This window comes from Moschus berezovskii, chromosome 11, assembly GCF_049115385.1.
Source record: "Moschus berezovskii isolate FMDL1 chromosome 11, NW_MosBer_1.0, whole genome shotgun sequence".
NCBI lineage: Eukaryota > Metazoa > Chordata > Mammalia > Artiodactyla > Moschidae > Moschus > Moschus berezovskii.
In genome coordinates this window covers 28,576,306-28,698,565 of record NC_142470.1, presented here as the reverse complement: position 1 = coordinate 28,698,565, position 122,260 = coordinate 28,576,306, and the positions used below count along the sequence as shown (strand labels likewise).

The window sequence follows — 122,260 nt, the reverse complement described above, 5'->3', positions numbered from 1 at the left end:
AGCTGGTGCTGGACTTCTTCAGAAGCCTTCACAGTGAGAAGAGCTGCTTCTTTATATATTTAAAAAAAGAAGAAGGAAGAAAATGCTTTCCAAACTTTTCAGAAGCTCCTATTGTCATCTATTGAAGGCAAGTAAAAAAATCATTACAGCAATCTTGTTAAAAGAAATCATTAACTTTCCATGTGGGGTGAAATACTTGGAGCTAAAAGACCTAAAGTGACTCGAAGATGATTCTTTCTCATAAAAAAACATAAAAGTTCTTCGTGCTACAGCATAAAGTGAAATGCCAAAAAACAAAATGAAACCATTACTCTAAAGATGCTCTCCAGGTGGAGAAAGACAGAGACGTTCCCCCTTTCCAGAGCCTCCGTTCCTGGCTTGGAACTTGAGTACTTCCCAGCCAGAAAACACATTTTATCACGAGCTTGCTTTCTCCCTGAACTGTATCATCACTTTCGAAACAGAGCACTGCATGGCTGACTTTGACTCTCACAGGTCCTGACCCGGAAATATAAGTTGCAAAGAAAATAAGCCCTGCTAATGGGTGTAGCCTTCCTCAAGCCAGCCTGCTCCCCTCAAGCCAAGTTCCTGCTGCCCTGAGCCGCGGGGACACGTGCAACTTTTTCTGCCCTTGGCAGCCTTCAGTCACTCAGAGATAAACATGCAGACAAGGAACGGCCTCTGACACACCTTGTCACTGCTTTTCAGACTCACTCACCCCCGGAAAAATCTAGGTGAGGGCCGCTCCAGGTTGAGAGGCATGAGAGAAAACAGATTCGTCACAAAGAATGTACAACAGGTATGGTTGTGTGTGGCTGCAGCAAACCTCCAGCCAGAGATAGCTCTTCCCCATCCTGCAGCCCAAGGAGCGGCCTCAAGAGACAGGCACGCTTCCCGGGCAGAGATGGGTTTGTATTGACCTCTAACTCAGCAGGACTCCCATTATCAAGCCCCACAGGGTGGGAGTCTTGTCACTGTCCGCCACAAGCACACCTCAACCCAGGAGGGTCCAGCTGAGGTTCTAGATTCTGGCAGCCAAATGTCTGAGCGGAGTCGAGGCTGGGAACAGATAGATACTTTGCCCCTGCCTTTGGATGCAGTAACTGCTGGTCAGGTGGAAAAGCACAGAGAAGAAAAGAACGGGCTGCAAAGAAGGCCGCCACTGGCCCATGCCCACCTGGCCACATCTCCACACCACCACACTCCTGTTGGCCTACATCTTCAAAGCCAGTGAAAAGGAAACGCAAAAGCAAAAACACCTCGCTGCGTCTGGAAGGTCTTGAACCTCCAGGCCTAAAGGCACCTGGAACTTGCTGTGCGAAGCTTCTTCTTGTTCTTCTAGACAATTTACTTCACATCCCATTACTGACTTAAAGATTAAAAGCTTCTGCACTGCCCTAAACTAACAGAGGGAAGTTCACCAGCCCAAAAAAAGAGTGAAAACTGCTTCATACAGTAAGTAGCACACCAAGTTGTCCTGCCCACAGACTCACCTGCCTGCAGAAACACCTCTTGGGAAGGGTCTATGAACACTCCAGCCCTCTTACTCCACAGGGGTGTGTGTGTTAGAGAGAAGCTAGTCATTTCTTCTGCCAACACAGCACACAGACTAGATACTAGAGGGTACTAGCAGGGGCCCACAGACTGCCCCTGGAAGGTCTGCCAAGGCAGAGAAAGCTTACCACCGCCACTGCCTGTGATTCTCTGGGGGTGTATTTGTACTTTTCAACAAGTACAAGCATGACTTGAAATGCAAACTGATTTTGCAATGACCTCACACGCTTTGATTTTACCCTGGGAGGCCCGGGTGGCCCCAACCTCCCAACGCTGCCTGCCGCAAGCCCCAGGCCCTCTGCACACACAGCAAACAAGGTGGAGGCAGTTGCGGGGTGGGTGGGAAGAAGCTGAGCTCTGAAAGTGCAAATGGAACAAGCAGAGAGCAGCCCTGAATGATGGACCAGAGCCCACGTGGCCAAAATCACCCCCACTGATGGACCAGGCTGACTTCTAACCCTCTCCATGCAGCCGCATCCACGCAGCTGGCTGTCTGCAGACTGGGAGTGTGGCTTCCCAGACAGAACAGGCTTCTCCAACCCAGAGCCTCGGTGGGAGTTAACTGTTTGTGCAGTTTTAAGCTCTGGGTGCAGATTAAAGTCCAGGACAGCACAAAAGGAGAAAGAAGCCTGCTCCAATAAAGGGCCGAAGGTTCCAGGAGCCAAAGGCTGAGCTGTCTGAAAAGTTAGAAATAGCATCTTTCTCTCTCTTCCCTTCTCATGTTCCTTAGTGTTCAACTCTGCTACTGGTATCCAGGGTTTCAAAAAGAAGAGGAAGCATAGCTTTTCTGGCATCTGCCCCTGGGTCACACCCCCAGTAGCTGGGCCACACGACAGCCCAGGTCCCTGTCTGGGCTGCAGCAAGCCACCACCTTTTCTGTCCTCTCCTCCCAGAGGGGTACCTGCAGTGTGGGAGCCCCCACCCAAGACTTGGTTACAGAAAAATCTCAGCCAAGTGTGGCTCTACCCACCCTGGAGCACAGGCAAAATTCCAGCGGGGCTGATAGCGCCCCTCAGCTGGGACATGATGTGAGAAAAGTCATGGCTCTGGTGAGCTTAGCCTGACCCCCGGGACTCTTGGCCTACCTTGACCTGGGAGGATACCAGAGCAATATCCAAGAAGCACCAATGGAGGCTAAGAGTGTAATGAACAGACACACACCCACCCACCCACCCACACACCCCCCCCACACACACACCCCACACACACACCACACACACAGAAAAAAGCTACAGCACCTGTGACCAGCTCTGGGGCTGGGTCAGAGGGAACCTTCTCCAGGAAGTCACGTCTGTTCTGCCTTTGAATGACGTGAATGGGCTCTGAGGACGAAGGACAATTCTAAACCACGGGACCCAAGTGCTTCTCATTTTATTGATGCTCTGAGCAGGGAGATGACCACCCATGACTTGCCAGACTTCTCCAGAGATGCCCGATGGAGTGGCCTTCCTGTGGGCACTTCCACGGTGGGCTCAGCCTCCAGCACTGGCCACAGCCCCGTGGAGGGGTCCAGCTACTTCCCACCTCACTGCCCTCTAGCTTCTGGGGTCACTCAGCCATGGCTCTTTCCTCCCCAGGGTCTGGCTCTTTCCTCCCCAGTCCAGACCCTTTCTGACAGCACGATCCAACCTAGGCCCTCTCGGACCCTGCTTTCCAGCACCTAACAGCCCAGCCCACCTGGCGTCCCCCAGAGTTCCTCTGCCCAAGGCCCACTGAGCCAGCCCTGCTTTCTGGACCTGCAGGAAGCTCTGTGTTCCAAGAATCCCCAAGGCCCCCGACAGCATGTGTGGTCCAGAAGAGGCTGCCATGCTTTCTGGTCCTCTCGTTGGATTCTCTAGAGCCCACGTTCAAGCAAGGGGAGAGTCGGACTTTGCACAAGCTGCACTTGGAAAGCATTCAGTCTCTGTCTCTGCTTTAAGGAAAAGATCAGTCTACAGTCCCTAGTTATTTTCTGCTTTGAGTTTGAATGAGATTGCAAACAGGATAACTGACTTGTAGGGTTTGAGTTACACTGTGATGACATCCACAAGGTAGTCAGTCTCTCTTGAGCACAAATGGGAGCGAGGTTTCTGCTCCTGCTGACACCTCCTCCGAGAGCCGTCAAGGAAGAAGTCCCCATAGAGGGTTTGACGGGGTGACTTGCCAATCACACAGTCTACCTGTCTTCTCCCTCCCCTGCCATGGCAGCAACAAAACTAGCCAGGACAGGAGGGCGAAGGGGAGCGTGTACAGGATGAACCGCGCAGCTCAAGCCTGCTTCCCCAAGCTAAGCTGACAAGGCCTGCCACCCTCTCCAGAGGACCCAGTCCTGCTGCTTGGAAACCCAGAATTCAACCAGGCAAGCACAGCAGCATCGGTGGGCACAGCCGCTTGCCAGCACTGGGGTCACCCTTAATACAGAAGTCTGGCTTCAAGCAACAGTGACCAGACTGCCTGGGTGTATGGCAGACCCGGCACCATCCCTGAGGGCCCCAGCTGGCCTGCCCTGTGCTCCCCAGGCAGTAACGCCAAACCCTCCTCTCTAGCAGGAAGAACGGTTTGAAGGATCTCGATTCTCCGCCAGCAATATAGAAAGTTGGGTCTCCTTTGAGAGGAAGAGTTTGGGGACCCCAGGCTAAAGGAGGGCCACCTTCACTCACAGTCCTGACACTCTGTCCATGACTGTCAGCAGCCCATTCTCCCATCCGTGGGGACCGGAGATTCCGGCTAGCTGATTCAGGCCCGCTCCCCACTGCCTGGAAGACAGACGACAGTACAGGGTACTACCGACCGTGCAGACAAACCAGTTGTGTCCACGTCTTGACAAAGCTATTCTAACCACATCTCCACAGCAAAAATCTGTCTGTCTCCACGTGTGATGGCCCACTTGCTGTCTTTTTTACAAAGTAAAACACATCATCCTCTCTGTTCACCTCCTCTTAACTGAGATACAGAGGCCGGAGACCGGACACGGTGGTCCCTGGTGGGTCTGTGCAGCTCCAGATGAAATCTAGGCGGCATTCCTTTTATCCGATAAACAGAGAACACATTGAGGGCATCCGGGGTCATTGAAGGGACTGTCACTGACTAGGAACAACGCCCCCCACCATGGGGTGCAGCCTGGACTCGAGATGAGGGAGACACCCCACTTCCTCCACCACTTCCATTACATCTTGATGGAAGCAGCTCAACAGGAGGAAACAGAAAATGGACTTTTTTTTTCCTGTTACAGAACGCTCAGACTAAACCAAGATATTTCTTCCCCTCCAATTGTTTCTCCTAGTCATTAACACAGCATCAAATGTTTGCTTTTGTCCAAAGAGATTAAATATCCTAGAATTTCTTCAAAATAATATTTAGCTATAGTTTTTCAGCTCCCTGTCTAAACCTTCTAATATCACAACTTTTAATACTTTAGTGCCCTTTAAAAAAAAAAAATTCTTCATTGTGATAGGTCTCAGAGAAATCACTATGCAAATACTATTCAAATCATAGTTTAGAAAATGAGAGTGTCACTTCTCTGGCAAAATTCATAGATGTTTGCCCAGTTACTGAAATTGACTGGAAGTGTACTGCAGAAGCCGCTTTGGGATTTTTGTTCTAATGTGAAGAGACTTGCATTTTCTGGTTATGGATAGCTACTTACATAGCCACAGCACATAAATTCACATTATAAATGTGCTTTCTCCTCCTTTGGGGGGATTTTAAAAGATAAAAAGGACTCAGGTGGGGACCCTTAAATAAATGAGTTGTATCTAAATCTTTCAAATCTCTCTTTAAGAGTGTGATCTCTGAGAATGAAGATTTGTATAAATCGCCCTGGATCTTAGCATCCAAGAAGAATATAGTGAAGAAGGCCTCTCATGGACCCGAAAGGAGAAAGCCCAGCACAGCCCTAAGCAGGAGGACCAGGAGGGCTTCAGCGTTTCTCAAGAAAGCCCTCGGAGCCCCAGGCAGGTGGAATCCAACCTGTTTCTTTTCTTTCTCCCAATCATTTACACAGGCCACAGAGGGCCCCCAGGCAGAAATGAACCAAATGAAAAAATGAAGGCTGGCATATTCTGCCTCCCTTTCACAGGGACAGACAATCCTACTATCAGCAAAACTTCTTGGGGCAAACAGAGAGACCGGGGATAGTCTTCCACATCCGGCCCTCACACCATGGTCCTTCTGAAGGGACCACAGCAGCGAAACTGCAGATGCCCCTCCACGAAGCAAGGAGGGGAGCGACCGACCTTCCTCCTGCTCCGAACCACGGGGCTGCGGGGAGCTGAAATCTCACAAAAGCACTTTTGTGTGGCTTCACTTCCCGTTACTATCGCACTGCCAAAAACTACAGCAACAACACAGTGAAAGCGTGCAAAAGCCGACACAGACTTGATAGCTAAGCACAAGCACATGTGGGCCACTCCGAGGGTGCCATTTGGAGGGGGCTGTGCCTACCTGGCAGACAAGCCCTAGTCCTCCGTCCTTGGCAGGAGCCTGCCCACCCCACCCACCTCTGTGCCTCTTTCCAACCCTAGAAGCCTCCTCCCAGCTCCTTAGAAAAACCTCCTGGCAGGTTTTTAGGGAAAGTCATAGCAACCCCCTTTCCCAGTCCCCAGACATTGCACCAGCTTCCTCCTCCGTCTCCCCAAGGCCCTACGACCACCTTGGTCTAGCCAGCTTAGGAGCTGCAGGACCTGGAAGACACCACTCTACCCCGATGACAAGTCAGATCAGACCATCAGACCAGCATTTAAAAGCCTATCCCCCATCTCACCTATCCCCTCCTAAATCGCTTTTTCCACTTTCTAGATCATTCCCAATTGGAATTGATTTTTTCTTTAAAAAAAAGTGGTGCTGACCTTTGCAGAGATCTGGGAAGCTCCACAATGCAGTCTTTCCTTCAAACTCCCCTTTCAAAACTGGGAAATGTTAGACTTTTGGAAGTTAAAGGAAAAAGATGAGGCCTTTTGCAGCGGTTCCTCTCCAGGGTTAATGACGCCGCCAAGGCGGATGCAACGCAAACTTTCAGAAAAGGCATTACTGTCTGCCCCAGGAGCAACACCGGGAACTCTGCCCCCTCCCTCCCAGCCGGCTGTGCCCCACACCTGGCCAGAAAAAAAAGGGGGTGAAATGAGACATACTAAACTATCCCGTTAGTTCCCCCACTCTGAAACCCCCAATTCCCTAACCTGGTTCTACTCGATTTAGTGCCAGTTACTGTCACGGCAACGCAAACCCTTCCTCTCCCCAAAAGGGGGCAGTGGGAGCAAAAATAGATATCTGTTTGCAAAATACACACGACCTGTGACATTCGGTAGCGTCAGATCCTCTCTTCCGAAGGCCTTCCGATGCGTCCACCGCGCACGTGTGCACGAGTGAGGAGTGTGCGTCTGTGCGTGCTGGTATGTGAACGTGCGCGCTCCCTCCTCCGCGAGGGCGCCGGGCCAGACTCGGACGCGCACCCCGGCTAGGCGACAGGCTCGGCCCCAAGCTGCTTTTCAGCGGGGAGTCCCTGGGTGGCGCGGCTGCCCCCGCCCTGGCCCAGCCGGCCCGCATGCTACCTGCAGCCGCACGCCTCCACCACCATGTCCTCGTACTGCTTGTAGACCACGTTGTTGGCGGCGTCGATGTAGAGGATGCTGATCGGGCTGAGGCGCGCGGGCACGCAGCAGGAGGCTGGCGCAGCATCCGGGGCCATGGAGTTCAGCAGCGTCTGAATGATGGCGTGGTTGGTGGGCTCAAGGTGCGAGCGCAGCGGGAAGTCGCACACGCCCTCGCAGTGGTACGCCTCGTAGTCCAGGGGCGCGATGATCCAGTCGTCCCAGCCCAGCTCCTTGAAGTCCACGTGCAAGGGCTTGCGGCTACAGCGGCTCCGGCCCCTGCGCCCGTGGCCCCGGCCCGCGCCCCCGCCGCTGCCCTGAGCTGCCCGCGCCCCGGCCAACGCCGTCCGCCGCCTCCTGCGGCCGCCGATGACCGCGGTCGACGAGCCCATGCTGGGTCCCGGATCCGGCGGCGGCTCCGCGGCCAGCGCGGCCCCGAGCGCGCGCGCCTGGGAGCGGATCTCTCGGAACAGGCTCTCCTTCCTCTGAGTGCGGGAGGAGACCACCAGCAGCGCGCGCTCCTCCGCCGCCGCGCCGCCGCCCCGCAAACCGAAGCCCAGCAGCCGCAGTGCCAGCGGGACCCGCGCCGAACCCACCACTCCGCGCAGCGAGAGGCAGAACGCGCGGCTGGGGCGCGGTTCCCGGCGGTGGCGCCGTAAGGCGTCTGCCACGTCGAACACCTCCCAGCGCGCGGCGTCCAGGGACTCGGCGGCCCGGGAGTGCAGCAGGCGCGGGGCGCGCGCGGCGCTGGGGCAGGTGGACAGCAGCAGCAACGGGGGACTCGCGCTGCCGGGGCCCCGCGCCCCCGATTCGCGGCGCAGCACGCGCAGCTCCGCGCCCAACACCTCGTCTGCGTCGGGAAGGCTGGACACGTCGAACAGGAAGTTCAGGCCCGTCTCGGCAGCCGATTCGTCTGCAGGGGACGAGCAGAGACAGAGAAAGAACGGGAGTGAGAGCGAAGCGTGCACCCCCTAACTGCAAACAGCCCCGACTGTCCTGGATGTGGGAGCAAGGCTCGCGGGGGCCAGCGCCCACTCGCACGTCTCGGCTCCACTCCGAAAGCCGTCAGCCTGGCCCAAAAGAGAGGGAGCCGTCGCTCAGGTTATCGGGATGTGAGCTTTGATTCGAGCTAAATGATGTCCGACAACCCAACCAACTTCGTGCACCTCGTCGGCACCCGAGACCCAAGCCTTACGGCTCCTACAGTTCGGCTGCCTGCCCCAGAGCCGTGGGTTTTCGAAGACTAGGGCGGAGGCCAGACTTTCGGCCTGTGGCAGAAAAAGAGGCCTGGCGGGAGCATCAGAAGTCGTGCGTGGACTGCTCGTTATGGCCCTCCTTATCCGCCAGGAGAGTCTCAGAGTCTCGGTTGGGCGAAAACCAAAAGTTCTTGTCCCCTGAAAACTGCTTCTGCGGCTTCTCTTCCCTAGCCCTGCCTGGACATTCCAGCCGGACACGATCTCCCATGCAGGCTAGGCCTCCGAGATTCGTCCAGAAGGGGCACGCGTCCGCAGGGCTGCAGACACCCTTTCCAGCATCCAGCCTCCTCGCTCTGCTGGAGAGGGACTGAGGCCCAAATAGGGGCCCGGCTCAGCCCCTGCTCGAAATGGGGAACTCTAGGCTTAAGCTTCTCCCAGTGTTTCCGCCACCTCCGACAGAGGGGAAAGGCGGCAAAGGAGCGCAAACCACTTTCTGGGAAGGGCTTAAAGCTGCCGGGACGCCCTGCTGCAGGGAAGGCAGAGGACCGACTGGTCTCCCCGCCAGGGCCCGCTGGTCCCCTCGCAGACCTAGTCTTTCCCTCCGTTAGGACTCAACTCGGCCTCTGGGATTTTACTTCTGGTCGTAGACATTTCTTTTCTTTGGGGGCTCGGAAAGAAAGCAAAAAGCTGAAATTCCACCAAGCAGCAGATAAGGAGCTCCCTTTGAAGAAGATCATATGGTTTCGTTTTGCCCCAAACGCGAAGAGACTGTGCAGACTCCCCCCACTGTTGGAGTGTTGCTCACCAACCACTGGACGCCAAGCCATCGACTCCTGGGGGCCAAAGTGTGGGTGCTGCCCCGGCCTCTGGAGACCTCAGGCAGCCCTGTTCTGAGTGGAGGCTCAGAGCAGAAGGCAAGGAGAGGTGCTGGGCAAAGTGCTCCTTCAGTCTCCCCATGCTGTCTCCCCGGGGCTCTGGGAGCAGCAGCACTCTCTCTGAGCTTCCCCTGCAAGCCTCTCCCTGGTTTGAGATTCTCATGCTGCATCCTTTCCGAAATTTCCTGGGATTTAGCTCAGGCTGAGGCTACTGCAGGCCCAACTCGATCTAAGGAAGAGCATCAAGTGCCTCCACAAGCTTAGGGCCATACACATCTCACCTCTCCCACAGCTGAGAGACCCCCTCCCCAGGGTCTGCACACCAGGACTCAGGCTCCCTACAAGTGCCCTACCATCCCATCCAGGGGGCACCCCAGGCTCTCAGAGAATGCTTGAAAATTTCCACCAGACTTTAGGGCCATTTGGGCCCAGAAGGTCCCTGAATTCCCAAATAAAGCGGCCCGTGTAAACCCTGTGTGTATGCTGGAGGGAAGGAGAAACCTGATTACTGCACCTCCTCTACCTGCTTTCCCAGGCTAGCGGCGGGCATATAGAACCCCACAGTGGCTCCTGGGCAGGGCCCGGGTGGCAGCAGCACTTATTTCCTACCTCTATTGCCTTTCTTTCCCTCCTGCCTTCCAGGCTGGGTCTCTGGCTGGATAGAATTAAGGCCGAAATTACTTGCATTTCCGCCTGAAATTAGTTAAATTTTCCCTATCTGTCTGCTCTAATGGCTTCAATAGAGATTAATAAAATCCAGATGACACTCCCCAACCACCACTGCCTCACCCAAGTCCTACCTTAGGAGGGCTCAGGGTGGAGCAAGGTGGGGTGCTTGGTCCCAGAGAGGCCTGAATTCCTGCAGGTTCGGGGGCCCTCCTCTCCTCTCTGCATAACCTCCCCAGGGACCCAGCACCAGGCAGGCACCCGCCTCCACCCAGACCAGCCTGCTGAGAAGGGCCCTTCTCTCACCTGGTGATGCCACCAGCCTCTCCGGAGCCCTGTACTTCAGTCTGATGCCCGCTCAGTACCGCGTTCCCCTCCGTTTCCCCCATTTTGTACGGCCCTCCCCGCATGATGGGGAGCTGCAGAGCAATCAAGCAGCCAACGCCGCCCCCACTGCTCAGTCCCTCTGGGCGGAATCCCCTCCTTGCTTCTCCGGATCTCCAACTCAGCCTGCCTCCTCGAAGGGACCCGCGGGGCTGGCAGGGCCAGGGCACCCCGGGCAGAGGACCGGCATAGCCCTTTGGGGCCGCGGGCTCCGGCCAGCTGCTGCGGCTCTAGCCAGAGTTCAGGCGCTGCGAGGTCGGGTGCGTGGGCCTCGGAGAACTTCCTAACACCTGAGCCTGGGATGTGCGGGTACCGAAGGGACCCCCGCCACACCGAGGGGAATGGTGCTGGGGCGCAAGACAGGATGGACGGGCGCGGTAACGGCAGAGTACCTGGGGTCGCCTGGTCCGCGAAGCCGGTGACTGTGTCCGCGCGGCCGTGGCGGCCAGATCCCGAGGTGGAGGCGGCGACTGGCCCGGCCGGAGTCTTCCCGGCCAGGCTCCTGTAAAGCGACATCATGAACTGGTGCGGCACCACGGAGCCGTTCCTGAAGCCGGAGCCCGTGGCGCGGCGCGCACCGCGGGGCCCGGGAGACGCGGCGGCCAGGGCAGCGGAGGCGCCCGCAGCCACGGCGAGGGTTGTCCCGCCGCCGCCGCCGCCCCCCGGACTCTCGGCCGGCCCTGCCCCCGCCGCCCGCAGGACGGCGGCCGCTTCTAGCCCGTCGCGGGGGCGGCAGGCGCTCAGCAGCCAGAGGCACAGCGCGGCGGCCGCGCTCAGGTCCATGGGCTCCGAGGGCCAGGCGGGCGGGCGGCGCGGGCTCCGTGGCTTCGGGAAGTCCCCCGGCGCCTTTTGAACATAATGTTTAATAATGGGGGAAGTGTGCGCTGCAAGCTGCGCCCCCCTCCCACCCCACCCCACCCCCGTCCAACGCCCGGAGCAGCGCCCCCTGCTGAATGCTCGAGCCTCAGCGCCGCGCCCCCTACTCCGGCCTAGAGGCGAGCCCCGGGCCGGAGCCTGCTCATCCCACCCGAGGCTCTTCGTCCCCACTCTCGCCGGGCGAGTGTCACCGACCCGAGGCACCCGCCACCCACCTGGGCCCCGCCTCGCTTCCCTGGGGCCAGGGGACCACCCTCCCTCCGCCCACGCTGCGCCCGGGGCCAGATGCGCCCTCGGGAGTCAGAGGCCTCGCGCGTACCCGCCCAGCTCCTTCCCCACTCCCCTGCGGAGAACCACCCGCCCCCTCCCCGCTCCTATTCCGCCCGAGACGCCGGAGGTGGGGCGGCGGAGGGGCTCGCCCCGCCGGTCAGTGCCATGATTCCGTGGCCAGGGCGCACCAAGAGGCCACGAGGGCTCACAGAGGCCACAGGGCGCGCAGGGTCGCCGCCAAAGCGCACTTTTGCTCACGGGACCCGCGGTTCGCTACCCTGGCACAGCCTTCAAAGATCGGAGAGGGAGGCGGGAGCAGGAAAGAGGCCCGGTAGGGAAGAGAGGCTTAGGGGCCTGAAAGGACGGGCCGGAAAGACAGCTGGACGAGGACGACTGTCGAACCAGCAAAGGTAGGGGTGCGGAACGCGCGCTTAGACGGGCGCCAGGATCTTAAAGGAGTTCAGGAACTACGAAGGCAACTTCGGGGTGACGAGGGGGTTCCCGCGCGGGAGCGGCTCAAGTTCATCTGCGTGCGGACAGTGAAGACCCCTTCCGCCCGCCTGCCTCCCCGGGAGCCTCGGCGAAGGAGACGCCTCTGTAATTCCTTCCCGGGCCGCGGTTCTCGAGCTGGGTTGGAGGGTAGCAAGGAGGATGGAGGGGGCGCCCAAGATCGCCTTCGTAAGGGTGGCGGGGCTCTTGAGTGCGCAGCCGGCAGGGGTAGGTCCCAGAGGCCGCCATCTCAGGGAGATGCGCCAGGGAGAGAGGTATGGGTGTCGGCTCAGCTCCACCAGCAGCCGGGACATCGGTCCGTAGAGGGCCGGAAGGCTCAGCGGATGGACGATCTGCTGGTGGGCGGACAGAAGGCCGGAACCTGACCGATCTCCGTAGCAGGCAGGCGCATCTTTTTCTCTTAACATTGTATTTGCTGCTGCTGCTGCTGCTAAGTCGCTTCAGTCGTATCCGACTCTGTGCGACCCCATAGACGGCAGCCCACCAGGCTCCCCTGTCCCTATTTGCTAGCTCTTTTAAATCTAGACGGGGGCAGCGAGTCACGGTTTCTTTGAGTAGGTGATCAGCGTCAATGCGTCGCCTCGGGACCCAAAGTCGCAGGAGTTTTGCTCTCTCTCAGCCGCCGCGCTCTGACCCACGGAGGATGCCCGGCTCATGGAGCTCCTGGGCCGCCGACGGCCCTAGGCTCCCGAGCTCCCCTGTACCCGCTGCTTCGTCCCAAGTGAACTCACCAGTCATCATCCTGCCGGCCACTGCGAAGATGCAGTGCCCGCTCAGCGTGGGACTTTGGAGCACTCACCACTCGGGATTTAGGGGGGCAGGAGAGACCTGGTAAGGGGTCAGACCGCAAGCGGATCAGGTGGACAGAGGGGGGTAAAAGCCCGAGGTTCCGTGGGACTGTCTGGGCAGGAAGGGCAGTGGGGGGGCTGGGTTTACTGGGGCTGCATTAACCCAACCGGGTTTGGGGGCCAAGGACCCAGAGCTTCGACAAGGCCGTGGTCAGGGATCTTCCTCTCTGGCTGGTGCAGGTACAGAGCGGCCCCGCAGGAATCCAGGCAGGCTGTCTGGCAGAACCGACCCCCTAGAGAGAGACACTGATCAGTCACCGTAGTGGCCCCTCCACCACAGCTGTCTCTGTGAAGGCCATGACTGGGCTCCTGCAGCAACGGCGAACAGTCTTTAGATGTTTTGCATATCATCACGACCCTGCTTTGTGCACTCTGGCATCTCTGAGCTGTAGTCCAGTAGTCTTGGTTCTTGTCCTGGGTTTGCTGTTAACAACCAGACCCCATTGCATCGTCTGGGCTTCAGTTCCTCCAATTGTGTGAAGGCGAGAACCCAAATAAACCTTTGTTGATTGCATGATACCTCTGCCTTGAGGTCACTTGGGGGCTTAGGAATGAGGAGTGGGTTGGAATCCCTGGGCCCTTGCTGTCCCTAGGGGAGCAGGGACAGCACGCTCCTTTGAGACTGAATGTCCTCATCTGTAAAACGGGGAGATTCTCAATTCAGGAAGTTGGTGTGGATCCAGGATAACAGGTGGGCACAGAGGGGGCTCGGAGCCTCGCCACTCCCAGTCTGTTCCAGATCCCTAGGGTGATGATGCGAAGAGTTGACTCACTGGAAAAGACTCTGATGCTGGGAGGGATTGGGGGCAGGAGGAGAAGGGGACGACAGAGAATGAGATGGCTGGATGGCATCACCGACTCGACGGACATGAGTTTGAGTGAACTCTGGGAGTTGGTGATGGACAGGGAGGCCTGACGTGCTGTGATTCATGGGGTCGCAAAGAGTTGGACGCGACTGAGTGACTGAACTGAACTGAACTGAGGGTGATGATGGCTGAGAAAGCAGCAGCTTCTAGGCGCTGGAAGGCTCTGGAGGAGAGTGCTGGGGGTGGGTGCTGCTGCTGGAGCCCCCACCCATCATATGTGTGCCTGAGCCAGGCCTTAGCCACTGTCACCTGTTTCTTGGTCTGTCAAGTCAGACAGTAATGCGTTTCTTCATCATTTGGCCATTCCTCTATTCTTCTTTCCTGTAAATACCTAACCGTGGGGGGCTTTCCGTATATTGTGAATTCAGCAACACACAGGACAAATGCGCGGAGCTCTCGTAAGGGTAGAAGAGATGGTAAAGACTTACATGCATAAATGCACCGGAATATATGCTGCACTGTTAGACGGTTCAGAGTAAAGTGATGGGGGCTTCCCTGGCGGTCCAGTGGTTGAGAATTTGCCTTGCAGTGCAGAGGACATACCAGTTCGATCCCTGGTTGGTTAACTGAGATCTCACATGCAGCAGAGCAACTAACCCAAGTGCCACAACCAAGCCCTGATGCTGGCAAAAAATTAAAAAAGTAAACTGATGGGAAGCAGGGCCCAGGGGTCTTTTTGACCAGCAGTGGCCACATTGAAGCAGAGCCCAGAAAGGAGAGGGGCAGAAGGAAGATGGGTCATGCCTGACTCCCTCTCCTTCCTCTCAAATAATGATGGTAACCAATGGTTACCATTAACCAAATGATAATGATGGTACTCCAAGTACCAGCTGCTACTGCTAAGTCACTTCAGTCCTGTCCGACTCTGCAACCCCATGGACTGTAGCCTACCAGCCTCCTCTGTCCATGGGATTCTCCAGGCAAGAATACTGGAATGGGTTGCTGTTTCCTTCTCCACCAAGTACCAGGCATGTTGCTAACTGCTTAAGTGACTTCATGTCACTTAAGTCTCACCACTGCTCTGTCCGGTGAGGTGCCTGCGTGCATGCTCAATCTCTACGGTGTAGCCAACTCTTTGCAACCCATGGACTGTAGCCTGCCAGGCTCTTCTGTCTATGGGATTTCCCAGGCAAGAATACTGGAGTGGGTTCCCATTTCCTTCTGCAGGGGATCTTCCTGACCCATGGGTCAAACCTGCGTCTCCTGTGTCTCCCGCATTGCATGCAGATTCTTTATCCACTGAGCCACCTGGAAAGCCCATCAGGCATTAGTGTTCCCATTTTATTGACAGAGAAAGTTGAGTCACAGAGAAATGTAACACCTTCCGCAGGTAACCTGGTGAATGGCAAAGCCTGGAGTCACCCTGTCTTTGCCCACCCTTGGCTGCCCACAGCGGAGATGGGATCGTAGGGGTGTGACCTGCAACACTCTCCTCAGCTCCAGTGGAGAGGCAGAGGGTCCCGCCTTGCCCTGAAAGCTCTTGGGAAAATTCTTGGCAGAAAAAGAACTCTCAGGTCCAGGTGAGGCTTATGAAAGCACTGACTTGAGGACTCCTTCCTGCCTCTGGCATCATCTGGGAACTCACCAACTGAACATAGTCTGTCATCGACAGCAGCAGGGCCTGCCCATGGCTGAAGAAGCCATGGAGCTCAGAGCAGGACCGGCCGGTAGGAGCATGTGGTCTGACAGCTAAGTTTACATGAAGTGACCTGATGGCCTAGTGAGTCAGGCCCATGGCGAGGGCTTGACTTGGACCAGGTCTCCCATGCCCTGTTCAGGGCTTCCCTGGGAGCCATGATTGAGCATCCATCTGGAGTGAAGACAGCTCCCTCCCTGAGGACAGGGGAACATGACACCAGGAGTTCCTGGCCCGCCATCCCTAACTTCGTGAAACTGAAGCCTTCTGATGAGCGGGTGGCTGGCTTCCTGGGGCCCACAGGGCCAGGCTAACCCCAGGCTCACTTGGGGCTTCCTCCAGGGTCACGGGGGCCTTTGGTAGGTGGGCCAGACAGGTGGGAGCTATCTCTCCTGGCCTGGAAACGTTGTACCCTACCTGCTGCATGGTGCACTTTGAGGGTGGCTTCCTAGTCCCCTGTTTGTCGAGCAGTCAGAGGGCAGCTGGTGCAGGAAACTTAAAGACAGCTGGGAGAAAACCGGGGGCTGCAAGTTCCAACTTCTGCTCTTTATTAGTCTGAAGGCCACCCCCCAGTGTCCCAAGAACTCCAGATTTCACCTATTACCTCCTCAGAGAGCAGAGGTGAGATTGGCTCCAACAGGGCAGGGGACAGAAAGGCAGCCTGGTTGGGGGATGGGTGTTTCTTAGTTGGGGTGGGGAGAAGCAGTCCCCACATTCTCACCCCCAGATCCTTACCTTGGAGAGCACTTGGCCACCCATCTGTCCTCTGCAGAAGTTGTTTGCTTTCTCTGGCCACCATGTTTCTGACTCATGTCCTAGAATTCAAGGATTTGAAAGAACTTGCTGTTGTTGCTCAGTAGCTAAATTGTATCTGACTCTTTATGACCCCATGTACTGAAGCACTCCAGGCTTCCCTGTCCTTCACTATCTCCCAGAGTTTGCTCAGATTCATGTTCATTGAGTTGGTGATGTCATCCAACCGTCTCATCCTCTATTATCCCTTTCTCCTCCTGCCGTCGATCTTTCCCAGCATCAGGGTCTTTCCCAATGAATCAGTTCTTTTCATCAGGTGGCCAAAGTATTGCAGCTTCAGCTTCAGCACCAGTTCCTTCCAATGAATATTCAGGACTGATTTCCTTTAGGATTGACTGGTTGGATCTCCTTGCAGTCCAAGGGACTCTCAAGAGTCTTCTCTAGCACCACAATTCAAAAGCATCAGTTTTTTGGCGCTCAGGCTTCTTTATGGTTCAACTCTCACATTCATACATGACTACTGGAAAAAAACGGTAGCTTTGACTATATGGACCTTTGTCAGCAAAGTAATGTCTCTACTTTTTAATATGCCATCTAGGTTTGTCACAGCCTTCCTTCCAAGAGCAGGTGTCTTTTAATTTCATGGCTGCAATCACCATCTGCAGTGATTTTGGAGCCCAGGAAAATAAAATCCGCCACTGTTTCCACTTTTTCCCCTTCAATTTACCATGAAATGATGGGACCGGATGCCATGATTTTAGTTTGTTTGAATGTTGAGTTTTAAGCCAAGTTTTAAGCCACTCTCCTCTTTCACCTTCATCAAGAGGCTTTTTAGTTCCTCTTCACTTTCTGCCATAAGGGTGGTGTCATCTGCATATCTGAGCTTATTGATATTTCTCCCAGCAATCTTGATTCCAGCTTGTGCTTCTTCCAGCCCAGCATTCCTCATGATGTACTCTGCATATAAGTTAAATAAGCAGGGTGACAATATACAACCTTGACTCACTCCTTTTCCTATTTGGAACCAGTCTGTTGTTCCATGTCCAGTTCTAACTGTTGCTTCCTGACCTGCATACAGGTTTCTCAAGAGGCAGGTCAGGTGGTCTGGTATTCCCATCTCTTTCAGAAAGGAAGCAGTAGTAGATGTTTTTCTGAAATTTCTGTGCTTTCTCTATGATCCAACGAAAGTTGGCAATTTGATCTCTGGTTACTGTGCCTCTTCTAAACCTAGCTTGTACATTTGGAAGTTCTCAGTTCATGTACTGTTGAAGGCTAACTTGAAAGATCTTGAGCATTACCTTGCTAGTATGTGAAATGAGTACAGTTGTGCGGTAGTGTGAACATTCTTTGGTGCTGCCCTTCTTTGGGATTGAAATAAAAACTGAACTTTTCCAGTCCTGTGGCCTCTGCTGAGTTTTCCAAGTTTGCTGACATGCTGAGTGCAGCACTTTCACAGCATCGTCTTTTAGGATTTGAAGTAGCTCAGCAGGGATTCCATCACCTCCACTAGCTTTGTTCATAGTAATGGTTCCTAAGACCCACTTGACTTTACACTCCAGGATGCTAAAAGAATATTTGGGATTCTTTGGACCAACTTTTCATATAACGCCTGACTCTTCACAAACTGCTACCGAGGCTCTGCTTGCATACCTGCAGAACGGGAGCTCCCTCCTGGTCCCAGGTAGTCTCCTGACGGCTCTGAAGATGAGGCAGTCTGTACCCAGTGCCTGTGAGAGCCACCACACCTCTCAAAAGCACCTCTGCTGACAGAAGTTAACAAGTCACCTGGGAACGTACACTGGCGCACTGGGATGCCACTTAGGAAGTCAGTCTTGGATTCTACCAGCTGGAGCCACTGGAAATTGGACCCACCCTGCTGCAGCCTGGAGCCCCTGATGACAAGACAAGAGAAGGTTCCTTAGAGATGCCTTGCCCTGCGCCTTGCATTGCCCATGCAGGGCAGCCAAGTCCAGTCCCCAAGGAGGGAAAAGGATCAGTACCCTGGCATTTGGCATTCCAGCCGCCAGAGAAGGTGGAGCCCCTCTATGATCCTGTGTCTTTGCTCTCTGTGTGGGTCGGGAGGTTCCAGCCCAGCTTTGCCTTGGGTACCCTGGAGGAGAGGAAGAGGATGTTGAGGACTCAGCCCCTGCCCTGCCCATCGTTAGGGGTTGTGGGCCCTTGCAGCCCAGCACCATTTTGGAAGTAAAACAGATGCCCCCCTGAGCTATAATGCTGATGGTTCCCCAGAGTCAAGAGACCAGAATTCAAATCTGGCCTCTAACCTCGGACCACAAGTCCCTTGGCCCTTCCTGGCTTTTGATCCCCAGACGCTGATAACGATCCCCAGTGAGGCTAATGATCAAATGTCCACCAAGGGTCCACCTGTGAGAGGTGGGGAGCGGGTGAGGATGGGGCCCAGTGCCAAGGCCCCAGGCAGGGGCCAGCCCCCCGGTTTGGACCTGCCAAGCCTCATGTATTCAGAGCTGGAGAGGGTTAGCGGTGAGGAGGCAGCATCAGCTTGGGGCTCTGCCCCCAAAGAAGGTGTCCCTGGGAGGGCTGGGGATGGTGACAACAATTCACAGAGGAGGCCCCCAACCACCGCATCCGCGCTGTTGCTTCCTGTTCAGCCGGAGATGTGCTGTAGCCAGGGGTGGGGCTGTGGATATTGGACGATCCCCGCAGGCCTCTGGCTCAGCCCCGTCTGATGCCCAGGTCTGGGCTTCCTCCAGCTGCGATGCATTTCCCATGCTCCATGCAGGCTTGTCTGCCCCCAGGTTACCCCAGGCAACAGCTCTGGCATCCACACCGGGGTGGGCTGCAGCCCGTCCCCGGCCACTGGCGTGGCCCTACCCTTGAGTGGGGGGAGGAGATAGGGCTGAGAAGAAGGGAGTGGAATAGTTTCCTTTCTAGAAGTTTCACAGGGGTTTCTCAGGGCCCTTCCTTTGGGGTCGGGACAAATGGCAGAGGGCTGGTGGATACTGCCATCTGCTGGTCACTGGTTATAACAGCACCACAGTGTGGCTGAACCCCATTCCTGCTCAGATTTACAAAGACCAGTCTGGGAGAAGACTCAGGAAGCCCTGCACGGGGACCCTGAGGTTGAACCAGCTTACCTGGAGCTCTAAGGTATCCTGGGAGTTGAGGGGACAAGGACCACACATCACCACTGAGGTCAGGAGAGAAACCAGAGGTTGGAGTCATGATAAACACTGGCTTCCAAACCACCTTTATAGTGCACTAGTTTTGTGACCTTAAGTTAATTAACTTGTTATCCTCCAGCTTTAAATGGAGACAGAGATTCCTACCTGTCAGGTGTACCTAAGGATAAAGGGAAAAAAGTAGGAAAAAACTTTACCGTAGTGCCTGGCTCAGTAAATGCTGGCTTTTACGGCTTTCTGATGAAGTCAGTCCTGGTTTAACCCGTCCAAAGACTGATCAAACCTGTCCATCCAGTCTCTTCTGTGTGGTCTTTCAGGCATTTCCCCTCTGTCGACTTGCCCATCGTGAACATTAATAGTCTGAAGCTATGCCTCCATTAGATTTTCTTGGAGACCTTTGTTGACACATGAAATTGAAACAAAACAAACTCCTTTTAGAATAAAAACTGGTGACACTTAGAATGTGCAGTGATTTGGAATGCTGGGTCCTCCAATTTGTCTAGGAGCCCTGGGTTTCTAGTCTAGTCACATAATGAACAGAGAACCACTGTCTTCTTTGCCTGGGAAAATAGGGGTTAACAGAGGTCAAAAACAGGCTTGGAGGACCCAGAAGATGTGTCCCCAAGTCTAGGATGTGAGATCTTGCAGACGCTCCAGAGGATGAGGACCCTGAGACCAGAATGTCTCATGTTCCCATAGCAGAGTGTCGAACATCACACAGCTAACCCGGGGACCCGGTGTCCTCACCCTGATGGCCTGACTCAGGTTCTCTGGTCCACATGGCAAAGGCATCTGTGAGATCTTCAGGAGGCTGGGCTCTAAGGCTGCAAAGGGTGAGGCTGCCTACAAAACTGGGGACTTGGCTTTAGGCCACGGCAGCCCCTTTGTCTGTGTTTCCCACTTTCCTCGGTAGCTGATCCACCTCTGAATAATCTTCGGTAGCTGATCCACCTCTGAATAATACCTTAATTTAGGACAGAGCCCCAGCTGGGTCCTGTCCTCCCAGGCATTTTTTTCTGGCTTGAATAAAGAGTTGGAGAGCTCTAGTCAAAGTGCTTATCCTGATCGCTGGGGACACAAAGAGTTAGAAAAATATAGGGTGATAACATCAAAATCCCCAAAGTGAAAGTGAAGTCGCTCAGTTCTGTCTGACTCTTTGCGACCCCATGGGCTGTAGCCTACCAGGCTCCTAAGTCCATGGGATTTTTCCAGGCAAGAGTACTGGAGTGGGTTGCCATTTCCTTCTCCAGGGGATCTTCCCAACCCAGGATTCAAACCCGGGTCTCCCGCATTGTAGGCAGACGCTTTACCGTTTGAGCTACCAAATCCCCAAAGTCACCAGTAAATCATTGCAAATTAAAACAATACCATTTTTATTTACTTCTCAGGTTAGTAAAACTGAAGAACGTAAAATGCATTCTTGGTGAAAGGAGATACAAGTAGGCATTCTAACATATACCCTTGGTGGGAATGCAAGTTCAGAGAAATTTCCCAAGAGCACTGTGACAGCAGCAACAGTTTTTTTTAAAATATATGTTTATTTAATTTGGCTGCACCAGGTCTTAGTTGAGGTATGCAAGATCTAGACCCCTGATCAGGGATGGAACCCCGGGTCCCTTGCATTGGGAGCGTGGAGTCTTAGCTACTGGACCATCAGGGAAGTTCCAGACAGACGCAACCTTTTAAAGCAGGAAATTCTTTGACTCAGCACCAGAAAGGTACAAAGAGCTTTCTCCGAGCAAGGTAAACCCTCTGCAGGAACTAGAATGTATATGGCCAGAATTATGTCACAAAGCGTCTTCTAACTGCAGTTCCTTAGCAGCATGAATGCTCCACCTGTCTAGCCTTTATGGTTCTTGTTCAGTCGCTCAGTCGTGTCCGACTGTTTGCGACCCCATGGACTGCAGCCTCTACAGTAGTAAAAGCCAAGACTGAATGGCTTTGGGGTAGCTCACCTACAGTGTCTACCATACATTTCCTCTCATTTCAGTCACAGGTGAGCTCATTTAAGTAACAGCAGTGCCATGGATTAAAGATTTCCATCATGCCCATTTCACTGATGAGAAAACCAAGGCTCAAAGAGACAAAACCTACTTTGTCATGTCCTGAGTCTGGCACCGCCTCCTCTTGGAAGAACTCCTGTATGCCCCCAACCTCTGCATGAGTTGGCTACGTGCCCTTCTTTGCGCTCTGTGGGCCTGCACTTGTGTTGGCATCTCCAAGGGTCCCTGAGTAGCCTGTGAGCCCTGCCAGGGAGGCCTGGGTCTTCTGCATCCTCTGGGCCTGGTATAAAGGCCCAGAGAGGTGCCCTGGAGCATTTGCTGAGGGACAGATGAGGTGGTGGCCTTGCTCGACTTGGGGTACCCAGCTCCCCGCTGGAGTGCTAAAGCATCACTACAGAGAACAGAGACAAATCAGCAGGTCCCCAGAAGTCCCACCCCACCAGAAACCAGGGCAAGGTTGACCAGAGCTCAGATAAGACTCCTTGGGGGCTGTGGTGCCTCTAACTTCCCCACTGGCCCTGAGGTCCAGCGACTTCCCTGGGGCAAGGGGTGACTGAGGCCTGGAGCATTCCTCCCAGGGCAGTGGGAAGGGGGACTGTCAGCTTCCCTGCAATGTGGTTTGCGTTATTGCAGCTTCAGCCATGGAAAGGGCTCCTTGAGTCAGGCAGGAAGCAGAAAATATCAGATTTAGATTCCACATTCCATGCATTGTATGCAATTATCTGCTGGAGCCACAGAGGGGCGTGTGGGACCCACAGAGGCAGAAAATGGGATTGCTCTCCAGATGGGCTCACTCTTTTATGGGGAACCAGTGGGCTTCTCGGCAGGCGCCGGGTGTGCCAAGTCCCCCCTCAGTGCACACTCGGGAAGCCTGGGGCCAGGGGTGAGGTTCGTTTGCCTGCAAGGCATGGGTGACCGATATGCCACCAGCTCCGGTGGGGGTGCGGGGTCCCATTCGTTGCAGCTCCCACCTGTGCTTGCCCTGGAATGTGTGTGCTTCTCTGCACCCTCCTGGGCTGCCTTCTCCTCAGGCTCAGGCTAACTCTCAGCTCCAGCAGCTTTGTGACCTCGCCTATCAGGATCTCCAGCTGTGGACCCAAAGGCGGCCATGGGAGGCAGGATGGGGACATCCATCACCCACCAAGCTGTGGTTCCCTGAAGACCCTGTGTGGACAAAGGGGAGTGAGCAGACAGCAGGAAGGAGCCAGAACCTTGAAGAGAGGACAGGAAAGGGGAAGCTGGAGGCAGCAAGTCCACAGACGCACTGTGGGAGCCCTGGGCCATGGTGTCCTTGTCACGAATAGCTCAGGAGCCTCCACAGGGCCCCAAACAGAGGCCCAGTCCAGTAGATAGCTGTTGAATGAACGAATGAATGAAAAGGTCATGAGGGAGAGAGGAGAGTGGCTTTGTGAGGAACTCTGACCAGTAGCAGAAGCAGAGAGACCTGTCATTTTAGTTGCTGAACATTAGAGCAACACAGGCTTCCTACCGATGCAGGAGACATAAGAGACCTGGGTTCCATCCCTGGATTGCGAAGATCCCCTGGAGTAGAAAATGGCAACCCATTCCAGTATTCTTGCCTGGAAAATCCCATGGACAGAGGAGCCTGGTGGGCTACAGCCCATGGGGTCACAAAAAGTCAGCCCCGACTGAAGCAGCTTAGCACGTGGCAACACAAACACTCACACGGATCTGATGTCACTGTGAGCCAGGCCCTGAGCTAAGTGTTTTACAGGTGGTTGCAAAGAGCTGGGACACTGGTGATTAGAGTTCCAGGGTGGTGCAGGAGGGGCGGGAGGCTGGCATTTGGGGAGAATGCAGTACAGCAGAAGCCCCACCTCTTACAGCTGGAGGGCAGGGAGCAGTATGGGGAAGGAGGTGTCATTAGGAAGGGAGGATGCGAGGAGATGGTGCCTGGAGAGCGGGGTGGGGGGTTGGGGGGTAGTTTTAGCAGCTCTCTGAGAGGGAAACTTTGGGAGACAGAGACCCTCTTCTTGACCAAACTTTAGGCTCCTCTGAGCCCTCTTCTCAACTGGGCCTTTGACCTTGGTGCCTGCCTTGTCTCTGGCCTGCCCAGCCCAGTCTCACCAAGAATCCTGCTAAGTCAGTTGAGAAAGGCTCTCTGCCTTTAATACCTGATCACCCTTGGTATCTGATCAAGTTCCTCACCTCCCACCCGTTCGTGTCTTCTAAGCCCTTAGCCTGCCTTCAGGCTAGGATTCAGCAAGGATCCTCACCCTCTGCGACCTGTGCCTCCATCACTGACCTCCCCTGCTCCCTGGCTCCAGTCCCACTGTCCTTGCTGTATTCAGGGCTGAGCCTGAACTCTCTCCCCATTGGGAAAGTCTCGACTCTTGTTGCAACAGCCTTCAATAAAGTCTTCCTTACAGTTTTAACAAGTTTCAGAACATTTCTTTAGCGAGGCAGAAGAAACCCTGTTCTCAGAAGCTTTTGCTGGGAAGGGCCTGTTGGCCTCTTTAAGGAAAGCCCCTGGAAGGCCTCGGAGGTGGGGGGTGGGGTGTCAGACTGCTGTTTCTTTAGATCACCCTGCACAGAGTGCTTTGTCTGGTTTGATGGGTTCTCTGACCTCGTCTGACGTTGGAAACATCTCTCAGAGCATCCTTGGGACCCTGTGCACGGTTGGGTTGTTTCCCAAAAACTCTCCTCAAGGAAGCAGAACCCAGTGATTTATCGTCCGGAAGCGGGACTCTTGGGGCACTCCTAGAGTGAGCGGGGCGCTGTCACTAGCAACGCCGGGACATCAGACTCAAACCAGGACGCGCGCGCCTCGGGATGGCTCGGGACACTCGGGCGCGGGACGCCGGCGCGCTCGGCGCGGCCGGGGCCGCCAGCAGCGCGGAGCCCGCGCTCGTTCCTCAGCCCTGAATCTCCGCCCAGAATTCCAGAAAGGCCTGGAAAAGCACGGCCGCGTCCGGCCGAGCGCCGCGGCCACTAGGCGGCGGGCCAGGCGGGAGCCCGAGCCCGAGCCCGAGCCGGGGCGGGGACTGGCGACGCCAGCGCCCGCGGTCCCGTGACCGCACGCCCCGCCCGGAGCCCCTCGCCGTCATGCAGTCCCCGGCGGTGCTCGTCACCTCCAGGTGAGCCAGGCCCCGCGCCCCGGCCGCATCTCGGGCCGCGCGGAGTCGGGAGGACCCGGGAGCCGCGGCCCTAGGTGTCCCGGGCGGAGGAGGCGGCGCGTCCCGAGGATCCCGCCCGGCGCCCGGCGTCCCCAGCGCCGCTGGCCGTGGCCCTGGGCTCGGCCGCTGCCCGGCCCTGCGGGAGAGGCCGCCCGCCCCCTCCCCGGTTTTACAGATGGGGAAACTGTGGTCCCTGGAGGGTAACGAACTCATCCATGACCTAGCGGAAGGCCTGGATTGGCCGATCCTGCACGGTGGTCAGAGAGGGGGTTCTCCTCACCCCTTTCCCGCTGACCTGCCTTCCTTTCTTTTCCAAGATATGGTTATGCACCCTGGCAGCGCTGACTGTGTCAGGTCCGGGGCACGGCACTGGGGACGGGGTGAATCAGACCAGGCTCGGCCCGTCAGGGACAACCGGCGGAGGACAGATGCTGGGGGAGGGGGTGGGGGGCGGTGGCTTCAGGTTGCCATGGGAACACAGGGCAGGGTGTAACCCGGCTTCTGCGAGGTGGGGGTGCGTGAGGCCAGGTCCTCCAGGGGAAAGGGAGGGGACAGGTGGCAGCTGCTCTAACAGGTAGCCCAGGAAAAGTGCTGTTACCGCAGAGGCCTCCACAGGGTCCCTGGAGGCAGAGGACCCCTGGGTCAGGGTGAAGTCACACTGACCCAGGCCTGGGGGATTCAGTACAAGAGGGATGCTGAAGGCTGGGGTGGGCGTGGTTTTACCGTCTCCCCCTTTCTCACATCTGTCAAGTGACTCACTGCAAGTGTTTTCACACACTCCACCCTTGTTCCCCCCACACAAAATCTTAGGCTAAGACATCAGTCTCTTACATAAATGAATGTAAAATTTTTCCGGCTGTAATTTGACCATCCTTGTGGCTTCAGGTCTAGAAAAGTATGACTCTTTAAGGTTCTGATGTCAGAACCTGCTTGGTCTTCTCTCCGTGGTGGCTGGTCATGTCCTCGCTGGCAGAAGAGGTTTCCCTAGTGCCACATGAATCACCTCCTCTCGCTGAGCCTCAGTTTCCTTTTATGCGGATAGGAGGTTTGAGGTTGGCAGGTGTGAGCAGGGCCAGCGGCAGACCAGTGTGGGTGTGACCTTGGTGCTGGGAGCCTGGGAAGGGGGTGAGGGGGCTTCGCTCTCTGCTCCACCTGAACAGGGTTTCTTAACAAATTCAGGTGCTGGTAGTGAAGGCCAGGTAAGCGGTTCTAGGAGAGTGAACCACACACAGTCCCTCTTGTGAGCTTTCGTGGAGCAGATGTGTAAATGTATAGTGCGCCAGGGATGATAAATGGTGTAAAGGGACTGAACTGAACTGAAATGGGGTGCTAGGAGGAGTGAATACTGTTTTATGTGGTGTGGTCCAGGAATATAGAGAGTGGCAGCTGGGTAGATCCCTGACAAGTGAAAGAGAAATCTCAAGAAAGAGGGTACCAGGCAGAGGGGACAGCAGGAGCCAATGTCCTGGGGCAGAGAGATGTTTACGCATCAGCCAGGAGGCCAGTGTGACTGCAATGCAGTGAGCCAGCAGAGAGTTGGGTGATGTGGTGCAGAGTTTTGCCACATCTGGGGGCTTGGAGGCAGGGGACAGTCAGGACAGGCTCCCCAGGCTGAGGTGAGGCTCTGGGCATGGTGGGACCTGCTTTGGACTCCAGAATGATCCTTTGGTCCCAGTGCTGAGCAGAAGGGAGGCGAGCAGGGTGCAGTGAGGATACCATTCAGGAGACTCTGGCAGTCATCCACGTGAGAGCTGATGCTGGCAGAGGAGCTTAGAAACGTTTGGGTTCTAGCTGTATTTTGAAGATTGAGCTTTTGGGGGTTGTTGATGATTAGATGTGGGCCATGAGAGCAAGAAAGAGGAGTCAAGATTGACTACAAGACTTGTCTTGAGTTCCTGAAAGAGGGGCATTGCAATGGTCCAGCCCAGGAGACTATGGATGGAGCAGGTTTAGGAAGGTGAGAATCACCATTGGTCTGGACGTGTTCGTTAAGAAGCTTTCTGACAGCCAAGTGGAAATGTCGGGCAGGCAGCTGGGAGGAGTGTGGCTTTGAGGGGAGAGTCCGGATCAGAGAGGAATGAGCGAGCACTGGCTCACAGATGGGATTTAAAACCTTGGGCATGTTTGAGATCCCTGGGGAAGGTGAGTGAAAGAAGAGGTCTGAAGCGGGCACTTGGGGCAGGATTGTGGACCATCCAGGGAAGTGGCCAGCGAGAGAGAGAGGGCGCAGGGGTCCCAGAGCCTCAAGGACCAGAGAGAGGCCATCAGATACCTCTGGAGTAAGAGGAGAGGGAGAATTAGTCTTTGGGACATCAAAGAGATCCAACCAGTCCATCCTAAAGCAGATCAGTCCTGAATATTCATTGGAAGGACTGATGCTGAAGCTGAAACTCCAATACTTTGGCCACCTGATGTGAAGAAGTGACTCATTGGAAAAGACCCTGATGCTGGGAAAATTGAAGGTGGGAGGAGAAGGGGACGACAGAGGATGAGGTGGTTGGATGGCATCACTGACTCAAGGGACATGAGTTTGAATAAGCTCCAGGAGTTGGTGATGGACAAGGAAGCCTGGCGTGCTGCAGTCCATGGGGTCGCAAAGAGTCGGACACGACTGAGCGACTGAACTGAACTGAACACGGAGGTCATAGTGACCTGGGCATGGTCTGTTTCGGTTGCATGATGAGAACAAAAAACTGGTTAGAAAAAGTTCAAGATCAAAGAGGAGAGGAACCCAAGACGCCATTCTCTTGAGAAGTTTTGCTGGAAGGGGGAGCAGAAATGGAGCAGTAGCTCGAGGGGGAGATTGGGCGGAAGGACAGCTTTGGTTTGTCAGAGAAGTGGGAGTGATCCAGTAAGGAGGGGAGATTGATGGCACAGAGAAGACAGAAGACTTGACGTCCTTGAGTAGGTGAGGGGTTGTCTCAGGTAAGAGCTAGCCAGTTTGTCCCTAACAGCAGGGGAGGCAGACGCAGGCCAGGTGTGGATGCAAAGGGATGTGCTTGGAAGTTCTCCCACCGCTTCTCTTTTCTCAGTACACAGGAAGCAGGGTTGTAGGGAGAGAGCAGGTCCTGGGAGTTCGCGGATTTAGGCGACTTGGACTCTGTGCGGCGGGGTGGGGGAGGGTCCTGGGAGCAGTACCTGCATCATCTGGTGGCTGGTTAGACATGCAGACTCTCAGGCCTTGCTGGATCAGCCTCTGTGTGTTGACAAGATCACCGGGGGAACTGGGAAGGCACATCACAGTTCGGGAAGTTTGGTTTGGGGTATAGGTGGGCAGAAACCTACCCCCCACTCACTTTTTAAATCAGTTTATGTACTGTCTGTGGCTGTTTTCGCTCTACAACAGCTGAGTTGGGTCTGGTTGTAATGGAAACCCTGTGGCCTGCAAAACCTAAAATATTTGCTATCTGGCCCTTCACAAATAAAGCTTCCCTGGGGGCCTGAGGAGAATGGGAGACAGAGTGGATTAGGCTCAGGGGCGTGAGAGTCCCCGGGGGGCTTGTTATATGAGGATTGATTCAGCAGAGCCTGGAGGTGGGGCTCATGAGGCGAGGACCACACTTGGAGAACCCCCTAGACTGAAACCAAGCTGGGGTTGCCCGGCCCAGCACCGCAGCGTGCCGGTTGTGGCCATGAATTTCAAGCGGGACCAGTCAACACATCTAATCGCAGTGCAGGAGACTTGGGTTTCGTTCCCGGGGTCAGGAAGATCCTCTGGAGAAGGGAGCGGCAACCCCCTCCAGTATTCCTGCCTGAAGAATCCCATGGACAGAGGAGCCTAGCGGGCTACAGTCCATGGGGGTCACAGGGAGTCGGACACGACTGAGCCACTAACGCTTTAGTCGGTGTGTCTGTGCGTTTATCCCAGTGGCCTGCCACTGCCGGACTCTGGTGCCCAGGACCTGGAGAACTGGCGGGTTCAGGGGAACAGGCAGGGGACCTGAGTCTGTGATCCCAGCCGTGGGGCAGGGCCTCTCAACTGGGACGGCGTGACAGGACGAGGGGTACGGTGGAAATGTTGGGGGGACGTCACGGATAGAAGCCCTGGAGAAACTGTCGGCTGTGGTGTTCCGAGACAGAGCAGTAAGCAGGGCTGTTAGGAGCTGCGGGTCAGCGGGGAGGCAGGGGGCAGCCTGCAGGGAACCCTGGCTCCACCTCTCGCCCGCTGAGCCCAAGTACCCTTTTTGCGTCTGCTTCCCTGTAGCTCAAACGGTAAAGAATCTGCCTGCAATGCAGGAGACCAGGGTTCAATCCCTGGGTAAGGAAGATCCTCTGGAGAAGGAAATGGCAACTTAACTCCAGTATTCTTGCCTGTCTAATTCCATAGACAGGAGCCTGGCAGGCTGCAGCCCGTGGGGTTGCAAAAAGTTGGGACACGACTGAGCAACTAACACACTCCCTGGCTTTGGGCTTCCCTGATAGCTCAGCTGGTAAAGAATCTGCCTGCAATGTGCGAGACCCAGGTTCAATCCCTGGGTTGGGAAGATCCCCTGGAGAAGGGAAAGGCTACCCACTCCAGTATTCTGGCCTGGAGAATTCCATGGACTGTATAGTCCATGGGGTCTCAGAGTCGGACATGACTGAGTGATCAGAACACTCCCTGACTTGAAGCGGGTCTCAGCGGTGGTGTCCCTCTGTAGGGCCGCAGGAGCAGCTTAGACAGGCGAGGTCCCCACAGCAGAGCCTGCGGGGGTGCCTCTTGCCTTTAGTGCCCTCTGCCATCCTGTGCCCGTCACACTGTCACACAGTGACACCACGCACAGCGCCAGGAGTGGAGGGTCTTAGCGCCCAGTGGGAAGGCCAGGATGCTCGTCTGGTCATTGGCAAAAGGAAAGGAGGGCTGATCATTTGTTTTTCCAAGTGGCACGTGAATGCTGAACTTACTTAACACCCACCTGAAGGGAGGTTCGCCCGGGCTTTCACTTTCTTTCACTATACCAGCAGTCCCCAGCCTTTTTGGCACCAGGGACCGGTTTTGTGGAAGACAGTTTTTTCAGGGATTCGGGGTGGGGGTGGGTGGGGATGGTTTGGGGATGATTCGGTCTCATTACATTTATTACATTTATTATGCTGCCCCCGATCCAACAGGAGGCAGAGCTCAGGCAGTAATGCGAGCCACGGGGAACGGCTGTAAATGCAGTTGAAGCTTCCCTCGCTTGCAGGCTGCTCACCTCCTGTTGTGCGGGCAGGTTTCTAACCTGGACCAGTAACCATCTGTGGTCCAGGGTTGGGGACCCCTGCCTCCCTCCCTGTGAAGATGTCCGTGGGTGTAGAGGTTGCTACATTTGGCTGTGTGGTGGTGACAAATGGCATCGTGGTATGGTGTCACTTGCCTGGTGTGGAAGGAGTGCAGGGGGCAGGGTGTCACGTGTCGGATTGGGACAGAGTGCGGGGGGTGGGGGAAGGGCCATGTCCCAGCTGTCGCCCTGGCAGCCCAACCCTGTGGGCCCTCCCCTTTCTCATCTTCTGAAAGTCCTGGCCTGCAGAGGGTAGGTCTGGACCCTGATAACGGTGTGTCCCGCGCATCCTGCCGCAGGCGTTTGTGGGGTTTAAGTGCGCAGGTCTCCATGATACCCTCACCCAGAATGAGGAATACATTTAGCCTTTTTTCTCAGCTCAGGGAAAACATTTCATAACTTCTTTGCTCACTGTGCGATTCATTGCATTTGTGTAGCATTTAAAAATTCTCAAAGAGCTGCAACGTTTTGCCAAGTATCCACTCAAAGCTTGCGTTAGTCATTCAGTCGTGTCCGAATCTTTGCAACCCCATGGACGAAGGCCCGCCAGACTCCTCTGTCCATGGGATTTCAAAGGCAAGAATACTGGAGTGGGTTGCCATTTCCTTCTCCAGGGCATCTTCCCGATCCAGGGATCGAACTCAGGTCTCCTGCACTTCAGGCAGATTCTTTACAATCGGAGCAAAGAATTTGCTGTTTCTACAAGCCCCACCTTCTCTGCTGTCACGTGTTTTCCTGCTGAGAACAGGCCTTTGTTCTTGAGGGACCCACAGGCAGGGCCCTGGCCTGGGAAGCCAGGCTTCAGGAGGGGCTGGCATGTGGTGGGGTGGGTAGCCTGGAGTTGGACCCCTGAGGACTTGCCCAGCGGAGGAGCCTTGCACCCAGGCCAGCGGGATCCCCTGAGGACTTACCAGCATTTCGCTCAAGAAGCCTGCTGACTTGAACCTGACCTTCCTCTGCCTTCTCTCCCTCTGGCAGGCGAGTTCAGAATGTCCACACGGGCCTGGACCTGAGCGTGCCTCAGCACCGGGAGGTGCGGGGCAAGATGGTGTCGGGGCACGTGGAGTACCAGATCCTGGTGGTCACCCGGCTGGCCGCGTTCAAGTCGGCCAAGCACAGGCCCGAGGACGTCGTCCAGTTCCTGGTGAGCTAGGGGCTCTGGCAGGGTGCTTCCCAGGGTCCAGAGGTCCAAGGAGACAAACACGCCTCCCACCAGGGTGCAGGTAGCAGCAGGCCGCGAGCAATGCTCTAGCCAGCCCTCAGTCGGAGGATGCCAGAGTGCATTGGCAGTAAGGACACGAGTGAATCAGATGCTGACCGTCTATGGGGGGACAAATCTATGAAGAGACAGGAGCCCAGGGGAGGGGGGCGGGGGCTGTGGGGGTGTCGAGAGGGGGCACCTAAGCTATCCTAGGGGAAGGGTTCGGAGAGAGGTCAGAGCTGAGCTGTGGTGTGACGAGCAGGTGGAGCCGTCAGCATTAGGGCAGATGCAACACTCCTTTGGTCTCTCCCCTTCAGTCTACAGCCAGTAAAACACCCACAGCAGTCCTGCACATTTGTCCTTCTAGAGGCGGGCCGATCGGAACACACAGAGGAGGCGGAGCTGGGGGCATAGTAGAGGTGGTGCGTGCAGTCATGGATCCCCAGCCCTGGGGGCCAAGCTCACAGCCCCTGGAACCCAGTGGCATCAGGGAGGCGGCACACACACCTCCAGCCACCTGGCCTCATCAACCGCCTGCAGCCACAGGAACTGGGCAGCAGGGCCTGCAGCCCCGTCCCTCCAGGTGCAGGGCTGACCCACAGCTCTAGCCTTCCTACCCCCCAACCACAGTGGGGGCATCCCTAAACCTGACAACCCCAGACACGGCGTAAGTGCAGGTGATTTCCGCCCCACCCGCTCCCATGCGAGGCCGAGCCTGTGACACAGCGGAAGGGCCCATCACCCCCGTGTCCTAGGCAGTGATGGCAGCAAGGCAGCAGCAACCATGGGGGCACAAGCGGTGACGACAGGGGCACCAGGCCACACCTCCAACAGGGGCATTGGAGGCTGGAAAGTGCCAGTCTTCTAGTATAACTAGAGGCAGTGCAGTTTAGTTCAGTCACTCAGTCGTGTCTGACTCTTTGTGACCCCATGGCCTCCCTGTCCGTCACCAACTCCCGGAGCTTACTCATACTCTTGTCCATTGAGTCGGTGATGCCATCCAACCATCTCATCCTCTGTTGTCCCCTTCTCCTCCCGCCGTCAATCTTTCCGAGTATCAGGGTCTTTTCCAATGAGTCAGTTCTTCGCATCAGGTGGCCAAAGTATTGGAGCTTCAGCTTCAGCATCAGTCCTTCCAATGAATATTCAGGACTGATTTCCTTTAGAATGGACTGGTTGGATCTCCTTGCTGTCCAAGGGACTCTCAAGAGTCTTCTCCAACACCACAGTTCAAAAGCATCAGTTCTTCACTCTGACTTCTTTATGGTTCAACTCTCACATCCACACATGACCACTGGAGAAACCATAGCTTTGACCAGATGGACCTTTGTCAGGAAAGTAATGTCTCTGCTTTTTTATACGCTGTCTATGTTTCTCATAGCTTTTCTTTCAAGGAGCAAGGCTTTTAATTTCATGGCTGCAGTCACCATCTGCAGTGCTTTGGGAGCCCAGAAAACCAAAAACTTGTGCTGTGGCGCCACCTGCTGGAAAAAGAAGAAAAACCTCTCACCTGTTGACTTGTTAGAAATCAAATTTTAAAAAATGAAAGCTGTTTCATGCTTCAAATGTCCCAGCAGAGGAAGACCTCATCAAGCACCATGAAGAATCACAGTAACACTGTCACAAAAAGAAAATGATGATTCTCTATAAACCAAATTTAAAGTCCCAGAACAGTGCAGCCTGGTAGAGAATTCGAAACGACTGTCTTGAAGAAGCTCAACAAGCAACAAGAAAACTCAGGGATGACGTTAACAAGCAGAAGATATACTTTCCCAAAGAGATTGAAACTCTAAAAAGGAACCAAACAGAAATTCTGGATCTGAAGGACTCAGTAAGTGAAATGAAGCATACATACTTTAGAAAAGGATTAGAAGTAGAGAAGACCATATAGAAGCAAGAATTAGCAAGTTTAAAGATAAAAATCTAGAAATGATACAGTTAGAAGAGGAAAGGGAATTAAGATTCAAAATAACAGAGAGAAAATTCTACAAGAACTATCCAAATGTTTTAGGAAGGGCAACCTTAGGATATTGGGTGTCCCAGAAGCAGGAGAGAGAGAGAGAGAAGTAAGCAGAGAGTTTATTTAAAGAAATGATAGTGGAGAACATCTCTCAAACCAGGGAAAGGAATTGGGTGTACAAGTCCATGAAGCCAAGAGAACACCCGATTGCCTCAGTGCAAAAAGGTGTTGCTAGTGATAAAGAATCTGCCTGCCATTGCAGGAGATGCAAGAGATGTGGATTCGATCCCTGGGTCGGGAAGATCCCCTGGAGGAGGAAATGACACTCTACTCCAGTATTCTTGCCTGGAAAATGCCATGGGCAGAGGAGCCTGGAAGACTGTATAGTCCATGGTGCTGCAAAGAGTCAGACATGACTGAGCGACTAACACTTCACATACTAGATTCTAAGAGAAAAGAAGTTATGGCACAGTTTTTTTGAGTAAAAGACATTCAGCACATCCTGGAAAGTGTCTGAAGAGTGTGATTTTTTCATTTGCTTCTTAAACAGACTTTTGGTGAGAACCAAGGTGCAATGTGATAGCAGGTAGGAACTGCTTTGTTCTACTGGGTGGTTTGCAGCTTTGTTCCACTGGGTGGGTTCAAATCTGATTTGACCCCAGTGGAGCTTAGTGCACCCATGTTTTTCAGAGATGGGAGCAAAGAAGAGATATCTGAGATCCAAGTCCCTGGGCAAGATGGAGAGGCAGCACTCGGGGGCCTGTGAGAGGCCCCGGCCAACACGCTGGGTCCTGGCTGGCCTCCCCAGCCAGGGTGTGAGGGCACACCTCTGACACCTCCACCGTCACACCTGTGCCACTTCCTCCTGACCAGTGATGCCTTTGCCCTGTGGGTAGCTGTGTGCAAGGGTGCCCGTGCAGAGAGTTGCCTCTCAAACATTTTGAACCCCCTGTGGGAGCCAAGCACACATTTACACCCTATGAGATCTGGGGGTGTAACCCAAAACCTGAACTTTCTTTGAAGTTCCATCATTTAGCTTTAAAAAAGAATGAGCATTTTGCTTTCTGCTCCTGCTTTGGAGCACTGATGTGTGTGGGCCTGGGATGGGGTGGTACCCTACCTAGGCTGTCCATACTACCAGCGTCCTGGAGCCCCACAGCTGACTCCCAGAACCTGGGTCCTGGTGGGCCTGGCGGCCTGGCCTGCATGGAGCAGTCAGGCCTGCAGAGGGCGCGCTGCCCCCTCACCTGGTGGAGTCAGGTTTTGGGAACCACCAGGAGTTGGAGCCTGCGTCACTTTTGTGAAAGGATGCTTTCCTTTCCTTGAAAGCCTTCCTTGAAAGCTGTTCTCAGCAAAGCTCCCAAGTCAAGCTCTTTGATGACAACTGCAGGCCACAGTCCTCTGTCTCAGATGACTCCCCACTGGGTTTCCTGAGGTCTCCCAGTGCCCCAGCCACCTGCCAACATCTGGAACTCTCCCAGCCTGGGCACTCTGATGCCCGTGCTCGACAGCCAGGGCTGTGTGCTCCAACAGAGTTGAGCGACCGGACTGCTGGGTGTCCCTTGTCTGAATGCATCCAGACAGCCCATCAGCCACGGCAGCGTTTCAGGGTATACTGGGCACACAGCCCTGGTCTGGGAGCAGAAGTGGGAATATCTGTGTTCATCCCTAATGCTCCCAAGGAGTTGAGGGGACAGGCCCAGCATGTGGGGAGAGCACAGGGGAGTCCAGAACAAGGGAGGACAGTGGGCTGTTTTGGGGTGTGGCGTGGAGTGGGTGACTTCTCTGAGTGCCTGCATTGGTTTACACAGACCACAGTGATGGCGCCGATCCCCAGTCCTACAGTTGCTCCCTTAACTGGAAACCTGGAGCCTCAGGGACAGAGACCACGCTGGATGTCCCCATACGGAGTGAACACACAGCAAGAGCTTGATGAATGGATGCGCCCTTAGCTGCAGCGGGAGTTCTAGTGAGAGACTGAGAGGTGGTAGCAGTCCCCTTGAACTCCGCAGGAAGCCGAGTGACCCGGGGTGACTCTGACGGCCGAGGACCACCTTCTAACAGCCAGGAGGAGCCCCAGCCTGCTTCTCTGCGGTTCCGGTGTCAGAGGGGTCCTGGCTGGCCCCAGGACCATAAACCAGCCTTGCAATATCTGTTCTCCACCATCTGAGCACTGTAAGGACTGGCCTTGTCAAAGGCTGTTGCTAGTTCACAGGAGAATGACCCAGAGAAAAGGTGACTTGTTGCCAGAAGAGGACCTAACAGCCGGCCAGACCGTGAGGTCACCCTGCTAATGCACAGAAGCCCAGAATGGAGATGTAGGTCACAGTCACCTGCAGGCCAAGTCCCTGTATCAAGTGTCTCTACCCAGACCGGTGACAGGGCCCTGAATCCACCACGATTGCATCCTTCCTTTGGGCCATTGGGACTTCGGAGGTTGTGCCCAGTGTTGATCAGGAGGCTTAGAGCATGGAGCAGAGGGTCGGATGGGAGGCACCTGCCTCTGGTCCTGGAGGAGGGCCCACCTAGGAGCCCGGCCCTCGTGGGGACCTCTGTTGGGCTTGAGGGGCGGGGCACAGCCCTCTGTTTTCCCTCTTCACTCAGGAAACCACCTGCTCCTCTCATTCCAGGTCTCCAAAAAGTACAGCGACATTGAGGAGTTTTACCAGAAACTTTGCAGTCGTTACCCGACGGCCAGCCTGCCCCCGCTCCCCAGGAAGGTCCTGTTTGTTGGGGAGGGCGACATCCGGGAGCGGAGGGCCCTGTTCGACGAGATTCTGCGCTGCATCTCCAAGGATGCCGAGCTGGCAGGCAGTCCCGAGCTGCTGGAATTCTTAGGTACCTGAGGCCCTGACCCAAATCCCTACGGGCCCCTGGCCCAGAACTAGGCCTCACTGCCCTGGCTTGGGGGAGGGGGGCAGGGTGTGGTCCACAGCACCCTCTGCAGCCCAGAGACCTCGGCCAGGCTGTTGAGGCACGTGGGCTTCATTCACTGCCGTGCTTGGGCCGGGGTCATGGGTGGTGGGTGGAAGGGGCCTGGGACCCAGCCCTGGAGGATGGACTGCTTGGGTGCTGGACGGGGCTCACCCAGTGGCCTTCCCCATAGTCTGACCACACACACACACACACACACACACACACACACACGCAGGATCGGGTGGTCTGACTTTCCTAGCCTCTCTGTGCCTTGGTTTCCTTATCCCTAAAATGAAGGTACAATCAGGATCTCTCACATGAGATTTTTGCAATATTTAAATGAATTTATATCTATCAAATGGCAACGCACTCCAGTATTCCTGCCGTAAAATTACATGAACAGAGGAGTTTGGTGGGCTACAGTCCACGGGGTCAGAAAGAGTTGGATGCAACTGAGCATACCTGTAAAAATGCCCTTTGTGTGATGCTTACCCCATGAAATTGAAGGTTCATGAGATTTTGAAAGGGATTTCGCATTAGTCTTAATAAAATAGCAAAGCATAATGTAATACAACGTAATCAATACCACTTAGTTCCACATGTCATATCAGTGTACAGATCACGTCCTGTGTGCCAGGCACTCTGTGGCATGTTGACGGGTTCTTTACCCACAGGGTGATATATCTTAGAAGTTCACTTTCAAAAATACGCTGTTCAGTAACTGGATAGAGTTAAACAAGCATTCTAAACCCATGCTTCTCAAACCGTCGGTGGGGGAAGGGCTAACCATTTTTATTCCCGATCTGTTGCAGACAAGCATTCCAAGGTGCTATGGAAGCTTCTGGATCTTGCTCCCCCTTTCTGTAGTTGCCTCATTGTGGACACCCGCCGGTGGACCACACTTTGAGAAGTGCTTACGAAAGCCAGTTTGTGGTGAAGCTGTCCCAGTTTGTTCTGGAATCTTCCACCTGCTCACTGTGTCTCATGGAGTTCATAGTCTAGACCCTCACACTTTGCTGACCTCCCCCCCTACACTCACCCACACAGACCTGTCATCCTAGTCCCAGGACGCGGCGGGAGGCCTCCAGCCCCGGGTGCTGGTGCAGGAGCTTGCATGCCGGGAGGTGCCAGGCACCGTCTCTGTCTCCTTCCACAGGCACCAGGTCCCCCGGGGCCGCGGATCTCAGCAGCAGAGATGTCTCAGTCCTGGACACAGACAGCCAAGCAGGGGACGAGGATGCTTTGGACTTTTTCCAGCAGCAGGACCAAGTGGAAGATGAGGGTCTCCCCACGCTGGGCCACCGGGATGGGGGTGCAGGGAAATCCTCGGAGGAGGAGGAAGAGGAGGAGGCCCTAGACCCTCTGGGCATCATGCGGTACGTCTCCCCTTCTGGGTGGGGCTCCCCCCATCTGGCTTGCTCCAGGCTCCTCCCTCTCTCCTGGGGGTTGGAGAAAACCCATCTCCCTATATCATCACCCTGAGGGGGCCTGGTACTCAGAGGGACTGGCACTGTTCATCCTTGATATCTCCTGGGTCTTCGAGTCTAGGCCTAGATATCACCTGCCCCTCCCTGGTCACAGGGTGGCCCTCCAGCATTCTGCACTGAGGCCTGGCAGGCTGCCACCCCAACCCTGACACTTCAGCAGCCCAGGCATCCTGAACCTGGCCCAGGAGGCCTGGCTTCTCTGTCCAGCTTATCATGGAGCCTGTGACTTGCTTCGTGTGGCCAGGGTCCCACTGCCCTGAAGGTGGAGCTGTTTACCTTGGCCCTGCCTCCCCAAGATAAGGCTGGAGGGGACTGGTGACCGCTAAGGTGCTGAGAGTGATGGAAGGAAGTAGAGTGAGCCCTGTGTAGACTGGTTCCCTCTACATGCACATGCGTGAACACACGTGCACACATGTGTGACCGCTCGTGCATACACACGTGCATTGGGGAAGAAGAGACAGCTAGCTGTGATCTTTTTTGTTTGTTTGTTTTTTATTAGAGGCTAATTATTTTACAATATTATATTGGTTGGTTTTGCCATACATTAACATGAATCCGCCCCGGGTGTACAAGTTCCCCCGCCTGAACCCCCCTCCCACATCCCTCTGGGTCATCCCCGCACACCAGCCCCGAGCATCCTGTAACATGCATCGACCCTGAATTGGTGATTCGTTACACATATGACAACATACATGTTTCAATGCCATTCTCCCAAATCGTCCCACCCTCACCTTCTCCCACAGAGTCCCAAAGACTGTACTATACATCTGTGTCTCTATTGCTGTCTCATATACAGGGTTATCATTTGCCTCTTTCTAAATTCCATATATATGTGTTAGTATACTGTATTGGTGTTTCTCTTTCTGGCTTACTTCACTCTGTATAATAGGCTCCAGTTTCATCCACCTCATTAGAACTGATTCAAATGCATTCTTTTTAATGGCTGAGTAATACTCCATTGTGTATATGTACCAAAGTTTTCTTATCCATTCGTCTGCAGATGGACATCTAGGTTGTTTCCATGTCCTGGCTATTATAAACAGTACAGCAATGAACATTGGAGTAATTCTGGTTTCCTCGGTGTGTACGCCCAGGAGTGCGATTGCTGGATCACATGGCAGTTCTGTTTCCAGTTTTTTGAGGAATCTCCACGCTGTTCTCCATAGTGGCTGTACTAGTTTGCATTCCCACCAACAGTGTAAGAGGGTTCCCTTCGCTCCACACCCTCTCCAGCATTTATTGCGTGTAGACTTTGGGATAGCAGCCATTCTGACTGGTGTGAAATGTATCTCATTGTGGTTTTGATTTTCGTTTCTCTGATTATGAGGGATGTTGAGCATTTTTTCATGTGTTTGTTAGCCATCTTTCGGAGAAGGCAATGGCAAGCCACTCCAGTACTATTGCCTAGAAAATCCCATGGATGGAGGAGCCTGGTGGGCTGCAGTCCGTGGGGTCGCTAGGGGTCGGACACGACTGAGCGACTTCACTTTCACTTTCACACATTGGAGAAGGAAATGGCGACCCACTCCAGTGTTCTTGCCTGGAGAGTCCCAGGGACGGGGGGAGCCTGGTGGGCTTCCGTCTATGGGGTCACACAGAGTCGGACACGACTGAAGTGACTTAGCAGCAGCCATCTTTATGTCTTCTTTGGAGAAATGTCTGTTTAGTTCTTTGGCCCATTTTTTGATTGGGTCATTTATTTTTTTGGAATTGAGCTGCAGGAGCTGCTTGTATATTTTGGAGATTAATCCTTTATCAGTTGCTTCATTTGCTATTATTTTCTCCCATTCTGAAGGCTGTCTTTTCACCTTACTTATAGTTTTCTTTGCTGTGCAGAAGCTTTTGATTTTAATTAGGTCCCATGTGTTTATTTTTGCTTTTATTTCCAATATTCTGGGAGGTGGGTCTTGGAGGATCCTACTGTGATTTATGTCGGAGAGTGTTTTGCCTACGTTCTCCTCTAGGAGTTTTATAGTTTCTGGTCTTACATTTAGCTCTCTAATCCATTTTGAGTTTATTTTGGTGTATGGTGTTAGGAAGTGTTGTAGTTTCATTCTTTTACAAGTGGCTGACCAGTTTTCCCAGCACCACTTGTTAAAGAGACTGTCTTTTCTCCATTTTATATTCTTGCCTCTTTTGTCAAAGATAAGGTGTCCCTAGGTGCGTGGATTTGTCTCTGGGCTTTCTATTTTGTTCCATTGATCTATATTTCTGTCTTTATGCCAGTACCATACTGTCTTGATGACTGTGGCTTTGTAGTAGAGCCTGAAGTCCGGCAGGTTAATTCCCCCAGTTCCATTCTTCTTCCTCAAGATTGCTATGGCTATTCGAGGTTTTTTGTATTTCCATACAAATTGTGAGATTATTTGTTCTAGTTCTGTGAAAAAGATCATTGGTAGCTTGATAGGGATTGCATTGAATGTATAAATTACTTTGGGTAGTATACTCATTTTTACAATATTTATTCTTCCAATCCACGAACATGGTATATTTCTCCATCTATTACTGTCCTCTTTGATTACTTTCACTAGTGTTTTATAGTTTTCTATGTACAAGTCTTTTGTTTCCTTAGGTAGATATATTCCTAAGTATTTACTTCTTTTCGTTGCAACAGTGAATGGAATAGTTTCCTTAATTTCTCTTTTCTATTTTCTCATTATTAGTGTATAGGAATGCAAGGGATTTCTGTGTGTTGATTTTATATCCTGCAACGTTACTGTAATCATTATTTGGCTCTAGTAGTTTTCTGGTGGAGTCTTTAGGGTTTTCTGTGTAGAGGATCATGTCATCAGCGAACAGTGAAAGTTTTACTTCTTCTATTCCAATTTGTATTCCTTTTATGTCCTTTTCTGCTCTGATTGCTGTGGCCAAAACTTCCAGAACTATGTTGAATAGTAATGGTGAGAGTGGGCACCCTTGTCTTGTTCCTAACTTTAGGGGAAATCCTTTCAGTTTTTCACCATTGAGGATAATGTTTGCTATGGGTTTGTCATATATAGCTTTTATTATGTTGAGGTATGTCCCTTCTATTCCCACTTTCTGGAGGGTTTTTATCATAAATGGATGTTGAATTTTGTCAAAGGCTTTCTCTGCATCTATTGAGATAATCATATGATTTTTATTTTTCAGTTTGTTAATGTGGTGTATTACATTGATTGATTTGCGGATATTGAAGAATCCTTGCATTCCTGGGATAAAGCCCACTTGGTCATGATGTATGATCTTCTTAATGTGTTGTTGGATTCTGATTGCTAGAATTTTGTTAAGGATTTTTGCATCTATATTCATCAGTGACATTGGCCTGTAGTTTTCTTTTTTCGTGGGGTCTTTACCAGGTTTTGGGATTAGGGTGATGGTGGCCTCATAGAATGAGTTTGGAAGTTTCCCTTCCTCAGCAATTTTCTGGAAGAGTTTGAGTAGAATAGGTGTTAGCTCTTCTCTAAATTTTTGGTAGAATTCAGCTGTGAAGCCGTCTGGACCTGGGCTTTTGTTTGCTGGGAGATTTCTGATTACAGCCTCAATTTCCGTGCTTGTGATGGGTTTGTTCAGATTTTCTGTTTCTTCCTGGTTCAGTTTTGGAAAGTTGTACTTTTCTAGGAATTTGTCCATTTCTTCCAGGTTATTCATTTTATTGCCATATAATTGCTGATAGTATTCTCTAATAATCCTTTGTATTTCTGTGTTGTCGATTGTGATCTCTCCATTTTCATTTCTAATTTTATTGATTTGGTTCTTCTCCCTTTGTTTCTTGATGAGTCTGGCTAGTGGTTTGTCAATTTTATTTACCGTCTCAAAGAACCAACTTTTGGCTTTGTTGATTTTTGCTATGGTCTCTTTTGTTTCTTTTGCATTTATCTCTGCCCTAATTTTTACTATTTCTTTCATTCTACTGACCCTGGTGAACTCCCAGATGTTCAAGCAGGTTTTAGAAAAGGCAGAGGCACCAGAGATCAAATTGCCAACATCCGCTGGATCATGGAGAAAGCAAGAGAGTTTCAGAAAAACATCTATTTCTGCTTCATTGACTATGCCAAAGCCTTTGACTGTGTCGATCACAATAAACTGTGGAACATTCTGAAAGAGATGGGAATCCCAGACCACCTGACCTGCCTCTTGAGAAACCTGTATGCAGGTCAGGAAGCAACAGTTAGAACTGGACATAGAACAACAGACTGGTTCCAAATAGGAAAAGGTGTACGTCAAGGTTGTATATTGTCACCTTGCTTATTTAACTTCTATGCAGAGTACATCATGAGGAACGCTGGGCTGGAAGAAGCACAAGCTGGAATCAAGATTGCTGGGAGAAATATCAATAATCTCAGATATGCAGATGACACTACCCTTATGGCAGAAAGTGAAGAGGAACTCAAAAGCCTCTTGATGAAAGTGAAAGAGGAGAGTGAAAAGGTTGGCTTGAAGCTCAACATTCAGAAAACAAAGATCATGGCATCTGGTCCCATCCCTTCATGGGAAATAGATGGAAAAACAGTGGAAACAGTGTCAGACTTTATTTTTTGGGGCTCCCAAATCACTGCAGATGCTGATTGCAGCCATGAAATTAAAAGACGCTTGCTCCTTGGAAGGAAAGTTATGACCAACCTTGATAGTATATTAAAAAGCAGAGACATTACTTTGCCAACCAAGGTCCGTCTAGTCAAGGCAATGGTTTTTCCCGTGGTCATGTATGGATGTGAGAGAGTTGGACTGTGAAGAAAGCTGATCGCCGAAGAATCGATGCTTTTGAACTGTGGTGTTGGAGAAGACTCTTGAGAGTCCCTTATACTGCAAGGAGATCCAACCAGTCCATTCTAAAGGAGATCAATCCTGGATGTTCATTGGAGGGACTGATGCTAAAGCTGAAACTGCAATACTTTGGCCACCTCATGCGGCGAGTTGACTCACTGGAAAAGACTCTGATGCTGGGAAAGGTTGGGGGCAGGAGGAGAAGGGGACGACAGAGAATGAGATGGCTGGATGGCATCACCGACTCTGTGGACATGAGTTTGAGTGTACTCTGGGAGTTGGTGATGGACAGGGAGGTCTGGCGTGCTGTGATTCATGGGGTCGCGGAGAGTCGGACACGACTGAGCGACTGAACTGAACTGACTGACCCTGGGGTTCTTCATTTCTTCCTTTTCTAGTTGCTTTAGATGTAGAGTTAGGTTATTTAGTTGACTTTTTTCTTGTTTCTTGAGGTGTGCCTGTATTGCTATCAACTTCCCCCTTAGCACTGCTTTTACAGTGTCCCAGAGGTTTTGGGTTGTTGTGTTTTCATTTTCATTCATTTTTATGCATATTTTGATTTCTCTTTTGATTTCTTCTATGATTTGTTCATTATTCAGCAGCGTGTTGTTCAGCCTCCATATGTTGGCATTTTTAATAGTTTTTCTCCCATAATTGAGATCTAATCTTACTGCATTGTGGTCAGAAAAGATGCTTGGAATGATTTCAATTTTTTTGAATTTACCAAGACTAGATTTATGGCCCAGGATGTGATCTGTCCTGGAAAAGGTTCCATGTGCGCTTGAGAAAAAGGTGAAATTCATTGTTTTGGGGTGAAATATCCTATAGATATCTATTAGGTCTAACTGGTCTATTGTATCATTTAAAGTTTGTGTTTCCTTGTTAATTTTCTGTTTAGTTGATCTATCCATAGATGTAAGTTGAGTATTAAAATCTCCCACTATTATTGCATTGTTGTTAATTTCCCCTTTCATAGTTGTTAGTAATTGTCTTACATATTGCGGTGTTCCTATGTTGGGTGCATAAATATTTATAATTGCTATATCTTCATCTTGGATTGATCCTTTGATCATTATGTAGTTTCCTTTGTCTCTTTTCACAGCCTCTGTTTTAAAGTCTATTTTATCTGATATGAGTATTGCTACTCCTGCTTTCTTTTGGTCTCTATTTGCATGGAATATCTTTTTCCAGCCCTTCACTTTCAGTCTGTATGTGTCCCTCGTCTTGAGGTGGGTCTCTTGTAGACAACATATATGGGGGTCTTGTTTTTGTATCCATTCAGCCAGCCTTTGTCTTTTGGTTGGGGCATTCAACCCATTTACATTTAAGGTAATTATTGATAAGTATGATCCTGTAGCCATTTTCATTATTGCTTTGGGTTCGAGTTTATACACCCTTTCTGTGTTTCCTGTCTAGAAAAGATCCTTTAGCATTTGTTGGAGAGCTGGTTTGGTGATGCTGAATTCTCTCAGCTTTTGCTTATCTGTAAAGCTTTTGATTTCTCCTTCATATTTGAATGAGATCCTTGCTGGGTACAGTAATCTGGCCTATAGGTTATTTTCTTTCATCACTTTAAGTATGTCTTGCCATTCCCTCCTGGCCTGAAGAGTTTTTGTTGAAAGATCAGCTGTTATCCTTATGGGAATCCCCTTGTGTGTTATTTGCTGCTTTTAATATTTGTTCTTTGTGTTTGATCTTTGTTAATTTGATTAATATGTGTCTTGGAGTATTTCGCCTTGGGTTTATCCTGTTGGGGACTCTCTGGATTTCTTGGACTTGGGTGATTATTTCTTTCCCCATTTTAGGGAAGTTTTCAACTATTATCTTCTCAAGTATTCTCTCATGGTCTTTCTTTTTGTCTTCTTCTGGGACTTCTATGATTCGAATGTTGGAGCGTTTAACATTGTCCCAGAGGTCTCTAATATTGTCCTCATTTCTTTTAATTCGTTTTTCTTTTTTCCTCTCTGTTTCATTTATTTCTACAATTCTATCTTCTAGCTCGCTTATCCTGTCTTCTGCCTCTGTTATTCTACTGTTTGTTCCCTCCAGAGTGTTTCTGATCTCATCTGTTGCATTATTCACTGGATATTGACTCTTTTATTTCCTCTAAGTCCTTATTAAACCTTTCTTCCATCTTCTCAGTCCTTTTCTCCAGGTTATTTATCTGTAACTCCATTTTGCTTTCAAGATTTTGAATCATTTTCACCACCAAAATTCGAAATTCTTTATCAGGTAGATTCCCTATATCTTCCTCTTTTGTTTGTGTTGGTGGGCATTTATCTTGTTCCTTTACTTGCTGGGTATTTCTCTGCCTCTTCGTCTTGCTTATATTGCTTTGCTTGGGGTGGCCTTTCCCTCTTCTGGCAGTTTGTGGAGTTCTCTTTATTACGTAGTTTCCTCACTGTGTGTGGGGTGGACGGGTGACTTGTCAAGGTTCCCTGGTTAGGGAAGCTTGTTTTCTGGTGGGTGGAGCTGGATTTCTTCTCTTTGGAGTGCAATGAAGTGTCCAGTAATGAGTTATGAGATGTCAGTGGGTTTGGAGTGACTTTAGGCAGCCTGTATATTGAAGCTCAGGGCTATTTTCCTGTGTTGCTGGAGAATTTGCATGGTATGTCTTGCTCTGGAACTTGTTGACCCTTGGGTGGTGCTTGGTTTTAGTGTGGATATAGAGGCGTTTGATGAGCTCCTATCGTTTAATGTTCCCTGGAGTCAGGAGTTCTCTGGTGTTCTCAGGATTCGGGCTTAAGCCTCTTGCCTCTGGTTTTCGGTCTTATTCTTGGAGTAGTCTCTAGACTTCTCTATCTGTCATTTCCAAGGTGGTTCCCTCTGTTTTAGCTTCTGTTTGTTGGTTTCTTCAGTGTCTAATTTCCGCCCTGATACTAGGGGGTGGGTGGACACTTTTTAAGGGTCAGTTGTTCAGTCCTGTTCTGGGAAGGGAGGAACGCTGCAGACAAATATCTCTGGCATCTGTGGGGAGTGCTCGCAGCGTCTCGGCCACACTGGGTTTGCCCCCGTTCACAGCGCATGTGCTGTCCCAGTCTACACAGCACAGGCTCTAGGTTGTTCTGCCAGGAACTGTCTGAGGCCAGCGCTGGGTTGTATGCACTTCCCAGGTCTGAGCGGCTCAAGTTCAGGTTCTCGGGTATTCCACAAAGGCGCAGATTTGGTTGGGTCTGCGTTTTGTGCCTTCCCCGGTCTGAGCAGCTCAGGTGACCAGGTGTTTGGCGAGCGCGGTCGCTGCGACTTATCGCCTCCCCTGTCCCTGCCACTCGGTTTTCTGGGTATACAACCGGCGCACCTTCTCAGGTGGATATTGACCGGCTCAAGCCCAAGAAGTCTTGATTAGCAAGGAAGCCTGCCTGCAGATTGGTATCGGATGCTTTTCTGGGGCCACGGTTGCCCGCTCAGGCTCTGGCTGCCCTCCCTGCCTGTCTCGGCAGGGGATGGGGGATGGGCCGACCGCAGCCGGCTCGCTCTGCTCAGTCCTTTGTTCTGTGAGTGGGGCTGGCGGAGTCTTAAGTTAGGGCTTTCCACCTTTTCGCGGGGAAGCTATCCCAGTCTGCTTTGCTATCCCCAGTTCTCTCAGATTGCCCTCGCGGCATTCAAGCCCAGTCCTCTGTCTAAGCAGTTCAGCCGACTCCTCCCTGCCCAGCCCCTGCTTGCTAATGGCGTATGCAGGCGTCTGCGCTGCTTCTTCGCTGGGAGTTACCGTTTGGTGGGTAATCTGTGGGTTTTAAAAAAATCTTAAAAAGAAAAAAAAGAGGCCCTCTGAGGTTCCAAGGCTCGCCACAGATTCGCCAGTGAGAGTGTTTCCTGGTGTTTGGAAACCTCTCTTTTTAAAGCCTCCCTTCCCAGGAGAGAGCTCCGTCCTTACTGCTTTTGTCTCTCTTTTTATCTTTTATGTTTTTTCCTACCTCCTTTCGAAGACAATGGGCTGCTTTTCTGGGTGCCTGATGTCCTCTGCCAGCATTCAGAAGTTGTTTTGTGGACTTTCCTCCGCGTTCAAATGTTCTTTTGATGGATTTGTGGGGGAGAGAGTGGTCTCGCCGTCCTACTCCTCCGCCATCTTGTTCCTTCCTCCTAGCTGTGGTCTTAAAGGCCCCTTGGTGTCCTGGTTCTGGCACCCTCCTGTTCCATCTCCTTTCCTGGCCCTCTGACTGCCTTCTGCCAATCAGTGAGCTGCCCAGAGTCCCCATGGTGAGCCCCCTGAGCTGGGGGAGGGGCTTCAGGCTAGAGGAGACTAGAGAGCAAGACATAAGCTCCCCAGACCCCTCCAGTGGGCACTGGCTGAGGTGGTGGGCAGGACCTCCCAACCAGAAGGAGATAGGGGAGCCAGACAGACTCAGCACCATCACCCCCCATCCCCACCCCCCAGGACCCTCACTTCTTGGCCCAAATGAGCAAGAAACAGGGTGGGAACTGTTGGTTTTGAGCACCTGCTACACATCAGGTGATGTACCGTGCCCTTTGTCTCCGGTGTCTCATTGACAGACCGCCCGCAAACAGCCATTGTCACATCAATTGACATATTAAAGAGACTGATGTCTGCAGGGGCCAGATGCCTTGCCCGCCGTCAGAGGGCTGGGGAACAATGGTGCTGGGATACAAATGGAGCTCAGAATCCTGTCTGAACCCTCAGAGCCAACTGCCTGGGTGGAGTCCTGGCAGTTTATCCCTCTCCTTCAGTTTTCTGCAGCGGAAGCACAGGGTAGTGAGGGCAACCGGTCTCTTGGGGCTCTCGTGTAGAGTAAGTGGCTTAGATGTCACAGCCCCGTCTTTCTGCCTCTCCACCTCTGCAGAATTGGACCGCAGACCCAGGGTGACGTTGTCTCTGCCCATCTGGCAAGTCCTGTTTCAGAAAGAAATTAGAGCTGAAGAGAGATGAGGCAGAGGCAAGTTCAACTTGAACAGCATGAAAAGTGCAATCCAGAGAGCTCTGCCCACTGCCCGCAGGACTTCCTCTCCTGTGTGACGGTGAGGGTGGGCACATGGGGGCATGTGGTCACAGGGTCACCGTGAGGCCAGCCTAGAGGGGCCAAGGAGCCAGACTTGAGAAAGATCCCAGGTGCTCAGGGAGATGGGAGACAAGAACCGGAGGCCCTGCAGCTCCTTAGTGCCCAGGAGTCAGACTCCTCCCAGCCCCCTGTGCTGGCCTTGACCTGGGAGGAGGTCAGTGTCCCTGTGGGAACGACAGTGAGATCATGTTGGGAGAAGTTTGTTATCAGCCTTGGGAAGCCCAAGGGCCGTGTTGGGCTGTATTTGTTTGAACTCATCCTATCTGTTGTTCTGAGTAACTGCATATTACTCGCCGTCAGACTGAGATCAGCTTGCGTGGTTTGTGCCAGCCTTTGGCTGAAGGATGTGCTTAGCAGAACTGCTCCTTTTTTGGGTAGGAAAATGCTCTTTGGGGTTGGCAAGGGCTGCCTTCAATTTCCTGCTTTTACTTCAGTAGTAGATTGTTGGAAGAGGTGCTGACTGTCCAAGGACCCCCCCCCACTTCAGGCCCCCAGTGCCGTCCCCAGCTCTGCACTCAGGGGCCTCCTTCCTGAATGTGAGGAGAGCTGAGAACCTGAAAGGGATCCCAGAGGGTTTCGACCTTCCGTCAGTCTTTTCTTAACCAATGTGACAATAGTCAGTGCTATTGCCTCCATTGGGAATAATAACATTTTTTGGAGAATGTATTAAATGCCAGGAATTGATTAGCCTTTACATGGATAGATATTTTCTATTCTATTTTTTTTTAAAGGTCGTGACTTACCACATTGCTTTCTGGATCCGTTGTGGATCTGGCTTGGGAAATGGTGCCCTAGGAAGCTGGCCCTGGCATCAGGCCCATTCTGTGTATGAAGAGGCTGATGTTTGGGGTCTGGTGATTCATTCACATTCATCCAGCCCCAAATGGCAGAGTTGGACTTGATGCCACCTCCCTGCCCAGGCCCTCGATCCAGTCTTCCAGCAGAGCCCTAGGATTATGCCCTCCTTTCACAGAGGGAACATAGAGGACAGAGCTGAGCGGGCTCTTGGCCAGAGCCTTAGGTGTGGCAGAGCCCTGCCTTGAAGTCAGGTTTCCCCTCGGCCTCTCCTGGGACCCCCAGGTGGGCCTGTTAACCCTCTTGGTGCAGTGCGGCCCACCCCACCCTGCAGTGAGGGCACTCTGATCTTTGCAGGGGTCACATGCTCTGCGTGGTCATTTCTCCATCCTGTGCCCTCAGCAGTTCTTCTGTGGATGCAGCATCTCTGCTTTCCCAGCCGCCCCACCCTGAGTACCCATCTGGGCCAGGCTCTGGCGCTCTGTGTCCAGGCGACAGGTGTCGGCCCTTCGTGCTGTGGCCACTATGGGGCGCTGTTGCTCCACTGCAGGGCTGCTGGGAGGATGCGAGCTGTGGCACAAAGCCTGGTTTTCCTTTGTCTGTTAAACCTGATTTTGATTAGGGAAAGAGGCGTTACTACACCATTAGAAAGTGCCTTAAGATAGAAAAAAACCCTCACCACCCAGCCATTCTCCAGTTTGCAGAGGTTTTTTTTTTTTTTGCATCCCTGTCCCAGGCTGATCCACATAACTCCAAACAGCACACGTGCCTTTTATACTCTGCTTTTTCACTTAATGTCCTCACCATCACTTTCCACGTGGAACATAGGTTTCATATTTAACTTTCTGTTTTAGAGATTTCACAGTTCTGAGAAAGGGGAGGTTCTCCCATAATAGTTCTGCCTTCGGCTGGAAATACTCTGCTAGGAACATTTTTAACTGTAGCTCAAATAATATACAATTAGCATAGAAAAATTAAAAGCCCTTTTGTCATGACGGTATATGCTTCTGGTTCAGTTCAGTTCAGTTGCTTAGTCGTGTCCGACTCTGCAACCCCATGAACCGCAGTACACCAGGCCTCCCTGTCCATCACCAACTCCCGGAGTCCACCCAAACCCATGTCCATCGAGTCGGTGATGCCATCTGACCATCCCATCCTCTGTCGTCCCCTTCTCCTCTGGCCCTCAATCTTTCCCAGCATCAGGGTCTTTTCAAATGAGTCAGCACTCCGCATCAGGTAGCCAAAGTATTGGAGTTTCAGCTTCAACATCAGTCCTTCCAGTGAACACCCAGGACTGATCTCCTTTAGGATGGACTGGTTGGATATCCTTGCAGTCCAAGGGACTCTCAAGAGTCTTCTTCAACACCACAGTTCAAAAGCATCAATTCTTCGTTGCGCAGCTTTCTTTATAGTCCAATTCTCACATCCATACATGACTACTGGAAAAACCATAGCCTTGACTAGGTGAGCATTTGCTGGCAAAGTAATGTCTCTGCTTTTTAATATGCTGTCTAGATTGGTCATAACTTTCCTTCCAAGGAGCAAGTGTCTTTTAATTTCATGGCTGCAATCACCATCTGCAGTGATTTTGGAGCCTAGAAAAATAAAGTCAGCCACTGTTTCCACTGTTTCCCCATCTATTTGCCATGAAGTGATGGGACCAGATGCCATGATCTTACTTTTCTGAATGTTGAGCTTTAAGCCAACTTTTTCACTCTCCTCTTTCACTTTCATCAAGAGGCTTTTTAGTTCTTCACTTTCTGCCATAAGGGTGGTGTCATCTGCATATCTGAGGTTATTGATGTTTCTCCCAGCAATCTTGATTCCAGCTTGTGCTTCTATCAACCCAGCGTTTCCCATGATGTACTCTGCATATAAGTTAAATAAGCAGGGTGACAGTATACAGCCTTGACGTACTCCTTTTCCTATTTGGAACCAGTCTGTTCCATGTCCAGTTCTAACTGTTGCTTCTGATCTGCATATAAGTTTCTCAAGAGGCAGGTCAGGTGGTCTGGTATTCCTATCCCTTTCAGAATTTTCCACAGTTTATTGTGATCCACACAGTCAAAGGCTTTGGCATAGTCAATAAAGCAGAAATAGATGTTTTTCTGGAACTCTTGCTTTTTTCATGATCCAGCGGATGTTGGCAATTTGGTCTCTGGTTTCTCTGCCTTTTCTAAAACCGGCTTGAACATCTGGAAGTTCACGGTTCACATATTGCTGAAGCCTGGCTTGGAGAATTTTGAGCATGACTTTACTAGCGTGTGAGATGAGTGCAATTGTGCGGTAGTTTGAACATTCTTTAGCATTGCCTTTCTTTGGAATTGGAATGAAAACTGACCTTTTCCAGTCCTGTAACCACTGCTGAGTTTTCCAAATGTGCTGGTATATTGAGTGCAACACTTTCACACCATCATCTTTTAGGATTTGAAATAGCTCAACTGGAATTCCATCACCTCCACTAGCTTTGTTCGTAGTGATGATTCCTAAGACCCACTTGACTTTATATTCCAGGATGTCCGGCTCTAGGTGAGTGTGAGTGATCACACCTTCATGATTATCTGGGTCGTGAAGCTCTTTTTTGTACAGTTCTTCTGTGTATTCTTGCCACCTCTTCTTAATATCTTCTGCTTCTGTTAGGTCCATACCATTTCTGTCCTTTATCGAGCCCATCTTTGCATGAAATGTTCCCTTGGTATCTCTAATTTTCTTGAAGAGATCTCTAGTCTTTCCCATTCTATTGTTTTCCTCTATTTCTTTGCATTGATCACTGAGGAAGGCTTTCTTATCTCTCCTTGCTATTCTTTGGAACTCTGCATTCAAATGGGTATATCTTTCCTTTTCTCCTTTGCTTTTTGCTTCTCTTCTTTTCACAGCTACTTGTAAGGCCTCCTCAGACAAACATTTTGCTTTTTTGCATTTCTTTTTCTTGGGGATGGTCTTGCTCCCTGTCTCCTGTACAATGTCACGAACCTCGTGTTGTATTAACAAAATGGGATTGTGTTAATATGTGCCATTCTGTAATTTGCTTTTTTTCCAGCTAGGTCTTTCCATATCAATAAGTAGGCTTCTACCTTTCTAACTTGGTTCTAGTGCATCAGACTGATGTGCTGTAAATGGCACTGGGAACATTGTGGTGTTTTCTGTAGGTTTTTGCAGTTACAGGCAATGATGAACTTGTTTGTATGTGGAGTGTTTCTTCTGTTGAGCTTTTCCCCCAGCTGCCTGCCCCAGAGCAAGGTCCCAAAAGCTTCTGTGGGGGGGTCTTGTTTGTGCCTCTCCAGTGAAGGGGTCTTTAGGGACTTAATTTCCCCTATGTTGGGATGTCCTCTCTGCTTTTCCAAAGCCTACCCATCTGCAAGGCCCGCTGGCCCCTTCTCTTCCTCCAATGCCCAGGGAGCCCCGTTTCAGGCCCCAGGTCCCTGAGGACCCTCAGCTTCCTGAGGGACAGGCTGGTTCCTGCATGAACATGCTATTCTGTGAGACTGGGCTTCCCACTGTCCACTCAGAGGATGGGGAGCAAGCACCCAGGCCCCGGGCCATGGCCTCGAGTGGTGAGGCTGGACATTTCTTTGGGATGTGAATCATGTGTTTTGTCCTAATTATTTATCCAAGTGTTGTTTTAACATTTGTAAAATGACCATATGTGTTTTAGCATAAAAATGTCTTGCTTCCTATATTTGGATGAAGTTTCTGCTCTGGGATGATTGTGTGGTTTTAAAAGCTTCTGGCACGTTGCCAGGTACCTCCAGATCTAAACAAGGTTTATTCATCCGACCACCCTCCCCTCCCACCCAACTTTATTAGGGGCTTCCCTGGTGGCTCAGATGGTAAAGAATCTGCCTGCAGTGCAGGAGACCTGGGTTTAATCCCTGGGTCAGGAAGATCCCCTCAAAAAGAGAAATGGCAACCCATTCTAGTATTCTTGCCTGGAGATTTCCATGGACAGAGGAGCCTGATGGGCCATAGTCCATGGGGTTGCAAGAGTCAGACACGACTGAATGACCAACAACACCAGCTTTATTGAGATGAAGTTGCCCTGTGGCATTGTGTAAGGTTAAGGGGTACAATGTTGATACACCTACAATGCAAATGATCACCATGCTAAGGTCAGCTGACACCTACTGCCTCACCTAACTATTAATACTATTTCCAAGATTTAGAAGTGAGGCGGCCCCTAAGGACAGGAGCTTGGCCACTTCTCCTCGGAGGCCTCTTTCTAAATAACACATCTGTCACCCTTGGGCTTAGGGCCCTGCCTAGGATAGCAGAGCCCAGCTGGGAATTCTCCACCACCCTGGAGCTGGTTAGAAATGCAGATTCACAGGCCCCCCGGAACCTGGGTGGAGCCCCAGAACCTATGTTTTCACAAGCTCCTGACGTGCTTTGCAGGCAAATTCATGTCTGAGGGGCCCCCCAAACCAAACCTAACAAAAGTCTTGGAGAAGCAGGAGGGCACGCAGCAGAGAGCAACCTGCCAGCCACCAGGCTCTGCCACCAACAGAGGCTTCCAGGAGGCAGGCTCAGGGAGGCCTTCCTGTTAACTCTCAGCCCCCGTGTTTCCCTCTCTCTGGTCACCTGCTAGAGGTCTGTTCTTCCTGATCACTGCTGGGGCTTTGGCCCTGGGCTGGTGGCGTCACACTGTACCTCCACAGACAGCACTTACCCTTGATCTGTCCTGGGACCAAACAGTGAGGGTGCAGGGGGCACAGTGGGCACCCTCGGCTCACCCTAGAGCCGTCACGGTGATTGCAGCAACAGCTGCTGTTGGGGTGACCACAGCACCCCCCTACCCCAGCCCAGGCATGCTGCACCAGCTGTGTTTCTCCATCCGCAGCAGGGCAGAGTCTGGCCTGAATGAATACTGTCAGGGACAACACAGGAAACAGCGCCTTCCACTTCTTTCACTGAGTAGCAGATGCTTTGGTGCAAGAGAAATTGCGTACAGAACCCTGATGGATAAAACACATGGAAGTAGAATTGGCCCAGGTTGGGACAGGAGTAGTGGGCTCTGTATCTCTGTCAACTCAGCCTTGGCCCACCTCTCTGGTGGCTGTGTGCAGTTTTGCAGGAGGTCAGGGCCTCTGAGTGTGGTTTGAAAGCCACTTCAGAAGCTGGAAAAGCTACAGTGTGTGGTCACTCTAGAGCAGGGTTGGAGGCTGACAGTCCTAGGTTCAAGTTCCCGCTCTGCCAGTTAGCAGCCGGTGGACACTGTGCGGGTTGCTGGACTTTTCAGAGCCTCCAGTTTCTCTCTTCGTAAATTAGAGGTAAAGTCCAGGCCTAGTGGCTGTAAGGATAAAATGGGATGAAATACAGGAAATTTCCTTTGTATGATATTATCACTACTTCAGGTTTCCTTTGCTCTGAAGAAGCCAGAAGCCTTTGGGTGTTTAAACAATTAAAATGAAAAAGGCAGCTTTTACACTTCCTGTTGTTATGTAAATATCAGCCCTGGGAGTTGTGCTCACAAAGGTCTTCACCTCCGGTATCTTTGTTGTTGTTGAGTCGCCAAGCCCTGTCCCACTCTTTGTGACCGCGTGGACTGCAGCACGCCGGGCCTCCCTGTCCCTCATCATCTCCCAGAGTTTTCCCAAGTTCATATCCATTGAATCAGTGATGCTGTCCAACCATCTCATCCTCTGTCTCCCTCTTCTCCTTCTGCCTTCAATCTTTCCCAGCACAGGGTCTTCTTTTCCAATGAGTTGGCTCTTCACATCAGGTGGCCACAGTATTAGAGCTTCAGCTTCAGCATCAGTCCTTCCAGTATATATACAGGATTGATTCCCAGCATCTTTGTGGTTGCAATAGAGGAACCTTCCCAAAATTACGCAGTCAGGGGCACCATCCAGTCAGGAGCCTCGGCCTCCTGCCTACTGGCCAGGACTTAACCTGTCACCGCCAACTGAGCCCCCACCTGTGCCGGGTGCCGACTTCACCCGGTCCGTTTCCTCTCCATGGTGGGTGATGTGGGGGTGGGTATTCTCCACTGCAGGGACTGCCAGCAGCCACTGGTCATCCCAGCATCTGCAGTGTTGTGGGGGGTGTTTGAATAAACAAAGACCACCCATATGAGAATCAGCAAAGGCCTTTTATTCATGGTGGGCCGTAGCAAGGGAGGAGTTCAGCCACCCTTTTACAGAGACTCATAGGCAGGCGGGGAGTGGGAAAGATGACTGGTGGCAAATGGGAAGACTCGAGTCTGCCCTATTGGAGGCTGTTGACATGGGGAAACCAGAGGCCTAACCAGAAGTGGGGTGTCCTGTGCGATTGGTCAGGTGAGCATATTTGGCTTTGTCATGGGCCTGGAAAGCGAGAAGCAGGGTAAAGACTAGGGAAAGAAAGAAAGAAAGTGAAGTCTCTCAGTCATGTCCCACTCTTTGTGACCCCCATGGACTGTAGCCTACCAGGCTCCTCAGTCCATGGAACTTTTCAGGCAAGAGTACTGGAGAGGGTTGCCATTTCCTTCTCCAGGGGATCTTCCTGACCCAGGGATCGAACCCGTGTCTCCCGCATTGCAGGGAGATGCTTTATCGTCTAAGCCACCAGGGAAGCCCTAGAAAAGGCTAGAGAAGACGGCAGCTATTAATCACCCGGCCACTGGGGTCACTCGCTGCAGAAGTTGGAGTGAGGCTTCCTGGGCAGGTAGCTGCAGGTTGTGGGGCTGAGTTCTGTTTTGTATCTGGATTCAGTCTCTTAGGGCCATTGTGGGGGTGACCAGCGAAGGGCGCTTTGCTTTCGAGCAACAGGGTGGCAGAGCCAGGCCGCCCTGGTTTCTCGGTGGTGCTGCTGCTGGGCCGGGTGAGGGGCAGTGTTTGACCCCTGTCCAGAGAGAAAGGAATGGCATCCCCCACGAGTGAGAAGAGAGAGAGGTCTTTGAGGTCCTGGAGAAGCAGGCTGGGGCTCTTGAGAGGGTGACTCTGGGAAAACAGCCAATGATGGGCGTCCAGGGTAGCCACGTGGACTGGCCAGCTTACTTCTTCAGGCCCAGGGTGAAGTCTGCTGGGTTGGAACACAGTGTGAGCTAGATGTCCTCCTGTGATCATAGGCCTCTGCTTTGCCCAGCAAGATGGCATCTGGGCTCCACTTTTCAGTTTCTGGAGCATTCCTTATTCCCACCAGACAGATAAGGAAACATTCAGAGACTGAAGTGACCAACCTGGGGTCGCACACAGGTTCTGAATCCCTTCCCAGGGGCCCTCTCTCAGGAATGATCAGCGTCTCCCCCCACCTCTCCCGCCCTGACTTCCCCTCAGACCCTCCCCCTCTGCACCTGCCACCCAGCTGTTGGGCACTGGGACGTGCCAAGCCCTTCCCACCCCAGCGTTTACACAGGGCTCTTGCCCATCCCTCTGTCCACTGTGTCCCTGGACCCCCTGTCCCAGCCAGGCCCACATGTGTCCACAGCATCAATGCCTCTCCTCCAGGATTGTCAAAACTCTTCTGATCCAGTCACCATGGAAACCCATTGCCCAGTGCTGCTGAGGATAACATTGTCCTGGAATGAACTTCACAGTTTCATTTATTGGCATGCTAAGAATTTTCTCTAATTGAAAAAAAAAACCAAAAAACTAAATTTAAGATGACAAGTGCCTTATTTTGAAGCAGGAAAGTTACATGCTTGGAAAAGAGGTCGATTTCTGTGTCTGGTTTAGCATCACCCTGACTTTGAAAGTTAACAGTCATGTTGTGTGTGAGCCTTTGCTTAGAAGTACCCACCATTTTCTGTTTAGTCTAAGAGATGCCTCTGTCACTAGGAACCCATGGGTCCTGGGGCTCTTGGTTCCCCCCAGAGGTCTACCACAGGGGCAGGTGCGCCCGGGAACAGTGATAGAAGCCCCCTGCGTGGCTGGAGGGGAGGACACGCTGGTGTCAATCACTGTCACAGGGTTGCCTGAGCCCTGTGGAGCAGGGCTGCTCCTTGGCCCGTCAGAGCTGTCAACCGCAGCACCTGCTGCCTCTCATTCAAGCTCAGGATGCGGCCTGGCCGGGACATCTGTCTTCGATCAGGCACACATGGCAGGAAAGCTGACATCTGTCCGTGCACACACACATGTACTGCAGGAGCACGCTTCCACGTGCCTGTACCCATCCAGGGACCGCCCCCAACCACCACCACCACCTCCCACAACCCTCCCAGGGTCAGGAGCTGCGGTTCTGTTCGCTGCAGACCCCTCTGTTTGATGCTCAGCTGCCCCATCCCCGGTGACGGGTCTGATCTACCTGCCTTCCTTTAGAGGAGAGAGAGAGCGGTGGGGGAAGCCCTTTATGGCCAGCGACGGGCTCAACAGAGCTGGGTAGTGTGTCCTGTGGACAGATGGGTGGACGCAGGTGGAGCTGAGAGGGGAATGGAGGGCGTGCCAGGGCCATGGCCCATGTGTGCGGCCTCAGTCTATGCTCACATGACCTGTGAGCAAGGGGCAGGAGCAGGCTTGGAGTCGGAGTGACACCTAATGTGAAATGCCCATCCTATCGTTGAATCGGAATTGAGCACCATCCTCATTTGTCCCTTCTACCCCGGGTCACTTCAGCTGTCCGCATTTACCGGCAGTTTGCCTGCTGACATCCTCCCTGCCTGATCATTTCTCCCTAAACCAGGAGCAGAGCCTCCACGGGGAACGTGATCGTGCCTGAGTCATACCTGCCGCAGCCTCTCCCAGATTGAGGGCCTCTCTGCCAGTGTCAATCTTCTGCCCTTAGCCCGATAGATCACTGCTCACCCCTCCGCCACCACCTCTCAGAAGCCTTCGGGCTGGGTTGACTCCTTCCTCTGGGCTCCGGCTGCCCAGTTGCCCCATGTGGTGGTGACAGTTATGTGTCTGTGACTCTGCTCGGCTCTGGCTTCCAAGGACAGTGCCAGGTCTCCCTTGTGTCTGTGCTCTCACCGCCCGGCACAGGTTCTTGCCCTTGGGAGGCACTCACTGAGCACTGGGCCTTAGAAGGCCCTCGGAGTGAAAGGATGAGCTCCCTAGGAAAGGGCAAGGGGCTGCTGGAGAGACCAGCTGGGGTGCCTGCAAGGAGGCGCCATGGAACAGAGGGTCTCTGTCTGCTGGCATCCCCTCTCACTTCCCTCCCATTCCCCACCTCCCTGGGGGAGGAGGTAGAAATAAGTCTGAATTAGAGGTGTACTGTCACCTTGTCCATCCACCTATCTGTTTGTCTGTCCATCATTCCGCCACGCCTCCATTCATCCATCCCGTCATCTAATATTTATTGAGCATCTCCTCTGTACCAGGCACACTACTGAGCACCTAGATACTGAATCTGGGGCCAGCCAGGACAGGACCCAGGGGCTTTCCCCCGTCAGAGCTCCTATCTCTTCTTGTTCTTTGTCTCCTCCAGGGATGGCCCGGGTGGAATGGGGTGGGGCTCAGATGGTGCCTGACAAAGCAGTCCCCTGCATGGTTAGAGTTGCCTTATTTCAATTCAAGACAACAGAAGCTTTAAAAATGTCCCCAGGGAGAAAAACAGGAACAATTGGAGAGGAAAACTTACATAGCGGGAAAGCCAGGCCTCATTTGTGCTCTCCCAACCAGAAGTAGGTGCAGGAAGGGAGTCATCGCCGTCCCTGCGCGCCGCGATAATCAATCACGTCTGTTTACTGTCTTCCTTTGTTCTTCAGACCCTCCTGCCTCTCTGTGCTGCCTCTGGTTTCTGGTCAGTGGGAAGCTCCCAGCCCTTGCCCCGGGGGCCCGTCTGCTGGGGAGGCTGCGAACGTGAGGTCTCAGAGCTGGTGGTTCAGAGTGAGATGGATCGGCGGATGGTGGCTGTGGAGTGGCCAGGCCCGACCCTGCCTCCTTGGGGGCTGCACCCCGGCTGGGGGGATGCTAGGGGATCTCCGCGTTTCACTGCCGCAGCCCCTGCTGAATCCAGGAGCAGGGCCAAGAAAAGTGCGGCTGCGATGGGTAATTGAGGGTCAGCCATGGGGCAAAGCCTGGTCCAGTGGCTCCCGAATACAGCTGGTCACTAGAGCCCACAGGGACACAAGCAGTGCCCAGGGTCTCCCGCTGGGGTTCTGACTCAGTGGGTCTTGGCTGGCTGTGACCGTCTCCGGCTGGCCTGCCCTGAAGGCCAGGGCCTCCCTGGTGCCTACTTTTCGGAGGTCATTCATGCTGCCCTAGCTCCGCCTGGTCTGTGAAACAGAAGGGGAAAGCATCCCAGGAAGAGTAGGATACCCCGACTCTTTAAGGTGTATGAGGAAGTGGAGGTGAGGTTTCTGGAGGAGCCCAGGCCCCTTTCACCTCGCCTAGCATCATGGACAGGGCTGGGGGCTGGCCTCATGGCAGAGGCACGGCCCTGGTGGCCTGGGGCTGGAGCCTGTCTGCCTTGTGCCCGGGATGAAGAAAGAGCAGGGACTGGGTGTGGCTGGTGAGTCTCTGGCCCTCCCTGCTGTGTGGCCTTGAGCAGACACCCAGCTTCTCTGAACCGCTGTTTCTTCATCTACCCACAGAGACCTTCCCACTGGGGTCTCGGCCCTGAGCATGGAGGTGTGTGGGTCCTGCGGCCTCAAGCAGGTACACTCCACCTTTCCCAGCTTTTCCCCGTCTCCACCAGGACCCCCAAATTCTCCCAGACATCTAAATCCAGACCGTGGGAATGGCCGCCTCTGAACACCCTGCCTTCCAGCACCAGGGCCACCCGCTGTTTATCTGCTGCTGGTTAATCTGTGCCCTTGTTTGCGGTGCTATCAGTGCAGTTCAACCACATAGTTGTCACCAGCAAGAGCTCAGATGGTGACCTCGGTCCAGTGGAACTGCCCTGCAGGCAGATTGGCCCACGGAAATCCCACTTCCAGTTAAAAGCTTGTTTCTGTTCTTTGCAGGAACCTTAAAATGGCTAATTTAGGCATCCAACAGGGACTGGATCACTTTGTTAAAATAAAACCAAGTCTGTTTATTTACTGGCGGAATAACTTCCAGTGACATGTGTAGGTCTGCAGCTTTTGGGTCCCTAAAGGTTGACGTGTCCACCCGATCAGGAAGTAAAGCCCTCCCAGGGCTCAGAAACTTCCCTTGAGCCCCCTCCTGGTTTCCCGCAGCAGTGTCCAGTCCAGAGCAGCACCTTGGCCAGCCGATGAATGAGACATAAAGGGACCTGCGGGGTGCAGAGCTGACTGGGGCTCTGAGGAGCCAGAGGGGTTTCTTGAAGGAGGGGGAGTGTTGCTCAGAGGGACTGAAATGTTTTCTCGAATGATGGAGGTTCCAAAGAGGTGGATTTGTGCGGGAAAAATGGAGCAGTGACCAAGGCTGCCTTCTGTTCTCCCCTGGGCCCAGGCCCTAAGCTTGGTAGCCTCATGTGTACTCAGTCCCATGTCCGAGCGTCTGTGCAGTGACTCTGAGTTTGGCCCCGGGGAGTGCCGAGGTTGGGCACCCCGCAAGGAGGCCATGTCCTTTGACCTGTGACCCGTCCTGCTGGCCCTTCCGGACTGGGGGTTGTCTGCAGCCGGTTGTGCAGTCCAGACACCCACCTGATATCTGCATGCATCTCCACAGCGGCCGATCCTTGGGCGCAGGGCTGTGCTGCTTCCACAGCAGCGTCTCACCCTCTCATTGCCAGGTTCTTGGCGAGGTCCTTCTTGACACAAGCGCCAGCCTGCCCCGCGCCTGTGTGGGTCTGACCAGGGTGCCCGTGGGCCAGCAGGGCTCTCGTGAGGGGTCCCAACCTCGAGTTCTGTCTGTGATTCTCCAGCTCCAAGAAGCCCAAGAAGCGTCCCGGAGTGGCCATGAAGCCCAAAGCCGCGCCCCGGCTCACCATCTTTGATGAGGAGGTTGACCCTGATGAGGGGCTCTTCGGCCCGGGCAGGAAGCCCTCTCCCCAGGGCCACATAAAGGACTCACCCCCCAGGGACCGTAAGTAGATCCCCAGGGTGTCCCCTCACTCCCAGTGTCTCCCGGGTGACCCACCAACCTCTGCGAAGGGCATCAGGCCCACCACACATGAGCAGGATGCCAGTCTTGACACGATACAGACTCAGCTGGTGGGATCTTCTGCTGGAGAAATCTAATCTTGCACCTTGTGTCCCCACAGCCCGGAACATTCTGGCGCTGTGTGTTTATGCTAGTCATCCCTCGGAAGCAAAGGGTAGTTTTCTTTGTTGCTTTGAACAGTGTGGGTTGTGACTGGTGTAAAAGTATCTTTGTTACCTCCACAGCCAGATGTGGGCACCAGATAGAGAGGTGGTGCTGGGGCTCTGCATGGCTTGGATTGTAACAGGAGACTCCATGTCCCCTGTGAGACCCCATGAGAGGGTCCAGTGTGGAGCTGAAGCTGGGAAGCCCCGGCACTTCTGCACTCACCCCTGGGTCTGACCTCTCCCCCCAGCTTCCAGGTCTGCATCCAGGGAAGGGAATTGATGTCACCCATTAATTCTGTTGGCACTGGGCACCTGCTGAGGGCCAGGCTCTGTGTGGGGGCCCAAGAATGCCTGGAAGAGGCAGACGCAGTCCCGGCCTTGGGGTCTCTCGTGGGATAGACAGGACATCTCCTGATCATTATGGGGTGGCCTGGACCTGTTTGCCATGGCTGCTGACAAAGCCTATTCCAGGCAAAGAGGCTGCAGTCGCCTGTCACAAAGGGCAGCGTTGAACATTGAGACTGGGAGGGGATGGGGAGCAGACCTCGACTTCCAGAGATGGTGGTTGGCACTCAGTGAGTGCTTGTAGGAGATGGGGCCAAGCCCTGGGGGCTGAGTTAAGAAATGGAGGGGTACGTGGGGAGCCAGGGGCAGTGAGCTGAGGAGTCAGGTTCTTCCTCCAAGCAGTGGGGAGGCCGTGAGGACTTGAAACCAGGGAGGTGCCTCCACGTGGCTTTTTGCCCAGCGTGCAGGGAAGTGGGGTTGGGGCTAGGCACACAGATGCTCCAGGCCCCCACAAGTGCCTGGTTCTTCTACACGCTGCCTTGCAGAGCGAAGGGACAACCTTACTCCCTTTCTTTCGGCTGGGCCAGGAGGTTGGGCCAGACAGTCTCGACCCTGCACCCGCAGCCAAGGACAGGCTAGCACGTCCTCTGACCACTCTGCTGCTCCCTTCTCTGCAGCCCTGAAGCTGTTTGACGATCCTGACCTCGGTGGAGCTGTCCCCCTGGGTGACCCCTTACTGCTGCCAGCTGCCCCCCAGAGTGGAGGAGCCACACCCCGTGAAGGCCACAGGGAGGCCTCCGAGGAGCTGTTCAGGTACCGTTTGTCTCCAGTGATGCTTCCCCAGATCGGGGTGTGTACCACGGAACCACAGACTCTTCCCGAGGTGGTAGCACTTTAGCATCCTCGGGCTCCGAGGGAGGGATTCTTGACCCATCAAAGGTAGGAGCCCAGGACTTCCCTGGTGGCCCAGTGGCTAAGACTGCAAGCTCCCAATGCAAGGAACCCAGGTTTGTTCCCTGGTTAGGAGCTAGATCTCACATGCTGCAACTGAGACCTGATGCAGATAAATAAATAAATATATTTTTTAAAAAAGGTGGGAGCCTATGAGAGCTGATTGATCGGGAGGCAGTGAAGGGGATTCAGTGGAAAGGCTGGAGGGAGGGTTCAGGGGAGTGTCAGCCACTCAGCAAGTTCTAGAAAGAATTTCATTTATGCAAGCAGTTTATATAAAAAAAAATTATGTAATTCCAAGAGCAAGTATAACTGGCATGCTGCTGCTACTGCTGCTGCTAAGTCACTTCAGTCGTGTCCAACTCTCTGTGACCCCATAGACGGCAGCCCACCAGGCTCCCCCGTCCCTGGGATTCTCCAGGCAAGAAAACTGGAGTGGGTTGCCATTTCCTTCTCCAATGTGTGAAAGTGAAAGTGAAGTCGCTCAGTTGTGTGCGACCCTTAGCGACCCCACGGACTGCAGCCTACCAGGCTCCTCCATCCATGGGATTTTCTAGGCAAGAGTACTGGAGTGGCTTGCCATTGCCTTCTCTGATAACTGGCATAAATAGGTTTAAAAACAAAAGTGACTCGTGGTAGGATACAGCTCACCTGCAGGGAGCAAAGTCCAGATATTCTGGACACCAGCAGGGGCCCATTGGCAGATTTTACAGCGGGGAAAGTGTAAGTCACTCAGTTGTGTCCAACTCTTTGCGACCTCATGGACTGCAGCCTGCCAGGCTCCTCTCTCCACGGGATTCTCCAAGCAGGAATACTGGAGTGGCTTGCCATTGCCTTGAAGGGAGAATGAGACTTAATCTGTTACATGGAGGCTGAGTGGCAAAATGTGCAAGACTAATAGCCACAGAGCACACGCTGTGCCTCAGACAAGTTTGCCAGGCTCTTTACGTGTTATTAAATCCTCATAAGAGCATCCTCTTCCCACCCCCATCCCCCACCCCCCACCTAGGTGCTATTATCTCCTTTCTACAGAAAATGGAGGGTGGGAGAGGTAACTGGCCCAAGGCCATAGGTCCCAAGTAACAGGATGGGGACCCGGGTCAGCCTGCCTGTGTCCTGTCCTCCCACCTTGCCGGGACCCTGAGCGCTCGGAGGAGGAGAGGCTGGCAGACCGCCTCCCACCTCAGGCCCGGCAGGCTCTCCCTGGGCTCGTGGGGCTGCCTTCTCAGCACCCTCGGCACCGTGCGTCTCTGCCTCCCATTGTCATGTCATCCACGTCCCTGGGATGCAGACTGAGCCTGGCGATTACAGGACGCTGAGCTATCTCTTTCCAGGAACAGTTACATGGCGCCGGCCTGAGGTCCTGGGAGACTGTCATCCACACCCTCGTTAGCAGCCATGGGCTGTTAGCCCCCCTGAGTGCCCGCCGGGCCTGAGTCACCGCGACGGCTCCTTGTCATTACACGTCCCTGAGGCCCCAGGCAGCTGTTCATTCTCATCCTTGTGTCCTCGCCGCTGACGTCCTGGCAGCAGTCCTCCCTGGAAGAAGCTGGGACTGTTGTTCTGCATTTCCGGTGACTCTGAGGCCCAGGGAAGGTCAGCCCCGGGAGCCTCTGCTGTCCTGAGGACACAGAGTGTCTTAAAGGGGCGGAGCCAGTGGGACCCAATTTGGGCCTCGTTTGTATCAATATTAAATCCACTACACATACATCCCAGTGTGACAGCACACAGACACACACATATACACATACCGCAGTGCAACCTCAGCACACAGACACAGACACACATACATCCCAGTGTGACCTCAGCACAAACACACACAGACATGTACCCCGGTGTGACCTCAGCACACAGACACAGACACACATATATCCCAGTGTGACCTCAGCACAAACACACAGACACACATACCGCATTGCAACCTCAGCACACAGACATAGACACACAGACACACACACATCCCAGTGTGACCTCAGCATAAACACACAGACACACATACCCCAGTGTGACCTCAGCACACAGACACACACACACAGACACACACATACATCCCAGTGTGACAGCACACAGACACACACACACACATACCGCAGTGCGACCTCAGCACACAGACACAGACACACAGACACACATACATCCCAGTGTGACTTCAGCACAAACACACACACAGACACGTACCCCAGTGCGACCTCAGCACACAGACACACACACACAGACACACATATATCCCAGTGTGACCTCAGCACAAACACACAGACACACATACTGCAGTGCAGCCTCAGCACACAGACACAGACACACAGACACACACACATCCCAGTGTGACCTCAGCGTGCACACACACATACACACACACACACACACCCCACAGTGTGACCTCAGCACACAGACACACACAGACACACACACATCCCCGTGTGACCTCAGCGTGCACACACACACACACACACACACACACACCCCTGCAGTGCGACCTCAGCACACAGACACATGCGCACACACACATCCCAGGGTGACCTCAGCTTGCACAAACACACACAGACACACACACATCCCAGTGTGACCTCAATGTGCACTGCATGCACACACACTCACACACACACCCCAGTGCGACCTCAGCCTGCACAAACACACACAGACACACCACAGTGAGACCTCAGCACACAGACACACACACACTTTCAGACCCGCATTCTGCAGAATGCTGGGTTGGAGGTGTTGAAAGGTATCACCTTCAAAGGCTTTCTGTGGCCAGAGGGCTGGAGCAACACCAGGGTTAAGCAGGACTTTCTGCACCTATACTGTGTGGGCACATGTGCCTCAAGGGGAAGACCACATGGCATTTCACGTTCCAGTTGGTCCCTGGGACCCTCTCGTGGGTAACGCCTCCTACATCCCCCAGGCCAGTCTGGGAATCACTGCTTTAGAGAATGTGAGTCCCGAGGCCCTGCGTTCACTCCGTCAGACATCTGGTGAAGAAGGAGTTACCCTCTTGAGAGCAGGAACCGTATTTTGTTTTTCTTTGTGTGCATCCTGGGACTCTCCAGGTGGTGATCAGGTGTCTTTATGATGAACTTTCTCATATTCTTTCATCCTCCAATGCTTTCCTCACCTGTTCATTCCACAGCTGGCATCAGCCCTCCCGAGCAGCATTGGTGGGGCGAGTATTTGAACAGGGTTTGGAGTCTGAGACGCCCCCATTCCTTCTTGCCATAGGGCCCCAGCTTTGGTCTTCAGTCAAGTTCTGTCCTCTGCAGGGACCTGGGGAGGAGGAGTGGGCCAGGGGTCTTCAGACCTCTCTCCAGCCCCTCAGTGGCTGGCCTCACACCTTCAGGGCCTGGAAGAGAGGGGAGCTGAACCTTGCATCAGTGGGAGCTGTTTCTAGCCATGACTCAGGGAACCCAGGCTTCCCTGGTGGCTCAGTGGTAAAGAAACTGCCCGTGGTGAGGGAGACCTGGGTTCAATCCTTGGGCTGGGAAGATCCCCTGGAGAAGGAAATGGCAACCCACTCCAGTATTCTTGCCTGGAACATCCCACGGACAGAGGAGCCTGGTGGGTTACAATCCATGGGGTCACAAAGAGTCAGACACGACTGAGTGATTAACACTTTCACTTTCAGGGAGCCCAGTTGGAAATGGGGTGTTTGGTGAGGGGTGCTGGGTGGCCACCTGGATCCCCAGTGCAGCTGCTGCACCTCCCAACTCAGCAAATCCAGCTTCTGGTTAGCTCTAGAGTATCACTGCTATGCCAAGCAATGTAAATCCTGAATTCTGATGCAAGCTTTTAGCTGCCACTCTATTTCCCTGTTTGAAGGTAGGTCAGCCCCTCAGAGCTTTTCCTGGGCACCCAGCCTTCAGTGGAGGATATGGGATGAGCCAACACCTGTCCAGGGGAGTTTGAGGAAGGGCAGCCGCTTGGAGGGAGCCGGGACAGCTGAGCTGAGCTCGCCAGGAGCAGCCTGTCCCCCAGTAATGCCTTCAGGGGTTGCCTGGAAGTCACTCCTTCAAGGCCGGGTGTGGGCCGGTCACTCTGGGTCTGAGGGACCCGTTTTTGCTCATTTCTCTGCCCTCCATAGGAAGCTTTGCACACTCCTGGTGGGTCTGTGACCCATCACAGGAGGTTGACCTGGGAAGTGGGCAGGTGACAGCTCCTTCAGTAGCCGGTACTTGGCAGGCAGCCCCTCCCAGGAAGGGCACCTCCACCCTCGTGCAGGTCTCTGCCAGGCCCTGTGTAGCCAGGAGTTGTTCTGAGCAGAGGCCCCGCCCCTCTGCTCCTGCCTTTACTCAGCCCAGCCGGTGTCTGAGCTGGATCCGGTTCACAGATGGGGAGATGAAGGGCCAGGCAGGGGGAGTGGCAGGATGAGGAAGGGAACTGCACTCTGCCTGCTGGACTGTGTGTCTTGCATATGGAATTACAGCCCCGTGGGGGTGATGCCGCTTGTTCCCATTTGGCAGATGGGGAACCAAAGCTTGGAGAGGCCATGTGGCCTGTATGAGGCCCCTGGTCATCTGCCTCCAGCGCCTGTGCCCCCCCTCCCTTGTCCCCAGCTGGCTGTGGGCCCCCGGCCGGGCCCTTCATCTTTCTGTGCCTCTAGTTTCCACGTCTGCAAAATGGAGCTCATATCTGCTACCAGACAGTGTCTTGTGATTGCTGTTGTTCAATTGCTAAGTCGTATTTGATTCTTTGCTGCCCTTGTGGACTGCAGCATGGCCGGCTCCCCGTCCTTCACCATCTCCCAGAGTTTGCTCAGATTCCTGTCCATTGAGTCATCTAACCATTGATGCTATTGATGCTGTCTAACCATCTCATCCTCTGCTGCCCTCTTCTCCTTTTGCCTTCAATCTTTCCCAACATCAGCGTCTTTGATTACTAGATGAATTAATGGATGGGAGATGGCTGTGATGTGTGGTAGCGCTGAGAGCGGGCACTCCCTTGGACAGAGTGCAGGGTAGGGTGCCTTTCTTTCCTGCCATTCAGGACTTGGGCTGGTCCCGTGTGACTGTCACCCTGCCTTGGCCTTCAGTCCCACTCACCAATGGACTGTCTAGTCCAGGGCGTGGCCAGCTCCAGCCCTCCGGGGCAGGGCTCCCTGTCCAGCGCACAGGTGGCCCACCAGGCGACACCGTGGGCAGGCAGACCCCACCCCTCCACTGCTCAGAGCCGCTCATTCATTCTTTCCCTGGCCGAACTTGGGTCTGGATGAGAGCTCAGCTCCTGACATCAGCCCGCTTGGTTCCAACTTGGGGCCCATCACATGCTGTCACCTCAGGCAGGTGGCTCAGCTTCCTGGGACTTGAGCATCTGCCTCTGCTGGGCGAAGATGAGGCTGAACGTCCCCAGGGGTCATCAGGGAATGAAACAAGCTCCTTGGCCCAGAGCAGGAGCTCCCTATGTGGCAGCTGTTAACTTCTTGAGGGGCTGAAGGAAAAGTCACCTGAGGAAGCTGGCTTGTCTAGGGTGGGGTCCCCCAAGAAGCCATTCTGCAGAGGATGCTGAGGGGCCAGCTTTCCTCATCCTAGGCTGTGGGGCTGCACGGAAGGAGAGGCCTGCCCTTCCATTCCTCCCCAGGGGCAGGGCGGGCAGGAAGGCCAGGCTTGGGGGGTGGTATGTGACAGGAGGGAGGGGGGACAGTGCCCTCCGGGGGGCTGCCTGCCTTGGCCGGGGAACCTTGTTCCTATTGCAGCAGGCTCTACCCAGGGACTTCTCCCTCTGCCTCTCTAGAGTCGAAGAGGACCTGGACAAGATTCTGAATCTGGGGGCTGAGCCCAAACCCCAGCCCGAGCCCCGGACCAAGCCCAAGCCTCCAGTGGCCGCTAAGCCAGCGCTGCCCAGAAAGCCAGCTATGCCCCCCAGAGCGGGTCCACCTGAGGCTGCGGCCATGCAGCAGCGGAAGCAGCAGCAGCAGCAGATTCAAGCCATGGATGAGATGGACATCTTGCAGTACATCCGGGACCATGACGCACCTGGCCAGGCTGCCCCCAGCCTCTTCTGACCACCCCCCAGCTCCCAGGCTGTTCCTGGGCCAGCAGATCCTCTCCCGTGGAAGGGCGCCTGGTGAGGGTCAAGCTTTGCCCTGCAGGGCCGGAACCAATCTATTCCCAAGGGAGGGAGGGTGGAAGCCCGGGTCAGAGGACCCCTGTACTGCCTTCTTCCTTGTTCTCAGACCCTGCAGGGTCATGGAACCCTGCACAATGCAGAGAGCAAGGTCACCAGAAGAACTGGAGCCTCGGTTGTCTCAGCCATGTGGATGGGAGGGGGCGGCACGTGGGAAGGCTTGTTCACCAGGAGCCCAAGACCCCAGGATGTCATGGGACTGTGGTGGAGGCGCGGGGCAACTTTTCTGCCCACTCGTGCCCACCGAGTCTGGCAGCCCTAGCACAGGAGGGAGAATGGTGCCCTGGCCAACTTTGGGTTGGGGTGGGAGTCTGTACGCCAAGGCACCTGCAGTTTCCGGTCAGCACAGCCCCCGGAGGCCTGCAGGCCCTGGGAAGCCCCCAGGAGAATGATACTGAGTGGGGCCCTGGAAGAGCCTGGCTGGGATGGCTGGCCCTGAGCTATCTCTGCATACCAATGCACTGAGCAGGGTGCCTTCCTTCCCATGTGCCAAAGCTCGAGGGGGATGTCAGGCCCAGCCCTGCCCCTGGGGTGTGGGCGACCTGACAAAGCTCTCCGTCTCCTCCCCCTTCCTTTCCTAGGGAAGGCCTGGCCAGACCACAGCCTTCTTGGGCCTCCGGCCATAGGACCATTGTCCGCCACTGTGGCTTCGTGCAGAGTGGGCCCCACCTCCTCCAGGTCCACCTGTGGCCCAGTTGCCCCTCCCTTTCACAGCAGGCCTGGGCTGGCTGCTCTCGGGCTGCTCTTGAAGGCTCCCTCTGTCCAGCGGTGGATTTGTCTGTCAGGCCTCCCCCCGTCCTGGGGTCTGGACTTAACTCACCGGCCTTCCACCCGTGGGAGCCCCCTTGCCAGAAGCAGGAGCCCTGGGCCCAGCAGAACCAGTCAGTGCCTTAGACTTCTCCCCGAGGCCCATGCCCCAGCATAGGGGTCAGGACGTGCTGCAGTACTCAGGAAATTCTCCCCGAATGAGTGATGTTTAATGGAGGAAAGAATGCCTTTTTTGATACATTCTTCACATTCAGAGTTAGTTTTTAATGAAACACAGGTTTTTAAGGAAATGCAACCACTGTCGTCCCTGAGGTTGTGCTGCTTGACAAGAGGATTGGAAGGTGGGGTTTGGGGCTAGGACCCCAAGCCCTTCCTGCTCAGGACCAACAGCCAACCCTGAGGGAGTCCCCCCACCGCCCAGGGCTGGTGTTAGAGTCTCTGTCAGTAGCACCCACTGCCCCGTGCCAGGACCCACAGGCAGGTGGGAGCACTCAGTCTGTCCTGCGTCTCATGCACCCTCGTGAAAAGGCCATCGGCTCCCCCCAGGTGTGCCAGAGTAAGAAGAAACAGGTGGCTCTGGGGGCCCCCTCTCCCCGCCTTACCTTGCCCCGAGGATGCTTTCCCCAGGGACCCCCAGCATGTGCCACCCCTCTTCCCTTTGACCGCCAGGCCTTCACACCCCCATCCCTCAAGCACAGGTGGACGCCCCCACCCTGCCCTGGGGTCTGCACCTGTCTGACTGTAGGAGGGCCCCCGAAGGAAGGCGCAGTGCTGGGTGAGGGGCCGCCTCGGGCTCTTCCCCTCCCCGCCTCTGGGCCCATCCCTCCCTGGCCCCCTCCCCTCCACCGCGCCCCCACCCCCCAAAGGTGACATAGGAACAGAGGGTGTTGCTAGCAGGAGCCCGGTGTGGGGAGCGCTGGTCCTCCAGTGGGGGTCACAGACAGAATCCACCACTCTGGGGTGCCTTCGTCCACTGTGAGCCTGGCCTCCTCCCAGGTGGCCGGCCACTGGGACCCCTCAGCAGAGTTGCGTGCCTCTGGATACAGATGCTCTGTGACCTAACAGCCAACCCAGTACCCGGTCATCCAATAAAAAGTCCGTGTCAGGGTTCATCCCATGTTTGTTAGTGGTGATTTTTTCTCTGCCCGAGCTGATGGAAGACCACATGGGGGCTGTCATTACAACGGTGGGCTCAACAACGGGAGCTGCCCCAGAAGGCTTCCAGGCTGCTGCTGGACAGGGAGAGGGCAGGCAGAGCGAAGATTCCCATGTATAAATGTAGGCAGAGGGGCCAGAGCCCCAAGCCAAATGGGGTCATCAGTCAGTAACTGCTCAGCCAACACTGGCTTGGAAAGAGGACTTATCCCTTCTCCAGACCTCACACCCCTCTCCTCAGTGTGGGGACTGGTCTGGGCTTGACCAGGCCATTCTGAGGCACTTTCGGCTCTGACACCAGAGAGCCCTGCCGAATACATGTATCCCTTCATATCCAGACCTGCCCTGGACTCTGCTCTCCTCCCAGAGTCAGATTCTGACATGCCATTTCCTGCCCGGGATCCAGAGGTTCTGAGCAGACAGCCCTCTGGAGACCTAGAAATGGGTCCCCGGGAGCCAGGGAGCTCCACGCAGGGCAGTCCACGAGCCCACCTGGCCTTCCCCCACTACTTGGCTTTGGATCTTGCAGCTAAGCTCCGAGTGGGGATGTCATGTTTCCGAGGGACCAGCAGAGGGGCTGTTCTGAGAAGGACTGCAGAGCCCATGAGCCTGCACCAGAGAGCTCACCGTAGAAGGAAAGGGAGCACCATGGAGGGCAGCGTTTGTTTGTTTAGAAGCCGCGTGAGCCCTATGGACAGGATGTACCGGCTGCTGCGGGGGCCCCCCGCTCCTGTCCCCCATTGTTCCTCTCAGGAAGCCAGGAACTCTGGTCTGTTCTGGAAAGTCCCCATCGTGATGCCTGACCCTGCCGAGCTGGGAGTCAAGCTCCACGGGGGCACGACAGACTCCCGTAACACTCGGGAGCCCACCTCCATGTGCCCTGGGGCAGCCCCGAGGCTGGAGCTCTCCTACCAGACTCAGGGGAGCCAGCAGAAGTCTGGGTGCCTCTCAGGGCTCCATGGCCTCGTGCCCAATGACCAGATTGGTGGTGTTGATACACTCCCTGCGGTGGCTTCACCCTTCGGTATTAGGCTCTGTCTCCAGGGAAACCTCGTGGGAAAGTCACGCTCGGCTCTCCAGTTCACCAGCTGCCCAGCGGAGCATCACCTGCGGACAAGAGAAGGGAAGCAACACTGCCTTCTCCTGGCTAGTGGCCCTGGCTGGACAACAGGCGCCTTCCAGCGCTGCTGCGTCTCTGTGTGGGCTGACGGCCACCCAGAGCAGGCGTGGTCAACACTCAGAGCCCCTGTGAGTGATCAACCTCTTGGTGTTAAGTTATGGACTTTGCCGTTCAGTGCAAACTCTGATCACTCCAAGCCCTTCCCTGAGGCCTCACAGTTGGGGACAGCTGACCAAAGGCCCAGGCTTCATGGGCCTGGAGGGATTTACATTCAGTTATGGAGAAGGAAATGGCAACCCACTCCAGTGTTCTTGCCTGGAGAATCCCAGGGATGGGGGAGCCTGGTAGGCTTCTGTCTATGGGGTCACACAGAGTCGGACACGACTGAAGTGACTTAGCAGCAGCAGCAGCAGCTATATGATGTCCCCTCGCCACGCAGTGCTGAGTGAAGAGACTTCCTTGGGCCAGGTAGACTGTAACATCCTATTTGTGTCTGGTCACTCCAGTTCATCCTGGAGGGCCCCTGCCCAGGACGAGATGGGTGTAGTGGATATGACAGGCTGAGGTTGGGTGTCAGAGGCACTGACAAGCCTCAACTCAGACTTGCCTCCAGCCGCGGGCACTGACGTGGACGTCCGGGCATCTTGCTGTGCATGCTGTGGTGAAGGGGACCCGGGTGTACACCTGGTGCGTACACCATGGAACACAGTGCTCAAGCCTCTCCCGGCTGGCCTCTGGTTCTGGTTTAACACAGCTCTGGCCACCAGTGAGAGCCAAGGAGGTTCATTTCTCAGGTCACACTCAGGGTAGAGCCGCATTTCTGGAGTGGGGATTATGGGCTCAGCACATAGCCTCAATAAGCAAGAATTCCTGGTGACAACTTTAAGTGCCGATGCTTATTTGCTAATTCAGCAAATAGTAGCAGCAGCCTCCAAATTCCTTTTTAAGGAAAACTGGGTTAGCTTTCTCCAGTGCAGTTAGCCAATCACAGCTGTTTCTTCACATGCCAAGTTTCATCCGAAAACACTAAGCATTTAATGGCACTTACTGTGTGCAGGTACTGTGACCCGTGGCACCTGGGGAATCAGGTGGGTTGATGGACAGGGGAGATGCAGGTCAGCCCTTCCAGTCTAGAAGCTTCCTGTTGTGTTGGGCACCAGTCAGTTTGGTGAATAAGCAAATGCAGGGAGCGAGAAAAGTGCACAAAACGGTGCAGCACGAAGCAGAAGGAGGCAAAGACTGTGCAGACCTTGGTGCCCCAGGGAGGCAGGGCAGGAGACATCAGGGTGGGCCAGCCAGTGAACGTTTCCTGCGGTACCTGTTCCAGGCACGATGGAGGATGCAAAAATGAGAAAACATGAGCCATCAAAGCCAAATCCACCATGAGCCACGCTGAGCCGTAGGTTCTGTTCTGTTCTCTGGGCCACCTGCCCAAACAGGAGACACAACTGCAACTCGCTTCCTCCCACGCAGCCCTCTTTGCCCACCCCCCACCCCCTGCTGCTCCAGCACAGACAGTTTTACGTGCCACATGACCCCAGTCCTTGGTCACTGTGTTCGTTTCCTAGGGTGGCCGTGGCAAGTACCACAAACTGGGTGGCTTTAAACAGCGGGAATTTATTCCCTCTCAGCTCTGGAGGCCAGAAGTCTAAAATCAAGCTGTTGGCAGGGTCGTGCTATCTGGGGAGAATCCTTCCCTGCTTCTTCCAGCTTCTGGAGGAGCTGGCAGTCCTTAGAGCTCCTTGGCCCGTAGCTGCATCATTGCAGTCGCCGTCTCCACGTGGCCGACTCCTCTGTCTTCACATCGTGCTCTCCTCTGCATCCTTTCCGTGTCTGTGTCCAAATTTTCCCTGTTCTTCCAAGTCAGTCAGTCCCTGGATCAGGAACACCGAATTCAGCTTTACCTCATTTCCCCTTAGTTACCTCTGCAAAGACCCCATTTCCAAATCAGTCCGCATTCACAAGGTTCCATGTGGGCAGGAGTTTTAAGGCGAACAATCTTCCACCCATTTCAGTCCTGAAGGGTCTGGTACCTTTCAGGAGGCTGAGTTACCTGAGTGCAGAAGTGAGGACATTCTTATCTCCTGTATCAGCTTCCAGGCTTATGGGGTACTATCTGGTACCATGTGGGCTTGGGGCCTTTTTATGACACAAAATTTGGGGAAATCTCCCCAGCACTAGCAACAGTCCCGGGTCTGTGTCCATCGTTTGTGTCCAGTGGTGGGAGTAGGACTCACTGAGGATGTGACTTGTGGAGCCCAGCCCCCGGGCCATCATGCTCCTTCTCCAGGGCAATGGCAGGCCCCCAGTGGGTCTGATGACCTCTTCTCTGAGCGGATGCCTTTCAGGAGTGAGCTGAGACAGGCAGCGTCCCACCTTGTCTGGTCCAGGCCGTGGCCTCTGTGATGGCCCTTTTGGCGCTGCATTTCAGCAGTGCCCAGCATCACTCCCACCCCTCTCCCACCTTCCACTCTGTCTGAGGAGGGGATGGGTGGGTCGGGGAGGGAGCCGGAAGGGAGGAACCTCTGTTGCACACGTTCCTGGTGCCAGGGTTAGGTTTCTCTCATTTGTGGCTGCCACCGGAAATGTCGAAATTTCTTCAAATCTTAGTAAGAATGACTCTCTAGAGCATCATGTGAGACAAGATGGAGACTGAGCAGTGCTCGGAGCCATCGACCTGGTTCACCGCGGGCTGGGACTCCCGCCCCAGAGGGTCGCCCGACTCTGAGGGCCTTTCCTGGGGACCTGCTGTGCCTCCTGCTTGGAGCCCTAGCTCCAGAGCCTCCTGATGGTTTTCCTGGGTGTCTGCCCTCTCCTCAGCACCCACCACCCTGCCTCTGGGCCCCTGAGGAAGATAGAAGAGTCTCGACAAAGCAGGTAGCGGGACCGGCTTCCAGAGCCTGAAAGCTGCTGCTGGCCAACTCGCAGGTGCCTAAGGGGTCTGCCTCGGCCTCGGTTTCTCAAGCTGGTTTTCTTCCCTTGATGAGTTTGCTCTTGGCTTCTCCACATGTATGTTTCTATTTTTCCTTTCGGTCTAATAGCCACTTGGATCATTTCTCCCTAAGAAGGGCTCTTAGTCCCAGAGGACAGTTTTTTTTTGAGTGTTTAACAGCTAGTTTATTTTTTAAAACTTTTTATTTTGTATTGGGGTTAACAAACAATGTTCTGATAGTTTCAGGTGAACAGCGAAGGGACTCAGCTATCCATATACATGCATCCATTCTCCCCCAAACTCCCTTCCCATCCAGGCTGCCACATAACATTGAGCAGAGTTCCCTGTGCTATACAGTAGGTCCTTCTTTATCCATTTTAAATACAGCAGTTTGTACGTGTCCGTCCCAGACTCCCTAACTATCCCTCCCCGCAACATTCCCCCCTGTAGCCATAAGCTCAGTACAGCTAACTTCTTGTCCACTTGTCTCTTGGACCACAAGGAGCAGCAGAGGCCCAGCTCGACCTCTGGCCTGAGGGCCTTCTTCTCCTGCCTGAGGCTCTAATGAGGCTTGGTCAGGTTGCATGGGTGACCCTAGGGTGGGCATAAGATTGGAATCCTGGCCTCACAGACTATATAAAATCTATAGACATGGGGATGGAAAATGTTGCACCACTTGGCGGGGATGGGGGAGGAGTTTGGCAGGTTTTTAAAAAGCTGAGCATAGATTTACAACACAGCCCAGCATTCCCCCTTCTAGGAATATACCCAAAGAGAAAGGGAAATATACATCCATACAAAAACTTGTGCACAAATACAGCAGCTTTGTTCATCATGGCCAGAGCGGAACCACTCACAAAGTCCATCAGCTAGTAAATGGAGAAATGAAATGTGGAACAGGCACACAATGGAATATTACTCAGCAACAAAAAGGAATGGCATGCTACAACACAGATCAACCTCAGTAACATTACACTGAGTTAGAGAAGTCACACTCCAAAGACCATATATTGCATGAGAAATTTCCAGATGACAAATCTATAGAGACAGAAAGAAGATTAGTAGTAGCCTTTGACTGGGGTGTTGAAACAGTGGCCAATGGACACAAAGGATCTTTTGAGGGGCTGGGGAGGGGATTGGGAAATGTTTAAAATTGGTTTGTTGTAATAGTTACACAATTCTCTAAATTTATTGAAATCCTTTAATTGTACACTCTAAGGGAGTGAAATTATACTAGTAATTTCTACCTCAGTAAAACCATTAAGAAAATTAATGACTGGAAAATGAAACAAACAAGAAAAAAAAAAAATCCACGGGCAGCAGCGGGCAGTGGCTGAAAGTGTGGGCTGGCTCCTGGTTCTCCAGCCGCCTCGCTGTGTGGTCCTGGGTCAGTTAGTCACTCTCCCTGTGCCTCAGTTTCTTTGCCAGTAAAATGAGGATAATGATTGTACCTGCTTCGTTAGGGTAGTTTTAGGGAGAAAGTTAATGAATATTTGTGAACTTCTTTGATCAGTACGCATTTTATGTGAATAGTCAAAATTATGTTGTCATTGGTAGTTTTTTGTGCTGGAAGGAATTCTAGGATTCCTCTCTTGACCTCGGAATGAGAGCCAGACCTTTGGGTAGAAACGGACGCCGTCAGGGGCTTGTGTATTAGGATGGGTATAGGAGAGAGGAGAGGCTGGGTCAATCTATGCCAACCTCTCAGTTTCTCTGAACCGCTACCTGCCCATCTGCCTAGAGGGCTGAGACTGCTGTCTCACGGGGTAGGGATCATGAAAGAACCACATGCAAAACTATTTGTTGTTGTTGTTGTCCAGTTGCTAAGTCGTGTCCGACTCTTTGTGACACCATGAACTACAGCACGCCAGGCTTCCCTGTCCTTTACTATCTCCTGGAGTTTGCTCAAACTCATGTCCATCGAGTCGGTGATGCCATCGGAGACCCACTAAGGGGCCCTGGTGCTGAGATGCCTGGTGTCTGCGGGCTCTGGGAGGTAAGCAGGAGCCTAGATCTGGATGGGCCTTGGAAGACCAAGGAAGCACAGTAGATGGAACGTGCTGGAAGCGAGCTGCTAAAAGATGTCATTCTGATGCAGATTCCTAATAACCCCAGGAACTCAGCCCTACAACCCCCACACTCCAGACCTGGTGCAGCCCTTCCGTCACCATGGAGACAAGCAAATAAACACCACACTTCCTTCTCCTGGCCCCGACCTATTGTTCAGAGCAACTGGCGGGGCAGGACTAGAAAGGGAAGGTCAAGGAGAGTTTTCTGGCAGCCTTGTGGCCTGACTGGACTTTGAGGAGGGCGTGAGGGGCCTCAGCGCTGATGACCCTTCCTCTCTTTGCCTAGAGCCTGCACCACCAGCTTCCTCATCATCCTGGTTCACTCAGGGCAACCGCTGGGCAGAGGGTGTCCAGCAACCCCTTTGAAAAGCCACAGCCACAAAAGTTTACACACAGATGTCCATGGCAGCAGTTATTCAAAACAACCCCACCCGCAACCAACGGAAACAACCCAAATATCCATCAACAAAGCAACGGATAGACTTAGCAGGTACATCCATACAGTATACTGTGTGTGCATGCCTGCTAAGTTGCTTTAGTTGTGTCCAACTCTTTGTGACCCTATGGACTGTAGTCTGCCAGGCTTCTCTGTCCGTGGGATTCTCCAGGCAAGAATACTGGAGTGGGTTGCCACGCCCTCCTCCAAGGGATCTTCCTGACCCAGGGATCAAACCCAACTCTCTTTTATCTCATGCACTGGCACAGGGGTTCTTTACCACTAGCACCACCTGGGAAGCACCCTATGGCACAACACTACTCAGCAATGGGGAAGAGACTACTAGTAGATATAATATAAAAATCTATTTTTGTTTTTTTTTAAAAATGAGCCACAGTGAGAAAGTTCTTTAGTCCGGAAGACACTCAGCAGTCTCAGAGACCAGCTCTGTCTCCCCAGACCATGCCCTACCTTCAGTGACCATGTCCAGCTCTTTAGTCCAGAAGACACTCAGCAGTCTAGGAGACCAGCTCTGTCTCCCCAGACCATGCCATACCTTCAGTGAGCTTCGCCGCAGCCTCCAGGTGCCCTGGGCTCCTGGTGCCCTGGTGCTCCTGAGGCTTAGTGAACATTTGGTGGTGGAAGGGGCTTGTGGTTCAGCAGGCATGCGAAATGGAGGGAAGAAGCCGGGGACATGTGATGAGGGGGAGGACCTGCCCCCAGAGTCCTCTGGGGAAATGAGGGGCCGAAATCCTCGATGCCTGGAAGCCCTGGGCACTGACTGGCATAGTTCTTCAAAAGCTTATTTCTCCTCCTCCAACTTTCCTTTTTCTTTCCTATAACCTTGTTGTCTGGGGCAGGCAGATGTGAACTTATTACAAGGCAGTTCACCACCTTTCGGAGGTAGGTGAGATGGCCTGAGCAAATCAGTGGATTCCCTCCCCTCGTGGAATAAGGCTGAGGGCCTTGGGATCAGAAAAACACGCCCAGGCTTCTCCCAAGGGCCTCATCAAGCCCCAGGCACTTGGACTACAAGGGCCTGGATGAGAATGAACCTTCCTGGGAGAAGACCCAGTGGTCCATCTGGACCCCTGGAGCAGTTTTCAGGCCTCAGTGCTGCCAGAGGTGTCCACCAGCTCTTCCTTTGGGTTGGAAAGTGCACGGAACCTTGCTTGCTGAGGTCAAGGAAGTGCTTTGGCAGAGTTCTCAAGGGCCAGAGAGGAGAAGACTGCTTACCGAGTCTCTCATAGAGCAGTTGGTAGGGTCCTGGGGGTGGGGGTGGCTCTTCCTGCCGCAGGCTTTGATCAGAGACGGGGAAGGTGTTGTGTGCTGTCCCATGGTCACATAAGCATGGACACACTGCATGGTTGCAAGTCAGCAGCTTTACACACAGCACCTCATTTTCCCTTAATCTAAGCCGAAAGTGTTATTATTACTAATTAGTGAGAAGCAGTCCGGCTGATGCACCTGCCTGTTCTTGAAGTCATTTTTCTCTTGACCTTGGTGCCTTTGGGCTCAGCTTGAGGAGGACCCCTTCAGACCTGAGGCTCAAAGGTTCAAAGTTTAGTTGAAGGAGAAGAGTGAAGTGTGTGTGTGTGTGTGTGTGTGTGTGTTAGTCACTTGCAACTCCGTGGACTGCAGCCCGCCAGACTCCTCTGTCCATGGACTTCTTCAGGCAAGAATACTGGAGTGGGTTGCCATGCCCTCCACCAGCGATCTTCCTGACCCAGGGGTCAAACCCTGGTCTCTCGCACTGCAGGCAGATTCTGAGCCACCAGCGAAAGCCAACAGAAACTGAATCCAAGAACGGAGTCTCCAGGCTCATGTGGAGAACAGGACAGCAGACCAAGCATTAAAAAAGACAGAGCTGGGGGTTAAACTTTCCATCCAGCTCCCCAAGCCGACCCCTTCTCCTCCTCCCCCTTGGGGGCTTCATCTTCACCTGCCACTCAAAGGTAATCCTTCCTGGGCCTGGTCTTAGGGGGCACTTAGCTCACTGATAATTATTTCTGTTTCTTCCATGAACATTAATCTGCTCAAGTTTTTCTAATTTTTTTCAAGTTAATTTTGATCCTTTATATTCTCCTAGAAAATTGTATACTTCAACCAGATTTCAAATACATAACATACTCTCTTTTAACTCTAAAAAATATCATCATGTTTGCAGTTAGGGTCCAATTTTCTTTCCAGTGATGTTCTCTCTCTTTTTTTAATTGGCTATATTCATCTGAAATTTATCCTTTTCATTTTTTCAAAGAACCAGTCTTGGGTTGTAAAGATCTGCTTTACTACTTTTTTTTCCCATCTAATTTGTTCATTTCTATTTTAGCTTTATCTTTTTCTCCTTTTAGTTTTTTATTTTAGTCACGTTTTTATTTTCCTTTTCTGTTGTTAATTTTTAAAACAAAGCTACAAAATTTCCTCTATCAGAGTTTTGGCTCCATCCCGTAGATTTTATCACATCATGTTCTTGTTTTCATTAATTTCCAGGAAGTTTTTATGTGTCATTTTTATTTCCTATTTAAAACCAAAAAGCTATTTTAAATACTAGCAGTGTTGGTACGTTTGTACTTTTGTTTCCAAGGTTTTAGCACAATTTTTATTATCTCTTTGTAATTCATTTCTAGCCTTATTGCATTATGGTCTCAGAATGCAAATCTGTATGACTGCAATTTTCTACAATTCAAAAATCTTTCTTGGGACTTCCAGTCCGGTGATTAAATCTCTGTGCTTCCAATGCAGGGGATGAGATTTCCATCCCTGGCCAGGGAAATAAGATCCCACATGCCATGCAGCACAGACAAACACACACACACACACACACAAATCTTTCTTGGGATCTAGGATGTAGCCAAATTTCAAATGTTCCATAGATATTTTTAAATATATATTCTATTTATAGAACATATATACATATATATGATCTTGAAAGTATTGATTTTATTTTTTGGAACTCCGTATCCTTATTTCCTCTGGTGTACTTGGCCCTGAGGCGGGGATTGTAACCATCCCGCTGTCAGGATGGCTTTCTCCAGTCCTCCTAGGAACTGGTCAGTGTCAGCAGTGGTTGAGGCACAGTGTTGGTTGTGGTCTCAGAGAGATGCTGAGGGCTCCCATGGGAGACGACTTCATGTTAGCCGAAGGAGCTCGTGGTCCTAGGCTCACCTGGCTCCTGTCTCAGGACTTATGCTCCAAGCCTGCCTCTGTGTGTGTGTGTGGTTCGAGCCATTGTCTTCACAGAGGTGCCTGGCCTCAGGGCCATGGGTATCAGGGTGGGCACTGATAGTATTCCCCTTCAACCAGGAGGGAAAATAGCAAAGGGTCCAGCCTGCAAGCTTTCCATGCCAAGTTGGCAGGCTCCACCTGCCATGGAACAGGTGCCTTGGAACACCTGTGTCTCTTGGACGGCAATCAGTTCTCTCTGGGCTCCTGCCAATCAGGCCAGTGAGAACTGGTGATTTGTTTTTCCTGTGGTCAGACAAGTCCCAACATAGTTCTTTTCAGCAAACCTGACCTCTCAGACTTCCGAAAGTCTTGCTTTTCAAGACTTTAGCATTTATGCGATTCATTCTTGTCCCATTTATGGTCAGGACCGAATGAGAGTACTAGGGAGGAGCTGCTGCTGCTGCTAAGTCGCGTCAGTCGTGTCCGACTCTGTGTGACCCCACAGACAGCAGCCCACCAGGCTCCTCCGTCCCTGGGATTCTCCAAGCAAGAAGACTGGAGTGGGTTGCCATGTCCTTCTCCAGTTCATGAAAGTGAAACGTGAAAGGGAAGTCGCTCAGTAGTGTACGACTCTTCACGACCCCATGGACTAACCCACCAGGCCCCTCCGTCCATGGGATTCCCCAGGCAAGAGTACTGGAGTGGGGTCGCCAGTGCCTTCTCCACTAGGGAGGAGAGACACTGCATATTTGGGGCCACGGGGGTAAGGTTCAGAGAACGCCTCAAAAAAACTCTGGATTTGAAGGATAGGGAACCTCATGGGATTGCAGAAGGCAAGAGGTGGGTAGTGGAGGATGTAACCAAGACTGAAGAGTGGATTTCCTTGGGGGAGCAGTGGGTGAGGGCAAGGAGACAGGCAGCCTGAACAGAGTAGGGAGATGAGCCAGTGGAGAGTACTTTGTGGAAGACTGAAAACTTTCTCTTAATGAGTGTAGACTTTCCTTTTGGGGTGATGAAATGTTCTGGAAGTAGTTGGTGTAATAATTATACAGCACTGTGAAAGTATTAAATACCACAGAATGGTACACTTTAAAATGGTTGAAGTGGTAAACTTTATGTCGTGTATATTTTAGCACAGATACACACAAGTGTTTCTAGGACCTGATGGAGGAACAAGCCCAGTGAGGAGGGTAGCCTTGCCCTGCCTGGCCATGAGGCCCAGGAGTCCTTCGATGATGGGGACCAGGGGGTGATGTGAAGTCTGGGGAGCTATGGAGGATGGAAGCTGTGAAGCCAATAAAGGCAAAGGGAGGGAGCATGTTTTTACAGCCGATGCTGAATCCTGGTAAGAAAGGCCATTGGGAGTATAGGCCTCCCAGGTTTTGTGTGTTTGCATGTTTCCTGGGAATGCTAAGGGCTGGGACTTGTCTTTCTTGGCTGCATCTGAACTGAAGACAGACTCTCCCCAGGTTTGGCAGGAAACATTTGAAACTATTGCCAAGACATCTGTTTCATTTTCCTTGGCAACAAAAGGCATCCTGAGAGATAGACCCAGGCTTACAACTGCGAGCATCCATAGTTCTTTCTCCTTTTCTCCCATAGGAGTTTCAGCGGACGTTCCCAAGCTTGTGTTTAGAGAGGGTCAGACCAGAGGAGGCTGAGCTACAGAGAATCCAGTGTTAGGGGAGAGAAATGAGCAAATGAGGGCGGGCAGCACAAGCAGGTGAGATCCAAGAAGGTCCTGAGAATCTGGAGTCTGAGAGCAGAGTCCCTATTAGGGAGGGGGAAGTGGATGAGACCCCTCTTCTCTGTGACCTTCTTAACTTCTGAAATGGAGAAATAGGGGAAGCAGTCTAGGAGAACGAGTAGGGGTTTTGGCATCAGACTAGCTGGGCTTGAATCCAGCTTGTTTACTCTCTGTGTGACCTTGACTTTACTCTGTGTTCCTGTCTGTATAAGGGAGAAGTAATATCTACATCCGGAGAAGGCAATGGCAAGCCACTCCAGTACTCTTGCCTGGAAAATCCCATGGACAGAGGAGCCTGGTAGGCTGCAGTCCATGGGGTCACTACGAGTCAGACATGACTGAGTGACTTCACTTTCACTTTTCACTTTCACACATTGGAGAAGGAAATGGCAACCCACTCCAGTGTTCTTGCCTGGAGAATCCCAGGGACAGGGGAGCCTGGAGGGCTGCCGTCTATGGGGTCACACAGAGTCGGACACGACTGAAGTGACTTAGCAGCAGCAGCAGCAATATCTACATCACAGGTTGGTTGTTGGGATTAAGTGAGGTGACGCAGAGTGGAGCACACTGGAGGGTCTGGGAAAATGCTTCCAAATCCTCCAGAGAACTGGGCTGGAGAGTCATCTCTGTGCCCAGGCTCCCAAATGAACATGAGGGGGCCTGGAACTGACTGTTACTTTTATGATTGAGAACTCCAGATCCAGGGCTGTCGCTGGGGATTGTTTTAAAGGAGGGTGGCTTGTACATGAGCTGAGAGAAGCAGGGTGCAGGATATTGACTGAAAAGCTGAGAGTCAAACAGCTGAATGACCATTGAGGGCAGTAGGCTGCCTCTCAGACCACTCCCAAGACAACAAAACCCAGTCCCACTCTGGGCCAGGTTCCCAGGGAACAGAGATAGAAAAGATGGTCCCAGCTACATTCCTGCCTTCTAGCACCCTCCTTGAGTTTCTCGGAACTGTAAAGCCTGATGAATCATTTAAATATTGAAACCTCAACAAGGCCAATGGTAGTCAATTCTCATGAAGACAGTCTGCAAGTCCCACCCATTTAGGAAGTTTTGCATTTTCCAAGGGCGATTGCCTTGGAGGGCCTTCTGGGGAGCAGTGTACTCAGTTCCTACTGAGTCTCCAGGACCCTTCAACCCAGCACAAGCCCACCTTGTACCACATACCACTGTTTCCATTTTAGGGAGATGAAACTATTTCTCTGAGGAGGTTGCATGGCTGGGAAGTGGCTAAGCTGGAGTTGGAACCCACCTCTGTGCTGCCATGTAGACTCCGGTTCCCATTAACACCCAGCCTACAGATGGTGACTTCACAGTTTTTTAAAGAAAAAACAGCTTTATTGAAATATAATTCACACACTGTACAATTCACCCATTTAAAGAGTACAATTCAGTGGTTTTCATTACATTCACAAAGTGGCTCAATCACCACCACAATCTATTTTAGAACATTTTCATCATCTAAGAAACCCACAACCCTTAGCTGTCATAGTCCAATTCCCCCAGCTTCTTCAGCCCTAAGAAATCATTAATCCATTTTCTTTCTCTATATTTGCCTATTCTGGGTTTTTAATACAAGTGGGATAAATGTATATCGCTTTTTATTGCTTGCTTCTTTCAACTAGCATGCTGTTTTCAATCCTCAGCTGGTTATAGATATATCAGTACTTCACTTATTTTTATGGCCAAATAATAGTCCATTGTGTGATTAGACCACATTTCATCTCCCATTTGGGGTTGTTTCTACCTTTTGGCTCTTCTGAATAACGAAAGTGAAAGTTGCTCAGTCGTGTCTGACTCTTTGTGACCTCATGGACTATGCAGTCCATTGACTTCTCCAGGCCAGAATACTGGAGTGGGTAGCCTTTCCCTTCTCCAGGGGATCTTCCCAACCCAGGGACAGAATGCAGGTCTCCTGCATTGTAGGCAGATTCTTTATCAACTGTGCCATCAAGGAAGCCCTTTCTGAATAATGTTGTTATGAATAGTCATGTACAAGTTTTTGTGCAGACATATGCTTTTGTTTCTCATGGGAGTATACGTCTTTGGTAGGTTCTTCTCTTGGGAGTAGAATTGCTGGATCACTGGGTAGTTCCATATTTAATTTTTTGAGGAACTACCAAGTCTGTTTTCCAAAGTAGACACCCTGTTTCACAATCTCACCAGTGTATATGAAGGGTCTGATTTCTCCATAGCCTCCCCAATACTTATTAATATGTCTTTTTGCTTCTAGCAAATGCTGGAATATGAAGTGATGCCTCATTATAGTTTTGAGTTACATTTTGCTGATGACTAATGACACCAAGCATCTTTTCATGTGATTATTAATCATTTCATATCTTCTTTCAGTGCATATCACCTGCCCATTTTTTATGGGGTTACATTTTTTATTTTCAAATTCTAAGATTTCTTTATGTATTCTAGATACAAGCTCATTACTAGATATATGATTTGCAAATATATTCTTTCATTTTGTAGGCTATCTTTTCCTTGATGATGTCCTTTGAAGCATAAAAATGTTAAATTTTAAGAAATCCAACTTATCTAGCTTCTCTTTGGCAGTTTATGCTTTTGGTGTCACAGACTTTCAAGTTTTTTAAAGCAATATTTAACACAGAGAAATATACCCATAACAAAATAGCAAGCGGTAATGATTCTTTTTCTGTTTTTCCAAGCTCAGACTTTTAAAGAATTCTTATTTATTATACTCCATTCCAAAAATAATGTGATGCCAGGACTTCTCTGGTGGCACAGAGAATAGATAAGAATCCAATGCAGGGGACATGGGTTTGATCCCTGATCCGGGAAGATCCCACATGCTGTGGAGCAACCGAGCCTGTGTGCTACAACCACTGAGCCTGTGCTCTAGAAGCCTTGAGCCGCAACTCCTGAGCCCACATGCTGTAACTATTGAAGTCTTCATGCTCTAGGGCCTGCGAGCTGCAACTCCTGAGACCCTGTGCTACAACCACTGAGCCTGTGCGCCTAGAGCCTGTGCTCCACGAGAGAAACCGCCACAATGAGACTCCCGTGCCCCACAACCGGAGAGTAGCCCCTGCTCCCCGCGACAAAAACCCAGGGCAGCCAAAAGTAACTATTAATAAATAAAATAAAGCAGTGTGTAGACATGTAAAAAAATGTATGCCACTTATGAAAATTCAAATGATACGAAAAGTGTACCATAAATTAAAAATTCTGGGCAAAAAGAAAACATATATCTGCAATGAAGCCAAGGAGAAAGTCAGTGTTGAATTATATACGGTAGAGCTTCCTAGTGACCAAAGCAAAGAGAAAATGTAATTATTTATAAAAGTCACAGGCCCAAGAGAATAAAAAATATGTCTATATCTTAGAGGAGGAATTGCTTTTCCTGGCACAGAGGCCTATGGCTCTCTTAAAGGGAGGATATGTTTGGGTTTATTGGCTAGAAGAGAGCACATATATAACATCCCTGATAAGCTATCTCTTCCCAGCCTGAGACCCTTCCCTTTCTGTTTCCAGACCCACATCTCTTCCTGCTGACAGCTTTCCCATGCATGAAACTGTCCCTGTGGTAGTCATCTTTTAAAAACCCAAGTATGAGAATCTCACTTCCCTTCTTGAAATCCTTCAGTAGCTCCCGATTGCCTTCACGATAAAGTTCAAATTCTTTAACATGACTTATGTGATAGGATATGACTTAACCCCAGCATATAAGAGTCAAGAATTCTGAACCCTTCCCCATTTTGGATCTCAGCTTATCAATGCCTCCACCCTGAAGCCCCCACTCAGACCGACATTCTCTTAGTTTACTCACACTTCTGACAAGTGGATCCTTTATTTCCCAAGATGACAGTAGATTAAAAACACCAAATTTAAAACAGTGTACAAGAGTTGTTACAGGTAGGACACAGATTGCCAGTTTACCAACAATGGAACTGACTGATAAATTATAGAAGGCAATTTAAATACATAATAAACTGAGTAATCTGAAGTCATTTAATGCAGGCACAAATATTTCTGCTCATCCAACAGCCCTGAGGATCAGCCTATTATATAAAAAGTTGGAATTTGGACCCTTTGCAGTGTTAAAGTTAATGATAAATTCTTTTCATGGTACTCTGTTGTAAGAAGGCATGAGGATATGGTGTTGTTTAGAATGATTTTCTTATATACGTTTTGACATAACATTTAAAAAATATTTATTCTTCAATTAATAAATTATTAGTTATAAAGAAAACTTGGTTCTCCAAAACAAAGCCCTCTCCTGAGTTTTATTAATTGAAGTTTGATTACAGAGGGAAAGGACGATCACCCTCTAATTCTCTGAACCAATTTTTTTTTATTTTTTAAAAAATAAAGTTTTTAGAAATACAAAAGAACTGTATGTTCATTAGAGAAAATGCAGATAGACTAAAGGAAAGAAAATTACCCATGATCCCACTTTCCAAAGATAATCACTGCTAACATTTTGAAATATTTTCTTCTATATTTTTACTGGATACATACGTATCCTTTTTTTTTTTTTTTTAACAAAAATAACATCTTATTGACAGTCTTGTGACTGTGTTTCTGTGATCACAGGGACTTTAATGTAATAAATATAACTGACACCGTTATCTGAATGAGTGCAATCTGTGCTATCATTCGCCTGTCTGTGCTTTATGTCACTGTTAGATGTTTGGGTTTCTTTCTGGTTTTTCTCTTCTTCCTCTGATTCTGGGCATGGGGTGACTTTGAGGCTGAGGCTGGAACCATTCTCTTCAGGGTACTGGGCTCTCTGTGACTTGAAAGCTTGATGCATCTCCTGGTAGGACCATTGCGACTGGTAATAATGGTGCTTTGTGGCTTAATGAGAACAGGGCTCTATTAATCCCTCTTTGTCTGACCTCAGCCAACCTCGCTCTCAGTAGAAGCCAGATTCTTGGGCCCTTGGGACCCTATTGAGCTGTTGTCATAGTGATCGGTGCTGGGGGGCAGGGTCACTGGGCCAATGTCCCTAACCAGACCATCTCTGTCTTAATGACACACATAGGTCACGGCTGTTCAATCTCAAACCCAGAGAGAGACACAATCAACCCTGATGCAATGCCAGCATTTGGCCTGACTGTCCCGAGGCCTGGGAACTCTGAAGGCTTTCAGGGGCCTGGCAGAGCTCCCCCCAACTTAGGAGGGCAGCTCAGCTGGTCTGCCCACAGAGCCCAGGGCTGCTCTGCCCAGGCCTGTGTGGGTGGCACCCACTCCCAAACCAAGGCCCAAGCCTCTGCTTCTGAAGGGAACCCTCACAGTACAGAGAAGGCCCCGCATAACCCAACCAGACAGGGAAGCTTCTTGTTATCTGATGTCAGGGCCGAAGACTCTCAGAGACTATTGGGTACACCTCCCCTTGGAACAGATGGGAAAACTGAAGCCCAAGGACCAGATCTGATGCCAAACCATTCAGCAAGTCAGGAGCACTGTCTCAACCAGGAAGTGCCCACCTCCAGCTCCGAAAAGGAACACTGGAGTCCCTTCTTAGACAATTAATATTTTTATAGTAAGTTTTTAAGGTCTGATCTTTTTTTTTAAGTTTCTTTTTATTATTACCCAAGTAGTTTGGTATAAATACATACCCAATGTATTCATCCTTACCCATGAAAACATTTTTCTTGAGAAAATAAAAAAATAAAATGGGACATTGCAGAGGAGGCATAAAGCCTCATTTGGTCTCTGCCTCCAGCCCCAGTTCTATCCCCTGAGACAGTCCTGGTGTAATAGGCATCCAAATCTGATTTTAAATTGCCCAAATCTCATTTACTTGACTTGGGTGGCCAGGACAGCTGGGGTGATCCAGACCCATGTCCCCAACTGGGCATGAGTCCAGGTGGCTCGCAGTGGCTGGCAGGACTGCCCACACCGGATGCATTTCCTTGGCCCCAGGGCGGCAGCAAGTGTGCGACTCGCTGGCACTGTGGTGTCCTCACTCGGCCCTGGGCTGTGACAGCTCCTCCATCTTCTTGCCCTGTTTCCTGCTTCAGAATCCCGACAGCCTCCGCTACTGGCCTGGACTGGATGCCAGAAGTCTAAGCTGAAAAATAGAAAGTTTTCCACCAGCATTTAGCAATCTCTCCAGCAGGCTGCTCATCCCGGGGGACAGAGCTCAGATTTTGGCTTCCTGTGTCTGTCTCAGATTTCCACCCTTTCCCGTCAATCCCCACCCCCCACCCAATCTCCCCAGCATCAGTCCCCTCCCTCCCAGGCGTTCAGGACCTCCTTCCAGGGAGAAGCTCGGCTGACCCTCTCAGTGCCCCCTGGATAAGGAAGAAGAGATTTAAGAGAAGAATTTAAATTGCACAGTGATATAGTCAAAGAAGTTGGGGACATCCCCAGTGGCTCAGCGGTGAAGAATCTGCCGGCAGTGCAGGAGATGAGGGTTTAGCCCTTGGGTCAGGAAGATCCCCTGGAGGAGGAAATGGCAAACCACTCCAGTATTCTTGCCTGGAGAATCCCATGGACAGAGGAAGCTGGCGGGCTATAGTCCGTGGAGTCTCAAAGAGTCGGACACGACTGAAGCCACTTAGCACACACACACACACTCAAAGAAGTTAGACTCATATGAGAGAAATTCCAACACTGAAGACAAGTTCAGGGTGGAAAGAGGCCTTCCTGGCATACCTACCTCACACCAAGTGGGAGGACCTTGGGGGTCCCCATTTTTGTCTCCCTAACCACCTGGGGATGAGTCTTGCTCCAAGCATCGAGGCAATGATGCCGCTGATAAGGAGGGTGCCAGTACCTCTAGCCACACATGGAAAAGATAATAAGAATGAAAACAACAAGTTTATGGGATGGTAAAACAGAAAGCCTCTCTCTTCCCTTGAATTCTCTCAGTCCAAGTCCTTGAGAACCTACCATGGTGCTTACTGTTTAGATTTCTAAATGCATGAGTGCATACCAAGTCACTTCAGTTGTGTCCAACTCTTTGCAACCCCACGGGCATTAGCCCACCAGGCTCCTCTGTCCATGACATTCGCCAGGCAAGAATACTGGAGTGGGGTGTCATTTCCTTTTACAGGAGACCTTTGAGACTCAAGGTCTTATAGAATCAAATCCACTAGTTTTCAGGAATTTTTAAAATAAATTAAAAACAATATTTCTTTATCTGGCTGTGTCAGGTCTTAGTTGCAGGGACCAGACTTAGTTGCTCTGCTGCATGTGCGACCTTACCTCCTCAACCAGGGATTGAATCCTCATCCCCTGCACTGCAAGGTGGATTCCTAACCCCTGGACCATTAGGGAGGTCCTCAGGATTTTTTCTTTTTTTAAATCAATGAAAATCTTTATTTTTTTTTTCTCAAGCAAAAAAATCTTGCCCATAAAAAAAAAAAAAAATCAATCAGAGAAGTTTCCTCCAGGCAAAGTATTTTGCTTGGCAAAAGTGCTCTCGTGTCTGGGGGATCTCTAACTTTCCCGTTGTCCAGTTTTGATCACCACTCATCAGAATCAACTTCCTCCTCTTGCAGCTGAGAAAATGGAGAAAAGACGCTCAGGGCCTCACTGGAGCTACCAGCAAGTCAGCAGCAGATCCAAGATTGCACCAGATTCCTGGCCAGCACTCAAGAAACCAGCGCAAGACCTTCCTCAGCCTGAAATATTAATGGGGACAAAATCCGAGCTTAGAAGGACCCTTCACTAGTCCAAGGCTGCTGGAGAAGGGTTGGGGGAGAAGGGATAGGGAGAGTTGACGTTGCTGTGGTTACCCCGGCCCAGGAAGTCACCCTTTGCTCCAGACTCCTAGAACTGATGTTTATTTCCTGCTGGACTGGGGGAAAATGGCCAGGGCTAAGGCCGAGGGCCTCGTGCTGCCTGTGGCCTGTGAATCCCATGTTTCTAGGCAACACCATGAGCATGGAGGGAGTCCAGGGGCCCCAGGGTGGGCGATGAGGCACCTCTGAGTGGTGTGTTCTCTCAGCTCTTCTGGGCTTCCCCCTTCAGGTGGAGATTAGCAGTGATGCAGGCTCAGCCACTTTCTATGGCTATGAGGGGGGCCCTTAGCTGGACCCCAGACACATGCAAGTGGCCCAAATCTCACCCAGGGTCCAGTTTGCTGAGGTCCCTGGTGGTTGCCTCCGGTCTACATTAAGCAGTCGCCAGTGGGGTACCCTGAGGGCCTAGCCAGGGAGCACAGTGATGAAAAGACATGATGGAGTAGAGCAAGAGGAAGAAGGGAACACTTTGCTTGTGTGTGGGCGGCAGGGAGGAGGGAGATCGAGGTAAGCTTCTCAGACAAGCTGAGGTCTTGAAGGGTGACTAGGAGTTTTCCAGGAGAAGAATGAGAGGGAAGAGGGGAAGGAGAGGAGAGAGACTGGGCATTCCAAGAAGACAAAGCAGAGAGTTTCAAAACACACGAGGGCGAGGACAGGAACAGGGAGAATCTACTGTGGCCAGAGGTGGGGTTAGAGGGGTGTTGGTGGAACAGAGAGGAAAGTCATGAAGAACCGTGGACATTTCAGTTCAGTTCAGTTCAGTCGCTCAGTCGTGTCCGACTCTTTGCGACCCCATGAATCACAGCACGCCAGGCCTCCCTGTCCATCACCAACTCCTGGAGTTCACTCAAACTCATGTCCATCGAGTCGGTGATGCCATCCAGCCATCTCATTCTCTGTCGTCCCCGTCTCCTCCCACCCCCAGTCCCTCCTAGCATCAGACTATTTTCCAGTGAGTCAACTCGTGGACATTTGCTGCTACTGCTAAGTCACTTCCGTCGTGTCCGACTCTGTGTGACCCCATAGACGGAAGCCCACCAGGCTCCCCCATCCCTGGGATTCTCCAGGCAAGAACACTGGAGTGGGTTGCCATTTCCTTCTCCGATGTGCGAAAGTGAAAAGTGAAAGTGAGGTCGCTCAGTCGTGTCTGACTCGTAGCGACCCCATGGACTGCAGCCTACCAGGCTCCTCCATCCATGGGATTTTCTAGGCAATAGTACTGGAGTGGCTTGCCATCTCATCAGACCCCTGAAGCCCTGGGTTTGGTGGGAGTGCTTCGAGGCCCTGATGCAGTGGATGGGGTCACTTCCTCTTCTACTTTTTACTGTGGACCTCCACACAGGAAAAGCTCTGAACTAAGTTCCCAGTGATTAAAAACACAACCCGAGGTATCAGTTGTAAGCCATGCTAAAAGCTCCTGTCGATTAGTCCAGGGCTCTGCCTCCTGGCCACAGTTTCTAGGTGGCTGCCCAGAGGACTCAGGGCCCCACCTCCTCACCTGGCCAAGCCCTGGAGGGCAGGCAAGATGAACAGAGGCAGCCATCACCCCACCCACCTTCCCTGCCCAGCAGGGTCCCACGGAAATGACTTCAGCTGCTGGTTCCCTTGGCCTTGAAGCTGGTGTGACTGTTGTCTCACTTGCAGTTATGTCACAGAAGTCAGTAGGAACCAAAAAATAGATATAGGAAAGAAAACAGTCGTGCTGGGAAGGGCAACAGTACAGAGCAGATCAGGATCCTTTGGTTGAATCAGTTGCCAGACACAGGCTGTGGATGTGATCCCTGGTTGTTACAGGCCCTGTGAGGCAAAGCTCAAATCTCACCTCCTCCAGGCAGCCCTCCTGGTGTGGTGTGGGAACAACTCGCTCCTACTGGACCTCCCTGCATGAGTAATTGTAATGATGATGAGGATGGTTCTGCATGATGTGGAACTCCAGAGCTGCCACTGGCTCATGGGGGCACTTATGTGCAAATTAGAAAAAGGCACCCCTTTCTCCAGGAGTGTACAGCTCTGTCCCAGGGTGAGTGACCCCAACTTGCTCTTTCAGTCACTGCATTACTGCAAAGCACAGCCACAGGTGTCTGCCTGAAAAGTCGACGGCCGGTATGATCTCTACCTCAAGGGTGGGAAACTGAGACTCATTATGCTGTGGGAAGGGTCGTGCTGGGGTCCACTGCTGTCCTGGGGAGGCCTCATTCCCAGCAGCTATGGTTGGCACCCAGCCAGGCCCTTCTAGTGCCCCAGGTCTTATATACATATACATATTTATTTATTTATCTGTACTGGGTCTTAGTTGCAGCATGCAGGATCTTTTTCAGTTACAGCATGCAAACTCTTAGTTGCAAAATGTGGAATCCAGTTCCCCAACCAGGGATCAAACTCAAACTCCTCTTGAGTTGGGAGTGAGGAGGTTAGCCATTGGACTAACAGGGAAGTACCCCCCCACCCCCGGCCTTGTTGATCCAAGTGCCAAGCCAGAGACCAGCCTCTGCTGCCAAGCACCATGGCCACACGAGAAGTGCCTTGAAGAGCACGGCTCTCAGCTGACCAAGCCCAGCCTAGCCTAGGGAAGAAGCTGTCTCTCCACAGGGTCATCGAGGCTTCCAGGCAGAAAGCCCACACCAGCTGCCTCCTAGTCACCATCTGCATTCAGCAAGCGTTGTTGGTGCCGCCAGCTGTTCTTTTCTGGTCCATTTACCTCTCCAGGGTTTTCTCTGTACACAGACCTCCTTAGACACACATAGATCTGAGCATGGAGCATCCTCCCAAATCATCTCATTGAGCTTTCGCACGCCTTGGCATTCACTCTTCTCCCTTGCCTCCATGGCAGACATCACTGATTAATCACGGCTCTTCTTTACCTTTTAAGCCTGGACTGAATCTCTGAACCCTTCTCAACACAGTGCTCTAGGCAGTCACAACAGAGCTATTGGAGATTGTAGATAAGAGGCAACTATTTAGCCCTCTCTGATGTGCTGAGTGCCCAGGATAAGAGATGAGTCAGAGGGGTCCAGTGAAGACCCTGTCCAGTGAAGGGGTCAGACAACCAATGAGTGAAATGCATGTGTGTTTAATGATGGCAAGTGCTGGCAAAGATAAAACAGGAGAGAGACAGGAAGTGTTCCAGAGAGGGTCACAGTTCAGACCAGGTGGTCAGGGAAGGCCTCATCAGTAACAGACCATTGACTGAACCTGCAGAAATTGATGGATAAATCCCTGCGGATCTCTGGGGAAAAACATCCTAGATGGAGGGACCAGCATCTGTGAAGCCCGGGCAGGCATGAGGCTGGTGTGCTAGAGGAGGGGCAGGAGCCCTGGGTTGGGAGGATAGGGGGCCAAAGGGTGGAGCGTGGTGGGCTGAAGCCTGGGAGCTGCGGGGTGAGGTGGGAGCTGCCAAGGTTTGATGCGGGGGTCAGATCCTGTAGAGCCTCACTGGTCAGTGTGAAGACTTGGGGTGTGTTATTACTGGCTCATGAGTTGAGTTGTGATCCCACAGAAGATAGTCTACATCCTAACCTCCAGATCCCCAGAACCTGTGAATGTGACCTTATTTGGAAATGGAGTCTTCACAGAGATAATTATTTTGAGATAAGATCGTTCAAGATTATCCAAGGGGGCCCTACATTCAATGTCTCCTTTTAAGAGACCACAGAGGACAGACACAGAGGCGAAGGCCATGGGAACACAGAGGTGGGGGCTGGAGTGATGCTGCCACAAGCCAAGGAACACCAGGAGCCACAGAAGTGGGGAAGGAGTCTCCCCTGGAGCCTCCAGAGGGAGTGCGGCTTCTGTGCCAGGACTCTGCTACCTTTGGACCGTCTGAAGCTCCAAGGGGCCAGATGGCAGCAGGCCGCACGTGTGGCCCGGCAGAAGTCTGACAACAGACACTCTGGCCTTAAATCCTGGGGCAGCTTCTTGTTCTCGGGGCTCCCAGATACTGAGTGGCTGTGGCTCTCTTGGGGCCAGTGGCCACTGTCACCTTTGAGGCTCTCTGTAGCCTGGTGGTGGGTGGCTTCAAGCCAGACTCGGCCCTTTTTCCATAAGGCAGGAGAGAGTGTGCCACAGGAGGGCAGTGTCTCGTCCTGGGAAGATGACAAAGCTTTCTCTTCCCTTGGCAGCTCCCTTGGAGGCAGGGATTGGTGGCATCGCACGGACTCGGGGACAGATGGAGATGTCCCTCTTCAGTGGCGGGGGCGGGCTGGGATTCTGCCCCCTGCATTGGGAGAACAATAAACTATCTGAGCCTGGCTGGTTGGCTCCAGGCCCCAGCGTGACCATCCTGCCTCAGCCTCGCCCCTGCTAGGAGCTGCCATGCTTGCCAGCCCTCAGGCGCTCTGTCGCATGTTTAGCACTGTATCCTGCAGGAAGGCGGAGGGGTTCATGTAGGAGAATCCTCAAAACGGCTGAGACCAGGATAGCCTCTGACGCCTTCTCCCCATTCACTCCTTCATCCATCCGCTGAGTTTCAGCTCTGTACCAGGCACCTGGGACACAGCAGTGAACTAAGTCCCTGGGACCCATTGATCCATTTGGAGCTGCTGAGAGTTCCAGCATCCACAGGACCCTCAGTCATCTTTCTCTCAATATAGCTGGGGCGTGAAATCCGCAAAAGCCCCCACCCCCCATAATTCTCCCTCCCAGCTGTGAAGAGAATTATTCCAAAGGCTGGCAGAGGCCCCAAGTGCTCAGCTGTCAGAACTCCTCCTGTCCTGCAGGGAGGCCATTTATTGGGTTGGAGAAGGAAATAGCAAACCACTCCAGTGTTCTTGCCTAGAAAATTCCATGGGCAGAGGAGCCTGGTGGGCTATAGTCCATGGGGCCGCAGAGAGTCAGACTGAGCAATTGGGCACCTTTACTGGGTAGGTGAGTGATCTGATGGGAAGACTCTAGGTGAGCCTAACATGAGCTCCCTCGCACAGTGACCACGTGGCTGGAGGGAGCGCCTTCGGCTCAAGCCAGTCACTTCTTCCTCTCACGACAGAGCCTATCACAGCACTTGGTCACCAGTTCTCTGGTCCCCTAGCACACCCCGGTTGTCCTCCTCCATCCAGCTCTAAAGCCCTGGTCTCCAGAAGCTAAGGGATTAGGAGTGTGAGGCTGGATCCAGCTTCACATTGGGCTCTCTGCTCATAGAAGAGCAGCCATTGCCCCTGGCCCCGCAGTGATCACATCCAGACCTCCCAGGCCCAGGGATGTTCCTCCCCATCTGCAGTGGGGTTTAGCCTCAGGACTGCTTCCCAGCTGCTGGCATCTGTGTTAGGACTGGGAGAGGATCAGCTTCTGCCCCTAGCTCGGTGCTGAACAGAACTGTGGGGGTTAAATAGAAGCATCTGGACTTGGATGGGGCTCAATGAGGGGTCCAGGGCAGTGGAAGGTTAATTTGGAGAAGGTGGTAGAGTCACCTGTGGATCCTTGAATGCTGAGCACAGAGAGTTTCACATTCATGTTAACCTCATAGTGAAGACAACTCCCCATTCTGGTTCCCCTGCCCACCCCCCACCGCCCCCCCCCCCCCCACTGCAGATAAAGCCCTGCTCCAGGCAGCTCAGCTCTGAGCTACCAGAAAGGGGTGGGATGGAGGGATGGGCCTGAAGGCTCTGCAAACTTGGAAACATTCTGGGCTGCCCATTGGTCAGAGGGCAATGTCCACCAGGGCCAGGAGCCACCTCCCACCATCTCCAGAGCCTGGGCTGCTGTCAGAATGGGCCTTCATCCCTCCAGCAGCCACACCTCCCAGAGGCTGGGCAGGGCATGCAGGGCTCTCCCTCCCACCCCCAGCCCCAAAGCCCCTCAACCAGGGTGAACCTGAGCCTCCCCGCAGAGGCTGTCACCAACTCAGCGACAGAGATGCAGGGACACACCCGGTGGCCTTCCCTATCCTTCTCAGCATCATGACAAAGGCAGTTAAAACTCTGGGAGCCACAGAAGTGTCTCCTTCACAAAAACAGGGCCTGACCCCAGGGCAAGGCCGACTCCAGCTTTGAATCTTCCCAGCGACCCTGCCCAGGGCCAGCAAATGTCTGAGACGTCCTGCCTGGGTAGGGCCGCTCCAAACAGAACTGCCGAGGCTCTCCAGCCTTGTGTATAGTGGGTACGGGCCCTGGTTTGGGGTGACTAATCTTCCCCCTTTGGAGGACCCACCCTGGTCTCACGGTGACAAGGTTGCTGTGCACCCCTTGGGGTAGAAGTGGCTGGCTTCAGTCAAAGGGAAGCAGGGTCCTCCTGGATTTGAATCGACGATGTTTTCTGTGGAGGGTGAATGTTGCTTCGGAGAATGTCTTTGAAACTCAGGGTTTACACTTAGAATTTTCCATCTTTTAAATCTCAAAGGTGTTTGTGATCCTAGAACTTGATGCTTTGGGATCTGGAAGAGATCTTCGAGACAATGTGCATGGCCCATTGTGGCACCTGGAAACTCAACAGCCTCCCTTGCTGGCTTCTAAACACATTCCCCCACCCGCTCCCCGCAGTCAAGGGCCCCTGTTCCTCAGCCGTTGTCCAGGGTCACCTGATGCCAGGTCTGGTCTCTTCAGTTCAGTTCAGTTGCTCAGCCGTGTCTGATTCTTTGCGACCCCATGGACTGAAGCACGCCAAGCTTCCCTGTCCATCACCAACGCCTAGAGCTTATTCAAACTCATGTCAATAATGTCCCCTTCTCCTCCTGCCTTCAATGTTTTCCTGCATCAGGATCTTTTCTAATGAGTCAGTTCTTCACATCAGGTGGCCAAAGTATTGGAGTTTCAGTTTCATCATCAGTCCTTCCAATGAATATTCAGGACTAATTTCCTTTAGGATGGACTGGTTGGATCTCCTTGCAGTCCACAGGACTCTCAAGAGTCTTCTTCAACACCACAGTTCAAAAGCATCAATTCTTCGGCGCTCAGGTTTCTTTATAGTCCAACTCTCACATCCATACATGACTACTGGAAAAACCTGCTGCTGCTGCTGCTGCTAAGTCGCTTCAGTCGTGTCCGACTCTGTGCGACCCCATAGACGGCAGCCGACCAGTCTCCGCCGTCCCTGGGATGCTCCAGGCAAGAACACTGGATTGGGTTGCCATTTCCTTCTCTGGAAAAACCTAGAGAGGCCCATTGGTAGCCTGTGGCAGTGCTCGCCCTTACCTCCAGGGGGCGCTAGAGAAGAGTAACTAGACAATGGCATGAGACCCTACCAGGTCACTCTCAAGAGAGGAACTCACATCCTCCAAAAAAAATCCTTCTGAAATGTTTCCCTGTTCCCAGTAACCCCCACAGAGAACTCGGGGCATAGAAAAGGGAGATGTCATTAGTAGCCATTTATGCAATAATATAATTGGAAAGGCAAGCTTTTCACATGAAACAGCTGAGGACCCAACAAGAGTGTTAGGAGCCCTGTGGTCAGGCAGAAAGTGCTGGTGGGTCCAGAAGAGACAGCCTGGGGCTCAGGGAACAGCCGGCTTGGGAGGAGCCCCTGGTTATTAAGTCCTGGGATCAGCTCAGAATCTCCCCTGGATCCTATAGACCCCTGAACCTGTCTATACAGCCTGCTTAAGGTCCTCACCACAGACAGGCAGGGGGAGAACTAAGATTCCATGTTAGAGATGAGCAGGTGGAGGCCAGAGAAACAGGGTCTCCACAGGATCATGTGGTGACATGGAGGCAAATATAAAGACCGACTTCTCTCCTGATTCCTAGTGCCATGCATGTTGTCTCGAAGATCTCTTCCAGATCCCCAAACCTCAAGTTCTGACTTGTGGGGTAGAGCCAGTCTCTATCCTCCTTGTTCTGGACATTAAACATCCCCTGTAAAATAGACAGCTAACGAGAAGCTGCTGTGTAGCACAGGGAACTCAACTCGATGCTTTGTTGGTGAGCTAGAGGGGTAGGATGGGACTGAGGGGGAGGTCCGAGAGAGGATATATGTATACATATAGCTGATTCACGCTGCTGTACGGCAGAAACTAACACAACATTGCAAAGCAATTATATTCCAACCACAGCAACAACAAAAATAAAAGCAAATCACCCAGAATAGGACCTAAATAGTGACCATTCCCAGAGGCTCCTCCTGCATTCCCTCTGATGAGCCTGCTGTCTACCAAACCCCCAGCTTGAGGGTGTCCAGGTGGATGGAGGCATCAGGATCAGTTAAGCTCCAGAGACTATTCCTTGTGTACGCAAGTGTCCTCAGGGGATGGTTTGAGCTGCCATGTGGGACATCTACCCCACAGGTCAGACCTTGCAGTGTGTTCCAGTGAGAGCAAGCAGGGTGATGAAGACCCTCGGGAGCTGCTGAGGAAGGGCTGGAGGTACTGGATGTGTTGACTTCTCTTCTCTGTGAAAAGAAGGCTCTATTTGTGCTCAATGTCTGCAAATGACGACGCCCTCTGGAAGGGGCAGGGGTCTTATTCTGTGGCCCCAGGATGGAGTTAGGGCTGGAGGGGGAGCTATAAGGAGAGCGCTTCGAGCCTGGTGGATGGAGAGAAGGGCACTGGGTCACGGTGGCTTTGGTCCCAGTTCCCTTGCATTGGTTGACAGCATCTGGTCCCCGAGGGAGGTCACAAGATGGACACCCTGACCTTTCTCCAGCTGGCAGCCCTCACACTAGAGAAGTCAGGTTCTCGGAATGCAGGGCCTGCTGAAACCTTGGGGACGGGGGCACCAGCGCCAAGGAGACTCCGGGCAGACCATCCTAGGGGAGAGGTCTGTGCCCTCACCAATGTGCCCATCTTTGGAGGGCCAGCAGACCCGCCAGAGGGGAGGGGCAGAAGCGCTGAGCCCCCACGTGGTCGTGCTGCATTCCCAGGAGGGAGCTGGGACCCTTGGGCCTTGCCAGCTGGCGGTGGAAAAAAATTGGTTTGGAATAACTCAGGCGGTATTTTCCTTTAGCAAAAAATTAAAAGAATGCATATTACTTTAAAAGTATTTTTATTTAAAGGACTTCTCTAATCGTCCAGTGGTTAAGACACCATGCTTCCACTGAAGGGGGCATGGGTTCGATCCCTGGTCAGGCAACTAAGATCCCACATGCTGTGCAGTGCAGTCAAAAAAGAGAGTAAATACATATATAATAAAATTACAAGGTTTTTAAAAAGTATTTTTAAAGTCGCCTTCATCATTTTTCCGATTATAGAAGTACTTGCTATAGAAATTTTTGGAAATACGGAAAACCACATAGAACACTAATCTCACTGTTCATCCCGTCACCTATTGTAGCTATATTTTGGTCTCTCTCTCTTTTTAAATATGTTGGAGAGACAAGTCCATTTCCATTGGTCACCAGCTGGGGGTGCCCTCGTGTTCACAGTCTAGCCCCCAAGGACTGGAGCGAGAGTGCCTCCCACCCTGACGTGTCCTATTTCCTGGGGCATTTGGGTGGGGACATCTTGGGGTGACCAGGCTTATTCCTGGGCTCAGTGGTCAGGCTCCGCATCGCTCTTGGCCTCTTGGATCATGCCCCTCAAAATGGTCCTACTCTTGATCCACCAGCCCTTGGTCCACCGTCCCTGACATTTTCTGACTTACCACGGGACCAGGATCACCATCACTGATGACACCTAAACGTCTTGCTTTCGAGGCTCTCTCTTCTGGCCCTGGAACTTTCCTCAAGCTCCTCCCCCTCCCCAGCCCCACCCCCATCCTCTGAAACATTCAGTGGTTTCATGACATGCTTGCCATCCTCAGGAGCGCAAGAGATACTGCCAGCCTTCGTGCTTTAGAGACTGTTTCTGACTGCAAAGCATCACGACGTCCTCTTCCTGCCATGGCTGTGCATGACTGATGGTTGTTCACATGTGGCCATGTCATTCCTCTATGTACATAAGCCTTTTAAAATTGCAAATTGCTTTGCAGCCTACTTTTTTCACTAAAAAAAAAAACAACCTACTCTCTTATAGTTCTTTTTCCTTTGAATAAGTATAAACATTCTTTAAAAATATCATTTTGAAGGGTTGAGTCATTGAATAGCTATATTGTAATATTGGAGCATCTGAGCTTCCAAGTATTGCTATTCAGCATTCTTTTTACTGATCATCTTTGTCCATAATTTTTTGTTTGAATTTCTAATTATTTTCTGTGAGAAAATTCTAAGACATTTAAGTTTTCTAGTATTTTTAAATGTCCTTGGTATATTCTGTGAGAGTGTTTCTAGAAGAGGTACACCTGGCTTTTTTTGATGACAGCACCAGCCTAAATTTGAGAGGGCCGGTGTTATGGATCTCTCCCAGCTTATAGTAACACCAGTAAAGTGAATCTTAGTATCAAAAAGCAAATAATGGTATTTCAGAATGATAACTTATATGATTATCCACAAATTAAAAGCATTCATAATTACAAAAACAATTTTTAATTTGGGGCGACCAATTATCTGCTTCTGTTCCCTGTTTTTCTAACAAGTATTGATGGATTTTGGGCTTCCCTGGCGGCTCAGCAATAAAGATTCCACCGCCATTGCAGATGTGGGTTTGATCCCTGGGTTGGGAAGATCCCTTGGAGAGGAAAATGGCAACCCATCCCAGTATTATTGCCTGGGAAATCTCATGGGCAGAGGAGCCTGGCGGGCTACAGTCCATAAGGTCACAAATAAGTCGGACATGACTTAGCAACTAAACAACAACAAATTGATGGACTTATTTAAAAATCATTTCATGAGTTCTCTATCCATTGCCATTGTGACATTTGTGGTGTATGTGTTTTATGAGTGTGTTGATTACTTTTATGTTTGTTTTCAATAGTTTTTAACATACCAAAGCTTTATGTTTTTACATTGGCGTTTCCTTTTGTGACATTGTTCATTGCTTAGAAAATCCTTCTTGGGAAATAGCTTTTTAAATGGGTCAAGAGGTTGCCTCTTCCTCTTCTTGCTTCTCTATTTTCGGTTGATTTTGAACAAACATCCTTTTCCCAAATCCCATTTTCCCTGCAGCGTCTGGAATGTGCTTGCTTTTATTTCTTCCTCCTCCTGAGGCCAGCGGGTTGGGGCAGCAGTAGACCGCATGACGTGGTGTGATGGTCTCTTCGTGGAGAAACTGGAGTGGGGAGATTTGGGCTCCAGAAATGGTTTGCTTTTCATCTTCAAGGTGGCTGTGCTCTGTTCTAAAAGATGTCTCATCTTTCCCGCCAAAGAAAGGAAAATGCTGTTCAAAAACCTCTTGAATGTGGGCTTTCTTGATGGCTCAGTGGTAAAGAATCTGCCCACCAACGCATAAGATGCAGGAGACACAGGTTCGATCCCTGATCCAGGAAGATGCCACATGCCACAGGTCAGCTAAGCCCGTGTGCCATGACTGTTGAGCCTGTGCTCCAGGGTTTTGGAACCACAACCATTGATGCCCTAGCACCCTAGACCCTGTGCTCTGCAACAAGAGAAGCCACCACAATGAGAAACCCACACACCACAACTAGAGTAGCCCTTGCTTGCCTGAACTAGAGAAAAGCCCACACAGCAACAAAGAACCAGCACACCCAAAAATAAATAAATAAAATTATATATACATATATATATATATACACACATATATATTTACCTCTTAAATTTAAGGTTGTTGTTCAGTTGCTCAGTTGAGTCTGACTCTTTGCCACCCCATGGAATGCAGCACACCAGGCTTCCTTGTCCTTCACTATCTCCTGTGAAGTGAAGTGAAAGTCTCTCAGTCGTGTCTGACTCTTTGTGACCCCATGGACCATACAGTCCATGGAATTCTCCAGGCCAGAATACTGGAGTGGGTAGACTTTCCCTTCTCCAGGGGATATTCCCAACCCAGGGATCAAACCCAGGTGTCCCAAATTGCAGGCGGATTCTGCTCAAACTCATGTCCATTCAGTCAGTGATGCCATCCAGCCATCTCATCCTCTGTCATCCCCTTCTCCTCCTGCCTTCAGTCTTACCCAACATCAGTTTCTTTTCCAGTGAGTTGGTCCTTTGAATCAGGTGGCCAAAGTGTTGGAGTTTCCGCTTCAGCATCAGTCCTTCCAATGAATATTCAGGACTGATTTCCTTTAGGATGGACTGATTTGGTCTCCTTGCAGTCCAAGAGACTCTAAAGAGCCTTCTCCAGCACCATAGTTCAAAGGCATCAATTCTTCCACAAGCAAAGACCAACTGTGTATGGTCAGAAGAACTCAAAGGGCTTATTCCTGTGCTTTTGGGCAAGATGGTCCGGCTCCTTGGCAGCAGCCTGCCTGGGGACCTTGAGGGTCTGTGGGTCCCAACTCGTGATTTAACCATCTGTCTGCCATGGACCCACTGGAACCATATGCCCATATAGCCAAACGGCAACCTACTGCTTGCTTCTGCAGCGTGAGCACCCAAATGGTGCACCATGGAGAGTTCCCTCAGCTCAAAGCCAGGATCCCAAGCTCTAGCCCCTGTTCCGGCTCCTCCCAGCTATACCACCTTGAGGAGTTTTCCTTCTGTGGAAGCAAATCTGTAACATTCAACTTGCAGGGTTGGTGTGAAGATTAGCTGATTGTGCCTTGTGCATCGTCTGGGGCACAGGTGTGGCACAATGATCCTTGATCATCTGATGATAAAGAAGCTGCCACTGCCAAGGAGCAAACCAGATTTGTCCACGAGATCTCTTCAAGAGGGAACAATGTGGCAAAGATGGCCAAAGTGCGGGGCTGGGAAGAGAGTCAAGATAAACTCCAGGACTTAATTGTTATTTCTCTACTATTCAGAGATACCAGATTATCAGTCGCTCAAAGCATCAACGGATTTTAGGAGAGGAAGTTTGGTGTGGTGGCTAAGCAGAGGGCTTTGAAGTCAAGAGGTGAGTTTCTAACAGTTTCTGGGTCTGCCACTTCTAACTGTGTGACCTTGGGCAAGTTACTTATCTTCTCTGAGCCTTTAGATGCTGCATCGTATATGGGGCTATCAGCGGTTCTGCACTTTGTAGGGCATTATAAAATTAGGGCAAACACATAGTTATCTTCTAGACTAGATAACCCCTGAGAGTGAAAGGAGGCATTATAAATAATTGCCAAGTGTCCCAGGACAGCCCCAGGCAAACCAGGGCATATGGCCACACTGTAAAGAGTGTAGCACAGGGCTTGCTTGAATATGATGGTGATAGGAACAGGGTAAAGGGACAAAGTAAGTGATTAAATAGCTGATCCCGCTAGTGAACTATAAGTTGAAAAAATATGGGAGGTCCCTGTAAGTTAATAATTACACAAGAAAGCAGGTTTGCTTAACCACCATACCAAGTAGGTTTGTACGCGTGTGCTTAGTCACTCAGTCGTGTCCAACTCTTGTGACCCCATAGACTGTAGCCCGCCAGGCTCCTCTGTCCACGGGACTCTCCAGGCAAGAATACTGGAGTGGGCTGCCATTTCCTTCTCTAACCAAGTAGGCTTGCTTAGCAACAAAACCACACAACAGAAGCACGAGGCATGCCCCCCAAAACAATAAATCAATGGTGGCATGAGACCCACATCCTGCCCAGTGAGCTCAATAAGTTAATGATCCCTAGGACATACTCTCTACACACACACTCACTCACACATACACAAAAGAATAGTTTGTGAACCTAGCTTCTCCCTGTAGGGACAAGAAAACTCCCCTGCTCAACCTGGAGGAGGAGCTGATGATGGAAACATGACATCTACTCAAGAAAGACAAAGAAGATCTTTTCTCCCCACCCCCCTACTTTTCCTTTGTTATAAAACTATAGCCCAGTAAATTCTAGGGGGCATGCACCCCCTCGCCCACTCACTTGTAAGCCTCACAAATGTCCTATTCTAATAAATCACTTCTTTTCTATCACTTTGTCCCTCGCTGAATTCTTTCTACACTGAGACACAAAGGACCAGGAGCTCTTGAGAGTCCCCCTAAAAGACACCAGACAATTTCAATAGCAGCCCGTGATGCTGAAGTGTGGGGAGGACTCTCCCCACAGCTGGGTGGCCCACGTCAGAGACAGAAAAAGAGAGCCCTGGGTGGGGAGGAGGCAAAGGGTGAGGGGCAAAGATTCACAGCCACTCCTCTGAGGGGGAAGCCAGGGTCTCACCAAGCCCTCGGCACCCTCTGAGAGGTCGTCCTTTGTGGAAGAAGATAGGGGGCGGGGGTGGGCGGTGGGGGGAGCGAGTTTCTTTCCCAGGGTCACCGCAGGGGAGGCTCTGCTTGGACTGGGCCCTCTCCACTCTCATCCCATGGGATCAAGTTGAAGCCAGTGCTGGACAAGGCAAACGCTTTCAGTTCGAGCCCAAGAAAAGCCCTCCCGGCCTCTGGGCCTCGGGCCCGCGCAGAGCGTCATCACAGTGGCTCCGGAGGTCACAGTCTTGCCCCTTCATCCCTGAGAGATCCCTCAGCCCCCATCCCCAGGCCAGCCGGATATGGAGTGAACAGACACATGGCCTGTGCAGTCCCTCTTAGGCCCTCCGAGTAAACACATTCCTGAACCAGAGCAGCCGTGACTCAGGACTCAGGAATGTGCAATCTGATCCCCTCTCTGAGGGGGGCAAATTCCTCATCCTAAGGTGGGCAGCTAACTGGTTAAGTAAAGAAGCCCTAGAGGGTCTCTGCTCCTCCGAGTTGTCTGAGCTGGACAGTCTCTAAGGGAACAAGCCCTTACAGCTGCAGCTTCTTGGCTCTGATCACCACCCCACCCCCGCTTCAACCCCAGAGCCTTATGGCATTGGGAGTGGTGACGCCGGGGGTGGAGGGAGTGCTCAGGGACCCCACTGCATGTTCAGGTTCAGCGCTCAGGTGGCTGGAGCAAACAGGCTGAGTAAGCAGGGGTGAGAGGCAAGGACAGGCACCCCAGTTCTTCCCGGGCGCATCCCCTGGCCCGTGGGAGAGAAGAGATGCCTCTTGGTCCAGGACTCAGAGGACAGTCTCTCTCGGGCTGGCCGGGCTGGCCGGGCTGGCCGGGCTGGGCTGAGAGTCCTCACCCTCCCAGCACAGCCTTCCGAGATGCTGGCCATTATCAAGCACAACAGCCGGGAGGTGCAGTTCTGGGTTACTCAGCCCCAGCCTGGCCCCTCCTGTGGCCGGGCTTCTCTAGGGACACAATTCTGTGTCCTTATTCAGTGCCACCAAGCAAGTAAATGGGGAATCGCTCTCTTGTTTAAAAAAAAACACATTTATTTATTTGGCTGCACCCCATCTCAGCTGCGGCATGTGGGATCCAGTTCCCTGACTGGGGATTGAACCTGCCCCCCACCCCCCAACACTGGGAGTGCAGAGTAACCACTGGACCACCAGGGAAGTCCTGGGGAAGCTCCTAAAATCACAGAAGAAATCCCTCCTGTGGTGGTCTGAGGGCAGCCATTTGCTGTAGGAGCTAAACACTGGTTAAGCCTAAGTCTGTGAGCCAGGTAAATATAGAAAAAGTCAGAAATCCCAAGTAATGGAACACAGATCACAGACGCAGTACCTTTTGCCTGAAGCAGAGACCTGGGCAACTTGGGAGGGGGGGAGGTGTCGTTCTGGGACTAGACAAGGCAAAGTCACTCACCACCACCATAAATGGAAAAGTGGAAAAATGCCCTCCCAATTCCAAAGAGGGACCTGCCTTCTGGCTGCCCTGAAACAGGTCAGGGGGATGCTGATTGCTAAGGAATGATCTGGTGTGTGCTGCCACCACAAGGCCCCATGTCATGACCCCCAGAATGGGCAGCTAACCCGAGACTGTGTTGCCCACATCCTTCCTCTGGGGGACAGGCTCCCTAGGAAGGTGAGCCCGCCTCCTCCCAGCATGGAAGATGATGGAAGGCTGCCATCTGCTCCTCGTCCTTTGGCCAGAGTGATGGTTGGGACTCCTGCTTGACCAGTTAACCCTTCTCCCTGGGGTTCTGACTCTGGAGGGAGTGATGCAAGGCTTCAGAGAGAGGCTGGAAGGACAGGAGACTCCAGCAGTGTCCATCCAGGGTGAGAGGCCCTGCACACTCTCGAGCTGTGTTCACCCCCTGGTCCCTGTCTGTCCCCAGCCTGGTTCTCCAGCTTTCATGATAATCCAGTGAGCCGTCTAATGCTGCTGATACTACTGATTCATGTCTGATTCTCTGTGACCCCATGGACTGTAGCCTGCCAGGCTGCTCTGTCCATGAGATTTCCCAGGCAAGAATACTGGAGTGGGTTGCCATTTCCTTCTCCAGGGGGTCTTCCTGATGCAGGATGGAACCCAGTCTCCTGCTTGGCAGCTGAATTCTTTACCCCTGAACTACCTGGGAAGCCGAGCTGTCTAATATCCTTCCATAACATCATTTTCTCGGTAAGTTAACCAGAGCTGGGTTTCTACGGTTTGTGTATAAAGGTCAAATGCAATGGATTAGCCTGTGCCAATGCCTGGGATGTGAGAGGGCAGGGTTCAGAGCAGCTCACAGAGTATCCACAAGATTGCATAAGCCTTGCTCTAAAAATCTTTCTTGCTTAGGGAATGAGCAGAAGCTGGGGGTGACTGAGGGTCTTGGTTTTGGGGAGAGGAGCTGGCCCTGGGAACTTTCAGGTGAGCCTGAGGGTAACAGGCAGGCCAGAATGTGAGAGGGCACTGAGGCAGGCCCACGCCCAGGGTCTGGTGAGCAGCACAAGGCTGGGACCCCCTTCCCCAGTCTGGGTGGAGTGGGCAGGTAACCCTATGCAGCCCACAGCTTGGCAGGCACAGAGGGATCAAAGTAGTCAGGGTGCAGAAGCAGGGCAAGCGGAGGTTCTCAAGAACTGGACAAGGAGGTGGGCGGAAGAACAGCGCAGGATCAGATTCAGGGTTCACGCCCTGCCCAGGCCACTAGTTCCTGTGCCTGGTCTCTCAGGAGGGCACAGAGGCCCGAAGCACAAGCTCTCAGGCCAGGGCAGAGGTGCTGGAGATTGTGACCCTGTAGAGAGGGTCTGTGCCTGGTCTGGACCCAGCGGCGGGAGGAGAGACCCTGCATGATTGGGGCTTGTTTCTGTTGGACAGAGTTCCTCCCTGCGGCAGAAAAAGCTGAGCCTTGCAGACTGAGGTCACGTTTGCCCAGTGACAATCCTCCCACTGTCCCTCTGTGGGGACACACAGTGCCCTCCTAGTCACCCCTGAACTAACCTCCTTGGTGCCTGTGAAAGCTGAGTAGAGCAGTGGGTGGGGATCCCCTGATGGCAAAGATGGCAGGAACAGAAAAAGCAGCTCCAATGTAAGAGGCTGACATGTGAAGGGGAGAGGGGCCCGCCTCTGGGGCCCTCTCAGCTGAAAATGGAGAGATTTAGGGACCACCCCGGGGTATCCGAAGAAAACATCCTTGCCTGTGGCCCACACCCGACCTCACTTATTTAAGCTGCCTGAGAGGCCAGACCTCTCCCCAGGCACCATCCCTCTGGGCCCTCCCTCCGAAGGCTTGGGCCCTCCCTGACCCACCTGGAAAGGTTGTGTCTCCCAGGCTGTTCTGTGCTGCCCGAGGCTATTCCCTTCAAGAAGCAGTCTGCCAGTTTAGCATTCTGTGTGGTGATCTTTGCTTTGATTAACTCAGATTCAGTTGATTCAGGGTCATAATGACACCTGCAAAATCCCTTCACCTTTGCCATGTTCTATGAGGCAGAAACAAGTCAAAGGGCCCACTCTTACCCAAGGGCAGGGAACTGTGACCTGAACAAAGGGCAGGGAACCATGGAGCTCACCATACAGTTTGTCCACCAAACTGTTGTTCATTGTTCAGTTGCTAAATCACGTCCAACTCTTCTCAACCCCACAGACTGCAGCACACCAGGCTTCTCTGTCCTTTATCATCTCCCAGAGTTTGCTCAAATTCATGTCCATTGAGTCAGTGATACCATCCAACCATCTCATCCTCTGTTGCCCCCTTTTCCTCCTGCCCACAATCTTTCCTAGCATCAGGATCTTTTCCAATGAATCAGCTCTTCACATCAAGTGGCCAAAGTATTGGAGTTTCAGCTTAGCATCAGTCCTTCCAATGAGTATTTGGGGTTGATTTCCTTTAGGATTGACTGGTTTGATCTTCTTGCTGTCCAAGGAACTCTCAAGAGTGTTCTCTAGCACAGTTCGAAAGCATCAATTCTTTGGCACTCAGCCTTCTTTATGGTCTAGCTCTCACATCCATACATGACTACTGGAGAAACCACAAAATATAGCAAAGGTGAAGGGATTTTGCAGGTGTCATTAAGATCCCACCAGATGAATTTGAGTTAATCAGTCAGTCAGTTCAGTCTCTCAGTCGTGTCCAGCTCTTTGCAATCCCATGAAGCGTAGCACGCCAGGCCTCCCTGTCCATCACCAATACCCAGAGTCCACCCAAACCCATGTCTATTGAGTAGGTGATGCCATCCAACCATCTCATCCTCTGTCCTCCCCTTCTCCTGCCTTCAATCTTTCCCAGCATCAGGGTCTTTTCAAATGAGTCAGCTCTTCGCATCAGGTGGCTGAAGTATTGGAGTTTCAGCTTCAACATCAGTCCTTCCAATGAACACCCAGGACTGATCTCCTTTAGGATGGACTGATTTGATCTCCTTGAAGTCCAAGGGACTCTCAAGAGTCTTCTCCAACACCACAGTTCAAAAGCATCAATTCTTCTGCGCTCAACTTTCTTTACAGTCCAACTCTCACATCCATACATGACTGCTGGAAAAACCATAGCCTTGACTAGATGGACCAAAGCAGAGATTATTCTGTGTGGGCCTGCCTTCCCTTGTGGCTCAGCTGGTAAAGAACCCACCTGCAATGTGAGAGACCTGGGTTTGATCCCTGGATTGGGAAGATCCCCTGGAGAGGGAAAGTCTACCCACTCCAGTATTCTGTCCTGGAGAATTCCATGGACTATATAGTCCATGGGCTCACAAAGAGTCAGACACGACTGAGTGACTTTCACTGGCTAATCAGATGTAAGTCCTTAAAAGATGGGCTGGATCCTTCCTGTGCCAAGAGCCTCTCCATGCCAGACAGATGGAGTAAGTGACTGTGTTGATCAAGTTTCCCTGGCAAGGAACCACCAGCAGCTGCTGTGACCAGGGGGTGGCCCCCAGCTGACTGTCAGTAAGAGAGCTGGGTCCCCATCCCACAGCAGCCAGCAAGTGCACGAACTCAGAAACAGATTCTTCCCCTATTGAGCCTCCAGATGAGAGCACTGCCCAGCTCTCACAACATTATAGTCTTACGAGACTCTGAGGAAAGGATCCAGCTGAGCCATGCCCAGACCCCTGAGATGAAATGATAAAGAAGTGTTGTTTCAAGTTGCTGAGTCTGTGCTGATTTTTTTACACAACCACAGAAAACTAATACTGACAGTCAGGTGGGAGGGTCAGGATGTCAGACTGGAGCACAGAAAGGGGGTGGGGTATCTCGCTTTCTTGAGGGTCAGAGTCTTGATTTCAAGCCCTCATTGGGCCAGAGTTGGCGGCTGGACAGTGAGCCAGCTCTGGGCTGGGCTGGGGAAGGTACTCTCCCTGGGGCCTGGTTTTCAGGTTCCGCTGAAGCAAGCCTGCACAGAGCAAGAGTGTGGCCACGGGTGCAAGTGGGGGACACTTCCCCGGGGATGGGCTGTCAGCAGTGGCATCCGGGGCCTGGTTGTACACTTTGGCTGAGCTCAGCAGGAGCAGGGTTCCCGTTAGCATGGTCTGTGCGTATTGAATCTGCGTATCGATTCTCAATAAAAGCCCACCACTCATCCACCTGCAGTTCACTCCTACCAGCAGCTCCCTCTTCCCCATACCCTCCGCACTCGACAGTATCTGTCCTGGTGATTTTCACCAATCTCCCAGGTGTAAAATCACATCTCACTGTTTTAATTTGCATTTCTCTGACAACCAGTGAGGTTAACAGCCACTTTGTGAACTCCTTAGTCATTTGGGTTTCCCTTCCTATGAATTATCTTTTATGTCCCTCGATTCCTCTCAGAAAAGGAATCTGAGAAAAGTTTGCTTTTTTCCCCTTGAGGTTTGTAAGAGCCTGGAGCTGAGTCCAAACCCAGGGGCAACTGCTCAACACCTCCACCACCACCCATCCACCTTATTCCCCGGCTCTGCCCAGCTCAGGCCACCACACCCTGAACCTCCTACTCCAGCCCCTCAGGTCTATGTCCGCAAGCCTGGGCCACATTCCAGGTAGAGCGTGGGTGTGGAATCAGGGTGTTTCTGCCCTAGATGAGGATCTGGAGAGCTTGGAATAGAAACAGATCTGTAGTTATCTCTCCTGAATGGTCCACACCCTTTCTACTTGCTTTTGTTAAGCCAGAAAGGAGAGAGAGGAGGTCTGCCTTCAAGGCCTAGCCCTGGTCCTGTAACAGGAACATTTTTATGGGACGGTGGGTGGGTGACTAGATACAGAATTTTCTCCTGTTGTGGGGACCCAGGCAGCCCAGTGGACCCCCAACCGCCAGAGAAAGTTCACAGAGAATCGGGGAGAAAACATAAATGACCCCATTGAGACTGCAGGGCCAGCGGGGGTGCTTCCCAAGCAAACAATGGCCCTGTGTGTCTGGTTTCTCCTGAGGGCCGGAAGCCCCCCGGGGGGTGGCCCTCCGATGAGTCATTCGGGATGTGTCCTGCGCTAACTTTGTTGTTCCAGAGAAGCCCTGGCCCTGCCTGAAACGGCAGATGATGTCATCGAGGAAGATCACATTCTGGGGAAGCCCTGTCACTGGACAGTCCCTGGAAGCTCGCCACCCACTAATGGCCCTGAGCCCAGGTCCCCGGCCTTGAGGGGTTCCTGAGGTGGGGGTGGGTGCTGAGTTGAGGGAGCCAGCCAGCACCCTGTGCTCACGGAGCCCAGGGAAACCCCCGCTTGGTTCTCTCTGACACAGTATATGTTTGGGACTGCCCAGACTCAGCTGTGTCCTGTGGAGTTTCCTGGACTCGAGATAAGGTCCAGACAAATGCATTAAGAACATCCCGGTTATGGCTGACCTGGGCCCGGCAGGAAGCCCGGGGCTGGAGTGGTCACCAAACCTGGCTTAGCCTGCAAGACTCCGGAGGCAATAAGGCCTGGACTTTCCACTTGGCTGGATTTGACAGAGATTTCCAAAACAAAAAGCCATGTGAGACTGAGGCCATTTCAGTGATTGGAACTTTGACATCGTTGTTTAAAGCACACCCCACTAATTGGTACAAAGCATGGCTCCAGGGACACACATCCACACGCCCACTGACTCTGTGGCCTGGAGGGAGTTACTCTACATTTATGAGCCTCTGATTCCTCCTCAGAGGGGATGGTGGTACAGCCTGTAGGCTGTGGAGGGCACACCTGAGTTTACCTGGCCCAGCCACCTGGTTCATGGCCACCCTCAGATGTGGTATCCTTTCTAACCTTCATTTCCTCACAGCCTTGAAGAGGCTCAATATTCTGGTTGGGTTCGTCTTCTGGTTCACATCCCAGAGGCTCAGGGCCTCAGCGGGTTCCCTGGAACACTCACCTCTTGTCTCCAGGTGCAGGTGGTGGGTGGCACCTGCCAGAGCCTCCAGGGAAAGAACCGCCCCAGCCAGTCCAAGGCCCAAGAATGGTATCATTGCGGGTTCCACATCTGGTTGGTTACCATGGTGAGCGGTTGCTCAGAGCCCAGCCCGGAGAGAAACGCTGTAGGGAAGGGAAGTCCAGGCCTGCAGAGCCCAGGGGAGAGGCATGCAGAGCCCAGGAACCACAGAGACCGAGGCCCCTCTGCGCCCGTCCAGCCCTGGAGCCGCCGAGGGGCCACAGGTACTGGGCACCAGGAGCAGCTCTCAGTGGGCCGCCGCCGCCTCCGCCCTGCCCTGCCGTCCCAGATTCGGGAGCACTGCACCTGAGCCTGCTCCCTGCGCCCCTGGCCAGGGACCAGCAGGTTACCTAAGGGGAAGTGACGCAGCACTGACTGTTCCGTGTCAGAGGTTCCCAGCCTGGTAGATCATCATGAGAAATTGGACACATTACCATGGCCGTTCAAACCCACGATCACCTCCGGCCACAAAAACACCCACCTGTGAGGAGAGCTGAAGAGTCACACGGGAGAGATTTGAAGAGATAGGCCCCGTTGGTGGTTCTGACGTGGTCAGCATGAATGTTACTGGCCTGTGTTATACCCTCTTCAGCCCCAGTGCTGGGGACTGTTGCTTTGACATTACCCTTCTCACTGCCCTCTTCTGCTTGCATGCTCTATAAGGTCAGAAAGCACAGTCTGAAATCAGCCTCCACACAGGCCTCAGTCGACCTTCATCTCCTGCCTGCCTCTGCCTCTCCGTCTACCAGCCTGCCATGGAGAGGCACCCTGACACTTCCAGGGGGGCTCACCTTCAGCCTGAAGAGCCTTCCTCCCCAGGCCTCCTCTGTCCGCGGGTGCTGTATTAAAACCACTGATAGGGGAATTCCCCGGTGGTCCAGAGGTTAGGACTCGGCGCTTTCACTGCCGAGCGCCCGGGTTCAATCCCCAGTCAGGGTACTAAGATACCATAAGCTGAGTGTCATGACCAAATAATAATAATAGTAAAACTGCTGATATGTTACAGGAAATATGCAAGAAGACGAGAAGACTGCACAGGTGAGAACTTCTCTTAGGGTGAGCCCTGCCTGTGGTTCGGAGGAAGCCTTGGACAAGACGTTGGGGAAGCCCCCATGAATCACACTTGGCCCCGGCAGATGGCAGGGGTGGGGTGGGGGGGATTCCTCAGGCCTCTGGTCTCTCCGAGTGCTCTGCTTCCCTTTCTTCCTTCCTCCCACTCAGCTCTCAGCCCCTCCCCCACACACACATTTTGAACCAATATCAAAAAAACATCAATTTACAGTGTCCCCAATTCTCCATTTCCCCAGAGGCCCTATCCTTAGCCACATTGGGCCACCCGTGTCCCAGTGGAGGCCCAAGGCCTTAACATCTTGCAGACCCCCTCAGTGGCTCTTTCCTTCCGAAAGTTGAGTGTACAACAACTCCAAAGGAATGCTGCTTTTGTTCTTTCTCTAATACTTCTCACAGCTCTTGGCACACAGTGTGTGCTCCAGAATGTTTGTGGATGATGACAGGGCCCCTCACCTGGGTTGGCACTTTGTGACACCCTCGATTGGCCGAGAGGGCACCCCCTTAGGCAAGCATTCAGGGGAGGAATATGTGCGATGACCTCAGGGGTCTCACACTGGGCTGACACCCTCTCCTGTACCAGACGTGTTCCCCTTTCTGAAGTCCCTGTTTCTGTTGGGCCCCAGTGGCTTCTCAGCCCAACTCAGTCCCCTTGGACTGCTTCATCCCACCTGCGATTTGTGGGGTTCCTGCCTTCTCTGCTCAGGAGACCCTGCCCTCCCTGCAGCCTCGCCCTGTCAGCTGGCCCCACGAACAATCAGGACAGCAGTCCCCAAGCCCAGCTTTTTTCCAGATGCCACTCTGCCTTCAGAAGCAGCCCCAGACCCCCTTCTAGCCTCTGCCGGCCACTTGCAGTCCCATTTTGCCCATCTGGCCTCCCTGACTCCCTCGCTCTGAGCCTCTATGTGGCCCCAACACCCTCCCAGCTCAATTCCACATCTGGGCCTCCTCAGCTGACTCTCCGCCTGTCCGCTGTTCTCTCCTCCCTCCTGCCTGGCCCTCCGAATCTCTGCCACCGCCACAGCCTGGCTCAACTCTCAGCCACCCCCGTGTTACCCTCTCTGGTCAACATAGCCTCCGTGATTTTGCCCTTGTCTGTACTCCTGTGGGTTTGATTATTCCTTAGGGTTTTTAGGGCCGCGGTCTAACTCATGTCACCATTAGCACCTCCCGGAGACAGCACTCTCGTTTGTCTAAACAGGCCCCCACAGTCAGACTGACGACAGCCTGGCTGAACGTGGACTCTAGGTGTAGCATTCTCTGGCATTGGTATTGCACAAGACTGGGACCTTTGGGGACACTTGCATGATGCATGAGTCCAGGCCTGGCCTTCCTCAGGACTGCCCAGATCTGGAGACAGAGCTTCAGGTCAAAGAGGGTGTCGAGAGACTGTGGATCCCGAACAAATAAGTGTAGGGAATTCCCAGGAGTCACCCGTTCTCTATATCCTGAGGGGAAAAGCTTCGTTAGTGGAAATTCCAACCCCAGGCTATGTTTTCCACTGGACAAAAGGATGTGACCGGTGTTTTTTTGGTTCTTAGAGAGCAGCTGTTTTACACAGAACAGAAACAGAAACTTCAGCCTGCATTGTCCTACTGGAGATAAGTTCTGCTTCCCAGAAGGCAGGAAGGGTCTGAGAAACAGTACAGACTCAGTGACGGGGCCAGTTTCCACTCTATAGAAAGTAGAATAGAAAGTGCCTGGATTATGACGTGTGCCCTGGGCTCACATCACCCTTATGGCAGAAAGTGAAGAAGAACTAAAGAGCTTCTTGATGAAAGTGAAAAAGGAGAAGTGAAAAAGTTGGCTTAAAGCTCAACATTCAGAAAACTAAGATCATGGCATCCGGTCCCATCACTTCATGGCAAATAGATGGGGAAACAGTGGAAACAGTGGCTGACTTAATTTTGGGGGGCTCCAAAATCACTGCGGATGGTGATTGCAGCCATAAAATTAAAAGACACTTGCTCCTTGGAAGGAAAGTTATGACCAACCTAGACAGCATATTAAAAAGAAGAGACATTACTTTGTCAACAAAGGTCCATCTAGTCAAGGCTATCATTTTTCCAGTAGTCATGTATGGATGTGAGAATTGGACTATAAAGAAAGCTGAGCACCAAAGAATTGATGCTTTTGAACTGTGGTGTTGGAGAAGACTCTTGAGAGTCCCTTGGACTGCAAAGATATCCAACCAGTCCATCCTAAAGGAGATCAGTCCTGGGTGTTCATTGGAAGGACTGATGTTGAAGCTGAAACTCCAATATTTTGGCCACCTGATGCAGAGAGCTGACTCATTTGAAAAGACCCTGATGCTGGGAAAGATTGAGGGCCAGAGGAGAAAGGGAAGACAGAGGATGAGATGGTTGGATGGCATCACCGACTCAGTGGACATGGGTTTGGGTGGACTCCAGGAGTTGGTGATGGACAGGGAGGCCTGGTGTGCTGCAGTCCATGGGGTGGCAAAGAGTCGGACATGACTGAGCAACTGAACTGAACTGGGCTCACACTGAGGACACCATTCAAGTCTCCCTCTCCTGCAGAATATCTGGGAAGGGCAATAATTATTGGTGCCTATTATGTTCTGGGCACTTGACAGCACTACAAAGTTGTGTCCCAACTTTAGAGACAAGGTCATAAGACTTGAGAAGTCTTATGATAAGACTTCTTATCTTGAGAAGATACACTCGAGAAGTATCAGAGTCTCTACAAACAGGCCTGGGGCTAAGGGAGGTCCCATATGAAATATGGAAAGTGGGATGCCGGTGTGTGATTCCAGTGGCAGAAGGGTCTGCATTGGGAGGTCTTCCTGGAGGAGGTGAGGCTCTGGATGTTTCTCTGAAACAGAAGAAGAGGTAAGGAACCAGCCGAGTCCAGTAGAAGGAAAAACATGAGCAAAGATGGAGGTAGAGAAGCCTGACCAGAAAGAAGATGGGAAAAGATGGGTTTTAGTCCCCTCCCAAGCAGCTCATCAGGAATTCTTGGGCATCCCTTTTTGGAAACAGTTATCTATCGGAGCAGCCTCTCCTTGGGCCTTGGGTATCAGGGGCCTGACAGCCACTCACCCCTTGAATTAAATCTTCAGCTGTTTCTGTGCTCCCTGAGTGAGGGAGGATGTGGCATTCAGGATACAGAGGAGTCAAGGACCAAGGCTCCATGTGGAAGAACAAGGGCCTGCTGACTCCAGGACTGTGGACAAATCATGCAGTTATCCAGAAACTCAGGTCTGAGGAGCAGAAGAGGGAGGAGGCACACCTTGTTTTTTTTCCCAGTGTACCGCTCCTCACCTGGCATTGATATGGGGCCTCCAGGGATGCTGAAATAGGTTCTCACAACCTTTGGGGAACTTCGAGGTGGGAGCAGAGTGTGACTGAGGAGCTGGGGAGCCTGTGTGTTGAAGCCAAACAGCATCCCGGATGTTAGAGCCGGAGGAGGAGGAGAAGGGGTCACCTCTTGGCCTTTCTGCCTTCCAGCCAGCTGATGGATCAGATCAGCCCACAAGGCTCTGGACTTGGGCCCACAGCTGTGGGGCTGACATGGAAGTGTCTCTGGGTTTCCTGCCTCCAGCACAGCCTCTCCAGGCTGCAGGACTGAGTTGGGTAAACATCCCTGCAGACCCCTTATCCTTGGAATGTGGCCTCAGCTCCATAAATGCATCCCTTGGGAGTGTGAATAGCTGCAGAAACAACCCCCAGAACCCATTGTTCTGGAAGTTCCAGAAAAACCAAAACAAACTCCCAAAAATATGGGGGTGGGGAGGGAATGCGGAAACGGCCGGCGGGGCCTTTGTCCTTAGGCATGCAGACGTTTACATTCTCCACATTAATGAGCTGGGAGATAGCTCCTTTTATGCCAGTAATAACAACCATCAACCCCTCCATGTTCTCATTTAACTCTGGCCAAAACCCAAGCAAGGCCAGCACGAGCCGAACATCCCGTTTCAGAGATGAGGGGATCGAGATTCCAAGGGGCCCCGTGACTTCACCAGGGCGAGTAAACACTGAGCTGGGACTTGAACCCAATGTCCCAGCTTCTTCTCAGTCCGCCTTGCGGGGACCAGGGGCAGCACTGACTAAAGGGTCTTGCCTGGTTCCCTTGCGCTTCCCAATGTGGAATACACTGAATTAGGAAGCAGATTCTTTGTGAGGTGACCAGGAGGCCCGCCCTGCCAGACACTGCCTGTCCTCAAGTACCACTACATGAAGCCAAGAGCCAGCTGAAGGGAGGTGGCCCGGCCATCATCCTCCATGAACCCAGGTTGGCCATGCTCCCTCTCAGTAGCCACACATTTCTCAGCTGGGCAGTACTCCTGCAGGTACCCTAGGAATGAGGCCTCTCATACTTCATCTCCAAGGCCAACTCAGCCCTACTCACCCAGCCTAGGGACCTTCACAGGGCTGGGGAGAAGAAGGTAGCAACAGATGAACTGTTCACAGATAATTAGCAGTGGGTTCTATCTCTTCCAACACTGTAAGCTTTAAGCAGACTGATATTTTTAGCAGAAAAAGAAAAATCTGGCTGAACTCATAAATTGTGATTTTTGCGTACTCATCTATTTCCAAAGCTCCCTGCTAGAAAACTAAGAGCTCGTTCTTTGATTATGGCCATTTAGGAAATGGAATTCTAACAGACTTGCTGGAGTTTCACAAGCCTTGCAGTTTGCATGGAGGAACAGTGTGTGACCGCACTTCCATCTGGCAGGTGGTCTCGCTGGAAGGCACGCAGAAGTCTGGAGAACCGAGGCATAAGCGGAAGCACAATTCATCAGTGCAATTGTTTTTCCTGCTGTGAACATGGTATTTCTCTGGATTTTTGAGGGCAACACGCACAGGAAGGAGCTGGCTTTGCATTCTCCGTGGCATTCAAAAGAACATCGAATGTTTAACACGCCTTGATTTCTGGCCTTGGTCTTCCTCCTCACATTTCATCTCCTGGAAAACTCAGCCATGAGCCAGGCCGACACGCAGCAGCAGAGCCTTGGCTCGGCTTGTGCTGACCCGGGCGGGAGTGCTGGGTCCCCTGAGAACCCTGAAGTTACTGGCTCTCACTGGAGGCTCTCTGGAATCTGGATTTTGTTCTTTATTATTTTTATGAGAAAATTACTTGTTTTTGTTCCTTGCAGACCAGAAAAGGGAAAATAACTCAAGCCAAGAGCAGAACAGGAAGGGGAAACCCATTAGCTTCTTAGGATTTGACAACACAGAGCTGTTGAACTGGTTGAGCCTCCAAAAGCAAGGGACCAGAAGGTGGTATTTCCTTTAGAAATTCTGATCTACCTGGACCTAGTCCTTTTGGGGGAACCTCTGAACCTTAGGATTCCAGTCTATAAAATGGCAATTCAAAACTTTCTGAGTGATGTGGGTCTCAGAATTAAAATGAATGATTCTGGGGTTTGGGGTCACCCTGGTTTCCCTGGTGGCTCAGTGGTAAAGAATCCACCTGCCAATGCAGGAGATGCGATTTTGATCCCTGGGTCGGGAAGATTCCCTGGAGAAAGAAATGACCACCCACTCCAGTATTCTTGCCTAGAAAATTGCATGGACAGAGGAGACTGGTGGGCGACAGTCCAGGGGGTTGCAAAGAATCGGACACGACTGAGCATGCATGCGCCAGCACACCAGTTGAGAAGAGCACGCCTCCTAGAGAGACCCAAGGTGCCTTGGGTAGGGGCGGTGAGTCCCGAGGCTGAAGAGGGGAGTTTTTCTGTGGCAAGGATGAGGTTGGTACTTTCCCCAGTGGAAGACCAGACGGGATCCCCAACACCCTGGGACTCTTTTTCTCGGGACCCCAGGGCCTGGCTCCTGCTGCACCCGGGCTGGCAGAAGTCCCGGGGCAGAGGCTGGCCACACCTGAGGCAGGGTTTCCTCTCTTGCAAGTGTCTAAGCTGGCAAACTGCCCCTCTCCACATATTGTAGTCCCACCTCAGGAACGAGGAGCCTGACCTCCCAGTTTCCTACTAAACTTCAGGAACTGGGGTTGGAGAACGGGATTTGCATGTTCACCTATAAACACCAGGAATCCAGCCGCAGGGGATGGAGGCTTTGGGGTGGGGCCATCTTCTGTTTGGGGCTTGGGTGGTGAGGGATTAGAGAAAGGAAAAGGAATTGTGGTTCCCTGTGAGACAGGCCTAAATGGGATAAGGCCCTGAGGAGAGGGACCCAATGGGGCCTCTGCTGTGCTACTCCATATTAGTTTCTTATGCTCACTCTAACCAATCACGAGGCCTTCCCAGGTGGCTCAGTGGTAAAGAATCCACCTGCCTGTGCAGGAGACATGGGTTCAATCCTTGGGTTGGGAAGATCCCCTGGAGACAGGAATGGCTACCTATTCCAGTATTCTTTCCTGGAGAACCCCATGGACAGAGAAGCCTGGTGGGCAGCTGTCCATGGGGTTGCAAAGAGTCAGACATGACTGAGCAACTGAACCAATTACCACAAACTGGGTGGTTTAATAGAAATTTGGGACTTCCCTGGTGGTCGATTGGTTGTGGTTCCTCACTACCACTGCAGGGGCACAGATTCCATTCTTGGTCAGGGAACTAAGATCCCAAGTGATGCAGCAAATAAAATAATAAATGTATGTTAAAAAGCAATAGAAACTTACTCTCTCAGAGTTCTAAGGACCAGAAGTCTCAGTTTCACTGGGTATTAAGCTGGCCATCAGGCTCCTGCGTTAACTCTGGATGCTCTGGGGGAGAATCTATTCCTTTTCTCTCCCAGCTTCTGGTGGCAGCTACATCACTCAAATCTTTCAGGCCAGTCATCCTCAAATCTCTCTCTGCTCCATCATCACATCACCTTCTCCTCTGTGTCAGGCCTCCTTCTGTCTCCCACCTACGTGCAACTACATTGAGGGCCTGCACAGATAATCCAGTGTCATCTCTCCACCTCAAGATCCTTGACTCCATCTTACTTGCCAGACCTTCTTTCCAAACAAGGAAACTGCATGAGCTTCCTAGGGCTGCCACAACAAATTACCAGATACATGGTAGCTAAAGTTAATAGAAATTTATTCTCCTGCAATTCAAGGCCAGAAGTCCAATGTCAAGGTGTCAACCAGGCCATATTCCCTCCAGAGGTTCTAGAGGAGACCCCCTCCTTGCCTCTTCCAGCTTCTGTGGCTCCTGGTTCCTTGGCTGGTGGCAGCATCTCTCTAACCTCTGTCTGTTTTCACATGGCCTTCATCCCTGTGCGTGTCAAATTTCCTCCTTTTTCTTATGACACCAGTCCTTGGACTTGGGCCCACCCTACGTGTGTGCGTGAGTGTTCAGTGGCTCAGTCATGTCCAATTCTTTGCGACCCCATAGACTGTAGCTCACCAGGTTCCTCTGTCCATGGGATTTCCCAGGCAAGAATATTGGAGTGGGTTTCCATTTCCTTTTCTGACCCTACATCCAAGACAATCACATCTTGAGATCCTTAACTACATCTGCAAAGAAATGATTTCCATATAAGGTCACATTCCCAGGTACCAAGGGTTAGGGCCTGAATACATCTTTTTGAGATACTGTTCAACCCACTATGGTGACCCAGGTTCTAGGACCTGATATCTTTGGGGGAACATATTTTCCCTACACATTCCTTATGCTAGGTTGGCTACTAGTGGGTCCTGGCCCTGAGGGCTGGGGGATCATGGATATGCTGAGTGACAGGCTGGTTGCATAAGCACATATTTCTTCTTGGGCATGGCAGGGAGCAGTTAGAAGTGCAGGGGGCAAGGCTACCGTCTCAGAGTAGTGTCTACCTGTGTCTGTCCACAGACTCCTGGGCAGGGCCCATGTCCCCTGAGTGGGACCGCTTGGGAGCTGATCCTGAGGCTCTAGTTTCCCCACTAGAAATGGGAGGGAGAGAGCTTGTGAAAGTTACAATAATTTGTGCCATTTATTGAGAATCTTCTATGTTCCAGGTACTTATCCTCATTGTTTCATTTAATCTTCAAGAATGCTGACCATTTTACAGATGAGGACACTGAGGCTCCAAGAGTTTTAGTGACCTGACCCAGATCTCACAGCTGCTAAGTAATGGAATGAAAATCAAAACTCAGCTTGGGGGGAGGTCAAGGTTCTTGATTTTCTTCCCCAACTTCATCCTGTCTCTCTTTGTAACAAACTTAAGAGTTATCAATTATAGGCCTGTGGTGGAAGAGGGTTGGGGAGATAATTTCAGACTCAGTGCTATACCAAGAACTGAATCAGGAGTTTATGTAGCCTCATGGCCTGAGTCAGGGATGGCAGGGAGCCGTGGGAGGGGGTTTTGATGGGAACAGAGGTGTTAAAGAAACAATTATTGCAACATTTGTTCAAGAATGATAAGGCAGACTTTGGGCTTCCCAGCTGGTGCTAGTGGTAAAGAACCTTTCTGCCAGCACAGGAGATGGTAAGAGACTTTGGTTTGACCCCTGGGTCAGGAAGATCCCCTGGAGGAGGGCAAGGCAGCCCAACCCAATATTCTTGTCTGGAGAGTTCTGTGGACAGGGGGCCTGGCATGTTATATAGTCCATTGAGTCACACAGGTTCGGACACAACTGAAGCAACTTGACACGCTCGCATGCAAGGCAGATTTTACTCAGGGGACTGTCACTGAGGTGGGGTTCTGTGATGGGAGAGAGAGATTGCGCTTAATTGCAAATGTAAGGATAATTGGGAATTTATAGCTAAGAAGCAAGGGGTATCAGGGGATAGAAAATTCCTAAGAGGAAGTGTCGGGGTAATGGGGTTCTGGCTAAACCTACCTAATAGGATGCTTGCTGGAGGAAGATCCGGGTGACCACACACCAGCTGTGGGCTGTCGGGAGATGAGAAACCCCATCAGATATTGATGGTGATCAGACACCGAGATGACAGATGCTGAACTGACTTGGCAAGATTCTTGCTAGAATTGGGTGAACATGGATGCCCAAAAGCCAGGACCTAGTTGAGAGGGGAGTCCAGAAGAACCTGACTAGAGTTTGGTCAAAGAGAGACTTGTCAGAAGAAAGTGGCCCCAACCGGGAAACCTTGGCGTGCTGAGCTGGAAGTAGGTCGCTGAGCTGGGAAAGGGCCTGACGGGAACCACATAATAAGCTGGTCACAGAGCCAGGCCTGAGCCAGGCCTCCCAGGCCTCTACCCCCAGGGCCCGTGTGTCCCTGCTTCAAGAAACTGGCTCAGGACCAATTGGCAGAGAGAGGAAAGGGCACTGGTGTGAAACCGGAAGTCCCGAGTCCCAGGCCTGGCTCTTATCAGCTCTGTGACTTCAGGAGATGGCTTAACCCCTCTGCGCCCTGATTCCTTGCTGGTAAGATGAGAAGGTCACAGGGCTGGCACGCTGGGACCTGGGATCCTGTTCTCAGCTGCTCTGGCCTGCCTGAGGAGAAGCCAAGCAGATGGGACCACAGGACCCACCGATCGGTCCCAGACCCACCGGGAATGGGACCGGCAGGCCTCAGTCCCCCTCATCCCACCCCGACCCCCACCGTGTGGACTGGCTTCCGAGAAAGACCCCCTCAGGAAGCTGTGGCGAACGTGGACCCAGGGCAGGATGGTGGAGTCCTTGTGGGCCGGGACGAGGGAGGGAAGGAAGCAGGGCGCGAGGGTCTCTGCTCGCCTGTCTCCTCCACTAGGAGAAGGTCCTAGGGGTTTGAGGGACTCTGTTTTTTCCAATCCAATGGCGCCAGTTTCAGTTTGGCGGAATGACCCCTGGAGAGAACCAGGCAATAAAGTTGGAATCACTCAGGCACAGGAAAAAGGACACAAAGGCGAACAATGCGGGGAGTGCTCAGCAGGAAAAGAGGCAAACTGGAGCCGGGCTGCTGGGCAGACCTCAGGCTCCAGGAGTCTGGAAGTGCAGGGTGATCCGGGGCTCCAGGAGGGGCAGGGGCCCAGGCCCAGAGGTGGACAAACACGGAGGGAGCAGGGGAAAGGGAAGGCCTGAGACCAGGGGGCACAGCCCAAGGAAGGGGTGTCCGGTGTGAAGGGCTGAGGAACAGCTATCTTGAGTCAGGCCTTAGTTTTTCATCTCTTTCTTTGCTAAGGGACAGAGATTCCCGTCTGTCATGATCCGTGTTGACTTAGCAGACATGGAGCTCCTGCTACATGCAGGCTGGACCGCAGAAGGGGAGTAGGAGACAGAATCCAGATCTTCCCCAGTGGCCTCCCTGCTCCTGTGAGCAGGGTTGAGCTCTGGTCTCACCTGGAATTCCACCCTCCTGGGTCTCTGTTGGATGAAACCCAAGCCCCAGCTGGCACTGGAGGCCTTGCATCACCTGCTCTACTGCCCTCCCTGGCCTGACTTCCCATGAACCTCTCCAGCTCAAAAAGCCACATGGCTTCCAAACCTCTAGGCCTTTGTCCATCTGCTCGTCTTTCTGAAACTTCACTTCTCCTTTCCAGCAGAATCTTCCCGCTCTTGGGACTCAGTTCAGCACTGCCTCCTCTGAGAAACTTGCCCTTCTCTCTCAGCCTGGGCAGTCCCCACACCCTACTCCCCATGAGCCTAGAAACACTGCAAGGTGATGAGAAATGTACCCATCTCTCTCCCACCATCCCAAGCTCCTGAGGATCAGTGGATCTTCTCTGTGTTTTCACCTATCCAGACCAAGCTGGGCCAGGCTGAGAGTAGGTGCCTTGGGAATGTTTCTCAGAGTGAACCTAGCATGGGATCTTTCAGAGGTGGTGAATGGAAGAAGCGTGTCTCGCCTGCTCTAGGGCTCCATGTTGTTGTTGTTGCTGTTTAGTAGATAAGTTGTGTCTGACTCCTTTTGACCCCATGGGCCGTAACCCACCAGGCTCCTCTGTCCACGGGATTGCCCAGGCAAGGACACTGAAGTGAGTTGCCATTTCCTTCTCCAGAGGATCTTCCTGACCCAGGAGTGAACCTGTGTCTCCTGCATTGCAGGCAGATTCTTTACCACTGCACCACCTGGGAAGCCCCTGTGCTATGCTGTCCTATGCTTAGTTGCTCAGTCGTGTCCAACTCTGCAACCCCATGGACTGTAGCCCGCCATACTCCTCTGTCCATGGGGATTCTCCAGGCAACAATGCTGGAGTAGGCTGCCGTGCCCTCCTCCAGGGGATCTTCCCAATTCAGGGATTGAACCCAGGTCTCCCACGTTGTAGGCAGACTTTACTCTCTGAGCCACCAGGGAAGCCCCTAGGGACCCATAAAGTTGGAAAAAATACATTTCTCAGGGGTCATGATATAATGCTTTAAAATGGAAACAGGACTCCAGGTTCAGGTGTCTCAGCTAGAAAAGGAGGGAGAAAACTCCCCCTTCACATACTGCAGGAGCTAGGGTGAGAGGTCAGGTCCTGGAGTGTCAAACGCCTGGAGGAGTTGGTGGCCAGGGAGGGTGGGTGAGGGATAGATCCAGGGTGGGGGTCCAGGGCAGGCACTCTTGTAAAGGGCCAACCTTTAGCTTGCCTCCCCTCAGGCTGAGGCCAGAAAGCCCTGAGCAGGTGTTGTGGCCTGGTGAGAGCTCCTCCAAGACCAGGTTGAGGGTCCTGACCTCAGAGAGGGAGACCTCCCTCCACCTGTCAGTCTTCCCAGGAATTCGATGGAAGGAGGGGCAGATGTGGAACACAGTTTAAGACCTGCATGGGGTTTGGCCTCTTGGCTGCTCTAAAGCTGAGTCACAGTCTGGCCTGTGACTTGAGGGCCC

General features: G+C 52.2%; 2 protein-coding genes across 3 annotated transcripts; one reads left to right on the top strand and one right to left on the bottom strand.

The window, feature by feature from the left end:
• Window positions 1-6,142: 6,142 nt before the first annotated feature.
• Window positions 6,143-11,091, bottom strand: GDF7 (growth differentiation factor 7). The gene is made up of 2 exons (XM_055400290.2): window positions 10,635-11,091; window positions 6,143-8,034 (listed from the first exon to the last, which is right to left on the bottom strand). Exons 1-2 carry the CDS (start codon window positions 11,023-11,025, stop codon window positions 7,079-7,081), a joined length of 1,347 nt encoding a protein of 448 aa, XP_055256265.2. The 5' UTR covers window positions 11,026-11,091; the 3' UTR covers window positions 6,143-7,078.
• Window positions 11,092-24,109: 13,018 nt separating this feature from the next.
• HS1BP3 (HCLS1 binding protein 3) lies at window positions 24,110-68,953 on the top strand. Of its 2 annotated transcripts, XR_008682437.2 has the most exons (8): window positions 24,110-24,260; window positions 30,515-30,680; window positions 35,328-35,535; window positions 36,770-36,989; window positions 59,339-59,499; window positions 60,686-60,821; window positions 66,681-67,013; window positions 67,655-68,953. XR_008682437.2 is itself a non-coding variant. In XM_055399823.2 (7 exons), exons 1-7 carry the CDS (start codon window positions 24,229-24,231, stop codon window positions 66,949-66,951), a joined length of 1,194 nt encoding a protein of 397 aa, XP_055255798.2. In that variant the 5' UTR covers window positions 24,110-24,228; the 3' UTR covers window positions 66,952-68,953. The 2 variants fall into 2 exon arrangements, 1 of the variants encoding a protein (XP_055255798.2); XM_055399823.2 differs by having other exon boundaries at window positions 66,681-68,953.
• Window positions 68,954-122,260: the final 53,307 nt, after the last annotated feature.

Excerpts from the sequence above, each read along its gene's own strand:
- GDF7 (XM_055400290.2), bottom strand. The coding sequence starts at position 11,025 with ATGGACCTGAGCGCGGCCGCCGCGCTGTGCCTCTGGCTGCTGAGCGCC. Across the intron at positions 8,035-10,634 it reads CGCGGACCAGGCGACCCCAG|ACGAATCGGCTGCCGAGACG; the intron begins GTACTCTGCCGT and ends CGTCCCCTGCAG.
- HS1BP3 (XM_055399823.2), top strand. The coding sequence starts at position 24,229 with ATGCAGTCCCCGGCGGTGCTCGTCACCTCCAG. Across the intron at positions 24,261-30,514 it reads GCGGTGCTCGTCACCTCCAG|GCGAGTTCAGAATGTCCACA; the intron begins GTGAGCCAGGCC and ends TCCCTCTGGCAG. Across the intron at positions 30,681-35,327 it reads AGGACGTCGTCCAGTTCCTG|GTCTCCAAAAAGTACAGCGA; the intron begins GTGAGCTAGGGG and ends CTCTCATTCCAG.